The sequence below is a fragment of the Malania oleifera genome, chromosome 7, assembly GCF_029873635.1.
Source record: "Malania oleifera isolate guangnan ecotype guangnan chromosome 7, ASM2987363v1, whole genome shotgun sequence".
Lineage (NCBI taxonomy): Eukaryota > Viridiplantae > Streptophyta > Magnoliopsida > Santalales > Ximeniaceae > Malania > Malania oleifera.
Window position 1 is genome coordinate 7316419 of NC_080423.1, and position 144179 is coordinate 7460597.

A 144179-nucleotide genomic window follows, 5' to 3' on the forward strand; every position below is an offset into this window, starting at 1 on the left:
ACACACTGTTCACGGTCGACCGAACCTAAGGGGTGTCACTTTTCACCTTCTCCGGGTGCCCGAACTCTAAGTTCAAATATACCCTGGGCGAAGGAAGTATGACTTTCGGAAGACTGAACTAATAATAGGGCGACCGAACCTTGAGCATTTAGAGAATCGCCTTGGCTTAGCCACCCGAACCTTCACTCGGGCACACGAAGTCAGAAAGTGAACTTTTCTAACTATGTTTGTTCGGGCGATCGACCCTAAAGCTCAGGTGACCAAAACTCTCGGGTTGCCACATTTTTTCTACATTAATTGGGGTTAAAACTTGATTAACATTTTGAAAATACCAAATAAGTCCCCAACGGCTATAATTTGTGGAGTACCTATAAATATTCGTTCATTTACTTTGATTAGCAACAAGATTAGCAAATAGACTAGCAAAAAGTTCTCTAAAATTTTTTCACTCCTATTTGCTTATAATCCTTCATTTTTCAAGCAAATATTGTTCATACTCTCTCAAACTTTTAATTGCAAAAATTGTCCTTGATAAGAGAGTGTTTATTGCATTCCCTTCATTTGCGTTATTGTTGCAACTTGAAGAGTGAGTATATTTGTGTGCTTCATACATTATCTTAAAACTGGTATATTCTCTTATTCATTATTGTTGAAACTATTTTTGGAGAGTTATCTTGAGTTGATCCCAGTTTATTTCATTGATAAATATTATCTTGGGATAACTCATTTCAGCTTGAGGATCTTTGCATCTTCGTTGTAAGATTCAAAGGCTAGATTTTGTGCTTATGGCAAAATACTTTTGAGAAGCTAATCTTGAGTATCTCCTGATTTTATTGTTGAAAAGTATCATTAAGGTATTTGTGACACCCCAATTTTCATACCATTTTTTCTCCAATAAATAATAAATTTCAAATCAACATCAGCCACATCAAAAACTCTGATATCATTTAAACATAACCCGACCCGAAGTGGGTGCTAGGTAAATAGTCATACAAATAACCCTAACAGCAAAAGTCAATGTTTATAAACTATTCAGAATAAAAATAACCAGAGTTCTAACCATCCATATATATGTATGTATAAAACACATTCCCAAAAAAAATCAACCAAAAACTCTAGGGGAATCGTACATCCCTAACTCAAAACACTCACCTTGTCTATCAGGGTACCAGCTTCCCTCTATCTCAAAGCTCTATCTATTGGTATGTCACGGTTGCCTGAAATATTTAGATATTTGGGTGAGACACATCTCAATAAGACGGAATAAATTATTTACAGTGTGTGGCAATAAGAGTTTCGTTATATCATAATTTTCTCATTTCAGTTACAATACCATCTGAGAAAAATATACCAATTATACTCATAATCATATAGATATAAAACACAAGCTTTTATAATCTTTAATTCCATTTTTTAGCTCATTCACATGCAACCCATATTTATCAATGAAAGTTCCTGAGGATAGGGGAGATTACACGCCCATACATGTGGCTCCCCTCTACTCTGATATTGTTTGTAACCTTACCCAATTAACTTGGGTAAAGCTGCAACTGATACTTATCAGGGCACTCACCTTACTTAGTAAGCCCTCAGGTGGAGAGTTTTATTTCACCTTATTGATTTATGATATTAAACTCACACACTTTCTCTTTTCATTTCCATTTCATCACCTAGCACATGAGTGTCCTCGGTAACCAATACATGTGCATCTATAACATATGGCTGCCCTGAGGATATCTTCCCAGCCATGCTTCCCCCCATGGTCGAGGTTGTGCTTCCCGAAGGGTGGATCTAAACCGCAATTAGACTACTTGGTTAGATCAAAATAAACAATCCATATACCCATATGTAGTACGAATGGTCTGCCTAACCCTGGTCCGGACTCCAGGAGGCAAAACTACCCTTCTTATTAGCTCATTTGACTGTCACGCCATACTCTCCATGAGACCATATGGTTGCACTTATCATCCACTAGTATCGGTACCTTGCTTTCTATCACAATCCATCCATCAGGATTTTCATTTTCACATTTACACATTCACATTCCAGTATTCCCATTTCAACATTCATATTTCATTATTCATAATTCAGTATTCACATTGTAGTATTCGCATTGCAATATTCACATTTCAACATTCACATTTTCATATTCTCATGTCAATATTCACATTGCCAAATTCACATTGCAATACTCACATTTCCATATTCCCAATTCAGTATTCGCAATAGGTTCTCATTTCACGTATTTCAACATTTCTCAGTATAAAACATATCGTTATTTCATACTGCCACATTTATCATAGAAATCATTTCTATACATATATATCATGTGTCATCATTTCCCAATAACCATATCCATGTTACATATTTCATCAATTCTCAGAAGATACTCTTCGATATATCACTTTTTCATTGTTTCTTAATAAAACAATTCTCTTATCATTACAGTTCAGTATATAAACATCACTAGGTTTCTCATATTCTTTTCTGCACAAAAACATTTCAATATATGTTTATTTCATATTCTTATAATTCACCATGCAGTTCACACAACCCTGTTTCAAACATGTCCTCAGTATAATTCATACGCCACACAATTTTGTGTGTTTTTCATATCATAATATATACAATTAAAATATCATATCAACATTTTCACATATTTATTCAACCCATAATTTCTAAAATACTATTATAATTTAGTTTCCTTACCTGACTTGCTGAGAGGTCCACTAACACCCTAGATCCTACGCTCCTCGACATTCGCAGCTCAAAAGCTAGAAATTCACATTTTCCCAAATTAGTCAACTCAACTTCCAGAACAATTCTCATTTAGCACTTCGTAGGTTCAAAATACTTCAAATAACCCATAAACCCCTAAAATACTTCATTTACCTTGATTTTGGAGCAGTGCTTAAGAACTCCAAATCAACAAACCGCTCCGGCTAAGTTGTAGAGAATTTCCCCATGCCACTCGTGGCAGTTCCTGATCGTTAATCCGGGCTATAACAAAGTCAAAATCAAAGAGAGAGAGAGAGAGAGAAAGAAGGAAAACCATAGGGTAGAGAGAGAGAATGAGAGGAGAGAGAAATTATCGCTGGAAAATGACGAAAAACCTATTTATAGGCAAGGCTACGTCGACGAGCCCATGAAAGCACTTCATCGACGAGGAAGCGGGTTTGTTGACGAACCTAAAATTATCTAAAATTCCCTGACTCTTGGTATTTCCTCATCGACGAGACATGTGTACTTTGTCGACGAGACCTATAGGGACATTTGTCGATGAAGACCATTGATTCGTCGACGAAACCCCCGCTGATCCTTTTTTTTTTTTTTCCTTTCCTTCTTTTTCATTTCTTTTCTTTTATTACTTTCATTAATTAAATTTTACAGGTCTCTACATTCTCCCCTTTTGATAAAATTTCGTACTTGAAATTGCTATTCAGTACTTTTCATCCTTATAGAAAATATCTTAATTTTATTACTTACCCTCACTTATGGCGGATGAATATTGTGGTTACATTTACGATCTTGGGAGATTACAATAACCCATACAAAACTCTTCCAAAACCATTCTTACCCTAAAACCAAAAACATTATCTATCCTACCTTACACTATACAAACCAACATACATACCTTGATATTTACTTTTACTCTGACTGGCTCAATTCTAAACTCCACTGAAGAGATATGGATATTTCTGGCACATCTATTCCTCTAATTCCCACGAAACTTCCTCAACTGCATGATTATGCCATAATACTTTTACCAGTGGAATCCTTTTTGTACGTAGTTCTTATTCCTTCCAATCTAAAATCTGCACTGGCATCTCTTCATAAGATAAGGTATTATCAAGCTGCAGTGCCTTATAATTGATCACATGGGAGGGATTTGGGGTGTATTCCTCAACATAGAAACATGAACTACGTCGTGGATTATAGATAATACTGGTGGTGATACCAACTTGTAGGCAATTAGACCCACTCTTTCAAGAATTTGGAATGGTCCAATATACCTAGGGCTCAGTTTACCCTTCCTCCCTAATAACTCCTTTTATTGGTGCCACTTTCAGAAATAAATGATCTCCTACATCAAACTCTAACTCTCGTCGGCGAGTATCTGCATAGCTTTTCTGCCGACTCTTTGTTGTTCTGATTGTGTCTCTGATGAGTCTAACTTTATCTTGAGTCTGTTGTATCAACTCTGGCCCCAAAATCTACTTTTCCCCAATCTCATCCCAGTATAATGAGAATCAACACCTCTTGCCATATAACATTTCATATGGTGTCATTCCAATGCTGGCCTAATAGCTGTTATTATAAGCAAACTCAATTAGTGGTAAAAACTATATCTAACTGCCCCAAAAGTCCAGCACACATGCTCGTAGCATATCTTCCAGTATCAGTATTGTAACGACATGAAGAATAATGGTATTTAAATAATAAAAAGAGAGGGAAATGGAAATCGGAAACAGAAGGAGGCAGTCGACGATGTTGCATTTTGGAAAGGATAAATCCTAGGAATTTTTCAGCTCCTCGTTGACAAATACAGGGGACTCGTCGACGGGGTATAACAAGAGCTCGTCGACGAGGATGAGATTCGTCAATGAAAATATAATTGGGCTCGTCGATGAAGTGACTTGACTCATTGATGAGGAAATACCGAGGGGATGATTTTTGGGGGTTTCTGAATTTCGTAGACGAAGGGCAGAGTTCATTGACGAGGTGACGTGGCTCGTCGACGAAGGTCACAGTTTAAATAGGCCTAAAGTTCATTTTCAACTGAAATTTTATGCGCATATCTTTTCCCTCTCATACCCTTCTGTCCGTCCTCCTTCTCTCTTTGATTTCAGGCCGAATTTCCACCGGTTTGACAATCTAAATCCACCACAATGCTCCTGGTAAAGTTCTCTGCAAGTTTTTCGGAGCGAATCGTTGGTGGGGCTGAAGAGGGAACCATCCCAAATCCAGGGTAAGGCTTTCTATTTAGTATTTGAATTTTTGGCAGTTGTAGAAAGTGTTATACGCTTAGAAATACTGAACTTTAGTTCTAGGAAATGTTGTTTCCAGGGTGTTGAATTGGGTGGGTGCAGGACAAATTTTCTTAGGGGCTTTTCAGGAATCAAGTAAGGGGATAAACTAAGCTAGTTCTTTTTTAGAAATGTATGCATATATAGCATTTGATTTCAGGAAAGTAAATATGTTCATATATATGATTTATATTTGAGAAAAACATTGTTGAAAATGATGGTATGTTGAATATGTGGAAAACCTGTTAGTATGGCATGAGTAGAAATTGTTTTGAAATATTGTTTTTTGGAAATGAGATTATGATACAGATTTTTATAATGGAAAATCGGCGTCGGGCCAAGATTTTTTTTATGTTTTGCCGGCGTACGGGCTATGCTATGTGTATGATTTTCCAGTGTACGGGCTGAGCTATAGATATATTTTTCCGGCGTACGGGTCGTGTTATGGATGTGATTTGCCAGCGTACAGGTTGTGTTATGTATATGATTTGCTGGTGTACGAGCCGAGCTATGGATGTGATTTGCCAGCGTATGGGCTGTGCTATGTATATAATTTGTCAGCGTACGGGCCGAGCTATGGATGTGATTTTCCAACGTACAGGCTGTGCTATGATATGATTTGCCGGCATACGGGCCAAACTATGGTAAAATGTGTAATATTGGTGTACAGGTCGATGATTTTCATGATATACGTATATATGCAAAATGATATGATTGATTTGAAAAATAATGATATGATATATCCATGTATCACAGTTTCAGTATATGTTATATAATATCAGAACCTGGTTGGGTTGGTCTAGGCTAGCACTTACATGGTACCGTTGTTATGTGTCCATGGTCTTCATGATCATGATATCTATGTTAACGCCACTATACGGAGTGGTATGAGATTGGATGGCCGATGTGGTTTTTAAGAAGTGTGTGAGCACCCCTAGTGTATGGACCAGGTCTAGCAGACCCATCAGACTTACAGACTGTACTTTTGACTTGGCAGTGGTCGACCAACTATTGTCAGGTCTCACTTTCGGGCCACACAACCCAGTCATGTGGGGGTAATACATGACAACAGTCAATTAACCTAATAAGAATGTTTTTGTGTTATTATTATTATTATATGAGATGAAATATGTTCATGAAAATGCAGTATGTTCTGCTATATTTTAATGATATATGTTTTCCCAGATTTGACAAAACAGTTACTGAATATGTTTAGTATGGTATATGTATAACACAGAATACTCATGTTGCCACACACTGGTATTAGTTTATTTCCCTTACTGAGAGGTGTCTCACCCCAAAATTTTATAAACTTTTTAGGAGCCCCTGATAGGAGAGCGGGTAAAGCCCCGCTGATCTAGTACCGTAGATTTGCCCTTTCAAAAAGGTAAGTATTTTGATATGGTCGGATGTATTTTGTGGAAATGACCCTAAGACATCTTTTTGGGTTGAGTGTTGTGTATATATGTATACAGTGATTGTAGTAACTCTGGTATTGTGATGTATGGTATAATGAGATGTATATAATTGTATGTTTCCTACTGCTTAGGCTTTTATTTTGTGTTTTGATGTATCCCTGGTACCCACGGGTCTAGGTGGATTATGATCTACTGAGTTGAGATTTGTGATATTGATTTTATTATTATAAAAAAAATGTGAAAAATAAGCAGGTCGTCACAAGTATCATCCTCTTTGTTTGCCCATTAGTCTAAGGATAAAATACTGTGCTGAACGACAATTGGGAACCCATGCCTCCTTGAAAATTCTTCCAGAAACGAGATGTGAATCGTGGGTCTCTGTCTGATATTATGGACACTGGTACGCCATGTAGTCTAACTATCTCCTGAATGTATAACTTTGCTAGTCTACTCATGGAGTAGTTAGCTCTGATAGGAAAGAAATGGGCAGTCTTCATCAAATGGTTTACGACCACCTAGATGGCATCCTATCCATGCAACGTCGGTGGTAATCCTATGACAAAATCCATTGATATATGCTCCCATTTCCATTTAGGGATGTGAAGGGGCTGCAATGATCCCACCGGTCTCTGATGCTCAACTTTCACCTGCTGGCAAGTCAAACACTGATTCACAAATTCAGCGATCTCTCTTTTCCTACTACTCCACCAAAAAGATTCTTGAAGATCCATGTACATTTTAGTGCTACTAGGGTGCACTGTATACAAGGATCGATGTGCTTCTTCCAAAATAACTTTCTTAATCTCAGGGTCAATAGGTACACACAGCCTAGTACGGAACCTCAAGGCTCCATCATTTGAAATACTAAAATCTGTTTCCTGACCATCCTGTACTTTTCCCATAAGCTCTACTAACTATGCATCACTCCTCTAAGCTACTTTAATTTTTTCTTGTAGGGTCGGCTGTAATACCAGATTGGCAATAAATGCCTGATGATTGCCCTCGACAAGTTCCACACTGAGCCTTTCTAAATTCATCTGAATCAAATGTTGCATCACCACTACAGATATTGATGAACCCACTGATTTTCGGCTCAAAGCATCAGCCACCACATTAGTTTTTCCCAAGTGGTAACTAATGATGCAGTCATAATCTTTTATCAGCTCCAGCCATCTCCTCTACCTCATGTTTAGTTCTTTCTGTGTGAAGAAATATTTCAAACTCTTATGGTTAGTGAAAATCTCACATCTAGCCCCATAAAGATAGTTTCTCCAAATATTTAGTGCGTAAACCACAGCCGCTAACTCCAGATCATGGGTAGGGTAATTTTTCTCATATTCTTTCAACTGTCGAGAGGCATATGCTACAACTCTTCCTTGCTGCATTAGAACACATCTAAGTCCTTTATATAACACATCACTGTAAATTACGAAACCCTCTTCTCCTAAAGGAATCGTCAAAACCGGTGCAATGATGAGCAGCTGCTTTAACTCCTGAAAACTCCGTTCACATTCATCAGACCACTCAAACTTCACACATTTCTTGGTCAATCTTGTTAAAGGAACCGACAATTTAGAGAAGCTTTCAACAAATCTACTGTGTTACCCAGCCAATCCTAGGAAACTTCTGATTTCCTGCACATTCTTAGGTTGCACCCAGTCCACCACCGCCTCAATCTTGCTTGGATCTACTGAAATACCACCCTTGGATACCACGTGCCCAAGGAAGGTAATTTGCTCTTGCCAGAATTCGCACTTCTTGAATTTCGCATACAATCTTCTTTCTCTTAGCACCTAAAGCACTATTCTCAAATGTTCCTCCAGCTCCTCTAGGCTCTTTGAATACACCAGTATGTCGTCAATGAACACTAAAATGAACTTATCTAAATACTGGTGGAAGACTTGGTTCATCAAATCCATCAATGTTGTAGGAGCATTTGTCAGTCCAAATGGCATAATCAAGAACTCGTAATGGCCATACCACTCATAATGGTCATACCGAGTCCTGAATGTTGTCTTTGGAACATCCTCTACTCTGACCTTTGCCTGATGATACTCAGACCGTAGATATATTTTTGAGAAAGTCTGTGTCCCTTGTAGTTGATCAAATAAATCATCGATGCGGAGAAAGCGGGTATTTATTCCTGATAGTCATTTTATTTATTTCCCTGTAGTCGATGCACATTCTCATCGACCCATCCTTCTTCCTTACAAACAAAACCATCGCTCCCCAGGGCGACACGCTAGGCCAAATAAACCCTTATCTAACAACACCTACAATTGTTCCTTTAATTCTTTCAATTCCACTGGTGCCATTCTATATGGTGCTTTCGAAATCGACATAGTCCCCGACACTAGATCAATAGTAAACTCTACCTCTCGATCAAGAGGTAGTCTCGATAACTCCTTGGGAAAAACATCAGGAAAATCCCTCACTATTGGGATATCCTCTACCCTCAACTCCCTTTTGATATCTCCTTCACATAAGTCAAATATCCTTGACAACCTTCTAGCAACAATCTCCTCGCCTGAATGGTGGATAAAAACTGTGGTGGGGTGCGCACACATGACTCTATGAATCTGTACTCCTGTCCTCCTGGAGGTTTGAAAACTACCTCTCTCTAATGGTAGTCAATACTGGCATAGTGGGTAGCTACCCAGTCCATCCTCAGAATCACCTTGAACCCATGCATATCTAACACCACCAAGTTAACTGGTAAACCTCCCCTAATATGGACCGGACAGCTTCTGAGTACCTTCTTACACAACACTAATGCCCCAGTCAGTGTAGAAACGGACAAACTAATGTCTAATTGCTGAGTTTCTATCCCACAAAATTTAACAAATTCTCGGGCGATAAAAGAATGAGCAGCCCCTGAATCAAACATGGCAGTAACTTTATATTAAAGTATTGAAATAGTACTTGTCACGACATCTCCTGCCGCCTCAACATCTTCTGATGTCAATGCATAGACTCCTGTTGGGGTGGTATTCCTCTGCTGTGCCCCTCGGGGTGCCTAGTGACCTCCTCTATATGGTCTAAGAACAGACGCGAAAGTTGACGGTGCTCAGCAATCTCTCGTCATATGCTCAGGCTGATGGCATCGATAACAAACAATCTACCTGACCCGACACTCCCTTGGGTGTCTCCTATAGCATATGGGACAAAGAGAGGGCATATGTTTACCTTACCCGATCTCCAACTCCCTGTCTCCATCCTCCTTTGTTATCTTGCCTCCTCCAACGCCCTCGGCTGGATCCTGTCTAAAAATCTAGAGGCACGGGCCTCTTTCCCTATTTATATGCTGCAGCGTCTCTCTGCAGGCCATTCTCAATCACTACAGCTCTATCCACTACCTTTGTAAAAGTCTGGGTCTGGAAGCCTATAACCTGCTCAAACAAACTTTGTCTCAAACCCTCCTCAAACTTTCTCGCCTTCTTTTCCTCACTCGGCACCAAATGTGTGGCAAACCGGGATAGCTCGACAAATCTGGATGCATACTGCTGTATCGTCATCTGCCCCTACGTCATGTGCAAGAACTCTGCTGCCTTCGCACTTCTAATAGTAGCGGGGAAGTATCTCTCAAAAACAATCTCCCTGAAGCAACTCCACGTCACCGCTACAGGGTCAGGTCTCAGCTCCTCTAGTAGTCTCGTTGATCTCCACCAGTGTTTAGCCTCTCCACTCAACTTAAACGTTGCAAACAGCATCTTCTGCTCATCTGTACATGGAAGAACTGCCAACATATCCTCTATATCCCAAACCTAATTCTTAACCACTAATGGGTTAGCTCCTCTAGAGAATAACTGGGGTCTCATATGCGTGAACTGCTCAATTGTGCAACTCTGCTCCCTTGAATCGCTAGTCATCTCCACCATCACCTACTGGGTGACGCTACGTAGTACTGCATCAGGGCTTCTGCCACCCATACTCGAAGGCCCTGCATCATCACCTCCAGTATATGCACATCTACTCCCAGACTCCATCCTGAAAATGGTATAAAACAGTCTTAGAACTCTATCATCTTAACATCACTATTACACTTAACAAACTAAACTCATAAAATATTCCTCTATAATCAACCATCTCTAATATCCTCAATCCCAATTTAGGATTCAGTCCTACCACTCAGAAACAAGAAGCGGCGATAGTTTACTATGACTTTCCATCATTTCACAGTAACCATATCCATGTTACATATTTCATCATTTCTCAGAAAATATTCTTCGATATATCACTTTTTCATTGTTTCTCAATAAAACAATTCTCTTATCATTACAGTTCAGTATATAAACATCACTAAGTTTTTCATATTCTTTTCTCCATAAAAAAATTTCAATATATGTTTATCTTATATTCTTATAATTCACCATGCAGTTCATACAACCCAGTTCCAAACATGTTCTTAGTATAACTTATATACCACACAGTTTCATCTATTATTCATATCATAATATATACAGTTAAAATATCATATCACAATTTTCACATATTTATTCAACCCATATCTAAAATACTACTATAATTTATTCCCTTTACCTGGCTTACTGAGAGGTCTACTAACACCCTAGATCCTACACTCCTTGGCGTTTGCAGCTCAAAAGCCAAAAATTCACATTTCCCCGAATTAGTCAACTCAACTTCCAGAACAATTCTCATTTAGCACTTCCTAGGTTCTGAATACTTCAAATATTCCATAAAACCCTAAAATACTTCACTTACCCTGATTTTGGAGTGGCGCCTAAGAACTCCAAATCAACAAACCGCTCTAACTAAGTTGTAGAGAATTTCCCCACACCACTTATGAAGTGTAACGACCCGAATAAAAGGTGGAATTTAGATAATAAAGAGGTAAGAAAAATGAAAACAGGAATAGAAGAAAAGCTGCCAAGCTTCGTCGACGAAGGCTTTAAGGATTTCGTCGATGAACACAGGGCTTCGTCGATGAGGAAATACTGAGAGGCGTTTTGATCCGACTGAATTTCGTCGACAAAATTAATAAAGAACTCATCGACGAAGGACGTGGCTCGTCGATGAATTCAGTTCTATAAATATGGAAAAATCAGATTTTTAACTTCATTGTTAAGCTAACTTTGCCCTCTCTCTCTCCCCTTCGGCTCTCTCTCTCTCTCTCTCTCTCTCTCTCTCTCTCTCTCTCTTCGTTTTTGGGTCATTTTTACGTCGGATCGACGATCCGAAGTCACCACGACGCTCCTGGGGAAGTTCTCTCCAAATCTGCTGGAGCGGATTGTTGGTGAAAGTAAGTTGGAAATTATCCCAGAGTTGAGGTAAGACTTTCTAAAACAAATTTAGTCTTACGATAGTTATAGGAAATGATGTACGCATGAAAATACTGAAGTTTAATATTGGGAGTTTTAAGTTTCAGGGTATTGATTAGGAAATCTTACGGGGGTCAGGCTAGGATATTTTAGGGGCTTTCTCAGTAGCCAGGTAAGGGAATAAATTAAAGTAGTTATTTTCATGCAAATTGGTGTTAATTATGAGTAAATATATTTTCAGAAAAGCATATGTTATATTTGTTTATTACGAATGAAATGTACGATTGGGAAAATACTGCTATGATGATAAAATGTATATGTATGTATGAGATGCCAAAAAATCACAATTTTAGAATATAAAGTATGACTTTAAACAGCATATGTGTGGCATGAATATTATTTTATGTGAAATGTGATATGATAAGAACAATTTTACGAGCAATGCATGTTTTTCAGGTATTATGAAAAGATGAGTTATGTTGTGATGATTTTAATGAATATATGATCAATAATTTATTTTCAGAACGTATATACCTGAAATGATTCTGACATGAGGCCATATATTTATGTTATCGGCACAAGGCCGTATTTATGTTATCGGCACGAGGCCGTATTTATGTTTGGCGCGAGGCTGTATTTATTAAAATGATTGGCACGAGGCCACTATTATATCATGTATTATATGTTATCAAAACCTGGATATTAGTTTAGTTCATTTCCAAGAGTTCGGTACCATAGCTATATGTAGATTAGATATCTATGTTCAGATTAGTGCTAACCATCCCACGAGGGGATGGGAGATGGATAGTCGATGTGGCTTTCAGTAGAGTGTGGACGTCCACCTGACAGTCTGGACCAGGGTATGGCGGGCCCATCGTACTTACAGATATATTTGATTGGGTAGTGGTCGGCCAGCCATTGTCGAGTCCCGCCTTCGGGCTACACAACCCATCATGGGGGGTAATACATGACACCAGCTAACTATTCATCCTGGGTATATTTTTAGTATTATAGTTATAACAGATGTTTTATGTATTTTGTGATTTATTAACAAGTATGAAAGTATATGTTTATCCAGTATGATGTGATGAGTGTTTACAGAGTTATGAAATGTACTGTATATGTATAAGTGCCTTAAATATTCATATTGTCACACAGTTATATTTAGTTTATTTTCCCTTACCGAGAAGTGTCTCACCCCCAAATATTAAATGATTTTCAGGAAACCCAAAGGGACCGGTAGGTCAGGGCCACCATTAAGTGGGTTTAGCTTCCCTACTAGAAGGGTAAGCGTTGAACTAGGATCAGGAGATTTTTGTTGTATGATCCTAGTGTTATTTTGACTTTTTTGGAAAATTTGTAAATAAATACAGTATTTTGGGAATGTAAATAACTCTGGTATTATGTTTCATGGTTGAATGATTGAGATTTTATTTTACTGTTGCTTAGGTTTCCGTTGTGAATGACAGGTGTCCCCGTTACCCATGGGTTCGGGTAACTTTTCCATTTATCATGTTATATTTCTTATTTAGAAATTGAGGTCGCTACATGGTGGTTCCTGATCGTTAAACCGGGCTATAACAAAGCCAAAATCGAAGAGATAGAGAGAAAGAGAGAGAAGGAAACATAGGGTAGAGAGGGAAAAGGAGAGGAGAGAGAAATTATCGTTGGAAAATGACGGAAAACCTATTTATAGGCGAGGCTTCATCGACGAGTTCAAGTGATTCGTCGACGAGCCCATGAAGGCACTTCGTCCAAGAGGAAGTTGGTTCGTCGACGAACCTGAAATTCTCTGAAATTCCCTAACTCTCGGTATCTCCTCGTTGACGAGACATGTGTACTTTGTCGACAAGACCTATAGGGACATTCGTCGACAAATCCCTGCTAATCCTTTTTTTTTCCTTTCTCTTTCATTTCTTTTCTTTTATTACTTTTATTAATTAATTTTTTTGGGGTCTCTACAGTATTTGCTTAAGGTTGCCTAGATTATGTGATTGCTTACATTGTGAATACATATTCTAGAATCAAAGACCTTACTCACTCTCACTAATACTTTGATACATATCTTGTTGTGAGTAGATACATTATTTAGAACAAATCCCACTTGAGCATTGTTTCCTTATCATACTTGAATGCATTGATCATACTGTGCGTGTTGGTACAAATCTACTTGTTTTAGAGGCATTAAAATTTTACACAAAATTGTATTGATTATCTATTGTATTCTAGGCGTGGCCTAAGGGGGTGTTAATCCAGTCCGTAAGGATTAGTTGTAAAGGTTGAGGTCAACCCTGGTAATTTGACGTGGTATTGTATTTGGTACTGCTCCACCCGTTAAGTGAGCATTAGTGGTAATTTTTGGGCTTGCAAGCTGAGGCAGGGTCGTAGGCACAATTGGCAAAACCCCAATAACACATCATATCTTGTGTTATTCTCTTCATTGCACTATTTAATTTTCCATATTAATTTATTTATATTTCAATTGCTGTGAATGCTTGGGAAATACTAAGATTATTTTAATTGTTTAAATACTTGCTCAGTTAATTACCAGTGTGATTGGGATTGCATAGAAAGACCATAAGTTGTGAAATACTACTGTCATCTGGTTGGACCTAGGCAAAAGTTTTTAAATTGCCAATTCACCTCCCTCTTGGAAATACATCAATTCCAATAGCTAATAAAAGTATGTTATACATGTTGTTTGAAAGTACTATTAGGAGTACTGTTGTTATTTCAAAAGAAACATAATGGGAGCATGCAAATATGTGTGGACTATCACATGCTCAAAACATTCAAAAAATATTTTCAACTAGCTCTTGTTTTGTTTTAATCATCATTAGGTTAATATTAATATTAATATTAATATTATTATTATTATTATTATTATTTAATTCTAATCAAAACAATCTAAAAATATTGTTATTATTTTTCTTATCATGTTAAATTTTCTTGCACTTTTGTACTTTTTGTCTAATCATTATAGGTAGAATCCAATAATACCACCTAAATTTTCTAAATATTACACTACACCCTGAGAGTTTCTAAAAACTATGGTAAGAAAATTATATCACAACTAACAAACAAATATATTAATTATTATATTATAATGGAAAAAAAAAATTCCATGCAAGAACTCTTCAAAAGGAAGGTTTACATGTAATGATGAAAAATTAAAAACTCATTGAGAATATGTATAAATAATAAATAGCCAATAAAATTGAAAGACAAAAATTTTCAACTAATAAAGAATTTAGTTTAAAATTTTAAAATTCCAAAATTCAGTACAAGGAGTTAGATGCCTCCTCGAGCCTTAATGTTTAATTTGTATTGTATATAGTATGGACACTACAGAAAAGGTTGCTTTTAGTGGCTAGTTTTTTAGAGATGGACACAATTTTGTCACTAAAGGATATTATGAGCAACAAATTTGAAATCAGTCACTAATTGTTGTCATTTAGTGACCAGATCTATGTGTCACTAATAATGTACTTTTAATAATTAAATATACGTCATTACTAAAACATTCGCCACTAACAATCAAAATTTTGGCAGGAAGTAGGGCACCAAATTTTCATGGCAAGATATTTGGTACGTTATAATTGATGAAATTGAGTCATCAATAATAGTGTATGTGTGTTTTAGTATTAGTGACGAAGGTCATGTGTCGCCATTGTTCCATTATTAGTGGTAGTTTTGGCTTTCATCACTATAAATAAATTATTAGTATAGATTTATATTTGTTAGCAAAGGGTATACTAAAAAAACGTTTTTGTGATGGTGTAATTTTGGTCACTAAAGAGATGATATTAGTGATGGAGCCCTAAATGCATCACTATAGATAACTTTTAGTGGTGGAATAAATATTGATCACTAAAAGGACTTTTTGTGGCGGTTTGCTATATGTCACTAGAACTTGCAAGGTAAATTAAAGTCCTTAGTATTGATGAAATGTTGATGTGTCACTAAAGGATATTATTAGCAACAAATTTGAAATCAGTCACTAATTGTTGTCATTTAGTGACCAGATCTATGTGTCACTAATAGTGTACTTTTAATAATGAAATATACGTCATTACTAAAACATTCGCCACTAAAAATCAAAATTTTGGCGGGAAGTAGGGCACCAAATTTTCATGGCAAGATATTTGGTACGTTATAATTGATGAAATTGAGTTATCAATAATAGTGTATGTGTGTTTTAGTATTAGTGACAAAGGTCATGTGTCGCCATTGTTCCATTATTAGTGGTAGTTTTGGCTTTCATCACTATAAATAAATTATTAGCAACGATTTATATTTGTTAGCAAAGGGTATACTAAAAAAACGTTTTTGTGATGGTGCAATTTTGGTCACTAAAGAGATGATATTAGTGATGGAGCCCTAAATGCATCACTATAGATAACTTTTAGTGGTGGAATAAATATTGATCACTAAAAGGACTTTTTGTGGCGGTTTGCTATATGTCACTAGAACTTGCAAGGTAAATTAAAGTCCTTAGTATTGATGAAATGTTGATGTGTCACTAAAGGATATTATTAGCAACAAATTTGAAATCAGTCACTAATTGTTGTCATTTAGTGACCAGATCTATGTGTCACTAATAGTGTACTTTTAATAATGAAATATATGTCATTACTAAAACATTCGCCACTAAAAATCAAAATTTTGGCGGGAAGTAGGGCACCAAATTTTCATGGCAAGATATTTGGTACGTTATAATTGATGAAATTGAGTCATCAATAATAGTGTATGTGTGTTTTAGTATTAGTGACAAAGGTCATGTGTCGCCATTGTTCCATTATTAGTGGTAGTTTTGGCTTTCATCCCTATAAATAAATTATTAGCAACGATTTATATTTGTTAGCAAAGGGTATACTAAAAAAACGTTTTTGTGATGGTGCAATTTTGGTCACTAAAGAGATGATATTAGTGATGGAGCCCTAAATGCATCACTATAGATAACTTTTAGTGGTGGAATAAATATTGATCACTAAAAGGACTTTTTGTGGCGGTTTGCTATATGTCACTAGAACTTGCAAGGTAAATTAAAGTCCTTAGTATTGATGAAATGTTGATGTGTCACTAATTGTTTAAGTGAAATTGAAAAAGGAAACCCTCACCCCTTTCTTGTATCCACGGGAAGTCCACCCCCCCCCCCCCCTCCCCGCCTTTGAAAATCTTTGTTATTTCCCTCTACCATCGCTGCTAGAGGTTTACTACAATGGTGTTGCCACTAGAAGTGTAACATTGTCCTTACAACCACCATATAGGCCCACTCTTAAGCTCAATTGTTGCTCTTGTACTGCACAAAGCACCGTGTCACCATCAGAGATCTATGACAATTGTGCGCCACTAAAAGCTGAGCATCATCTTCAACCATCGATGATCTGGTATTTGCCCTCCTTAATCCCCCATTTTAAAGTGTAGGTTGCAGCAGGTATTGTTGATTTGAAATCATGTATTTGAAGTTTTGATGCATAACTTGTTCAAATGTAGTTCAAATTCAAACCCTAAATCTATTTTTTTTTTCCAGTAATTATTGAAAATTTGCCACTCACATTTGAATCTTGAAAATAGGTTTTCGAATACATATATATATAATAGAAACAACTATACAAATTTTGTTTTGGGGCACGGGCGTTACCCTCTAGACCCTTGCATACTAATCGGCTAGCGGCATTGCTGCTGATGGGGAGTTGCACCCCACCTCTAACTTTCCCTCGTGAAGCCGTAAACAAAATTCACACCCGAAAATACTACATGTACTAGAAATTGGGCTCCAAATACAATGCCCTTTGTATTATTTTTATTAGCTTTGCACGTGGCCTTCTTTAGTGCTTCTTCTAATAAAAATATATAGCAATTTCATTAAATAATTATTTATTTATTAAGCTTTTGAAATCCCCAAAACATTGTAAATTTAGGACTTTGCTCGTTGTAGATCTATAAAGATTGCTACTCCCCAAAGGAATCTGTTGGCAGCATGAAGTAACGGGGTTGAGGTCTCAAGTTGTGGAAAGTAAACAATTGTCCATGTTGGGGTGCTGTTTTATGAACATGCCTGCACTTTGACTTTATTTTACTATGTCAACACTCAAAACAGTCATGCAAAGTCCAAGCTACTGAGTACTAGTCACTAGTTAATGGTTATTGGTGGGTAGTTTACTCAGAAGGAGAATGGATTGGTGGGAAAAATATGGTAGGAAACAGTTGGTAGTGGAAGTGTTGTGATATGGATTGTATAATGAAGATGCACAGCAGAATAATCAACAAGAAATAAATAGCACAACCAACAAGCACAGCAATACAAAGATTTACGTGGTTCGGAAAAGCCTACATCCACGGAAGCAAAAGGCACACAAATTTCATTATGGAAATCACAATATACACAATACACTTCAATAATGATTACTATCCCTCTCAAAATATGCCCAGATGACATATATAGAGTTTCCTTGGAGGTTTCCCCCCGTTTTCCTAACCACCCAATGTTCAAAAATTCAAAATTTCAGAAAATTGCAGCAACCCAGATGCCCCTCATCGATAAACACAGAGGCTTTGTCGACGAGACCAAGAAGAAACTTCGTTGACGAATACAGGGCTCTCGTCGACAAAGCCAATAGTATGAAATTTCCTGCTCTTGGTAATTATTCGTCGATGAGCTTTAGAGCCTTCGTCAACGAACCTTTGCTGTTCCCTCGTCAACGAGTCCTGTTGTGCTGCCCCCTTTATGTTTTTCCTCCTTCCTTCTTTACTTACAAAACAGAAGTATAAAAGCCATAAATAACAATCTCCACCTTGGCGATTATACACCCCTTAGTAGAATCTCAAAAACATGATCTGCTTCACTTTGAACTTAAAAACGCTTGGTTTGGTATGTCTCCCTTCTATCACTTGGAGACATGAAATAAGTCCAAGCAATGCTTGAACTTCTATAAAGTAACTGATTTCGTTAGAATATCCGCTGCATTTTCAGATGCGTGAACTTTCTCCAACACAAGTTCACCCGAAACAATCAATTCCCAAACCCTATGGAACCTCACATTAATGTGCTTGGTCCTAGCATGGTATATCTGATTCTTCGCCAAGTAAATGACACTCTACCTATCACAATGCAACACCACACCATCTTGTTGTAACCCCAACTCTCTAACTAAACTAGTAAACCATAAGGCTTCCTTTGCAGCTTCGACAACTGCCATATATTCTGCCTCAGTCGTGGGCAATGCAACCAAAGACTATACCATGGATCTCCAACATACTGGTCCTCCTACAAGGGTAAACACATATCCCGTTGAAGACCTTCTGTTATCCATATCTCCAACATAATCTGCATCAACAAACCCCATAACTAAAGCACAACTCTGTTGCTTGCCGAACGTGATGCCATATCCCAATGTACCTTGCAAGTATCCGAGTATCCATTTTACAGCTTCCCAATGCTACCTTCCTAGATTATAGAGGAACTTGCTCACCACACTCACTACATGAGCTAAATCTGGTCTCGTACATACCATAGCATACATTAAACTCCCCACAGCACTAGCATAGGGAACCTTTGACATGTCCCAATTTCCTCATCCAAACTTGTGCAATCTGTAGCAGACAACTTGAAATGATTTGCTAGAGGTGTACACATCGGTCTTGCATCAGCCATGCTAAACCTTTCTAACACCTTCTGAACATAACCGCCATGAGATAACCATAATCTTCCTGCAGTCCTGTCACGACATATCTCCATCCGAAGTATTTTCTTGGTTAAACCAAGATCCTTCATATTAAATTCCTTATGCAACAAGTTCTTTAACGGATTCACCTTAGTTAAATCCTTTGCAGCTATCAACATGTCATCGACGTACAATAATAAGAAAATAAGTGAGCTATCATCAAGTTTGTTCACATAAGCGCAGCAATCATACTCACACCATTTGTAGCCAATCTTCATCATGTACGAATCAAATCATTTATACCATTGCCTTGGAGACTGTTTCAGCCCATAAAGAGATTTCTTCAACCTGCAAACAAAATTTTCTTTTCCTGGTTCAATGAATCCCTCTAGCTGTACCATGTAGATTTGTTCCTCCAAGTCACCATGAAGAAACACCGTCTTCACATCCATTTGTTCCAAATGAAAATCGTAATAAGCTACCAACCCCAACACAATTCTAATAGAAGTATGTCGGACCATTGGAGAAATGATCTCATCATAATCTATCCCCTTCTTTTGTGAGTATCCTTTTGCCACCAACCGTCTCTTGAATTTCTCTCATTCTTTTTTTGAAATTGCCTCCTTCTTCTTATACACCCATTTGATACCTATCGGTCTCTTCCCATTTGGAAGCTCCACCAACTCCCAAGTTTTGTTCTTATGTGGTGATTCCATTTCCTCGATCATTGCTCCCATCCACCTATCTTTCTCCTGGTCGTGCACAGCCTCTTGAAAAGAAGTTGGATTGTTGCAACAAATAAGGAAAGCATAAGATACTAACTCATCAAAACCATACCTTGATGAAGGCCTGATAGTGCGTCCGGATCTCCGTATAGGAATATCGTCGACTTGCTGGTTTCCTGAGCTAGAGCTCCCTGCAACCACAGGACCATGATCATTTCGTTGTTCTGAGCTTCCAACTCCACCTACACAATATGTTCATCATTGTCCCTTGTTTTTTGGCTCCTGTTTCTATTCATCAAACTCTTAAGTACTCTTCACCATAGCCTTCTCATCAAAGACTACATCTCTACTAATCACCACCTTATTTTTCACTAGGTCCCACAATTTATCCCCCCTTACACCTTCTGGATATCCCAAGAAAATGCAATGACGAGACTTCGGGTCAAGTTTAGACCTCTCCTCACTAGACATGTGAACATAGGCTGGACACCCGAATGCCTTCAATTCGGAGTTGTCTACTGCATGTCCCATCCAAACCTCTTCCGCCACTTTACCCGCTAATGATGTCCTTGGTGATCGGTTAACTAGAAAACAAGCCATGCTAACTGTCTCAGCCCAGAAATTTTTCGGTAGCCCTGCATTCAATTTAAGACACCGAGCCCTATCAGTAAGAGTTCAGTTCATCAGTTTTGCCACACCATTTTGTTGTGGTATCCGGCGAACTGTAAAATGTCTCTTGATACCCTGTTCCACACAAAACTCCATAAATCGAGAATCAGCATACTCGGTCAAATTATCCAACCCTAAGTATTTGATTCTTCTTCCTGTCAGGTTTTTCCACTTTAGCCTTCCAAATCTTAAACTTAGCAAACGTACTAGATTTGTGATGTATGAAGTAAACCCAAACCTTCCGTGAGTAATTGTCAATGAAACTCACATAGAACATATGTCCACCCTTTGATGCAACTCTTACTGGGCCCCAAACATCTGAATGTACACAGTTAAGAATTCCTTTCGTCTTATGAGTAACTGATCTGAATTTTGCCTTATTCTTTTTTCCGAGAACACAAAACCTACAAATTCCAACTAACACGTTTTCAAACCTTTCAACAATTTTCTCTTGTGTAGTTCTTTTATGCCATGTTCTCCCATATGCCCAAGATGTATATGCCACAAGACGGTCTCATCTAATTCAACATCCACGGTTGCAATTCCACCTACAACAGTAGTTCCCTGCAATGTGTAAATATTTTCAACCAATTTCTGCCCTTTCATTACAGTCAGATTACCTTTCCAAACAATCAAGACTCTATCTTTGGACTTATAATTAAAACCATTACAATCCAAAGTGACGAGAGATATTAAACTCTTTCTTAACTTAGGTATATGTCTTACATTACACAATGTTCTTACAACACCATCAAACATTTTTTATCTTTACATTTCCTATGCCAACAATCTTGCAAGAAACATCATTACCCATAAGAACTGATCTAGAATTTATTAACCTATAAGTGCTGAACCACTCTTTGTTTGGAGTCATGTGATAAGAACATACCGAGTCAAGTATCCAAGAGTTTGTTAGATTATTCGACTCTTCTGAAACTGATAGAACATCACCATCCACTGAATCCTCTTCTTGAACAATATTCTTAGATTTAGAAATCCTCTTATGCCTATTAGCATTACCTTTTTTCCAATTCGGACACTCCAGTTTCACATGCCCCTTTTTGCCACATTTATAACACCAGATTTCCTTCTTCTTCTTGGATTGATTCCGAGATTTTTGATTAGATCCATTTTTAAAATTTCCTTTGCCTTGCTCATTACAACTCTTTATCACAAGTCCTTCCCCTTCATCACATATTTTCAACCTTTGATGAAAATTTAATAAAGCACTTGTTACCTTTTCCAAATCAAGTGTTTCTTTTCCTCACGTAAGAGTGGTCACAAGATTTTCGTAGGTATGAGTTGAGGGCAAAGAATTTAACAGCATCGAAGCCTTATCATCCTCTTCAAACTTCACATCAACTCTCATAAGATCACTTATGATTTGATTAAATGCATTGATGTGTTGATCTATACTAGGTCCTTCTACCATCTTAAGCCAATATAAACGCTGCTTGAGAAAACTTTTGTTATTGAGGGATTTAAACATGTGCCGACTTTCTAACTTTTGCCAAATAGCCTTTGGAGAATCCTCCTCCATCACTCGATAGAGAACTTCGTCGGCCAAACACAAGCGTATTGTCGACGCTGCCTTTGCTTTCAAATCTAACCATATTACCTCATCCATTTCTTCTGGTTGAGTATCAAGCAGAGCCTTAGCCATTCCTTATTACACAAGAATATTTTTGACTCTCCTCTGCCATAAACTGAAGTTTTCGGTTCCATCGAATTTGACAATGTCAAATCTTGCAGAAGGCGATCCCGATGCCATAACAACAATCGCTCTAATACCAATTTGTTGTGATATGAATCGTATAATGAAGATGCACAATGGAATAATCAATAATAAATAAATAATACAACCAATAAGCACAACAATACAAAGATTTAAGTGGTTCGGCAAAGCCTACATCCACGGAAGCAAAAGGCACACAAATTTCACTATGGAAATCATAATGTACACAATACCCTTTAACAATGATCACTATCCCTCTCAAAATATGCACAAATGACATATATAGAGTTTCCTCGGAGGTTTCCTTTCGTTTTCTCAACCACCCAACGTTCAAAATTTCAAAATTTCAGAAAACTGTCGCAGTCCAGGCGCCCTTCGTTGACGAACACAGGGGCTTCGTCGACGAGACCAAGAAGAACCTTCGTTGACGAATACAGGGCTCGCGTCAACGAAGTCAAAAGTCTGAAATTTCCTGCTCTCGATAATTATTCGTCGATGAGCTTCAGAACCTTTATCGACAAAACTCTGCTGTTCCCTCGTCGACGAGCATAAGCCCTTTGTCGACGAGTCCTACTGTGTTGCCCCCTTCATGTTTTTCCTCCTTCCTTCTTTACTTATCAAAACAGAAGTATAAGAGCTACAAATAATAGGAAGCGAGATGAGTAAGATGAAGATGTATTTGAATTGTGGAGACCTAATATTTTCTTGTCTTGCTTATGGTCTCCTCTTTGCCTTTTTAAGTATTGTCCTTACCAAAAAAACAGAAAGAAGATATATACACTAGTATCTTAGTTTCAATTGCTTGATTAAAGTGTAATAAAGTAATTCAAAAATATTAGGCATAAAATATTGTCATGTTCAAAGTTTCATAAAATGACATTAACGTCTTAGGTTGAATGAGAGCATACAATTATTAGTGATGGAAACTAAACAATCACCAATACTTTCATTTTGGTGACCAATATACATCTATTACTATTATTTTCAATTTTTTTGAATTATTAGTAGCAAATAAGTTCCATATCTAATGATCAGTATTAGTGGCGAATACATTTGATAATTAGTGACCCATGAACGCGCATCACTAGAAGTCTAGTATCAGTATGACAAATTCTCATTGGTCAATAAAAGTCCACTATTAGTGATGTATGTTAAACTATCACTAATGATAAAGTTTGGTGACAAATATTCTTTACTCACTACTAATCTATTATTAGTAACAATTTATTACTAATTGTTGGCTTTTGGTCACAAATGTTTATATGTGTCACCAATAATTATTAGCGATGACTATATTTGCTGTTGAACATTTACGGACAAATATATATTCATCATTAACAATTATAATTGACAATTCCAGCTTATTAGTGACGATTTTGGTGAGTCACTAATATTGCCTTTTTTCTTTTTTTTTGTAGTGGGATATGCATTGGCAATAATTTGGTCAGGAAACAACTAAACATAAGCTTTTTTTTATTTTTTATTTTTCATTTTGGTAATTAATTTAACTAATCAGGACAAATATTGTTATAAACATTTCAAGTGGTGAAAGTTTGATCCTTCTATGTGTTATAGGTTTTAAATTTAAATTTTAGAAACTTATGGAACAAAAAAAAAATGTTATTATGCAAATATTTCTAAACTTTTAATATCTAGTATTTGAAGTTGTATATTAAAGAAATTTGGATTGCTAACATAATATATGTATATAATATTGCAATCACTTCAACAGCAAATTCTTGGATGGCTTCACTAGGCATGTAATCTAATTTGTTATTTTCTAAAACATCCTTATAATTATCTACAAATATTTTAACATAATTTTATATTATTTAATTATTTGTTATTTTTTTTAATACTATAGACGGAATTTACCCATTGGTATCTTTTTTTTTATTTTTAGAAAATGCTAAATTTATTCCTACAATCACTAATGAATATTCCAAAATACTCTTTTAATTACTCATAACTGTTCTAAAATATGTTTATAATTATATCAAATTTATTTCTATTATTACTTATGATTATTTTAAAATATTCCTATTATTTATAGCTATCCAATATGACCTTATACTATTTAATCATTTATTATTTTTTATAATTTTTTAAAAAAATTTAAAAAATAAAGAGTTACACAGTACGCATCGATGATAGTTTATTCTTATGAGCTTAATAAATAACTAGTTATGAGCTTCACGACTTTCTCATGTTTAAAATTTTTAAATAATTATAAAAAAAAATAATATAAGAGTATTTTGGGATAGTTATAAAAGTGTTTTAAAATAATTAAAGAATTAAATTTAATATAATTATAATAGTATTTTGGATAAAGTAGTTACGATTAAGATCTTATATACATGCCCTGCCGACGCTCGCTTGCAGATGTCTCCGTCACCATTGCTCGCGGCCGTCGACTTTTCCGTCGGACGAGTCTCTCCACCGAGCAAGGTTCATGCTTTTAACCTTATGCGCATCTCTTTCTCTCTGATTTCGATACCAGAGAGGCTTCTGTTCACGTTTTTTTTTTTTTTTTTTATTTGTGGAATTTCAGGTCTATAATCGACGAGATTATGGTTCGGTGTGCAGATCTGGTACGGCAACAGCTAACTTCCTGAAATTTTAAATTTTAATTTTGTAATTTTAGGTTTTATGTGCTTTATGAGTGTCTTTCTTTCTTCATGCTGAGTTTAAGAAATTTTTTGGATTATTGCAATAATGATACTTTTGCTTCTTTGCAATTTACTTTAACACCAATGAGTTTCGGAGCCAGACTGCATGACGGTGCTTCCAATAGTAGGGCGGAAAATGGAAAATGAAAAGTGTTAAAAGTGGGAAAAAGGCAGATCCTAAAACCTCATAAATGTTCTGTTTCGTACTTTGTATCAACTTTAGTGTCAGGCTGTCTACTACCTCAAAAATTGTAGTTATTGAGGGAATGAACCAATAGCCTCTCTTGTGTTTTGTGACTTTTGTTCGATGAATCTGTTTCATCTGCAAGATGGTAAGTTGAGGACATGATTTTTTTTCTTGATAAAAGATGAAATTTATAAGAAAAATTGAGGGCTTGACTTGTGCTCTTTTTTCAGAGCACAAATAGAGCACAGCACATTTCAGTTTCCTGCTTGAGTTTCCAGTTCACAATATTTTTGCCCCTTTCAACTGGTGACAGAATAGTGTGGGTTCTGTTTCTTGTTGGACGGCTTGGATCAACTTTATGCCATCGTTTGTTCCATAACTGATGGTAAGAATTTAGAGTAAGGATTTTAGTGAACAAACCTTGTTAGGTCTTTGTATAACAAGGCATTTTCGTAAATCCTTGTTTTTTTGTCTCAATGGTTTTGAAAGAAGTGGGGCTTTTGGGAATTCAAAGATAGTGAGTTTTTTCTCATGTAGCTTCGTGGGTTTTTTGAAGTTTAAAAAAAAAAGGAAAAAAAAAATGCTAGGTAGGGGTGGCAAAACAGGTTCACGGGCTGGGTCAGGTGGGTCGTAAACGAGTCGGAGTTAAACAAGTCACAATCATGTAAACCCTAACCCGTCCGTTTATTAAATGGATGGGTCACGGGTTACTCGTTTAAAAAATATAATTTATTTATTTTAAATTTTTTTTAAAATTTCATTGTAATTGTAAAATGTGGGAAGCTGTGTATTAACCAGCTTCAGAAAGAACTGTAAAAGAAAAACAAGAATGAAAAACAAATTTCTTTTCTTGATTGATTGAATGAATGTAGTGCAGTATAATTGGTTCACTTATATAGGAAAAATGACCAATTATATCTTTACATTTGGACCACTAAGATAAGGAACTAATTAACTACTTATAACAGCCACAACAGATTGCTCTGTAAAACTCTGTGAAACTAAAACTCTAAAATCCCCCCTCAAGATGAGAATGGATATTAATCATTCCCATCTTGTGAATAAGATGATGAAAAGGTAGTGAACCAAGAGGCTTGGTTAATATGTCAGCTAATTGATGCTTTGAAGGAATATGGATGATTTTATTTAAGCCCTCTTGTAACTTTTCGCGAACCAAATGACAATCCAGTTGAATATGCTTAGTCCTCTCATGATGCACAGGATTAGAAGCAATTTCAGATGCTGGTTTATTGTCAGTGTATAACAAAGCAGCTTGAGAATGTTGAACATGTAAATCAGCTAGAAGATAGATAAGCCATTGAATTTCACAGGTTGTTGTAGCTAAAGCTCTGTATTCAGATTCAACAGATGATCTGCTAACAGTAGCCTGTTTCTTTGATTTCCATGAAATAAGAGAATCTCCAATAAAAACTGTGAAACCAGTTACACTTCTTCTAGTATCCAAACAGCCACCCCAATCACTATCTGAATAAGCTTTCAGATGAAGGCACGAACTTGCAGACAATAAAATCCGCTGTCCTGGTGTAGCCTTAATATATCTAAGTATTCTTTCAGCAGCCCGAAAATGTATCAGGCTTAGATGAGCCATAAACTGGCTTAGTACTTGAACTGAATATGCTATGTCTGGCCGAGTGATAGTCAAGTATAACAAGCCACCTATGAGTCTTCGATATGATGCCGGATCATTTAGAGATGGTGAAGGATTTGTTGCACTAAGTTTCAGATTGGATTCCATAGGAAAGGCTGCTGGTTTTCATCCAGAAAAACCACTATCTTGTAAAATATCCAATGCATATTTTTGTTGAGAAAGAGTAATACCTTTAGACGATCTAGAAATTTCCAAACCCAGAATATATTTGAGTTCACCAAGATCCTTGATGGTAAAAGAATCATGAAGAAATTGCTTGACCGAATTAATTTGATCAAGGCTGTCAGAAGCAAGAATTATATCATCAACATAAATGAGTAAAGCAATAAAAGATGAAGGGGTTTTTTTGATGAATAAAGAAGAATATGATTTTCCTTGAGTGAAACCAAGCTGCAGCAAAGAATGAGAAAGTTTAGAAAACCATTGTCTTGATGCTTGTTTCAGTCCATATAAACTCTTTTTGAGCTTGCAAACACGAGGGTCAGTAGCTGAAGAATAACCAGGTGGCAATTGCATATAAACTTCTTCATTAAGATCTCCATGTAAAAAAGCATTATTAACATCTAATTGATGTAAATGCCACTGTTTGATAGCAGCAACAGCAAGTAAAACTCTCACAGTTGTCATCTTAGCAACAGGAGAATAAGTATCAAAAAAATCTAGACCCTCTTGTTGAGTATAGCCCTTTGCCACTAGTCTTACTTTATACCTTACAATTGTGCCATCGGCATTAAACTTGACATGATAAACCCATTTACAACCTATTGCAGTCTTGTTTGGAGGAAAAATAACAAGATCCCAAGTTTTGTTTGATTCAAGAGCCTTTATTTCCTCTGCCATAGCATTTTGCCATTGAGGATGAGAGATGGCTTGTTTGAAAGTTTTGGGTTCAAACGTTGAAGTAACAGCAGCAACAAAAGTTTTATATTTAGGGGATAATTGAGAAGTGGAAAGATAATGAAAAATGGAATGAGGTTTACTTTGAGTAGAAGTGGGAGATGATTGATAAAGTGAAGTTGTTTGGGCCATATTACCACAATAGAAATTTTGTAAGTATGCAGGAGGGTTTCTGATCCTCTGAGACCTTCTGAGATTTTCAGATTGAGTGGTTTTATTTTCCGCATTTTCCTGTTGATGAGTTGATGTAAGAGGAAGTAAAGATTTATTGGGTGTTGAAGATTCAAAAAACTGATTGAAATTGAGAAAGACAAAAGGTGTATGAATATTATTTGGTATAGAAGGAAATATAGTTTCATGAAAAACTACATTTCTGGAAATAAATGTTTTAAGAGTAACAAGGTCTAAAATTTTATATCCTTTTATATGTGGTGGATATCCTAAGAAAATACATTTTGAAGCTCTTGGTTGAAACTTTCCTCTATGAGCTGTAAGAGTGCTAGCAAAACATAAACACCCAAAAACTTTAAGATAATTGTAATCAGGGTTTTTCTGGAATAAAATAAAATATGGTGTTTGATTATTGAGAATGGAAGAAGGGGTTCGATTTATAAGATGTGTTGCTGTCAGCATACAATCTGTCCAATAAGAAAGTGGCAGTTTTGACTGAAAAAGCAAGGATCTAGCAACATTAAGAAGGTGTTGATGTTTTCTTTCGACTCTACCATTCTGTTGGGGTGTTTCAACACAAGACAATTGATGTATTATGCCATGGTCAGTATAGAAATCAGGCATGTTAAACTCTTGGCCATTATCAGTCCTTAGAATATTAACAGTTGTATGGAATTGAGTATGAACATAAGAATTAAATTTTGTGAGAATGATACGAGTTTCTGCTTTGGTTTTCATTAGATAAAGCCAAGTAAATCTTGAATAATCATCTACAATTGTTAAGAAATAATGAAAACCAGAATAGGAAACAGTTGAAAAAGGACTCCAAATATCACAATGTACTAATTGAAATGCTTTATTTGAATAACTATTTGATACAGGAAATGGAATCTTCTTTTGTTTTGCTAAAGGACAGACTTCACAGATATGATTCTGAGGTGCTAATACATTGGAATCTATTTACTAATGATTTTAATCTGGTAGGAGGAATATGTCCTAGTCCAAGATGCCATATATCAACATTGGTGTTACAATTATTTGCTAAAGGAACCGAAGGTGCACAATTGAAATCAGTTTTGCTCCTTGCTGGAATAGAAGGTTGTTGTAGGTAATATAGGCCAGATTTCACTTCAGCAAGACCAATCATCTTCCAGCTGATTAGATTCTGCAAAATACATTTGGATTGAAGGAAAAACAAACCAATGGAGTTATCTTTAGTAATTTTTGAAGCAGATATGAGATTAACATTGAATGAAGGAATGTAAAGGGCATTATGTAAGATAATATCAGTTGAAAGATTTACATTTCCAGTAAAAACAACAGGAGCAGAATGGCCATTTGGTAAATAGACCATAGATGATTTGTTTGGTAACTGAATGGAATTGAAAAAATGGGGAGAACAAATCATATGATCTGTTGCTCCTATATCAATGATCCATGGAGAATTATTTTTATCAGTAGAGACAATATGACAAGATATAATACCTGATGTAGAAGCAACATTTGCTGTGGAATTGGAACTTATGGGTGTATGGGACAAACTATTTGCAAGTGACAACAGATTTTGAATTTGCTCTTGAGAAAATATGTTTGGGATACTTGAATTTGACTCCAAAGAAGAAACAATATTTGCATTGGGTAAATTGGTGTTTGTATTTCCTTGTTGAACAGGAAAATTTTTCTTTCCTCGTGATCCTTTCCATCCAGGTGGGTATCTAATTAAGTGGAAACACTTGTCTAAAGATGACCATTATATCCACAATGGGAACAAGTAACATTTCCTTTCATCTTTGGTTTTGTGAAACGAATACCACTCGTGGCAACAAATCTCTGTGTTTGTGCAGCATTCATTGCATGAGAGTCTATGGAAATACCAACAGCATTAGATAGAGACCTTTGGCTTTCTTCTTGCAATAATAAGGAAAACACTTTGCTCATAGAAGGCAAAGGTGATTGAAGAAGTAACTGACTTCGCATCATAGAATAGGAATCATGCAAACCAATAAGAAACTTCATTACAAAATCTGATTGCTGTTTGTCTAAATAATTCTTTAAAAGATTGCAAGAACACTGGTTGAGAATTCCACATCTGCAGTTGGGAATTGACCTGTAACTGATATATTTATCCCAGAGAGTCTTGAACTCATTAAAATAGTCAGTAACTGATCTTAATCCTTGAGAAATTGAACTAAGGGACTTTTCTAAAATAAAAACTCTTGGACCATCACTTCGAAGATGTCTTGTCTTAAGTTCTTCCCAAATATCATATGCACTTGTCAAGTATAGCAGACTCCCACAAATTTCTTTTGCTATAGAATTCATTAACCAAGATAGAACAAGATTATTGGCTCGTAGGCAAGCAATTTGAGTCCGAGAATCACTAAGATTAGGTTGAGGCAAAGTACCATCTATGAATGCAATTTTGTTTTTGACTGTAAGAGCAATAGAGATTGATCTACTCCATGCAACATAATTTTCACCAGTTAAAATTTCTGAAACTAGAAGAGCTCCAGGATTATCCGAAGGATGCAAGTAATAAACACTTGAAGAATCATCCGATGGATTTCTTGAAGAATCATCAGAATTTGCCATAGAAGCAGAATGTAAAGAAGATTCAGTTTCCACCATAGAAAAAAAAATGCAGAAAATTTTGAAGAAGGCAACAGAAATTGAATTAACCAGTTTCTGAGATTCGAAAAAAAAACTTTGGCCAATCACATCTGCTTTGTTTTGCGATTATTTTTCTCTTCCGTGGTTTCCTGTAAGAGAATTGACGAATTGTGATTGCTTTCCTCTTCCCTGGTTTTGGGCGAGAGAAATGATGAAGATAACAAGCTCTGCGTGTGAGCAATATTCTATGATACCATGTAAAATGTGGGAAGCTGTGTATTAACCAGCTTCAGAAAGAACAGTAAAAGAAAAACAAGAATGAAAAACAAATTTCTTTTCTTGATTGATTGAATGAATGTAGTGCAGTATAATTGGTTCACTTATATAGGAAAAATGACCAATTATATCTTTACATTTGGACCACTAAGATAAGGAACTAATTAACTACTTATAACAGCCACAACAGATTGCTTTGTAAAACTCTAACAGTAATAGTCAAGTCCAATTGGCAAACTAGGTAGGCGTCTAAGAACTTGCCTTCTTGTAGCTAGGCACTCCTTTGAAGATATGTGTCAAGTCCAAATCAAGTAGCCTTTGAACCCTAAAAACACTTCTGTGATATGCACTCATAACAGTGATGCACAAGTCTACTCAAGCACGTTTAGATCAACAACGCACGCCACGCATGAATGGCTCATATCAACCTTTCATCGGGATCGATCTTGTAGAGATCGACCTCGGCGATGATGGCAACGGGGAGAGGAGCGGAGGAGGCCTTCTTCTTGAGGTAGTGAGCAATGAGCTCTTCGTCAGTGGGGTGGAATTGAAATCCCGGTGGGAACTGCGGCTACTGCAAACCTGTCGACGAGTCCATGCTCTCCATTATTTGATTAACAAGTCCACGGCTCCACTGGTGTCAATTCCGAATGAAAGGGTTTTTGTCTCCCTTGTCTCTCTTGAAATTTGAGATTTGATGATGATCATAGACGGACAGTGAGCGAAGGAAGAAGACGAAGAAGAAGAAAACAGACCAGAGTAGGTGCCGAAAATGTTAATTCATGATGGCGTTCTTCGATTTTCCGCCGGCCGGTTTCTCCATCGGCAAATTCCCCATTAACGAACTTCTTCTTCCTCGATCTCTGTCTTTATCTTTCTGCCTCTCTCTGTATATGTATGTCATACAATGATACAACCAAGTTTGCTGCCATGGTCGTGATGGCCATCCTCAGCCACGCGTGCAAATACTGAGCTCTTGGAACCAAATGATTTGAACTCACAGTTGAAAAGTTAAACCACCGTAATTTGAAACCACAAATGACAAAACCCATCTCTGCATCGAAACCCTTGGGCCTTGAAATTAGAACCGAACTGATAGGGGTGGCAAAACCGGGTGACACGACCCGTACCCGAATCGACCCGTTATAAATAGGCGGGTCACGGGTTGACTCGTTTATAAACGGGTTGATTTACATAAATTTGGACCCGTTTTAAATGGGCGGGTCACGGGTCGCTTGTCGGGTCCAAACCAGTTTTGCCACCCCTACTCTAAGGCCTCAGTTTATTATGCCTTGTGGTTTCCTAGTATAGGAATTTTATTATTTGTCATTTGATATCTTTATTTTATTGTCAACATTTTCCCTACTCTATCCATTGTTTTGTTCAACTTTAAGAGGATACAAACACTTCACCATTGAGGGTTCACGGAAGTTTAGTTAGGATGTGTGTGTTTTGCGGGATTGGACTAGACTTACTCTCCTATGTTTTTCGAGTTATGTATAATGGACAAGTTAAGGATATGAGAGAGAATTGACTTTTGACACCACCCCTCTAGTTTGTAGTAGGATATTTTTAAAAATTAAGAACTAGTTTATACTAAAAGAAAAGTTAATTTGGTTGTTAATTTTTGTTCATTTAAGAATAATAGTGATGTAGTTATATTTCTCTCATTGAAATTTCATAAAAAAAAATTGGAATTTGTAAAAAAAATTGCAATTATTACTTTAATCCTCTCTCTCTCTCTTTCACACACACACGCACACACACACACATATTTAGATAAGAAAATTATTGATAATAAGTAAATAATCAAAACATAGTGGAATCAAACATAGTGGCTCAAGCGTACCATGGCCTAATATGGCGTGCTAAGTAAGCCTACTCTCCCAAGAATCGCAAACTTCTTAAGTAGCTTACCTTGTACTTGTACCACGACCCAAAATGCACGACATTGTAGTTAACTATGGTCTCTACTACGACAACATGAAACTTTGTATGAAAGATAAGAGTGTCCTTTCTGCCCACAATTTATAGAATTCGATCAAAAAGTGTGCAACTTGCTTGGAATCAGGTAGCTTGGTAGGGGCAAGAGGTGGTTCATGTTGAACGAACAGTTTCTTACAAGTATCCTTCCAATACTTACTCTTTGTCTTGGGAAAAGTAGCAGCTTGATCCATGGTTAAAAGTTGTAGGATTGTAGCTCAATGCATAGGCAATAACAAAGTCCCCAGTGCACTGAATGATGTGTTGCTAATCATCTTCACCAAAAGAACATATGATGTAGGACGGGAAAGGGTGGCCTAGTCCTACGATTCAACCCTCACAAGCACATACACTTAATACACTTTAAATTAAGAATTTAATTATCCGAACACAAACACAATAAACCAAAGGACATTTCACATGTTTTGGGATTTTGAAAGGGTGTATCATGCTGTTTTGAAATAAGTTCCAAGAGTTCTTTCACAAAGAAATCAAGTTATATACAACAAAGATGTTATTTCAATATTTCAAGAAATAAATTCTATGTTTAGCACAGTAGTATTCCACAATTGATGTAGACTAAAAAGCAGTAATATTGAAAGTCTTAAGTATTCAGATATGTTATTCAAGTTTTGGAATTCATAATTTCAGGCAAAGGGTTTATCAAATATGAAAGTGCAGAATTTGAAACTTAAGGTTTAGTAATAGCAGGGGCTGTAAGATATAACAGGGGTTCAAACGGAAACTGAAGTTACCTCGAGAATCTATGAATGCTTGACGTTGTTCAACACAAGTCTTAGACCACGTCAGAAAATTCCTTCGATCAAGTTTTGAAACACTGAGACGAACGCAGCAATGTAATGGTGGGGAAGTGGCTGTGTGAAGGGTATTTTGGTATGGCCGTGTGGATGCGTTGGAGGATAGTTAGAACTCATCTGAAGTTCTTCGTGCACACTTTGAAATATGGATATGTATGCAGCAAATGAAATGATGGATTGGTGGCCTTGGGGTGTAACTTGGTGATGGCCGTGTGGGTGATGGAGGGAAGTCGTGAAGGTGGGATAGGGATGGAGTCGCTGGATAGAATAGCGGTTTCTCACCACCTGATCTCCGAGGAGAAACCTCTCACTACACAATCATAAGGATTGGACAAAGCTTAACAAGCTTCAATAAAGGAATTTCCTTATAATATAAATACTTTTCTCTCTACATAGTTCTTACAATGAAGGGGTATATATATAGCTAGCGTTTTTTTTTTTTTTGGGGGGGTGGGGTTTTGGGGGGGGGGGGGGGACAAAGCATTAATAAGCTCAGCTAGCATGGGGGGACAAAGACATTAAACAATTAACAATTCCCACACAAGCATGGGAGACCCAAATAATAAAGACACCAACTTACTAGACACATTAATTACTCTTACAAGTTACTAACAAAATAAATGCTCCAACTTTCTAGACACAATAAATATTAAGCCCAACTTACTAACACTCCAACTCACTAGACATACTCACACAATTTCCTAACATACACATGCAAGCAAATTGTCTTGCATGTTTACAAATTAAATACAAACAAAAGTCAAAGGGAGGCCTAATTCGTGTGGGCCCAATGGAGCCGTGTGGGGCCCACATGGGGCCCACATGGGTCTTGAACTCGGATTTGCTTTGACATCTCTACTCGGGTCTTTCTCACACTGAAAAGTCTTCAAATAATCCATTCAAAATCTATAAACACTTATGAACCGATGTGGACATCGGGAGGTCGTTCACATGTCATCATGTTGGCATAGGAAATGTGAACATCGGGAGGTCGTGCACGTGTCACAACATTTGAAAATGACATAGGTAGGGCATGTTAATCCCCATCATCTCTCCCGGTTCCAAGAGAATTCTTCTTCGAAGAATTAGAGGTGAAGTATTGGAAGTAACATTTTGGGTTAAGATGAAGGAGGTCTTCCTTAAAATTTTAGCTCCTTTCAAGAAGTGGCTCACCTCTCCACTTGACCAAGTACTTCCGGTATGATCCTTCTTGTGTAAACTTTGTCTTGTCATCCAAGATTACATCAAGGTTCTTGGGCTTGGGTAGGGGTAGGGGCAATTTCAGTTTTTTAGGTTCAAGAGGAGTGGGAAATGGAGTGGGGTCACCTACATGGTTAGAATTTGAAGGTTCCACAAAAGAAGATGTTACAAGAAATGAGATTAGATTTTCAACATTAAAAACATTGCTTATGCTAAAATCAACAGGAATATTAAGCATGTAAGCATTAGAATCAGTTTTCTTTAAAATTTTGAAATGATCCATCTTGTTCACATGTAACTTCCTCACCTTTCCTACAGGAATCTGCTCAGGACGAATGCAGACTATAATCATATTACCCTTTAAAAATTCTTTCAACATGCAATGTATATCAGCACAAGATTTATGATGTTCAAAATTCAAATTGACCTTCATTCTTATTTCAAAGTGTAGATTGTGTATATGTTTTACAAAAGCATCAATTGGCTCACTCACTCTAGACTTAAGTGGTAGTGGAATAAGATCTACAATCTTTCTAGGACTATATCTGGTGATAACCTTAAATGGGCTAAGTATTGCGGTCCTATCCCTTGAACTATTGAATGCAAAATTGGCCACGGGAAGACATAAATCCCAAGCTATGATGTTTTCAACTACCAAACATTTCAATAGGTCTCTCAGGCTCCTATTCACTACTTCAACTTGCCAACCAGTTTGCTGATGATAGGCACTTAAAAACGAGCCTAACATAGTCCACAAGGCTTTCAAGAAGGAACCTATGAGCTTTACATCTCTATTTGAAACAATGGTTTTGAGAAACCTATTCTCGATAACAATCTTGTTGGTGGCTCTATTATCGAGGCATGTGCTCAACGTGTTATCTTTCTTGGGATTAGGGAAAGTAGGACAGGAAAGCGGACCTAAACTCTTCTGAACAAAGTCATGTTCCTTTAGTTCATTCACTTGTTTATTCAGCTCCTCATCTTCCCTCGGGTTCGCTCTATGATGTGGTAAATGAGGCAGAGATGAACTAGGAACAAGATCAATGACATGTTGAATCTTTTTCATGGGAGATAACTCTCTAGGTGGCTCAGAAATGACATCCTCAAACTTGGAAAGTATAGATGATACTTCCAGTGGTGTGTCATGCTCAGGAAGGGGTGTTTCAATCTCCTTAGTAACAATCTCATTCACTATCTGTGTATCTTGACTCTCCTGTTTAAATTGATTTTCACTTATGATAGTCAAGGATTCTCCACTAGTTTTTGTCTTTTCCTTCTTATTTTTCTCACCATCTTCCCTATCAAGCGCCAAGTTCCTGGTGGGACATTGTTTGGAAAAGTGTCCTTGTTTATGGCACCTGAAGTATACTGCACTGCCAGAACTCTGGTGAGAGGATCCAGTCATGGGTGCTTTTCCTTTATCCATGGGTTGTTGGACTGTGGAATTGCTCCCTCGAGTGATAACTTGACTTGATTGCGCTGGTCAGGACTTTTCATAACTCTGTTTCTTTCGAGAATATGACTCATTTGAAGAGGTATCAAACTGTTTTCCCATGGGCCCTTTGGTCTTTTGCTCAAAGTCGTAAGCTAAATTATAGGTCTGTTCAAGGGACTCAATGTGATAGGGGAACAATTTTCTCCTCAGTTCAGGCTTTAATCTTGGTCGGAATTGGGAGATCTTCTGATTAACAGTCTCATAGACACCACATCTTATAGACAACTCATCAAATTGACTCATGTATTCTGAAACAGTCATGCTACCTTGACGCAAGTTGTAAAGCTGATCTAAAAGGTACTTTCTATAACTAAGGGGTACATGCATCTCCCGTAATCTATCCTTCATTAGATCCCAATACTCAATGGGTTGATGATCTAACCTCGCTTCCTGTCTCTCGACATTCATCCAATGGAGTTTGACTTGCCCCGTTAATTTCATTTTTGCAAACTTAACCCAATGAGGGTTAGTCATCTTACACCAATCAAAATAGGAATCCATCCCAATTAACCAATCTTGGAAGACTTCAGGATCCATCTGCCCATCATAGGTTGGGGCTTCTATCCTCATTACATCCTTGTAAGGATCCCTTTGGTAAGATCTCCTAACATGAAGGTCATCAATGTCGTAGTCCTCATCATTTCAATGTTGGGCATAGGGCTCATGACGTGTGGGTCTCCTAGCAAAGTCATCTTGATGATATACTCGCCTTTGTGGAAGGGGGGGAGGTCTTTCTCTAGGAGGCATAGGTGGTTCTCTTTCATCATTAATCCTACAACCTCAGTAAGGATTCCTGACTTGAGTAGACATCCTAGAAATTGGGGAAGGATTCGGACACACTAGGGAAGCCCTTGGAATGGTGTTCACACAAAGTAGGGTCAAGTGTAAACCTAACCAAACTAAGTTCCAAATATCCAAAATTTAGAATATAGGTGGGCTATTCTGGGAAAAATCTTGTGGTTGTTTCAGTCTGAAACTAAAATCCTGCGGGGTAAGGAAATGGGACTTTGAGGGTTTAGCCTATTCTAACCTAGGCTCTGCTATCAAGATGATGTAGGACAGGAAAGGGTGGCCTAGTCCTACGGTTCAACCCTTACAAGCACATACACTTAATACACATTAAATTAAGAATTTAATTATCCGAACATAACAATAAACCAAAGGACATTTCACATGTTTTGGGATTTTGAAAGGGTGTATGAGGCTGTTCTGAAATAAGTCTCAAGAGTTCTTTCCCTAAGGAATCAAGTTATATGCAACATAGATGTTATTTCAATATTTTAAGAAATAAGTTTTGTGTTTAGCACAATAGTATTCCACAATTGATTTAGACTAAAAAGCAGTAATATTGAAAGTCTTAAGGATTTAGATATGTTATTCAAGTTTTGGAATTCATAATTTCAGGCAAAGGGTTTATCAAATATGAAAGTGCAGAATTTGAAACTAAGGTTTAGTAATAGTAGGGGCTGTAAGATATAACAGGGGTTCAAACGGAAACTGAAGTTACCTCGAGAGTCTATGAATGCGTTGTTCAACACAAGTCTTAGACCACGTCAGAAAATTCCTTCGATCAAGTTTTGAAATACCGAGACGAATGCAGCAATGTAATGGTGGGGAAGTGGCCGTGTGAGGGGTATTTTGGTGTGGCCGTGTGGATGCGTTGGAGGATAGTTAGAACTCGTCTGAAGTTCTTCGTGCACACTTTGAAATATGGATATGTATGCAGCAAATGAAATGATGGATTGGTGGCCTTGGGGTGTAACTTGGTGATGGCCGTGTGGGTGATGGAGGGAAGTTGTGAAGGTGGGATAGGGATGGAGTCGCTGGATAGAATAGCAGTTTCTCACCACCTGATCTCCGAGGAGAACAACGTAGCCTCTCACTACACAATCACAAGGATTGGACAAAGCTTAACAAGCTTCAACAAAGGAATTTCCTTTCAATATCAATACTTTTCTCTCTACATAGTTCTTACAATGAAGGGGTATATATATAGCTAGCATGGGGGGACAAAGACATTAAACAACTAACATTTCCCACACAAGCATGGGAGACACAAATAATAAAGACACCAACTTACTAGACACATTAATTACTCTTACAAGTTACAAACGAAATAAATGCTCCAACTTTCTAGACACAATAAATACTAAGCACAACTTATTAACACTCCAACTCACTAGACATACTCACACAATTTCCTAACATACACATGCATGCAAGTTGTCTTGCATGTTTACAAATTAAATACAAACAAAAGTCAAATGGAGGCCCTATTCATGTGAGCCCAATGGAGCCGTGTGGGGCCCACATGGGTCTTGAACTTAGATTTGCTTCGGCATCTCTACTCGGGTCTTTCTCACACTGAAAAATTTTCAAAACAAGTCTTCAATTAATCCATTCAAAACTTACAAACAATTATAAAATGATGTGGACATTGAGAGGTCGTCCACATGTCATCATGTTAGCAAAAGAAATGTAAACATCGAGAGGCCGTCTACGTGTCACAACATCTGAAAATGACATAGGTAGGGCATGCTGATCCCCATCAACATAGAGCGACTAGTTTGTGATCTCAAGCATGTATGTGTGAACATTTTTATTTTATTGAGTCAAGGGAGACAACTTGAAGTACATCTATTGCTCATAATTAATCAATATGAATTTTTCTTCCATCATATGCCCCATAAGATTCCACTAGTGACTGTAGCTTGCTCTAGATTTAGAACTCATGAACAAAACTATGCCACCAAGTACAGGAGAACCTTGAGACAAAGAACAGCCATGCCACCCTTTTCTTGTGGGCAAACACCACAAACAAGAAAGTAGAAATTGCAGACTTAAAGCATTTAGATACAATTTGATTTTGAAAAGTAACAACTTGAGAACAAGAGAAGCCACCGAAGTAGTCAATTCATGGATTTGCTTTACCTTCCATTCTTTCTACTCATACACTTGAGCTACCTTGTGAGGGATGGAATCAATTTGATTCTTCATTGCCAATATTTTTATATTTTTTCTTTCTTTGTCTGGTTGGTTTGGATTGGATTGGTTGGACTAAATGAGCTTTGTTTGAACAAAAGTTTAATTGAACTGGTTTGGATGAGCTTGGTCTAGGTGAAGTAGTTCTAGATCAACAAAGTGAATCTGTATTGAGATTGCAATTTCCTATTAAGACAACTAGTGGTTGTTTCTCCCCCGTCAAACTTTTTCCCTTATGACAGCACCATATCCCATGAATAATGATCGATGGTCGCTAACATGACAGAGGCAACAACATAATGTCCAAGTAATTATAGTGGCTTTGAATGACAATAATGCAACGAGATTAAGATGTGGCTTGTGCACAAACGATTGTAGTTGATGAAGCAGTGATGAATGAAAACAAAAAACACAATATGGCGAAGAATCAAACTTGTGAGGGGTTTTAATTTTGTGCTTCAATCATGGATTAGATCTGATATATGTGGGCGAGCCTTTGAGTCTTTGACTACAAGATTAGAGGCTCTGAGGGGCTTTGGGGTGACAATGTTGAGCACTTTGGGATTTGGAATGGTGCTAAGAGCTGGAAGTGCTTTGGCTTGGTGAAAAGATTGTAGCTAATCAATAGTAAAGAGGATGAAGGTTTGTGAGTGCTTTGAAGGGCTCCAACTAAAAAGTTGATTATTCTTCTTTCTTTTTTTATTTTTTATTTTTTTATTTTTATTTTTTCTCTTGGGGATGATTTTCACTATTAATGGAGTGGAGAGATGACAAGAGTGGAGGCAGATGCAACAAAGGTGGTGGCGCAAGGCAATTTAAGTTAAAATTGCAAAACCTGCAAGTTTAAGTGGAAGCTCCCAAACAACCTTGTCAAACATTGACTGTCGTGACTATTTGAGTTGGAATGGCAAACCTTGTTCAAACATTGACAGGAATGTTGGATCAGGGTTTGCACTTATATCACTTGATGCAGGACCACAATCTAACAACTTAATTCACATTCATGCCTAAACAAAACTACTACACACAGGATTTATTATAGGCATATAATGCTTTGAATATGAGGAAACTAATTTAGGAAGCCTCTGAGGCTAAGAGGCGCTGTGGCATCTATTTCATAGATGGAAGCAAAAATTAAAATAAAAAACAGGAATTAAAAACTAAATCCTGCAACATATTTGGTTTTCAAAACTAAAACATATTGAAATCCTAACTGAATGCATGCTTATTTTTGTTCCTAAATCAATAACAATAAAAATATATTATTGAAATGATGAAATACAAAAGAATACTAATTGAAAAACATTATAATAAAAGCATAAATTAATTATAATTTATTTTTTTATTATATTTTAAACTTACTTCAGTGTTCCAAGAACAATTCTACTAAAAAAGTGAAAATTGAAAAACAGTTAAAATATTTTTTGAATGACTAATTATTTTCAATTTTTTAGAAATTTCATGAATACTTTAGGCAATGTAAAATGTATAAATGATGAAAATGCTAATGTCTTGGTAAAGAAGAAGATATAAAAAAGAGGTGTTGGAGATGCTTGAATAAGTTGTTTAATGAAAACCAAATTGAAATCTTAAACCTATAAATGAAAAATGAGGACAAGACTAAAAATTTAAGATTTATTCACAAAATTATAATCACCGAAGTTAAGATGATTTTAAAGAAGACAAAAGCGGGAAATCTATAGGACTAGATAACATATCAATTGAAGTTTGGAAATGTCTAAAAGGGATAAAGGAAGTATATGGTTAACTAAGAGTCTGTTTGGTATCATTATTATTTTTTGTTTTTATTTCTACATAATGAAGAAACATATTATAAAAATGCGTTTGTTTATATTGCTAGTTTTTTGTTTCTTTTGTTGATTTTTAGTCGTTTGCAAAAAAAAAATTTGAAAATTAGATTTTATGGTTTTCAATTGTTTTGGCAACATGTTGCTAGAAATTTTAATACCCATAAATAGTTTTCTGGGATTAAATCATTCATTTTATCCACTTTTAAATAAAAATAAAAATAAAAATAAAATGATCATATGAATTAAATATAATTAAAATGAAAACATACTAAATTTCAAAAAATAATAATAATAAAGTTAGTTGCAAAATATTTTTACTATTTTTCAATTGTCATGTCCAGTAAAATTTTTATTGTAAAGTAAATTTGAAAGTATAATAATTAAGTAATTATTGTGTTTTTTTATGTGTTTTATTTTGCAATTTTATTAGTTTAATAATATTTTATAATATTGTTTGATTTAAAGACAACAATGTAATTAAAATTTTAATTTATTTTAAATTTCTAATTATTAACCAAACAGGTTGCTAGTTTTTGGTTTATAACAACAACAACAACAACAAAAGCAAGCCTCAAGTCCCACTAGGTGGAGTTGGCTATAATTTCTAGTTTTTGTTTTTGGTTTTCATTTTTGGTTTCTGTTTCTTTAATTTTTGGCAGTGATACCAAATGACCCCGAATCTATTAACACTATCATAAAACCAAGAAAATGTTGGAGATAATGGAGGAAAAACATGTTAATACCTAATTACCTATTTACAAAAACAAAGGTGATATTAAAATTTGTAATAATGTGGATTTAAACTTATGAGTCATACGATGAAACTATGGAATAGGATAATTGAACAAAGAATAGGAATATAAATGAGGATCTTAGAGAAGTAATTTGGTTTTATACTTGGGAGATCAACAACAAAAGCTATGTATCTACTAAGAAGATTAATGGAAAATTTCAAGAAGAAAAAAAGGGACTTGCATATGGTTTTTGTTTGCTTAGAGAAAGTATATGATAGAGTACCTAAGAAAGTTCTTTAGTGGGTGTTGGTGAAGGGAGTATGCAATAAATATCCTGATGTTATTAAGGAGATGTATGATAGAGTAACAACTAATGTTAGGACAGCAGGAGAAGGGTTTAGAGAGCTTTCAATCGCAATGGGTGTACATCAAGGCTCTACTTTGAGCCCCTATTTGTTTGCTTTAGTGATTGATGAACTCACTATGAATATCCAGAACGAGATCCCATAATGTATGTTGTTTGCAGCTAGTATTATTTTGATTGATGAAAGTAGGAGTAGGATAGAATCTAAGTTAGAACTATAGAGAACAACTTTATAGTCTAAATGTTTTAGGATAAGTAGGAACAAGATAGAAGATATGAAATGTAATTTCAGCCATGTAAGGAGGAATATTGAAGATAAGATTAAACTTGATCATCAAGAAATCAACATCACTAGTAGATTTCATATTTTGGGTCTACTGAAGAAGATGTAGTACGTAAAGTTAAAATAGGTTGGATAAAATGTAAGAGCTTGCTTCAAGTGTGATGTGCAATCATAGAATACCATTAAAATTAGAAGGAAAGTTCTGTAGAATGGCTGTGAGACGAGCAACACTATATAGATAAGAACGCTGGGCAACTAAGAAACGATATATTCAAAAAGTAAAAGTGGCCGAAATGCGCTTGCTGAGGTGGATGAGTGGTATAACGTTAATGGATAAATTAAGGAACCAGCATATTCACAAAAAGTTAGGCATAGCACTACTAGAAGATAAAATAAGAAATGGGCAACTTAGATGGTTTGGGCTTCTGAAACACAAACCAAGTAGTGTACCATTGAGGAGCGAGCTAGTTGTTGTTAATGGTACTTAAGGGATAGACCTAAAATAACTTGAAATGTGGTAATGAGGAAATATTTAACCACTTTATGATAGTCGAAGAAAATGCTCTTGATGGAGTGAATTTGGTGGAAAAGGATACATAGAGCCGACCCCACTTAGTGGGACTTAAGTTTTGTTGTTGTTGATGTTGCGGCAAAAATAGAAAATAGAAATGATGTCAAATGACCTATAAAATTATAAAATTTGGTTTTCATTTTTTCCACGAGTGAAAGCTGACAACAAGAATAGAAAAGCCGTCGCATGGGTTTTCAATTTTTTCCACAACAATTGAAAATTGATAACAAGAATAGAAAAACGGCCACATGGACAAACATGTTTTAATCATTGTGCTATAGCAAAAATAGAAAGTAGAAATGATACTGAAGAGCAGATAAATACTAACTTCTTAAATAATTAGGTGTGTAATTGGTTCAATTCAGTTTAGTTTTATCCAAAACCGATGATTGAACTGAACTAATTGATTTTTTAATTTGTAACCAAAACCAAACTGATAATGGTTTAATAAAATCCAAATCATCTGTTTATTTTGGTTATTTATTGGTTTTATTTATTTTTAAGTTGGTCCAACTAACTTCAGTCAGTATCTAATGTTTTGCCCAATATGTAACCGGTTTAACAGGCTATTCTGCAGGCCAAATAATTGAGCCCACATGGCCATGACTGGGCTGAGGCCCCTGCCTGCATCAGCTAAATGGCTAGATGGGGTGGGATTGAAGGTTTTCCCTTCTCATAATCAGTCAATTAGGGACAATTACAAAGCAGCAATTTTCTGCAGGCTGCAAAAGCAAAAGGTGGCGGCAGTGCAGCAGCTGCAGCAGGGGGACTAAGGCCTGCAGTAGTCTTGGAAAAATGGATAAAAATCTGTTAATCCAAACCAAATCCGACCCACTTAAATCGACTCATAACCGAACTGCACATTAAATGAGTCAAATATGGTTTAAACTTTTTTTATCCTCCCTTAAATGAGTTAGTTGGCAAATCTTAGATTTTATCAGATGAATATCCACCTATCCATTAATAATTAATGTTTAAATTCATAGATAATCCCATATGCTCATGTTTATTGGATGTAAGTCCAACAAGCATAAGATCTATTGGTGAAGGCCTAGTCCCACACTCACAATTCTTGCACCTCTGGGTATTGCCCTATGCCCACATTCAAACTCAACTTCTCGTAATCAAAACGAAAGTACTAAATTCATGATTTGAAAATTAAAAAAAATTATAATTATATGATTGGTTATTAAATGTTTAAAGATTACTAAATTATAAATTTGAAAATAACTTTAATTATTATGTTATGAAATAAATTGTTCATACAACAACAACAACAACAACAACAACAAAACCAAGCCTTAGTCCCATTAAGTGGGGTCGGCTATATGAATCATTTTCTGTCAATTTATGCGATCTTGGACCATTTCTTTTGATAGATTCAAGGATATTAAATCCTTACTCACTATCTCCTTCCAAGTTATTTTAGGTCTACCCCTACCCCTTCTACTGCCCCTCACAGTAACTAAGTCACTCTTCCTCACAGGTGCACTATAAGGCCTACATTGCAAGTGTCCATACCATCTGAGTTGCCCCTTCCTTATCTTATCTTCTATAGGAGTTACACCTAACTTACCACAAATATATTCATTCCTTAATTTATCTTTCAATGTTATAGCACTCATCCCTCTAAGCATCCTCATCTCGGCAACTTTTATTTTTTGGATATTATGTTTCTTCGTTGCCCAACATTCTGATCCATATAGCATAGCTGGTCTTGTAGCTGTCTTATAAAACTTTCTTTTCAATTTTAAGGGTATTCTACGATCACATAGCACACTTGAAGCACTTCTTCATTTTACCCAACCTGCTTTAACTCTATGCATTACATCATCTTCAATTTCTCCTTCAACTTGCATAATAAATCCAAGGTATCGAAATCTACAAGTACTATTTATTTCTTTATCATCAAGTTTAACTTTGTCTCCAATATTCCTCCTATCATTACTAAAATTACATTTCATATATTCTGTTTTATTTCTACTTATCCTAAAGCCTCTAGATTCCAAAGCTTCTCTCCATAATTCTAACTCAGCCTCTACTCCATCCCTAGTTTCGTCAATTAATATAATATCATTTGCAAACAACATATACTATGGAACCTCATTTTGAATACTCTTAGTCAATTGGTCCATCACTAAAGCAAAAAGATAAAGACTCAAAGCAGATCCTTGATATACACCTATGGTAATTGGAAATTCTCTAGATTCTTCATCTATAGTCCTTACACTAGTCATTACTCTATCGTACATATCCTTAATGACATCGGTATACCTACAACATATACCATTTTTTTCTAAAACCCACCATGGAACTTCCCTAGGTATCCTATCATATGTTTTCTCAAGGTTAATAAATATCATATGCAAGTCCTTATTCTTTTCCCTAAACTTTTCCATTAATCTTCTTAAAAGATGAATAGCTTTTGTGGTAGATCTCCCAAGCATAAAACTAAATTGATTTCCTGAGATCTTCATTTCTAACCTTAATCTTTGTTCAACTACTCTTTCTCATAGTTTCATCGTATGACTTATAAGTTTAATTCCACGATAGTTATTATAATTTTGAATATCTCCTAAATAAATTGTTCATAGAATAGTAAAAAAAATTATACTAGGGATGGAAATGGCGTTCCATAATATGCCACAAATCATCTGATCCAAACTGTTATAAATCCGCCACTTAATTGAGTCAGATATGAATTGTAATTTCCTTGTCCAATAATCTGTCTAGTCCGCCACAGATTATCCCATCCAATCCGCTTTGCCAAGCCTACCCTGCAGGAAGGGGAAGGAAGGAAGCATCCCTACCTTGCCCCATGCACTAAAGGTACGCATGGGAGCCAAAATTCTTAAAGTTTCATGCTATAAAACCCCATGCCTCCCCCTCATTTGTTGTACAATTTTTTTATTTTTATGCTATAAGTAAATTGGAAAGCCAACATTCAGCAAAAAAAAAGTAAAAATATTAGAAAATAATAATAATAATAATAATAATAAATAAATAATAAAAAACAACTGAACCTTTAAATTTTTTTTTTGTTTTTTTGTTCAGCTTTCTTTAAAATTCAATTTTTGTAACATCTAGAACTGAAATTGAAATGTTAGAAAAAGTTTGATTTTGATCCAATTTTCTATAATTTCTGTACACCCTTGTAAATAATAGTACCCTGGACTATTGAAGAAATGGTCCTTTTAAAAATACCTCACAAAAAAAAAAAAAAAATGAAATAAAATCCTCCATGTTGGCTGCATCACCTAGCCTCATTTAAATTATGAAACAAAGACACCCTTAAGCTTAGCTTTGAGATAGATGGTACCAGTGAACAAAATAATAACTCTTGAACATGATGGAAGAGAAATTGGAAAAAAAAAAAAATGTGAGCAGTATAAGGATCCCAATTTGCAAAGATAAAGTATTGGGTGTTGGGTTTAATTGCATATTTTTGTGTATTGTGTAGAAGTTTGTGAAGAATTGTTGTTATATGTAATTTTTTTTCTTGCTAAACTGATTCACAATACAGTGTGGCTTACATAATCAATTCAATGCAGTTTGCATAAATAGTTTATGTTAAGCATAACGAAAATACTGGACTTACAATGTACCCAGTCTATTGTGATGTTAGTGAGATCATGCATGGGAAGCGCTTATACTTTCCACAATAACATTACAATGGTCTTCATTTTATTTCTCTTTTGTTTTCATGGGGACTTGGGGCATTGGGTTGCTTTCATGCTTTTCCTTCAAACAACTGGATGAATTTACTATATGTTTTGGTTTGCAAAATTAATAGAGTGTGAATATGGAATAGTAATGGTTTAGATGTATAAGGGTTCACAAAATGAAGCTAGTGCGTTATATACATATTGCCCTATGCCCACATTCAAACTCAACTTCTCGTGATCAAAACAACAGTACTAAATTCATGATTTGAAAATTAAAAAAAAATTATAATTTTATGATTGGTTATTAAATGTTTAAAAATTACTAAATTATAAATTTGAAAATAACTTCAATTGTTATGTTATGAAATAAATTGTTCATAAAATAGTAAAAAAAAAAAAATATTAGGGATGGGAATGACGTTCCATAATATGCCACAGATCATCTGATCAAAACAGTCATAAATCCGCCACTTAATTGAGTTGGATATGGATTATAATTTCTTCGTTTGTAATCTGTCTAATCTTGCTACAGATTATCCCATCCAATCCGCTTTGCCAAGCCTACCCTGTGGGAAGGGGAAAGAAGGAAGCATCCCTGCCTCGCCCCTTGTACTAAAGGTACGCATGGGAGCCAAAATTCTTAAAGTTTCATGCTATAAAACCCCATCCCTCCCCCTCATTTGTTGTACAATTTTTTTTATGACATTAGCAAATTGGAAAGCCAAAATTCAGCAAAAAAGAAAACGTAAAAATATTAGAAAATAAAAAAAAAAAAAAAAAAAAAACCTAACCTTAAACTCCACTAGAAAATTATAATAATAACAACAACGATCATGGGAAATTTCCACTGACAAATTCAGGCCAATTGAATCCTTACACAGTATCTCATTCCAGGTTATTTTAAATCTACCTCTATCCCACCATCGCTCACAATAACTAGCTTACTCTTAACTAGTGCACTATTTGGTTACATTGCAAATACCCAAACCATTTGAACTGCCTCTCCCTTATCTTATCTTCTACATGAGTTACACCTAACTTACCGCAAATGTGTTTATTTCTTAATTTATCTGTTAACGTTGTACCAATCATCCATCTTAACATTCTCATCTCAAGAACTTTTACTTTTTAGATATATTGTTTGCTTATTTGCCCAACATTTTCATCCATATAGCATAGCTGGTCTTACAGCTGTCCTATGGAGCTTTCCTTTTAATTTTAAGGATATTTGATCAAACAGCACACCGAAAGCACTGGAATAAAAAAATGCTAGTAAATTATGATTAGATAAATATATGAACATAAAAATATTAAATGACATTTTTATTTCAGTTTTTTTTTTTTTTGGTTCAGCTTTCTTTAAAATTCAATTTTTGTAACATCTAGAACTGAAATTGAAATGTTAAAAAAGGTTCGATTTTGATCCAATTTTCTATAATTTCTGTACACCCTTGTAAGTAATAGTACCCTGGACTATTGAAGAAATGGTCCTTTTAAAAATACCACCAAAAAAAAAAAAAAAATTGAAATAAAATACTCCATGTTGGCTGCATCACCTAGTCTCGCTTAAATTACAAAACAAAGACACCCTTAAGCAAAGCTAGATTAGCTTTGAGATAGATGGTACCAGTGAACAAAATAGTAACTCTTGAACAAGATGGAAGAGAATATGGAAAAAAAAAATGTGAGCAGTATAAGGATCCCAATTTGCAAGAGATGAAGTATTGGGTGTTGGGTTTAATTGCATATTTTTGTGTATTGTGTAGAAGTTTGCAGAGAATTGTTGTTATATGTAATTTTTTTTTTTTTTTGCTAAACTGATTCACAATACAGTGTGGCTTACATAATCAATTCATTGCAGTTTGCATAAATAGTTTATGTTAAGCATAACGAAAAACTGGCTTATAATGTACCCAGTCTATAGTGATGTTAGTGAGATCATGCATGGGAAGCGCTTATACTTCCCACAATAACATTACAATGGTCTTCATTTTATTTCTCTTTTGTTTTCATGGGGACTTGGGGCATTGGGTTGCTTTCATGCTTTTTCTTCAAACAACTGGATGAATTTACTATATGTTTGGTTTGCAAAATGAATAGAGTGTGAATATGGAATAGTTATGGTTTAGATGTATAATGCTTCACAAAATGAAGCTAGTGCGTTATATACATATTGCCCTATGCCCACATTCAAACTCAACTTCTCGTGATCAAAACAAAAGTACTAAATTCATGATTTGAAAATTAAAAAAAATTATAATTTTATGATTGGTTATTAAATGTTTAAAAATTACTAAATTAGAAATTTGAAAATAATTTCAATTGTTATGTTATGTTATGAAATAAATTGTTCATAGAATAGTAAAAAAATATACTAGGGATGGGAATGACGTTCCATAATATGCCACAGATCATTTGATCAAAACCGTCATAAATTCGTCACTTAATTGAGTTAGATATGGATTGTAATTTCTTCGTCTAATAATCTATCTAATCCGCTACAGATTATCCCATCCAATCCACTTTGCCAAGCCTACCCTACAGGAAGGGGAAGGAAGGAAGCATCCTTGCCTTGCCCCTTGTACTAAAGGTACGCATGGGAGCCAAAATTCTTAAAGTTTCATGCTATAAAACCCCATCCCTCCCCCTCATTTGTTGTACAATTTTTTTATGAAATTAGTAAATTGGAAAGCCAAAATTCAGCAAAAAAAAGTAAAAATATTAGAAAATTATAAAAAAAAAACAACGGAACCTTAAACTCCACTAGAAAATTATAATAATAACAACACGATCATGGGAAATTTCCACTGACAAATTCAGGCCAATTGAATCTTTACACAGTATCTCATTCCAAGTTATTTAAAATCTATCTCTATCCCTTCTACCATAGCTCACAATAACTTACTCACTCCTAACTAGTGCACTATTTGGTTACATTGCAAATACCCAAACCATTTGAACTGCCTCTCTCTTATCTTATATTCTACATGAGTTACACCTAACTTACCACAAATGTGTTTATTTCTTAATTTATCTGTTAACGTTGTACCAATCATCTATCTTAACATTCTCATCTTAGCAACTTTTATTTTTTAGATATATTGTTTCCTTAGTTGCCCAACATTTTCATCCATATAGCATAGCTGGTCTTACAGCTGTCCTATGGAGCTTTCCTTTTAATTTTAAGGATATTTGACGATCAAACAGCACACCGAAAGCACTGAAATAAAAAAATGCTAGTAAATTATGATTAGATAAATATATGAACATAAAAATATTAAATGACATTTATATTTCAGTTTTTTTTTTTTTTTTGTTCAGCTTTCTTTAAATTCAATTTTTGTAACATCTAGAACTGAAATTGAAATGTTAAAAAAAGTTCGATTTTGTTCCAATTTTCTATAATTTCTCTACACCCTTGTAAATGATAGTACCCTGGACTATTGAAGAAATGGTCCTTTTAAAAATACCACAAGTAAAAAAAAAAAAATTGAAATAAAATCCTCCATGTTGGCTGCATCACCTAGTCTCTCTTAAATTACGAAACAAAGACACCCTTAAGCAAAGCTAGATTAGCTTTGAGATAGAAGGTACCAGTGAACAAAATAATAACTCTTGAACATGATGGAAGAGAATTTGGAAAAAAAAAAAATGTGAGCAGTATAAGGATCCCAATTTGCAAGAGATGAAGTATTGGGTGTTGGGTTTAATTGCATATTTTTGTGTATTGTGTGGAAGTTTGCGAAGAATTGTAGTTATATGTAATTTTTTTTCTTGCTAAACTGATTCACAATACAGTGTGGCTTACATAATCAATTCAATGCAGTTTGCATAAATAGTTTATGTTAAGCATAACGAAAATACTGGACTTATGTTAAGCATAGTGATGTTAGTGAGATCATGCATGGGAAGCGCTTATACTTTCCACAATAACATTACAATGGTCTTCATTTTATTTCTCTTTTGTTTTCATGGGGACTTGGGGCATTGGGTTGCTTTCATGCTTTTTCTTCAAACAACTGGATGAATTTACTATATGTTTGGTTTGCAAAATGAATAGAGTGTGAATATGGAATAGCTATGGTTTAGATGTATAATGCTTCACAAAATGAAGCTAGTGCTATTTTTAGGCAAATTGCTCTGACAAAGTTGGTGCTATCAATTCCCTTTTAAGTCTAGAAAATAAATAAAAATAGAATATAAATAAATGGCCACTTGTTAACGAATCTCTCAATGCCTTTTTCTGATGTAATGTAACTCATCAAATTATTCAACTTCCTCTGCTGATTCTTTTTCTTATTCAAGGTTTTTGTATACTTCCTAATTTTAAATCCTTGTTCCCCATGGGCGACCAATTTGAACTCAAGCCCGTCAAATAAATCTTGCTCATCATCACCATTGCTATTTTTGCCCTAGTCAATCTATCCCTTGGCCAAAAGACAGACTAACTTCTACAACACTGGATGTGGATAACAAACCATTACATTTGTTAAAACTTTTGTTGTCATTGATTTATTGACTATTGCACATTGGTTAATCTCAGGATCTTTTAACCCCTTCATTTTTGCCCAACCCTTTCCAGCATTGTATGATCCTTCATCTCAAGACACAGGATAAACCCCATCCAAAGAAGGGGGAATCCAGGTTGCTTCCATGCATACATGCACATTCATTGCCGGTCCTTTTATTCTCAGAAGATTCTCCAATTATGTATGTATTATTGGGGATCCAGTTTTGCTTAATGATCTAGTCATTCAAGAAGTTGATGCAGCCCAATTCCAGATCAAATCAATCTCTTCTAGAATGCACATTTCAGAGCCTGCAATACTACACTGAACTGACCGACTTTTGATTGGTTGTGCTTAATGAGATTTCCTTTCCTCCAAGACCCTCTTCCATGCTTGATGGTATCTCCTTTTCCTCCAACATCTTTGAACTTATTGATAACATGTTTGAATTTTTAAGATTTTTGTTCAGATTTGACCTTCCTTTCCCTTGATCAGATCATGCTTGCTTCAAGGGAGCCCTTGAAAAAGAGGAACAGTTAAAGGCTTTCTCTAGTTTTGGCACTTGATCTATAGCTGTTGGGCCACTTCCAGCTCCTAACTAATGATTTTCGCCTTCTGTGGTGGCGGTGGTTGAGGCTAGCATGGCTTTCACGATGGATCGAAAAGCATTTTTAAAAGCTTGCACTGCTCCTGACCAAGTCATCTAGGAAGAATATTGAACAGCTTTCTTCATCCTGTCTCAGCCTTATGTCCAAATAACTGCCCCTTGTTTCTGTGAGCCCTCATCCACAACCTGAATCAAGAAAATCTCCAATCAATCTACTCTGAACAAGTAAAAGACAATGACAAGCTCTCACACGTCTATGGAATAACAGGTGCCATAATCCTAATCCGACAAACTGGCAATCCTTCCCTCCCTTCTCCAGAACATGAACAAAGCACTGCCATTTGCCTTCTTGAAGGTTAAATCAAAGGACTTGACTTTCTACAGGGCAATGCCCCATTCTATGTGACGATTCTAAGTAGAGAGAGAGAGAGAGAGAGAGTAGCACTCTAATTCCAATGGTGCATGAAACCAGCAGGTATCTCCATATTTATTATTACACGCTTATTTGGACTTACAGCTTGATGACATAGCACATGGAAACCAGGTACATATTTGTGTCAGATTATTAGACATCAATGATAACAATTTTCCTGCTGTAGCATATGGTACACACAAATGGAGAAGTAGATATTAAGGAACTTAATTATGCATATGTAGCTGCTATCTCTAAGAAATGGTCAAACATCTCTTGTGGCTTTGAAAACATTAGCATATGATCTCCACCCTCAATTGTATAAACAGTTTTAACTCCAGAGTTTTGGTTCATCCAACGCTGGAACTCAGCTGATATTGCCTTGTCCTCCTCCCCTATGATAGAAACTCTAGTAACTGACCCATAGCCTTCGTCTGTGAATTTCTCTCGCTTCGCTAAATCCTCTTGAAAAAATGATCCTCGCCTCGTCAGTGCCTTAACTAGCTCATAGTCCTTGAAAAAAAAGAGAAAAAAGTTCACTACTGGGTGCATAAAGCATTTGGATGGATATACCCTGATACTTTGGGTCAAGTAAGTAAAATAAAACTGGGGTGGGAGGTGTGGGCATGCAATGGGGGATACGTGCATAAGCATTCAAATTAATACGTTATTCTTGTTATTTTTAAACAGAAATATGTGATCATAATATATCGGCTATAACCAAGACACCTAGGGCTGTAAACCCTCTTTAATTACTGGTTTGATCCTCTTGAGAAATCAAACCCAGGACATCTTGGAGCTCGGCCTTTTCATTGGGTTACCTTATGAAGAATTTACTTTAGAGAGAAAGATATACCTCCACTGGGCTCTGTTGATAAAGTTTTTTCAACATGAATTCAGGACCCAACAACAATGTTGTTATAGTCTCGTTGTTAGCGCAGCTATAAGAAGAGAACTGTGTGTCTGCCCAGTCGTGTGGATTCTCCATATACTTCACAAGAACAAAACAGTACAATACTATCAGAGTTGCAAATTAATATAAAAAGACTAATTATCAAAGCAATGAAAGAATACATTTCCATTGCAATAGCTGCATTTATGCCCCCAATTTAATTTAATCCAATCTAATTTGGACAGTAGCATTTTCTTATTTCTCTTCCAGGATAAGTAGTACTATTTCTCATGATAATATAATTCTATTAGTTTCCCTTTCCTCCACTAAAAAAGAAGTTACCTTGTCCAAAACATAAGATGGCTTGTGTATGGTGTCTGGAATGAATGCATTCACGAAAATGGTGAGTGCTATCTTGTGTGGATACTTGTCCATTGCAATAGCTGCGTTGATGCCTCCCATACTGTCTCCGACAAGTATCACCTTTTCTTCCTCAGGAATCGACGCCATGACTTTCAGCAGCGGCTCAGTGTAAGCATCAACAGATGAGACTTCCTCGATTGGCCTCATGTCAATCCCAGAAGCTGCGAGGTCGAACGCCGTGACTTTGTGCCCCGCCGATTCAAGCATGGGCTTAAACTTGTACCAAATCCAAGCTCCATGGCATGCTCCATGCACCAGAACAAAGTGCTTCATTTCTATAACTTTTGCCTTCATTGAGTACTAATTTTTCTGTGTTATGGATGATGAAACTTCTTGCTTTTTATGTACAGAGACAATGGAAAATTCAAAGACTACTTGATGTGGAAAAGTTCGCCTTCAACAGTGAGAAAGTGACTCGGAAGGATGCCTAACCATCCGGCTGTGATACGTCATGATGATTGACTAGTGATTTCCTGTTTCTTTGTAAATGGAAAATTTGACAACCTTTTCATGGAAGGATTTTTTCTTCTTATCCTTTCATGAGCTTAAGGAATAGAATTAAAAATAACATATCTCTCATTTCTTATTTTTTCTACCTTCAGGATTCAAATATATAGAAATTTTACAAAAAAAAAAGTCTTGTTTTCTATTGAAGATCACTGGGCAAACCATCCACCTCTCAAATTATAATGATGTCTTTTGAAGTTCAATAATACATAGGGTTGCTTCTATTTTATACATTCAAAACTCAGGTGATGGATCACATCACATTCTGGATTTCACTTGGCGGGTTCGGGGCGTGACAGAGTGGTATATCTTTAAAATATTTTTATTATTTTAGAAAATTAATTAAGTAATTTAAATTAAATATATTTTTTGCATGCTTTTAGTGACGAGCATGTCCAACACAAGTGTTATTTAAGAAAGTAAGTAGTTTTTAACAAGTATATGCTTGACTAATTTTTTTATGATTTTATGATTTATTTTAATTACAATATTTACATATTATGAACATATGAATAAGTAATTTAGGAAAATAACTTAAATTTAGTTTTTTTGTTTTTAAAAAAAAAAAAAATTACAAATGCATTCATGATTGTTTGGAGTTGGCGTTGACGTATAACGGTATAAGAGTCTGAAGGAAGACGTTAAGGTGCTGCAGACCGCAAATGTAATGTTCAGCTGATGGGCACATAAAGCTGGTAGGGACAAATTTTGATAAGCTTTATAATGAAGATTCCCTCCCAGTATCTTGCAGGATTCCAGAATTATAGTCGATTTAGAATATGAAAAATATATTTTAAAAAGAATATTATAAAAATTTTATTTTTTATGTTGGATTGCAAAGGAAAAAATAAAAATGCATTAAATTTAATGAATAAAAATTTAATTTTACTAATTTTAAATATTTTATTTTAAAAAATTCTTAATTATATTAGAACAAGTTTTTATTTTCAATAATATTTAATATAAAGAGAAAATATTATAAAACTGAATTTAAAAAAAAAATTCAAATAAGATATTTAACCCAAACAGATTTTAAAATAGTGATATGTTATTCAAGGAGAGAGTAGTCTTGTCAATGGACACTCAAGCTTGATACAAAGAAAAAGACTTCTTACATTTCAAAAATATCAAAACCTCTCCGGAGGTTTTATAAATGTCGCAAACCTTTCTTGAAATTTGTTAAAATGACATGAACTTCCTAAAAAAAAAATCTTATCTGTTTGTAAAATATAGGGATAGGTTTGTGTCTTTTTAGTAAATATAAAGAAAGTCGTTAAAATTTTTTAAATTTCAAGAAAGTTTCTTGAATTTTTGAAACCAAGTTATTATCTTTTTTTCAGGTTAATATCTTTTATCTTTTTTTAATAATGCCAATTTAGAATACTATGATGTTCTTAAATGCAATATTATTATATGTTAAATTTGTGATCTAAATAAATAAAGAAATACAAAGGGTTAGAGTGAGAGTCAGTAATTAATCAGCAAGACAACCATTTTGAAAACTATTACTGATTACGTGCCCTGCCCGGTTGCCCGTCCACTGTCGGCCCCAGTACAGCAAGCTAACCATTTTGAAAACTATTACTGATTACGTGCCCTGCCCGGCTGCCCATCATTTAAGAGCAGACATACGCAGCCTACTTGCAAAACTATTAGTTGTAATATTAAGGATTCGTTTAATTTTGGAATGGAATAAATTAGTTTTTAATTATATAAAAAATTATATTTTTGCAATAAAATAAATTACAATATGGAATATTTTAAGAATTTATAATAAAGAATAGAAAAATTATAATTATTCTCAATTTTTATCATGACAATGTTAATTTTTTTTATTAGACGTTAAATGAAATTATTGTTGCCTGAAAAACAAACGACCTTCGGAGACGCTCCTTGATCATGATCACCTAAAAGGGATAAAACAAGAGTGACTTAGAGGATTTGGGGTGTACCTCGAGAGATCGCTCTGATGTGTAAGTGAGAAACTAGATTGATGTATATTGAGTTAGCAAATACGTTTCCATGATACAATGAAGTTCAGAATCTAATTTTAATATCAATTTGCATTATACACGAACGAAAACTGATCACAAACGCTCTTAGAAAAATTTGAAATAAATTTTTAGAATTCTATTTCTGCAGAAAACAGAGCCCAGATTTGAAGAAGATATAAATTGTGGAAATGTTATGTAAGAAAAGAGAAGGAGAGAATGGCGTATTTTCTATATTATTCTTAGAGTAAACTTTGTCTTTATATAGACAAAATTATACCTTTTTCGAAAAGTTGCATCTGTTCATTCGCGAAACATATTTCTAATATCACACTAGGCATTGACCTGGTTGCGCCTTGATCGACACATTCTTGAAAAATAATTATTCCGACCGTTAGATTATTTATACGGTTTAGATCGCATCACTTAATCTTATAAAAATATAAGATTAATTTTAAGCAATCCAATCATGATTAACGGTCACGATCAGTGCTACGTGCTTGTACGTCAACTAAATGCGCCACTAGCGCTCTACAACCAAGGACACGCTCACGCGCGTGCATGTGCGTGTGCGAATGGTGCACTTGAGTACACACTAGTACTATCTCTTAACCAATTTGAAGAGATTATTTTACCTTATCATTTATTAATGACTTTTCTTTTTTCATTCTTTCCAATGTAGGACAAACCCACATAGTATTAAATGCTACTTATGATTATTTTAGAAAATATTTCAACAATTTGATCCTTTTTAGGTGATCATAATCAATGAACGATTCGTGAAGGTCATTTATTTTCAGGCAGCAACAGAAATAATTATGAATAATAAGAAATAACTATTTTCGTGATTTTAAAATTTTAAATTATATTTCATCTTATTCAAATGAATAACAATTTCGTCGAACCAAAGAAGTCTTTAGTTGTATATAATAGGATGTAAGTGGATTGCCTGGAATAAGAGCCCTTCCTTAGGAACTTAAATCGAGCAATGCCCTAATATATTGAATAATCAAGAAGAAATAAATACTCCTAAAACAATAAACAACATTAGACGCCCTTGGGTTTTAAAAGATATGTTTATGTATAGTGTTGCTAAACTTCAGGCACATATCCCTTTATTTTTTTCTCCATTTAAATTGAATTATCTTTTCAAAATAAAATTATTTTTATTTTTATTTAAAAAAAAAGGAACTAATTCTAGATAGCTACCTCACTTCCATTTTTTCAAAGGTAAATACACGACTTAGTCGAAATTTCCCTTTCAAATGAAAAATGACAATAAAAATCTTAATAAAAATCACATTTTGTGCACAAATGAACTCCTAATTTTTTATGTAATAATTAATTTTATTTTAATTTTTAAATTTGTCTATTTTTTGTCATGCAGACCCACACACACATTTGGATAATTTTGATTTTGGTTTAAGTGATCGAATCACTTAAATAGAACTTAATAAACTAAATTTTCTAATCAAACTCATTCCTTCTCCAGATTGCAAACATAATAGTAACATTATTTTTTAATATATATATAAAATTATCTAGCACTATGCCATATCATTAAAATGTAACCAGAGAATTTCAAGAGTTAAAAAAAAAAAATCTAAGAAATAATTGCTGAACTAATTAAACTTTGGCACATTTGTGTTCATGCAAATTTATGTTTTGCCAAGCCTGGTTGGATGTTAATATGTTATTCAACTGCATTAGGTCATGTATCTTGGCAAGATTACGTTATTAAAAAATATCAATTAAGAAACAATCCCAAGGGGTGGTGGCGCAGTTGGCTAGCGCGTAGGTCTCATAGCTTCTGAGTGATCCTGAGGTCGAGAGTTCGAGCCTCTCTCACCCCATTTCAAATAATTTTTCAAGGGTTTTTTTCAATTCTCTTTCTTCTTCTTTCCTTGGCCTTCCTGTTTCACGAAGAACATCAATGATGTCATTCTGGGGGGATGTTGACTTCTTCTGAACTAATTTTTGTCTCCCTATCATTTATTTATTTTTTGTGATTTTTAGGTGCTTTTTAAAGGTTTATTGTAAGGACTCCAACTCGAGTGAGTTCCTAAACATAAATTTTTCAATAAACGTAAATAAATTTAAATTATTTTTATTATCAGAACACTAATTAGCTTTACTACAAATATGTCTCAATTATTAAATTCTAAAATTCTAACTAAATTTTTACTTTACTCTACTCTACTCTTTCTACTTTCGCCCATGCACTTGCTAATCCGGATTTATGGTACACTCCTCAAAATGATCTGAAATATAAAATAATGATTGAGGTAAGACAACGCTCAGTAAGTAAATAAGATTATTATTAATGTGTAGTCAAAATGAGTTTTCATAATTTCGTAAAATAATATTCAATACTATAACTTCAAAACTTTTTTTAAAATAAATATAAATTTAAAAATTTCTGTATAAAAACTTTTGTCATCAATTACAATAATAAAATTTATAATCATATACTATCACTGTTAAATTAAATTTTTAATTTTAAAAATTATAATTATAGTATATGATTATAAACTTTTACTGTTGTAGTTGATGACAAAAGTTTTTATACAAAAATTTTTAAATTTATATTTATTTTAAAAACAGTTTTAAAGTTATAATATTAAATATTATTTTAAGAAATTTTGAAAGCCCGTTTTGGTCACACATTAATAATAATCTTATTTACTTACTGAGCATCGTCTCACCCCAATCATTATTTTACATTTTAGATCATTTTGAGGAGCATACCAGAAATCTGGAATAACAAGTGCATGAGCGGGAGTAGAAAGAGTGGAGTAGAGTAAAAATTTAACATAATACAATTTAAAATATGTTTGTGTATTTTAGAATTTTAGAATTTTACATTTTAATAATTGAGACATATTTGTAATAAAATTAATTAGTGCTCTGATAATAAAAATAATATAGATTTATTTGCGTCCGCTGAAAAATTTATATTTAGGAACTCACTCGAGTTCGAGTCCTTACAATAAACCTTTAAAAAGCACCTAAAAATCACGAAAAATAAATAAATGATAGGGAGACAAAAATTAGTTCAGAAGAATGAACATCCCCAGAATGACATCATTGATGTTCTTCGTGAAACAGGAAGGCCAATGAAAGAAGAAGAAAGAGAATTAAAAAAAAAAACTGTAATAATAATTTTTAATTATATATATATATTCCTTATACGTTCCCTTTACATCATCATTTAGGTATAATAATGGTCATGTTCATATAAACTTATACTTTACCTTCAAATCATCAATAACTTTGTACGCGTAATTAAATATGTACATACATATACTGTAAAAATCACCCTTAAATCTGTTAATCGTAAGTCATGTTTACCTACATGACTGGGTTGTGCAGTCCGAAAACTGAACTTAACTGGCTGAACGGTTAAAATAAATTAACGTACATCATCATTAAGTGAGATTTTTCCTATTAAACCTTGATCCGACTCAGATGTGCACTCAGGAAAAATCCACTAACATATAAAACCATTGTGTAAATAATGTGGGTGCACTCTGATCCGTTTAAACTTTAAGTTGCGGTACCAAACATTCATAATTTTTTGCATCGTCTAAGCCATAAAGGGTTTTAAAAATATTTTTACTATATAATTTGTACAATTAAAATAATATCATGAAAATCTCATTTTAACTCATATTTTCGTGAAATACGCAACATAAAAAAATTCAACTCATGTAATTTTTACTCATATTTTCGTGAAATACGCAACGTATAAATAAACTCATGCCACACAATTTTCATATTAAAAATATTTTCTTAAATAGAAATTAATGATATAAAATACCCGAGAGATTTAGAATATTTCTTAATTCAAAAATAAATGTAAGCATATTAAAAATAAAATTAGTATAATTAAATATGCGTAAAAATAAACTCAGGAGAATTTTGAAATTAACTAACATAATTGAAATTTACTTACAAATAAATTCGGGTATGAATTTTAATAAAAGTCTAATATAATCAAATTTACTTGCAAATAAATTCGAGTATGAATTTTAATAAAAGTCTAACATAATCAAATTTACTTACCTGTTCTTTTACCTTGTGCTACGAGTACAATGATTATCTCTAAGAAATGAGATCGGAAAGAGTGGGTGAGTGAGAACTTACTCAAAAATTCTCTCCACCACTAATTTTTTCACTCACTAATCCTTTTCTTCCTTAATTTTTATGGAAAATGAAGGCTGAAAGCTTCTTATTTATAGGAAAATTTTGAAGAAAAAAATAGAATTTGTAAAAGTATAATGAGAGGGGTGAAATTATAATTTTTTTTAAATTAAAGAATGGACATTAGATGGGTTAGACATGAGTTAGGTATGAGATAGGGATGGAGGTTATGTGGCAGTGCTTGCTACCACTTCCCTTTAATTACTTACTTAATTAAAATTTTTAATTTTTTTAAAATTATTATTATTATTATTATTATCATCTTTAAGTCGTGTTTTAATATTTTTTTTTTAAAGAATTAAATTCGAATTTTGAAAACTCATATGAGCTCCATATGGTCTTGTGGGCCCACACGGTCTTGTGGACCCCACACAATTTCGAGATCCAAATGGGTCCTACGTAACTCCAATAGTCCTTACATGGTTTTATGAGTCCTACATAACTCCGAGACTCATGTGAATCCCACATGACTTCGGGACTCATATGAGTTCCACAGTCTTATGGGTCCCACATAGGATACTTATATTATTATTATTATTATTATTATTATTATTATTATATCATGTATTTTTAAAAATTATGTGTGACGACCTGTTTAATTAACTGATTTATTTATTTATTTATTTTTAAAAAATACTGTAACAATTAACATACTCTGATACCACAACATTAACCTAAGCAGCGAGAAGTAGAATCATATAAACATAACCATAACCATTATATACAATACAAAACCAATACTACTCAATACTAGAGTGCTACATGTTTCCCAATATATACATATATCTGAATTCCCCAAAATACCCTTAACTAGTTAGGGTAATACAAAAATCCTCCCAAAACATACTCACTTTGCTGACAGGGCACTACTGACGCCCATCTATTTGTGAGCCTGATTTACTCGCCTACCTGATTCACCTGAAAAATGTTTCAATACTAGGATGAGCCAACGCTCAGTAAGAAGAAATATGTTATTACTAGTGTGTGGCAAATGAGCTACTATACATATAACATGAAATCTGTTTTCAAAGTGCTTCTAATGTATATAAGTATGATCCCCGTTTCCGTAAATCCATACGTATGTATAAACTTTTAAAAATTGTAATTATAATATATGATTATAAACTTTTACTGTTGTAGTTGATGATAAAAGTTTTTATACAAAAGTTTTTAAATTTAAATTTATTTTTAAAACAGTTTTGAAGTTATAGTATTAAATATTATTTTATGAAATTATGAAAGCCCGTTTTGGTCACACATTAATAATAATCTTATTTACTTACTGAGCATCGTCTCACCCCAATCATTATTTTACATTTTAGATCATTTTGAGGAGCATACCAAAAATCTGGAATAACAAGTGCATGAGCGGGAGTAGAAAGAGTGGATTAGAGTAAAAATTTAACATAATACAATTTAAAATATGTTTGTGTATTTTAGAATTTTAGAATTTTACATTTTAATAATTGAGACATATTTGTAATAAAGTTAATTAGTGCTCTGATAATAAAAATAATTTAGATTTATTTGCGTCCACTGAAAAATTTATATCTAGAAACTCACTCGAATTCAAGTCCTTACAATAAGCCTTTAAAAAGCGCCTAAAAATCACGAAAAATAAATAAATGATAGGGAGACAAAAATTAGTTCAGAAGAATGAACATCCCCCAGAATGAAATTATTGATGTTCTTAGTGAAACAGGAAGGCCAAGGAAAGAAGAAGAAAGAGAATTAAAAAAAAAATTGTAATAATAATTTTTAATTATATATATATTCCTTATACGTTCCCATTACATCATCATTTAGGTACAATAATGGTTATGTTCATATAAACTTATACTTTACCTTCAAATCATCAATAACTCTGTACGCGTAATTAAATATGCACATACATATACTGTAAAAATCACCCTTAAATCTGTTAATCGTAAGTCATGTTTACCTACATGACTGGGTTGTGCAGTTCGAAAACTGAACTTAACTGGCTGACCGGTCAAACTAAATCAACGTACATCATCATTAAGTGAGATTTTCCCTATTAAACCCTGGTCCGACTCAGATGTGCACTCAGAAAAAATCCACTACCATATAAAACCATTCTGAAAATAATGTGGGTACACTCTGATCCGTTTAAACTTTAAGCTGCGGTACCGAGCATTCGTAATTTTTTGCATCGTCTGAGCCATAAGGGGTTTTAAAAATATTTTTACTATATAATTTGTACAATTAAAATAATATCATGAAAATCTCATTTTAACTCATATTTTCGTGAAATACGCAACATAAAAAAATTCAACTCATGTAATTTTTACTCATATTTTCGTGAAATACGTAACGTATAAATAAACTCATGCCACACAATTTTCATATTAAAAATATTTTCTTAAATAGAAATTAATGATATAAAATATCCGAGAGATTTAGAATATTTCTTAACTCAAAAATAAATGTAAGTATATTAAAAATAAAATTAGTGTAATTAAATATGCGTAAAAATAAATTCAGTAGAATTTTATGAAATTAACTAACATAATTGAAATTTACTTACAATAAATTCGGATATGAATTTTAAATAAAAATCTAACATAATCAAATTTACTTACAAATAAATTCGGGTATGAATTTTAATAAAAGTCTAATATAATCAAATTTACTTACAAATAAATTCGAGTATGAATTTTAATAAAAGTCTAACATAATCAAATTTACTTACCTGTTCTTTTGCCTTGTGCTACGAGTACAATGATTATCTCTAAGAAATGAGATCGGAAAGAGTGGGTGAGTGAGAACTTACTCAAAAATTCTCTCCACCACTAATTTTTTTACTCACTAATCCTTCTCTTCCTTAATTTTTATGGAAAATGAAGGTTGAAAGCTTCTTATTTATAAGAAAATTTTGAAGAAAAAAATAGTATTTGTAAAAGTATAAGGAGAGGGGTGAAATTATAATTTTTTTTTAAATTAAAGAATGGACATTAGATGGGTTAGACATGAGTTAGGTATGAGATAGGGATGGAGGTCATGTGAGAGTGCTTGCTACCACTTCCCTTTAATTAATTAGTTAATTAAAATTTTTAATTTTTTAAAAATTATTATTATTATTATTATCTTTAAGTCATGTTTTAATATATTTTTTTAAAGAATTAAATTCGAATTTCGAAAACTCATATGGGCTCCATATGGTCTTGTGGGCCCACACGGTCTTGTGGACTCCACACAACTTCGAGATCCAAGTGGGTCCTACGTAACTCCAATAGTCCTTACATGGTTTTATGAGTCCTACATAACTCCGAGACTCATGTGAATCCCACATGACTTCGGGACTCATATGAGTTCCACAGTCTTATGGGCCCCACATAGGATACTTATATTATTATTATTATTATTATTATTATTATTATTATATCATATATTTTTAAAAATTATATGTGACGACCTGTTTAATTAACTGATTTATTTATTTATTTTTTTTAAAAAATACTGTAACAATTAACATACTCTGATACTACAACATTAACCTAAGCAGCGAGAAGTAGAATCATATAAACATAACCATAACCATTATATACAATACAAAACCAATACTACTCAATACTAGAATACTACATGTTTCCCAATATATACATATATCTGAATTCCCCAAAATACCCTTAACTAGTTAGGGTAATACAAAAATCCTCCCAAAACATACTCACTTTGCTGACAGGGCACTACTGACGCCCATTTATTTGCGAGCCTGATTTACTCGCTTACCTGATTCACCTGAAAAATGTTTCAATACTGGGATGAGCCAACGCTCAGTAAGAAGAAATATGTTATTACTAGTGTGTGGCAAATGAGCTACTATACATATATCATGAAATTTGTTTTCAAAGTGCTTCTAATGTATATAAGTATGATCCCCGTTTATGTAAATCCATACGTATGTAATAGTAACTGAAACTGTTCCCTGTGACTATCTATGTCATGACATGCCCCCTCATGATAAGGTTGTGTGGCCCATAGGTTGGATTTACCTTAGCTGGCCAACTAGGAATAAATCACTTAACTCCGTCAGTCTACTTGCCGACCTCAACCCATATCTGGATGGGGAGCCTAAACTCTTCAAGGGCCTAGGTGGTCGACCTTACCACGTATTATCTGAATATGTGGTTGCACTCATAAAGTAACATTGTATCTGTAGTAACGGTACCGTGCTCTGTAGCTGCAAACCCAACAGGGTCTGATATCATATAATATATTTCTATACATATCTAACTGATTTACCATGATTCTGAAGTACTGAAATAACCATGATGCTACATAAACTGAAACTGTAGTTCATATGTAATACTGAGAACTGTATAATCATAACACTGTCATCTGCATAATCATAATACTGAAACTGTATAATTATAATACTGATATTCGTGTAATCATGGTACTAAGATCTGTATTATCATGGTACTAAAATCCATAAAATCATGGTTCTGAAATTTGCATAATCATAATACTGAAATTCGTAAAAATCATGAAACTAAATTCGTAAAACGTATATCCGTACCATATTCATATTCACAAGCCACACCATACTAAATACATAATTTTCATAATTAAATAAATTGTATAATGTTTTTAAAAATACCTAGCATAGCATATTTCCCTTACCTGACTATTGGAAAGCCCCTAGGGAATATTAGCCTAACACCCGTAGGGCCTCCTACAAAACACCCTGAAAACAATATATGCTAGAACATAATATTAGTATTTCTCCACCTACATCATTTTCTATAACTATAATAAGGCCAAAAAGGGACTAAAAGATCTTACCTTGAATTACAGAGAACTCCTCCAGTAGCGTCGTGGTAGCTTCGGATCGTCAAACCGGCGACTAGCGAGGCCGGAAACGAAGAGAGAAGGGAGAGAGTGATGTATAGAGAGAGAGGAGAGAGAGAGCTCGGTGAAAAATGAATAAAAATCCGATTTTTATCAATTTATAGGGCCAGATTCATCGACGAGACACATCACTTCATCGATGAGACACGTCACTTCGTTGACGAGACGCATCACTTCGTCGATGAATCTTTCAGTAAATTCATCTACAAAGCCCTGTATTCATTAACGAAATTCAGAGAAGCCCGAATCGTCTCTCGGTATCTTCTCGTCGACGAATACAGTCGACGAAGCCCTGTATTCGTCAACAAAATCCTTAAGGCCTTCGTCGACAAAGCTTGGTAATTTTCTGAAATTTTGATTATTTAATATTATCTCCAAAATGTAATATGCGTTCGTCGACAAAGTCTACGACCTCCATCTGTTTTTGTATCTATTTTCTCTCCCTCTTATTATTAAAATGCTATTATTCTTCGGGTCACTACATTATGTCTGTCAAAACACTATTTTATGTATACGTACTTATTTATGTGTACAAATAGTGTCTATCCTATTTATTCTATGAAATTTCATTTTGACCAGGCCGACCTCTAAGGAGTGACTGAGCTACAATGATCTCTAAGCACTCGCTAAGATAAGGTCTTTCTTAGGCATCAAACATGGAATCAAGGATCCTACAGAAAGCATTTCTGCATTGATATTAACTTAATGATCATTTTTATTATTATTATTATGCTTTAATCGTATATATATTTTTGGGTCATCACATTTATAATTGGTATTTTTCTTTGCGAATTTGTGTTTGTATATTTCTTAGAGTCTAAACTGGATGAGACTTCAACAAGAATGGAAGAATGTAACAAGAAAGCATGGTCGGGCCATTCAACATCTCCCTTCGTGGGGAAAGTCATTGTGAAGTTGTGAATTGTGAACTAATGGAAGTGTCCAAACCAACCCACTCTTGGTGTACATCATGTATAATTTTTGCAATTTAAGGATCAAAATATCTAGGATAAATTTCATGCTCAACTTGCTTCATTTTCTAAGCCATGTCTCTCACCCTATGACTAGCTCCTTGGAAAGATTCATTTCAAATGTCTGACGATCTAGTGCCCGAAACTCGGCTTCCCAATTTCTTGCTTTCCAAACATAAGGCACTACTTCTTGATAGTTGGCTTACAACTGTTTATACTCAATGTCCTAATTTTGAAATTGGGTTTCAAGTTCTTATAGGACCTAAGACTTTTCCTCATTTTTAGTCTCGAAGTTTCTTTGTAACTTCCTATTCAACTCAACTTTTGCTTGGATTTCTTTCCACTTCTTTCTCAAAGCTACCATTTCTTCCTCAGCTTACGAGAACATTTATTTTTTTTATTTAATATTCTTTTGGCACCTAAGGATTATCTCGTGTTTCTTTTGCTTCATCTGCCAAGTATTCAGTCCACTCACGATGGCTTTTTCCTCAGCTAAGTGAAGTTTTTCCTATAGCTTTACCTTTTAGTATAGCCATATTGTTTCTTGAGCTTCCCTTTCCATTTGAAACTGAGGTAAGACCTTGGTAACTGAGGGTCCTAATTGAAGGGTAGGTCGGAAGTCCATGACCTAAGGATTAACCCGGTTAGCGCACTAATTATCATAACTTTCCCTGACCTTGATGATACAACTATCGGAATCTATAATATGGATGACTCTCCAAAGTGCAACGAATTTTCCAATCCTCTTTTGTGCCTCCTTTTAATCATAGGCGAATTCTGAGTCAACTAAACCATGCATCATGGGTATAATTTGGAAAGATCCCACTTGCCTTTTGAAAATAAGAGAAACATAGGTTACTCCTCCTCATGGTCCTAGCACTGGGATCCAAGGAAAATCTGCACACTTGTACAACATATTAACATACCCCATCTATATATGGTGCTTGCCAAATGAGCAATCTTGTTACCCAATTCGATCGAAATTCTTTTAACCCATTCGAACTTGTTTAGTAGCTCTTCCCACTTGGCTTCCTTGAAATCAATTAAGGGGATTCGGAGTGTAGAGTACATGGGATAGAAGTAGCCTTCTTTACAGAGTAAATGGTTCATAAACTAGACATATACCAGCAGGACACAACATCTCAGTCTTCTCTTCCTTTTTACCCTGCAATGATTAAGGGATCAAAACATTTTTGGCATAATACTAAGTATTGGGTTGGTCCCATCTGTACTCTGGCCTTACACCCGCAGGGTTCCCTGCTCTACACCCTGAAAACAACATCCACCATAATAGAATATTAGTATTTCTTCATATACTACATTTCTTATAACTATGGGGAAAGCAAATATTGAGTAAAATGTCTTACCCTGAGATTGAGATGAAATTCAAATCACTTCCACCAACGATCCGCTCCTATAGACTTGTAGAGAACTTTCCCAAGAGTGTCATGGTGGCTTCAGATCTTTGATCCAGCGAGAAACGGAGTCAGGATAGAAGAGAGAAGGGGAGGGGAGCGTTTTAGAGAGAGAGGGTGATTTTGAGCTGAAAATTCTATCAAAATCTGATTTTAGAAGTACTTATAGGCTCGGATTCGTCGAGAGACACGTCATCTCGTCGATGAGTCCTGAAGAGAATTCGTTGATGAACCTGCACCCATCATCGACAAATTTCAGACTTTTAAAAATCCTCTCTTGGTATCCTCTCATCGACGAGACGTGTCTTCATTAACGAGATCCTCATGTATCCTCGTCGAATGAATCCTCTATGTTTGTCGACGAGGCCCTGATTAATTTCTCGGGTTATTAAAAGCCTACTCTATAGGAAAGGATTAAAGCAGTTCAAAAAGATGATCCAAAATTAGTATAGGCAATGGTCAAAGTACAAAGTGGTCAGGGAGAGGAGTTTAGTATCACAAATGATGGGGCTTTGCGGTTTTGTTCTAGATTATGTGTTCCAACTGATGCTGATATCAGAAAGACCATCTTAGAAGAGGCTCATAGATCTTTATATACAGTACATCCTGGGAGCACGAAAATGTATAAGGATATGCTAGGGTCTTATTGGTGGAGTGGTATGAAGAAAAAAATTGCTGAGTATGTAGCACAGTGTTTGACATGCTAGCAGGTAAAAGTTGAGCACCAGAGGCCGGTAGGTCAGTTGCAGCCACTTTATATCTTAGAGTGGAAATGAGATCATATATCTATGGATTTTGTTTTAGGGCTGTCATCTGCATTGCATGACCAAAATGCCATTTTGGTGATAGTAAATCGTTTGACTAAGACAACCCATTTCCTTCTTATCAAGATCAGCTGCTCCATTAGCAGACTGGCAGAGATTTATATTCAGAAGATAGTCCGTTCTCATAGTGTGCCTATGTCTATAGTGTCAGATCGAGACCCACGTTTCACGTCACGATTTTGGAGAAGCTTGGAGGAAGCTCTAAGTTCTCAGTTATCTTTTAGCACGACATTCCATCCTTAGTCATATGGGCAGACTAGGAGGACGATTCAGATATTAGAAGATATGCTTCAAGCATGCATGTTGGACTTTGGGGGTCGTTGGACCCAGTTTATGCCACTGGTGGAGTTTGTGTACAATTATCAGGCCAGCATTGACATGGCACCGTTTGAGGCGCTCTATGGTAGGAGATGTCGTTCTCCTTTATATTAGGACGAAATGGGTGAGCAGAAAGTTGTGGGATCATAGTTAGTGTAGCAAGCGTATGATAAGGTTCGACTCATCAGAGATAGAATTAGTGCAGCTTAAAGCCGACAGAAGAGCTATGACAATAACCGCCGCAGGAAATTGGAATTTGATATTGGTGATCATGTGTTTTTGAAAATAGTTCCATTAAAAAGGATTGTGAGATTTGGAAGGAAAGGTAAGCTTAGCCCTAGGTTCATTGGCCCGTTTGAGATTCTAGAGAAAGTGGGGCCAGTTGCCTATAGGTTAGCTTTACCACCTGTGTTGTCTAGCATACACGACGTATTCCATATTTCCATGTTGAGGAAATACGTCCGAGACCATTCTCACGTAATCAGTTATGATGAATTAGAGCTCAGTGATTCACTAGTTTATGAGGAGGTACCACTAGAGATTCTGGACAGGAAAGAACAAGAATTACACAATAAGAAGATTCCTCTAGTAAAAGTCTTATGGAGAAATCACACAATAGAATAAGCTTCTTGGGAACTCAAGGAACAGATAAGACGAAAATACCCACAATTGTTCCATGGGGTTCAGTTATAATAAGGTAAAGTGTAAATAATTGTGTAATGTTTCTTTTGCAGGTTAGTCAGTATATGTAGTAGTTTAGTTAGTAAGTAATATTTTGGTTTTGGGAGAATTTTATTTTATATATGTAATCTCCCATAACTCTGAATGTAACCACGGTATTCATCCGCCATAAGTGAGGGTAAATAATAAGATAAGTAGATTTTTTATCTTTTGGGGATGGTGAAGCATATCGATAGTAAATTTTGAGGACAAAATTTTTATAAGGAAGGGGGAATGTAGAGACCCAAAGGAATTATATTAATTAAATAATAGAAGGAGGAAAGAAAAGGAAATTGAATTTGAAATGTAACAGGGGTCTCGTCGACGAACGCAGCACGTTTGTCAGCGAACATGCTTGAGGGGATCGTCGATGGGGACACGTGTATCATCGACAAGAAGATACCGAGAGACTATTTTTTAGCTCTGAATTTTATCGACGAGGAATAGTCATTCGTCGACGAACTTCCTTTGTTGCCTCGTCGACAAAGTGGCATGACTCGTTGATGAGTACAGGTAAATAAATAGCCTAAACTTGATTTTTCTGCAGAAATCATGCGAAAAATCTCTCTCTCTCTCTCTCTCTCTCTCTCTCTCTCTCTCTCTCTCTCTCTCTCCTGTTTGTCCCTTCCCCCTTCTCTCTAAGATTTTGGGTCAAATTTTTGCGGGTTTGACGATTCAAAGCCACTACGACACTCTTGAAAAAGTTCTCTTCAAGTCTGTTGGAGTGGGTCGTTGGTGGGGTTAACTTGAACTCCATTCCAAATTCAAGGTAAGAATTTTTATTCAATATTTGGTTTTTCCACAATTGTAGGAAATGTAATACTCAAAGAAATACTGAAATTTTGTTTAGGGAGATATTATTTTCAGGGTGTTGAACGGGGAACCCTGTTGGTGTAGGACTAGACACTGTAGGGACTTTTTAGTAGTCAGGTAAGGGAGTAAACTAAAGCAGTAATTTTTCATGAAAATTATTATTATTTAATAGTAGGTTTATGTTCAAAAAGTATGTATTACATAAAAGCATATTTTTGAAAATATATATTTCGGAAAATACTACTGTTACACATGACTATGTATTTTTAGTATGAAATGTCAAGAAATGTGATTTCAAAACGTAATTCATGATTTTAATTAATTTTATGTGGCATAAATATTATTTTACGTAAATTGTATTATGTTAAGTCAATTTTACAGAAAAAACATGTTTCAGTTATTTTCAGAAATAGCATGATAACATAGTAAACTATGATTTCAGAATACATGATAAATAAAAAATTTATGCAGATCAGTATGTATGTTATGTTTGGCGCAAGGCCACAGTTATGAAAGTATTCGATGCAAGGCCGTAATTATTTATGTTATTATAGAATTCAAAAAATGCTATCAATCTATTTATGTTCAACCAGTATATTATCATGTATTATATGTTATCAGAACCCAAATGATAGTTCAGATCAGTTATCGGGAGTATGGTACCGTAGCTATACAGTTTAGTTCAGTTCAGACTTGTGCTAATTGCCCCTGCTAGTAGAGGGGGTGGGAGATGGATAGTCAATGTGGCTTTTAGTGTAGAGTTGTAGACATCCACCTGGTAGTCCGGACCAGGGTGTGGTGGACCCATCGTACTTACAGACATTTTTGACTCGGCGGTGGTCGCCCAGCCCTTGTCGGGTCCCACCTTTGGATTGCACAATCCGTCATAGAGGATAATACATGACATCAGCTAGCTATTCATCCTGGGTAAATTTCAGAATTACTAATTATATCAGATGATTTTATGAATAGTGAAATGCATTATGATTTTGTATATTTACGAAATGATATGTTTATTCAGTTATGATATTGTCAGTTTTTCAAGCATGTGATGTGTACTATGTATTTATTATAGCACGCAAATATTCATGTTACCACACAACTATATTTAGTTTATTTCACCTTAATGAGAGGTGTCTCACCCTAGCTTAAACCATTTCAAGGAACTTAGAAAGACCGGCGGACCAAGGCCACCATTGAGACAGTTTTTACTACCCCGCTAGGAGGGTAAGTTTTGAGCTAGGATCAGCTGATTTTTGATATTAGATCCTAGTTTATTCTTTTGGTGACTTTGAGGATTGTATATTTAAATAGTGTATGGTGGAATGTAGGTAACTCTGGTATGATGTATTTTATGGTTTGGTAAATGAAATTTATATTTACTGCGACTTAAGTTTCCGCTGTATATGACAGGTGTGTCCCCGTTACCCACGGGGTCTAGTTGACTTTATTATATGATTAGTTAGTGGTATTAGGGTGTTTAATGTGATTAATTATGTGGTAAGTAAGCAGGTCGTTACAATATAACTTATTAATAAATATTCTAAAATTTCTAGCATAACATATTTCCCTTACTTACCTAACTAGGAGGCTCGCCTCCAACTCTACCCTCATGCCCTCGACATACTAATCTCAAAATCCTACAATAATACGTTTATACAAATTCCTCAATAAATCACTAAACGATAAAATTATCTCACTCTTATTTCTTGAACCTGCCTATTCACAATTTCTTAAACTTTAATATACCTAGGCTCCTAGAAAAATATCTACTGGGGTTCTCAACCCATGCCTACAGGGTCCTAAAAACACCATAACCCTGAAAACATAACACCTTAATTTTACTCCACAAAATTTAAGTATATTCTCATATAGTACAAAATCTGGACTCAAATAAGCTTGCTAATACTAAAAATACCAAAATAATCTACTTACCCTAATTTTGGGATGATTTTCAAATTTATTAAATCGAAATTCTGCTCCGACTAGGTTGTAGAGAATCTCTCCAGGATCATCGTGGTTGTAACATCCTCAAAATTTACACCAATTTTTTTTATAAATATATATAACCATACCTATGCAGCGGAACATAAGTCATACAACCATATATACTATACAATATCAAAATTCAGTACATTCAGACCATAGACATATACAATAACTCCCTCCAGTATCATCTATCCCAAAAATACAAAATCATGTCATAAACTTACCCTACAACCAGGGTAACCAAGTCAACTCTCTATCTGCAAGCCTGATCTACTTGCATAGTTGGCTCACCTGAAAAGTGGTAAAGTAATGGGGTGAGATGACGTTCAGTAAATGGAAATATTGTATTACTAGTGTGTGGTGACTGAATCATAAAACTATAATGATAGTATTTAAAAGTGCATGATCTGACAAATCTATAAAACACATATATAGTAGCTTAAATTATTTGTATCATTTGAATTTTCTATCATTCATACTGTTATATCATATTACATACGAAAAAAGCTGTGAAACCGTATACATATACATATACATATACATAACTGTGCTCTTTCCCTAGGACTCGGTATGTCATGATTTGACCCATCACGACGGGGTTGTGCAGCCCGTAGGCGGGACTTAACTCTGGTCAGCCCTCCAGGTAAGTCATCATACTCCACACTACCTCAGCCCAGCCAAACTGCATCCACTCCTAAGGTCGGAACTGATTGCTACCTCGTCAAACTGGCCCCCTCAACCCAGTGAACTAGGGAGTTGCATCCTCTCTGAGCACATTTTGACGGTACCCTCACACTATCTGAGATATGTGGTTGCACTCTATTCTGTATATAGCAATGGTACCGTACTCTGTAACTATATCTGACTATAATCTTTCCATAGGAATCTGATACTATATACATATATACTATACTCTTTTTATTGTTTTCATTATGTTTTCAAAATAACCATAACACAATTAATCTGAACTATAAATACTGTAATATCTGTAGCATCTAGATGCTATAACTGTATAATTTGTCTGTACTTTCTATCTGTGTAATCTGTCTGTATACTTTGAGTGTTATGACATTTAGGAAAACATAACATTCTGTAAATACTATGTATACTGATCTGAATAAATATCTGTGTATGTATATGTAAATATATATATTTATCTGTGAAACTATTTGAATAAAAACTGTATATGTACTTATATATGTCTGTATAATATCATATACTGAAAAAACTATATTAAATTTTACATTAAATAATATCTACTCAAGCCACACATACTTTAGAATCTCATATTCTATAAAAGCTACATAATAACTAGTATACATGCACATATGTAAAATTCTTGTTAATATAATCAAATCTCCTAGCATAGAATATTTTCCTTACCTAATTTCTGAAAAGCCCTCACTGAACTCTGGCCCTACACCCGCAGGCTTCTCCACTCAACACCCTGAAAACGACATCCCCCAGAACAAAACATTAGTATTTTCCTAGATACAACATTTCTTATAACTGTAGGGAAAGCAGATTCTGAATAAAACACCTTACCCTGAATTTGAAATGAATTCCAAACCATTTCCACCAACGATTAGCTCCAGCAGTCTTGCAGAGAACTTCACCAAGAGCATCGTGGTGGCCTCGAATTTTTGATCCGGCGAGAAACGGGGCCGAAATTGAAGAGATAAGGAGGGAGAGGCGTTTATAGAGAGAGAGAGAGAGAGAGAGAGAGAGAGAGAGAGAGAGAGAGAGAGAGAGAGAGAGAGAGGAAGATTTACGCCTTTTTTTGCAAATTAACCATTGTTTTCACTATTTATAAGCTTGGATTCATTGACGAGACACGTCATCTCGTTGATGAGTTTTTAGTGATTTCGTTGATGAACCTTACTTCCTCGTCGACGAATTTTAAACTACCTAAAACCCCTCTCGGTATCTTCTTGTTGACGAGACATGGTTTCTTCGATGAGGTCTCCTTATGTGCTCATCGACAAACTCCCTGTGTTCGTCGACGAGGCTCTGTGTAAATCTTCTAAGTTATTACATCCTTCTTTATTATTTAAATACCATTATTTTTTGGGTCATTACAGTGATAGCTTCTGATCATCGGACCGGGGAGAAACGAGGTTGGAAAGTTAGAGAGAAGTGAGAGCAACCATTTCTAGAGAGAGAGACTGAATTTCCATTGAAATCTAATTTTTTGCGCTTATATAGATGGCTGGCCACATGGCTTCATCGACGAGTCATGTCACCTCGTCAACGAGTCCACGAAGGGGGTTCGTTGATGAACACCTAACCTTTGTTGACGAGTTTCAGACCCTGAAAATAGCCCCTCGGTAAGTTCTCATTGAGGAGACATATGTCCACGTCGACGAGCCTAAGAAGACTAGTCGTTGACAAACTCTCTGTGTTCGTCGACCCTGCTGAGTTTCCTTTAAAATTTTATTTTTCTCTCTTTTATTTTATTATTTAATTCCCATAATTATCTGGGTTACTATAGGGCAGGTTATATGCAAGGCTTACAGGGTACTTCTTGGTGAAGTTAGTGAGTATGGCACGTTTCTCGTGTAATCGATCGGCAAAGGTATCGCTAGATGGGGAAGTTGCAGGTAAATGGTGGGCAGGTTTTGCGATAGACTACTCGGTTATGAGTGGATGTCCATTGGTGCACTATTCTAGTAATGGAGGATCTAGGCTTGGTGTTGTGTCCGGACAGTACATCTTTCTGGGTTATAAGAAAGGTCCGTGTAAGTTAGGTGATCCTATGGAAAACAAAGGGGTGATCAAGGACATGGCTTTTGGTGATAAAGTCATGGGGCAGCATACTTAGGTAAATGAAGAGAAACAAATGCCAGAAAACTGAAGTAGTAGCAATTATGTTATTCGGGTGGAGTTAGGAACTCAAGGTAGAAATGCAGGGAGTTCTCTCTTGGGTCAACAGTATCTCAGTTTGAATGGGCATGTGATGCAGGTGGAGTAACAAACTCAGGGCAAAGATGACGTTGTTCATATTGTAGGGAGTTTTCAGCTCATGAGATCAGCAAGATCACGGTGGGCTCATGTGTACTATTAGACCACTACTCAAGTGTGTGAGTTGGCGAGGCTTCCAGTGTGGAAGAGGGTGATAGGATGTCATGGAGTGATGTATCTGTTGTGTGTGAATGACATGTTATTGGCTGGAAAGGCTTTGACCGAAGCTAATCATTTGGATACTCTGTTGGAAGGTTTTGACATGAATGTGTGTTGGGTACGACCAAGATGAGTCTTGGTTTACTAATTCGCTTGAACAAAACTGCAAGGAGATTGGTGTTATCTCTGGGTGGTTTTGTAGACAGGGCTATAGGGCGATTGGTGTTATCTCAGGGGTGGCTTTGTGGATAAAGCTACAGGAAGATTGGTGTTATCTCAGGGTGGTTTTATAAACGAAATTGCAGGGAGACTTTTGTTTGTTGTCTCAGGGGAGTTCTATGGAGAATCTATATGGAATGTCTACCACTCGGTACCCAAGGACGGGCTGTGATGTCCGAGATATGCTAAAGGTCCTCCATGATTGTACAATGGAGTGTTTCAGCAGGCAACAGAGTGAACTGTTAGTTGTTAGTTTTGTTGAAGACTATGCAGGGGGCTTTAGTAATATAAGGCTTGCAGCAGCTTTTTTATTTACTATTATGGGATGGTCTTATTGGAAGCCTAGGGTGAAGTCTTTGGGTGTTGTATCTACAACTGTATTGGGGTTGATGGTAGAAGCTGAGGCTGCCATCGGCAAGTTCAAGCGGCATTACTTGGACTTGGTGCATGTCTCCAAGTGCTAGAAGGGAGACGGTCCCAATTGAATGTTTAGAAATCAAGGTGGAGCAATCAGATATGTTTTTTCAGATTCTCCTAAGGGGCATATAATCACCAAGGTGGAGATTGTTGTTTATGATGTGGCTCTTATACTTCGGGAGTTTATAAAAAAAAGGGGTAAATATATGAATGTGGTCTTAGTGTAGGGCAACAGCAAAGACTCGTCGATGAGTGGACAAAATCGTTAACGAGTGGCCTTCTCTGGCTCATCAACAAGTGCCCTATTCTCGTCGATGAGTGGTCACTGGGTTGCGAGAAAGAATTTAAATTTTGAATTTGAACATTGGAATGGATGAGTATTCGGAGGGAAACCTCCAAGAGGTTGGTATATATGTCATTCTGGGCATATTTCAACATATAAGAGAGTAAGAGAGGGTGAGAGGAGGAGAGAAAATCATTGTATTGTGAGACTTTGATTTTCATAGTGAATCTCTTGTCAATTGCTCCCGTGAATATAAGTTTTTTCGAACCACGTAATTCCTAGTATCGTTGCCTTTATTATTACTCTCTTTATATTGCTATGGTTGTGGAATGTTTTCTGTTTATCATCATTTCGTTTGTTGCAAGTATATATGTGTGACCTTTTATACAATGTTCATTTCGCTGCGCATGGTTGGGAGAGGCCGCCCTTATTTTTCACAACATTAAAAAATGTTATTTTTTCAAAAGCACTACCATTTAATTTAATCATGAATTATGCCCAAACATTCAACAAGTCTTAATTTTTAAACACTCCACAACATTTATCACAATCACACTTAAATCAACTTATGCTTTAGTTAAGATGAGATTAGGCTCTTATTTGCTTCTGTTTGAATTTTTTCTGCAACCTTTACACTTTCCTTTGGTAGTCTTCATCTTCCAAAGTCTTTCCCAATTTTCTATCTTTCAATCTTCTATGAGTAGCCACTATTTTGCTATAATCTCTTCAATCTCTCTTGTCTTATTCCCTTTCTTCTTTGCTCTCTCCTTAGCAATTCTCAATCTTACTTTTTGTCTCTCTTTTCTCAATATAAGAAATCCTTCCACCTTTTTTTTTTTTTTTTTCAATTTTCCAATCTCAATTTCTTCCCTCCCCCCTTTCACAATTTCTTTAAGAAACTCTATTTATAGGAAAAAGGGGCAAAATAACCAAATTATTTTTAAAACAAATGATAGTGATTGCTCAAATTGGTTGATTGATTTTTATATTTAATTTATTTATATTCATTAACATATTGCTAACTAAAAACTCTCCATTCTGATGTGTGTGCAGGTGTTAACATTGGGAGGCTAGCTCATCGGAATCTAGGCCCCACTAAAGCTTTTTTTTTAAATATTTTTATGTTTTGATTTTTTTATTATTATTTTTGAATCGAGTGGTCTCATGTGTAAAACAAGGGATCGCGCCTAAAAGAAGACCTAGAGGGCAAATATACCTAATTAAACAAAATGAAAATTTAAGGTTTTGCTATATAAAGTCTGGACAGAATGGAGTATCTACAATGCCTATGGGTTCTCCTTGCCAATTTAAGTTATACTATGGGTATCTTCCATGATGGGCTTAAGTATTTTATTTTAAGCCTAGTTGGCCATTAATGGCCTCTAAAATTTCAAATATCCAATTAGACTGCCTTGGTTTTGGTAATTAATAATTTAAATTATGAAATTTTGTTCTAAATCTCATTTATTAAATATACAAATAATTCAGCACCAATTAAAACCTCTTACTGAATTAATGATTGGAATTTTTTATTTTAATTCAGGAGTAATTCATCACCAATTAACAACTTATTTTCACTAAATTTTAAATCACTAAAAGTCATAAACTCTATAAATAAGTGCAAACAAGTGTGGCCTTAATATTAAATTTAAGAATTTTTTTTATAAAAAAAACTTGTAATCTATTAATATTTTGATTTGGTGAAATAGTTTTGAAACTTAGTAAATTTATTGAATTTTTAAGAAAAAGGAAATTTATTTATAAAAATTATTTTTTGGAAAAATTATTTAAATTTGGAATGTCCATTGGCTCATTTATCATTGAAAAAATATAATTTAGAAAAATAAGAATGAGGTTATCTTTGCCTAAACTTCGTTTTCTACTGCCATTTTCTTAATCGGTTATAAAGTTATGACGACGGCAGTGAACACAACCGACCTTAGCTCAGTTGGTAGAGCGGAGGACTGTAGTGGGAAATTTCCTGATGAGTCATCCTTAGGTCGCTGGTTCGAATCCGGCAGGTCGGATTTTTTTCAATTTTCATCTTTTAGTATTCTTTTTTCACCTAATCTTTAACCAGTTCATCCCAAACAACAGATGATGTTGTATCATTAATTTTAACCAAATCTTTCTTTATGTAAATTTTACAATCCTTGAACCTACACAAATAATAGGTGATGTGAATAATATATATATATATATATATATATATATATATAATATTGTTATCCATTAGTACAAATTTTGCCTTATGGGTTTTTAATATAAATAAAACTCCATTTAACCAATAAAATTTTAATTAAACAATTCTCAACTTACAATCATCTATATATTTACATTTTACATTAAACTTTTATTAGGATCGGAGGAGTTCATAAGTAAGTTTGATACACATGAACACAAACTTAACCCAAAAGTTTAAATCTATTGGGTTTTAGATCCAACTATGTATATAAGTATTTATCATCTACTCTAATTTTCTAATGTGGGACAAGTTCACAAGTGGAATTCGCAACAATCTTCCCCTCATTTATGAGTTCCAACTGCTTCCCCTTGAACGGAAACCTTCTCTCTTTTGGAAATAAGCCTAATTTTCCAACAGTTGCTCAAGTGGGTCTTATTACTGGCGCCTTATGTACCTCAGATTGCATTTCATGTGCCTCCGAACTAATTATACCTCCCACATCTTGACCCTATTCGAATCCATCCCAAGCCTAGATGATCGTTATTGGCTTCGGTCACACACTTGGTCATCCAACTGTTAGCACGTCAAGAGAATTAGTTTTACGTCTCAACTTTTAAGATGTTGTTCACCTAGAGTTACAAACCGTTGGCTTTAATACCATTTGTTAGAACCGGAGGAGTCCATGGGTGGCTTGATACACATGGATGAACATTAACTTGACCCAAAAGTTTAATCCTTTTGAGTTTTAGGCTTAACCATGTATATAAACACTCATCATCTACTCTAATTTTTTAATATACTACAAACTCATAACTGGAATTCCCAACAACTCTTTTACCATAAGCTAAATTTTAAATATTTAATTAATTATCTAAGACACTATAATTTCTCCTTCAGAGCTAAGCCTCATGGTGTTTTTCCATTCCTCCTAAAGCGAGTAAAAGCTGCAAACCATAAATCTAGCTCCCCATCTAGCTAGAGAGAGAGAGAGAGAGAGAGAGAGAGAGAGAGTAATTAAAAAATTAAGATGGGAAATTTTCTTTCCTTCAAATTACTCCATGCAACCTTCTTCCGCATCTTCTTCTTCTTCTTCTTCACATGTCGGAGCATTACGTTAGCTACCAAGCTCCCTTGCCGGACCAGCTGCGGCTCCCTAGAAATAAAATACCCCTTCGGCACAGCCTACGGCTGTGGCTCCCCCCGCTTCCACCCCTACGTATCATGCGCTCCCGGCGTAGACCAGCTCCTCCTCTCCACCCACACCGGCTCCTACCCCATCACCTCCATATCCTACGCCACCTCCACCCTGACCATCGCCCCTCCCCTCATGTCCACCTGCACCTCCATGCACCCCTCTCCCAACCTGGGCCTCGACTGGCCCAGCCCATTCCAGCTCGGCCCATCAACCTTCCTCCTCCTCTCCTGCTCCCCGCCCTCCTCCTCCCTCACCGTCGTCAACGACGGCTACCCGTCGCCGGTCTGCGACCTGACCTCCGATCACCTCTGCGCCTCCGTCTACACGTGTCCCTCCGTCGTGGCCCTTGGGCTGCCCCTCTTTCCTCCCACCAACACCTGCTGCGTCTACTCTCCCGCCAACCTCGACGCCAAGGGGGAGCTGGACCTTCGCGCGCTAAAGTGCGCCGGGTATGCGTCGGTTGTGTCGCTCGGGGACGATCCGACCGAGCCGACCCGGTGGGAATACGGGGTGGCCCTCACGTATAATATGCAAGTTGGGTTTGATAACGATAACGTAGCCGCCCAATGCGGGGACTGTGAAAAGAGCGGTGGCGCGTGTGGTTACGTGCCTCACGGTGATTCGTTTGCCTGTGTTTGTGAAAATGGGTTCAATAGCAGCACGGATTGCTACGGCTACAGTCCAGACGTGATATGGAGCTCCGATTCTCGATGCATCTGTAAGTTTATATTATTGTCATTATTATTAGAATGAACACTAACCTCTTAGAGGTTAGGAAAAAAGACATTGATCATTAGTTTCAAAAATTTCAAGCAATTTTTTTTAGGTTTAGTTTAATTTTTTTAATATTTTATTAAAAAAATATTTTTAAGAAAGATTTATATTTTTTTGATAAATCCTATTTGAGATTTGTGTTATTTTTGAAATCTCGCGAACTCAATGAAATTTTTTAAACTTCAAAGGATTCTTGCCTTTTGTATAGAAATGAGGCCACTATTTTTTGTTCTTATTATTATTATTATTATTATTATTATGCCTGTCGATATGAGAATATATAAATAATTTTGTTGTTGGAGATAAAGCCATAGAGCTTTTCTACATGGCCACATGGGATACACATAAAGAAAGCAAAGCATATATTCGCATAGATGGAACCAAATCTTTAAGTTTTTGGTATGTATGGGTACATATATATATATATATATATATATATATATATATATATATATATATATGAGGTGAACTTTTGAAATTGTAAATTAAATTATATATTAATCATTTAAAAAAAACTATATTATATATTTATTTGTTTTGCAGGGAAGGTTTGGTTGGGGCAATATTGTGTGGCCATCCTATTTAGTATATTGACAATTATTGAATGGAATAAGTGAAGGGAAGATGAGTTTACCATCCTAGAGAAGAATCCAGTGCAAGGAATAAAGGCAACCATAATTAAAGCTGAGGAGCTAGCATCTTGTGTTTGCACTTTGCATCATCAATTTTTTTCTCCTTTTAGTGGCCTTCTTTTAATGCAATAAGAATATATCATTGTGGAAAAAAGGGTATTTATTCGTGAAAATTATAATCCATATCTATTAATCTACTTATTATAAATAAATAAATTAGAATATACTCATATAATTAAGTCGTAAATAGGTGATAAACTTACAATTTAATGATAGAAATGAGCATACTTTCTCGATCGGTTTAAATTTCATGCATCATCATCAGTTTTCGTTTCAAATGTCATCTCATAGATGCCCCTTCAATGGATGCTCTTCGCTTTCTAGCTATTGTAATATTTAGCGACTACAATTTGTCTTAAGTTGGTTATACAACATACACATACTCAATGTACACATCAAATCATATAAATTATGAATCAATTTTTGCTACATATCAATCAATTTCTGCTTAATTTCTTAAGGTGCGAACATAATTAATGCATAAATATTTCTATTGTAAATATTACAAATAGTAACGATCAATTTTTTTATATGCGTACATATAATTTTCAAAGGAGGTTAATCTAACTAATTAGCTTTATAATTCAGGAAATTCAATAATGGGCAATTGAATTTCAACAAGAAATCCTCAATAATTTGAGGTTAAGAGATGAGACCTAGCTAGCTATGTGTTAAGTCGAAAAATAACCCTCAATGGCAGGTGGAGATACACGACAATGGCGATGTTCGAGACAATCGATGGCCTACATGCCACCGTCAAAATTCAATCCAAGAACATTTGAATCCTAGTTGAGAATTATGGAACCTTAACACGTCGTTAGTATGGTAATAAACATTTGCAAGTTTATGCACAATGTCTATGACTTCAATCTAGGATCGAGGCACATTCCCAGGCACATGCCAATGTTTCTATCATGGAAAAGGTCAGCGAGGAGGAAAAACAACAAATATTGACACAAGAAGGCCAATAAAAGATGAAGCTAGAAGTCACTTTGCTTGATTAAATTATACATTTTATATACTTCTAAATTAAAATCAAAATTAAATGATCATATGAATTTAAATATAATTAAATGAAAATATACATAAATTTTTAAAAATAATAATAGAGCCAATTACAAAATACTTTTACTATATTTTCAATTATCATGTCCAATAAAATTTTTGTTGTAAAGTAAATTTTGAAAGTAGAGCAATTAGGCAAAATAATTATGATAAATTTTATTTTTATTATAGTAATTTTTTAATGTGTATTATTTGTAATTTTATTATTTTAATCATATTTTCAATGAAAATGAGCTTTTTTAATTAATTTTGTAATTTGTATTAGTTTTATAAATATTAGCCAAACAAGTCGTTGGTTTCTAATTTTCAATTTCTGTTTCTGATTTTTTATTTTTATTTTTATTTCTGATTTTATTTTTCCTAATTTTTTATAGCGACATCAAGCGGCTCCATGAGACGCTTGTTTCCAACCAATCACTGAAAAATGGCCATGGTTATAATCTTTCCCATGGGTTTCCTTCTCTTTTGGCTAGCGACCTAAGGTAGGGAAGGTAGCACTGATGATTCGGGGGATGGGGCAATGGTGAGTAGAGGAGAGAGAGAGAGGTGGGTGTGACACAATGTGCTGCGTTCGTAACGAGAGGAAATTAACAGACGATTGGGTAATTACACAATTTCAAGAACAAAAATCGCATTCTTTTTTTTTTTTTGAATTACGCACCAGGTTTTCACGTGTTCGTTTTATAGTCCATGTGACTAAGAATCGCACTCTTGATAGGCATTGTGTGTGTGTGAAATAGATAACAAAATGGCGTATAGGACAAATTACAACTGAGGTAGCAATAGAAAACACATACAAGTTCAATAAGAAACCAACTTAAAACAACATGTTGCCACCTTTCTTCCTAGTTATTCACTCAGCTTAAATATTCATACCATTGGACAATATAAAGTCATTACCACCATTCATTGATTACAACTGAGGTAGCAATAGAAAACACAGACGAGTTCAATAAGATACCTACTTAAAACAGAGCATGATGCCACCTTTCTTCCTAGTTATTCACTCGAGTATTCATACCATTCGACAATATAAAGTCATTACCGCCATTCATTCTTCTTCAACATGCTCTAAAAACAAAAGATCTTCAGTAATAGAAATATATCCAAAGTAATGGCTCACTTCTCTTCTACCACTTTCACAACCAAGAGTTTTCCACAAAATTTAGCAGGATTCTGGTGGGCTGATCAAATCATCAATAAAAAATCTGCGTCGTTTGTATATTTGTCCTCATACCTAGCTCAAGTATCTAGTACTTTCACAGGCTTATTATAGTTGTATTGCAATGCACAACCATCATGATTCCAGAAATGCATGCTGGGCTAAGAAATATGAATTGTCATAATCTATTTTCACTTCTGGATAAGTTCACCCAGTGAACTCGGATATGGAAATAGTCAGTCCACCTTGCTGCCATTGCTTTTATTCTCTTGCTTAGGAGGTAGTGGACCAACAAGGAATGACTTCATGTGCTTGTAGAGCTCCTTGGGTTTCTCTTTATTGATTGCATGCCCTGCGTTCTTTAGGATTACTAATCGTGCGTTCTCACCCACATGTCTGCACCCAAAAGATTTAAACAAGAAATAAAATAAAAATTGAAAGAAAAAGAAAACGAAAAAGATTGAACATATTACTGAAATGTAGAACCAGGCAATAGAACTCCACTCGGTCGCTGGGACAAAAGATATTTACGGCATAATATATACCTTCCAAGTCGATCCCAAAGATAACCAAATGTAGCATGGTAAGAATTTAAACACATAAAAATGTAAATTAATGAACTTATCGAGCCCTGCAATTCAACCTTTTTAATCTGTGTGCCAATTCAATCGGGAATATCTGGTCATGTTCTCCCCATATTATTAGAGTGGGCTGCAACAGCGAGAAATTATGCCTTTAATGCTCAGGAAGATGAAAAAGAGAAGTGGAACTTAGAACTCACAAGCAATGCAGACAAGAAAAGAAAAACTTGGAACCGACAAATAACGCAGGTAGGAAATTTGATGAGTATCATAAAATTTAAAACTACAGAAAAGTTAAAAGAAGTAATAACAATAATAAATGAATTTTTCAAAAACCTGAGTTATCTTGGGAAGATCAGACAGCCTTCTATCCTTGTGTAAAGCTTGAATTAATTCTTTTCTTTCTTGAAGATTTTCTGTACACATCACCTGCTCAGGCATTAGCATTACTCAAATCCAATTCCAGCAAATAAAAGAACGAAAAACAAGGAAATTTCCAACTTGTTTATAATATTGAACAAGAAATATCAAGCATTTTGCCAACATAATTTCAGATAAAAAAATCATGAAAATATTACTGTGGGAAAGAGATAAGCACGTCCAGCTGCCGACAGGTTACTAATGCTAACTGCAGCAATAGCAAGGTTCATATCTTAACAGTTTATTTTTTTCTAATCGCAGCAGCAACAACAACAATTTTCATTTTATTGCCTTAAGACTGCTAACTCTCACAATTAAATTCTCCAACGGTCCAACCATGACTCTACTCATGGATGAGTGTCTATTAACAGAGTGATGGTAAAACTGAAAGCCAAAACAAGACAAAAATGCGAATATTTTCATTTTTGGACATAATCATCTGATAATTAAGGCGCCTGCACACAACCGAAAAGGGATAAAATGATAACTGAAAGCCAATATTTTCCTACCACTTGTCTCCACATATTGGAGTTAAAGGACGATAATTTCTTAAAATCCAGTCTCACATATAATCTTTAATAGTTCAAACCACCAATCAATTTTAGTAATTTCCTTCCAATGAATTTCAGGGTTTTACACATTTATCATTGCTCAACTTGGAATATTTAGGATGATGAATTGTAAAACATTGAAAGATAAATTAAGGAAAGAACAAATTCGTGGTAAGTTAGGTTTAGCTCCTATAAAAAGATAAGCGATGGACGACTCAGATGGTATAAACACTTACAACGTAGGCCACATATATAGTGCGTCAATGAGGAAAAGTGAGTTAGTTACTGTAGGGGGCAGTAGAAGGATTTGGGGCAGACTTAAAATAACTTGGAAGGAGATAGTGAGTAAGGATTTAATATTTCTAAATCTGTCAAAAGAAATGGTCCATAATCGTATAAATTGGTGGAAAATGATTCATATAACCGACCCCACCTAGTGAGACTTAAGGCTTAGTTTTATTGTTGTTGTATCGTTGCTCAACTTGGTAAAAATCTAAGTAACCTGTTTTTGTGGGTGCACAGTGTGATGTCCCCGGCTGAAAAAACTTGGGTTAAAATCATGTAAATAACAAAATAACAACTTCCACATCGATTCTTTTGAATATCCAAGGCATTGCAGCTTCTCCTCTCCGTATATTTGCACAACTCGCACTAAAATATATAACCATACATTAGCGCTTGATGCACACAACCACAAATATAATGCAGAGTCTTAAAACCTCTATCATGCTTGCAAAGCCCAGCTCAAGAACTAAGGTAAAGCGAAAATGGAAATTGGACGAAGACCATAGCAAGGTCAATTTTTTTCATCTCTTCAAGGATCATTTGAATTAGTCTTTCAACTCTAGTCATAGTCCGTAACATTCACCACACCCACAATTGACCACAAGAAACCAATTTGAAGTAAAACTAGATTAAGTTTGATCAACTTCATTATATCACTGAGAAGCTTACTAATATAATATTGAAGTTCAAACTAGGAAAACTTAGTGATGATTGCAACACGTCAAATGACAGATAAACCATACACACCAAACAGCTCTCAACAAAACCAGTACTTGTCGTGCTTTGAATAACAAGAACAAACATTGAAAGGAGCATTCTTGCTTTTACAAGCAAGAATATAATAACAAAATTGCTAACCAAACGTTAACATTTATAATCAACAAAACTTAACTCCGATTTCGAAAGCATAAATTAAGAATTTAGAACTCAATACTTCGATGAAATCATTGAGGAAGCAAGACGGCAGGTTCTCTGGGGGCTTCACGAACGAAATGCGCATCAAGTCCCTCACCTTCTCCGGCGTCTGCGGCAGCAAAACGCTGACCGCCTCCTCCACGCTCGACACCTTGAACATCCCCTCCTCCATGTCCGTCTCCTCCAAGCACACCCCGGCGCAGCACAACACCAGCCGCTCCACCCTTTCCCCAAACTGCGCCGCCAAGCTGTACCCAACAAACCCGCCGTAGCTTATGCCCACCACGCTCATCTTGCGCACCCCCTGCGCCTCCATCACCGCCATCACAGACCGGGCCTGGAACGACTCGGACCGGTCGGGCCGGGTCGTGTACGAGTTGCCGAAGAAGATGAGATCGGGGACGTAGACATTGAAGCGCGCGGCGAGGGGGGAGATGAACTCGTTCCACTGCCACATTGCGTTTGCCCCAATTCCGTGAATGAGGAGGAGAGTGGGTTTGGACTGTTTGTGGGTTTTTGGGACCCAGCAGTGCATGACTGTGCCGTCCTTGAGATCGGTCGTCGTTGACCGAAGACCGGCGTAGGCGAAGGAGTATCTTAAACACCGATCCGCTGACGCGGTGATGCTGAAACACTTCGCCATTAGAGCGCAGCTCTCTCTATCTCAGAGCTTGGAGGTGAAGGAGGGAATAAGGGAAAAATAGATCCGTTAGCAAAAGGAAATCATCGGAGTAAAGCCGCCGAAAGAAGATATGCTTTACTTGGCAAGTTCTCTTTCTCAGCGGCCAAACGAAGGTTCCCGGGAATTCGATGTGACAAGGCCCTGGATCTGCGTCACTTGCTAGGGGGAGGTCTTAGGTCGTCCACGGATTTGGAAAACACGAATTTCCAAAGACGACCAGTATTTGAACTCAAGCAAATGAATAGTATTAAATTGGAGGGAATTTGATAATATGATAATATAAATATTTTACAAAAATATGAAATATGGTGGGTTCGAGACATCATGAATTAATGTCACTTTTAGAAAGTCCTCTTGTTACACCCTTCTTTTAAAAAAAATTTTCGTGTCAGTTCATTTTTGTTTTTCTTTTTCCTTTGTCATCACTTACGTCTCAAAAAGTTACATGGAATACTGAGGAGAAAGATATGTCATTTTAAAGTTTCACTGCTCTTCATATCCCTTTTAAAGTTTCGCCTAAAATGGATAATCGAGCATAAAAATATGTCTTTTTGTTTTCTAGGTTTTTACCATGGGGAGGGGCCTAGGGCTTGTCTGGGGCTTTTTCGTGTGTATGTTGTGGGTCATGCAACTCCACCTAGATGGAAAGTTATGGTGAATTGAAGTTGGGATAGAAACATAGCTTCATTGCATAGAGGTTTGCATGGAAATCAAGGTAAGAAACCGAGAAGGTTGCAGCAGGAGAAAAGTAGCTTAATGAGAGGAGGTTTGCACGGAGAGCGAGAGAAGAAGGGCGTCGAAGCGAAAAATAGGCATCGACAAGGGAGCCATTTATATAGAAAGAATGAGAGCTATAAGGTTGGGTGCGATCATACCAACATTAATGTACCGGATCCCATCAAAACTTTATAATTAAGCATGCTTGGGCGAGACTAGTGTTAGGATGGTTGTTGGCCTTATAAGACTTAACATCCTGTTTTGATGCTAACAAATTAGAGAAACTTAACATATTTGATTGAGTAATGATATTTCAGAACTCAATTATAAGAAAGCTAGTAAGGTCAAGTGTTCAGAAAGATTCATGAAAACCTATATTTCAAAGAAGAATGATCACATGAAATATTTCAAAAGCTTACATCAATTCAAGTGATCAAGAGTGAAAGCAAGATGAAATTCAGGACTAAATGGACTAAAAGCAAACAAGCTCATATATGAAGACTTCAAGGAGTTCAAGAATTGAAAGTCTATAGAAACTATTATGTAAGTACTTCAAGTATACTCCACTATGAAATTCCTTGAAGCTCATTAGGTATAAGAGACCTAGAGACCTAAATTTTATTCTTGAAAAATATTTTTTAAAGTAAACAAATCAAAAATTCAAGATTTGAGAAGCAAATAGAGTTTTTGCAAAGAAATCTTAAAAATGGTGTTTTTTAATTAGACAGAAGCCTGATTGAAAACCCTCAATAGGCTGACATATTTAGTGTTTTTAAGATGGATAGACGAAAGGTTGTCAGGCTACTAACCAAACCTTGACAGACGCCTTGTTGACTTTATGATTACGTGTCAAAACTGCGTAATTAGGCATCTTAATCCGGGCATTATGACTTCTATTTTTAATTAAATGTCTAATTATATCCAATATTTTAACAAGGTGTCATATTTATCATTTTTTGAGTTTTATTGAACAATTTATGAATTTTTGGTAATTTTTTATCGCAGAAAAATTCTCGAGAGTCGAAACCGACACCAGTTCATAAATCAAGCATAACTTTCCCATCCAAGTTCCGATTGAGATTATTGAAATTTCTAGAGAAAAATGAAAGGATTTTCTACAACTTTCATATTTTGAGTTTTAAGCGAAACGGGCTCCAGGAAGGTCATACTTGGCTATGAATGCGGAGAACAAAAAATGAAGGAAAAAAAAATTAGTTTTTTTATGTGACCCGGCCATGCATGGCTGAGTCGGGTCTCTTAAACTAGTCTAGGGAATTCCTCTATTTAAATTTTTTTTCTCTCCTCTTTTCCGGTGTGCTCAGCGCACCCTCTCTCCTTTAATTTCTCTTACCCTCTCCCTTCTCTTCTCTCCCTTTCTCTTCTTTCTTTTCCTTCTTCTTGCCTTTGTTCTCTCTGCTCTCTCTCTCTCTCTCTCTCTCTCTCTCTCTCTCTTTCTCTCTCTCTCTCTCTTTCATTCATTCCCTCCTTAACTTCTCTCCCTAACTCTCTTTTCTCTCTCTTTAGTTTTCTTCTTGTTTTCCTGTTTCTTCCTTCTGTTTCTTCTGTCCCAACCTGTAACAAATTTGAGCTTGTACCTGTGTTCATGGTCTGTAATAATAGGGATTTATGACAGATGATGGAATGAAGTAGAAAAGAAATGAGAGGAATGATAGAATTGTGGAATGATTGAGATAAATTTTTGCCAAAAGATTGAAACTACAGGAACTTAGAAAGAAAATAATCACAGAGGAGAGGAACCAAGCTCTTTCGAGGGAGCAACCTCCAGACCCAAATTTAGCTTAGCCAATTCTGAATGTCCAGTGAGTTGGTTCAATTCCCTTGATAAAGGGAACTAACTTTCTCTCTCTTCTAACTACTACAAACAAGAAGATTCGTTCTACGTAACTACTAAATGAAATATGGAATATGCATGGGCTAAATTAGGCCAAGGGTTCCAGGTCTACTTAAAAGCATGACTGACCCAACTAGTCTTTAACAGAGGCATGAAATAGACACAAAACTAACAAGCCTACTTGTGACATTACCCTCTTTAAAACACCTTGCCCACAAGGTGAGGGTATTCTGCTGCGATCTAATGATAGGGTACCCATGTAGCGTTTTCTTCTGCCTGTCCAACCCACTGTATGAGCATGTCTGTTACAACCACATGCCCTTGTTTCCTTAACCTTCGATTTAGAACTTTGGCTGGTTTAGGTTTCAGCTGACTCTATGAGTCCATTGGTGGTAAATGCTTGAGTAGCTGCACTGAAGCTCCTATGTGTGGTTTCAGTTGAGACACGTGAAAAATTGGGTGAAGTAGAGACCCAACTGGAAGTGCCAACTTGTAAGCGACAGCCCCGATGTGTTGAATGACTTTGAATGGCCCATAGAAACATGGAGATAGCTTCAAGTTCCACTTCATCTGCATAGATAGCTACTGATACGGTTGGAGCCTCGGGTAGACCATGTCTCCCATAAAAAAATCTCTTTATTTCCTCTTTAAATCAGCACATCGTTCCATTCTATTTTGTGCCTCCTGCATGTGCTGCTTGAGAGAGTGAAGGAGCTTGTCACGGTTTAGCAGTGCTTCGTCTACTGCAGCTACATGAGAGAGGCCAGCCGAGTACGGCACAATTCTTGGAGGAGGACTGCCATAAACAGCTTCAAAGGGAATAATCTTAACGAATGTGTGGAATGATGTATTGTAAAAATATTCTACTATTGCAAACCACTTCACCCACTGCTTCGGTTTGTCACACACATAGCACCTTAGAAAATTTTCTAAGCACTTGTTAATAATAGCCTTGGTCTGCCCATCAGTTTGTGGGTGATATGTTGTACTTAGCTTTAGTTCGGTACCCTGGAACTTGAACAGTTCTTGCCAAAACCTGCTAGTAAATGTAGGGTCCCTATCCAACACAATGGAGAGGGGCATTCCATGCAATTTGAACATGTGTTGAATGAATACCTCAGCAACCTTCACAGCTGTATAAGGGTGTGCTAAAGGCATGAAGTGAGCATATTTGGACAATATGTCCACCACTACAAAAATTACCTCGTAGCCATAAGAATTAGGAAGACCCTCCACAAAGTCCATTGAAATATCTATCCAAACCCTTGAGGGAATGAGCAAGGGCTGCAGCAAGCCTAAAAGTAGTGTATGCTCAATTTTAGTTTGCTAACAGACTTGACATTATCTAATATACTTCCTTAGGTCAGACTTCATACTTGGCCAGTAGAAATTAGCACGAGCCTTCTGCACTGACTTGTCATACCCAGCGTGACCCGATTGTGGTTCATTATGTACCTACTGTAGAACTTGCAATTTTAGGGTAAGGTTTGAGCTGATGTATAATTTGTCTTTATAGTATAATATGTCATCTCTAAAGCTGTATTTGGTAGCATTTGCATCTAGTTGTTGTAATTTTTGGAGTACCTCTAAAAATGAAAAATTAATGTGCATAAGAGTCCTTCAAATCCTCAAGCCAACCCACTACTGGATAGGATAGAACCATTAGGGAAGCTTCAACTAGATCTGAAACCCTTCTACTTAGTGCATCCTCCACCTTATTTTCCTGCCCTTTCTTATATTGAATAATAAAGTCATACCCCAGAAGTTTGGTGACCCATTTCTACTACATTGGGGTACCAATTTTCTGCTTTAGGAGGTATTTTAGGCTCTACTGGTCAGTTTTGACTATAAAGGGCTTTCTAAGTAAATAGGGTCTCCATTTGCGAATTGCCAATACTAGGGCCAGCAGCTCCTTTTCATATGTAGACAACCCCAAAGCCTTCCCATTTAAGGCCTGATTGTAAAAAGCAATTGGCCTTTTTTCCTGCATTAACACCGCTCCAATTCCCACCCCCGATGCATCACAATCAATCTCAAACCTCTTGTTAAAATCTGGTAGTACCAGCATGGGGGGGGGGGGGGGGGCTAGTAACAACCTCCTTTATCCTCTTAAATGCCTCTTTAGTCTCCTCATTCCACTTAAAAGAATTCTTCTTCAATAGTGTCGTTAAGGGGGCAGCTATGGTGCCATATCCCCTAATAAACTTTCTATAATACCGAGTAAGGCCCAAAAAGCCCCTCAATGACTTTAGTGTGGCGGGGAAAGGCCACTCCACCATTGCTCTCAACTTTTAGGGGTGGGCTTGCACTCCCTCCTTAGACACCAAATGACCCATATATTCAACTTGCTTGCATCCAAATCTACATTTGGATCATTTTGCATATAGCTGGTGCCATTCCAACAGCTTCAAAGTCACTTCTAAGTGCCTAACATGCTCCTCCATGCTCCTACTATAGATTAGGATGTCATCAAAGAAAACCAAGATAAACATTCTTAGGAAGGGCCTAAATATCTCATTCATCAGCAATTGGAAAGTGGATGGTGCGTTGGTCAACCCAAACGACATCACTAGGAACTCATAATGACCTTCGTGTGTCCTAAATGTCATGTTGTGAATATCTTCATCCTTAACCCGAATTTGATGATAACCGGACCTTAAATCCAGCTTAGATAAAATCTCCACCCCATTCAATTCATCCAACAATTCAACGATCACAGGTATTGTAAATTTGTCCTTAACTGTGACTAGGTTCAAGGCCCTGTAATCCACACACATACGCCAAGTACCATTTGCTTTCCTTACCCGCAAAACGGGGGAAGAAAATGGGCTTTGGCTTGGCCGAATAGTGCCTAATCCCAACAACTCCGGGACGATCTTCTCTATCTCTTCTTTTTGAAAATATGGGTAACGGTAAGGTCGAACACAAATTGGTTGTGCTCCCTCAATCAAAGGTATGGCATGATCTTGAGCTCTTTTAGGTGGTAACTCTTTAAGTTCTTCGAAGACACTGGAAATTGGTCAAAACTATAGAAATAACATCATCTTCAGCTTCTTTCTCTTCCTCTTTAGCTTGGTCCAACAGCTATAACGTCACTCCCCTTCTCTCCAAGGGATGCTTTTTGTAGAACAATTGCTCCTCTAACAAGTTTTTTGATGTTAATCCTTGTAGCACCAATGGTTTATCATCCCAAGTAAACCGCATAGTCATTTTAGTGAAATCCCATAGAATATGACCCAAAGTGCTAAGCCATTGTACTCCCAGCACCATATTACAACTAGCCAAAACAAGCATATACACATCCACTTTCCCCACGTACCCTTGAAGGGTTATGGGAAGATTCAAACACCTTCCTTCACTAGTCACTTCTTGCCCATTAGCAACCCTCACCCAAATCTGCCCTTGTGCTTTAAATGGCCAATTCAACTTCTTAATGATAGCTGAATCCACAAAATTATGAGTGCTCCCACTATCAATAAGAATTACCACTTGCTCCCCCTTAATTTTTCCCACAAGTCTCATGGTTTTGGGACTAGTAGACCCAACCATAGCATGGAGAGTAATTTTAGGTGTGTTTCCTTCATTCGGATCAGCCAACAATTCATCATGGTTTTCCATTACACCTTCATCTCCCTCATTCAAAATTTCCTCCAACGTATGCACCTGATTATTCAAGACATTGAACTCATTGCCTTCTAGCAAAAACAATTTGGGAACCCCACATTTATGACCCGGGTGCCGTTTGGCATCACAATTGAAACGTAAGCCCTTATCTCTCTTTTCCTTTGGCTAATTTGGAGTCATTTTGGTAATTTGGTTGGTGGTCATGGGTTTAGGCTGCTGTTTTGGGTAATTAAGAGGGTTGTAAGGCTGAGAGTGAGTTGTGGTTGCTGGTTGATGGTGAGTTTTGGGGAATAGTGACTTTTTGAAAGCCCATTAATGCTCATTTTTTAACTTAGCAATGCCATAGGCTTGTGGAATAGTAGGGGGGTTAAGGGTCTTGACATAAAACTGAATTTCACCCTTCAACCTATAGTCCTCGAGTAATCTTTCCAACCTATTAGAGAGGAATTCAAATTGCTCCTTATATGCTTCAACACTAGAGGTTTGCTTAAGTTTGGTCAAAGCCTCCATCGAGTCATCATAAGATTGAGGACCAAACCTAGCTAACAAAGCCTTAACAAAAGCCTCCCAACTAGCAAGTAATTCTGAATCCTCCATATCTTGGTACCATACCAAGGCTTTTCCCTCCATGTGAAAAGAGGCTAAGAAGAGCTTATGATTTGGAGGGGTTTGCTGAAATTTAAAGTAGTGATTAACCTTGAAAAGCCAACCAGTAGGATCCATACCTTCAAACTTAGGAAATTCGAGCCTAGCTGGTCGGATTTGCACCAAATCATTGTCATCCTTAGTGTCATCATAAGCTGGTGGTGGTCTATAATTGCATTTGAGTGGGTCTAGCATAGGTGGTTCATGGTGAAGGGCCCTCATCTCAGCTGCGAATGAGCTGAAATGTGCAGCCATTTCTGCTATAAACTGCCTTGTTTTAGCTATCAAATATGTTATTGACTTCTTTGTTTCCTGTTATTGTCGATGTTGTTGCTGACTAAGTGCTTCTTGTTGCTTTGCAGGTTGGCCATAGTGGTGCTAAGATCCTTGAGGCGTGTGTTATCTGCCACAAGTGGATGGAATACAATCTGCTGCCGAGATGAATTGCTGGTGGGTTGAGTTGTTGATGAAGATAATTGCCAAGATGAGTGGTTGAATGAAGTTCCGATGATGAAATGGATTGCCGGGAATGGTGGAACCAGCCAGAGAACCGCCGACTCTAATACCAATTGTAACAAATCTGAGCTTGTACTTGTGTTTATGGTCTATAATAATAGGGATTTATGACAAATGATGGAATGAAATAGAAAAGAAATTAGAGGAATGATAGAATTGTGGAATGATTGTGATGAATTTTTGCCAAAAGATTGAAACTACAAGAACTGATAAAGAAAATAATCACAGTTGAAAGGAACCAAGCTCTTTCGAGGGAGCATCCTCCAGACCCAAATTTAGCTTAGCTAATTCTGAATGTCCAGCGAGTTGGTTCAATTCCCTTGATAAAGGGAACTAACTTTATCTCTCCTCTAACTACTGCAAACAGGAAGATTCGTTCTACGTAACTACTAAATGAAATATGGAATATGCATGGGCTAAATTAGGCCAAGGGTTCCAGGTCTTCTTAAAGCATAACCAGTCCAACTGGTCTTTAACAAAGGCCCGAAATAGACACAAAACTAACAAGCCTACTTGTGACACAACCCCTCCATACCAGCAGAAGACCACAACCGAGGTAGCCACCACACAACAGCATCTAGTCCTTCCAGCCGAGAGCCTTGCTGCAACTGAGCCACTCCACAAGTAGCCATCTCCAACCGTGAAGCTCCAACAACCACCTTCTACTGCACTAGCAGAAGCCAAAATAGAGCATCCATGCCCCGAGCTCCACACCACCATCCTCAGACTCCCACTACCAGCATAGTAGAATACAGCCTTGGCCAGCTATTGCCACAGCCCTATAGCTCTCTCTCTCTCTCTCTCTCTCTCTCTCTCTCTCTCTCTCTCTCTCTCTCTCTCTCTCTCTCTTATCTACTTTTTTTTAAGTCTTTGAATATTGAAGAAAGTTTAGTTTTAAAATGTTATTTTAGTTTTGTTTTTTAAGTTGAATATTGTTAGGTACTTCATTCTTATTGAATTAATTTCTTTGTTTATCTGATTGATGGTTGTTTTAATTTAATCTTCTTAATTAGATCCAGTTTAGTTCTGAAATTAAAAAAAGAAGAAAAAAAAAAAAAAAAAAGAAAAAAAAAGTTTTTTTGTTTAAAGAATTTAACTTAGCTTTTTTTCCCAAAAAAGTAATATTTTTGTCGAAATTCGGTTTAGTTAGGATCTACTTGATTAAAGTTCGTGTTTTTTTTCGTTCAAGTTCTTGATTTGAGTAAAGGTTTGATTTTTAGTGTGTGATTGAATCTGATTGAGTTTTCATTGTGTGTTTTTAATTCCATGTTCTAAATTACCACCTTTAGTTAACGTGTGTTCCGATGTTCTCAAGTAAATTAGGGTTTCAATTCTTGCTTTTAATTCACTGCATGTTAGTTTTAGGACTTTAATTTGCATGTTTATTTAATCGGTCAAAATAAGTTTCCACAATCTTGAAAATCCCGAATCTGAACTGAGTTTAGCACATTTTATTTTCGATTGGACAACCGTAAAATTTGAGATTAAAACACATTTCTTGAGGAGACAATCTAGCACTTGGACTGAATATTACACGACGTAACTCCTATACTTATGATAGTTTTCGAACTGCTCATTTTTTGAGTGAGTCAAGTTTTTGGCACCGTTGTCGGGGAATGTCGGTCTTAGTATCAAATTAGTGTTTTTCCAATCATTTTAATTAGTTTTATGAAAAAAAAAAGAAAAAAGAAAAAATCAAGTTTTGAAAAAAAAATAAACACATAAATATGGCTGCATCTGCACTGCGCACGATAATGGACTTTTTGTAGCTTGAATATGCCACTGCATCCTCTTCCACTGTTTTGCCTAATGAAGGGCTTAATTTCATAATGCAGCGCGGGAGGACGTCATTGCTATCTGAGTTTTACGGGATAGAATCTAAGTGCCCCTATCAGCACTTAGCAGAGTTTGAGTTAACTTGCAACATGTTTTTCTCTCTCGCTAGAATTGATGAATCTACTAGACTGCAATTATTTATTGCTTCTTTACAGGATGGGGCACAGATATGGTTTCATTCCTTGAGACCTCACTCTATCACTAATTGGACTGATATGGAGCGCGAATTTCTGCATATGTTTTGTTCCTCATGGAAAACTTAATTTTTGCAAGAACAGATTATTCACTTTGTGCAGCAGGGTGACAAGACATTTCGAGCTTGCTGGGAGCGATATAAGGATCTTCTGAGTACTTGTCCACATCACAGGTTTGACTCATAGAGGTTGGCTGATTGTTTTTATACTACTCTTACCCTTGATTGCAAGTACTTTGTCCAGACCATACGCAATGGTGAACTCTCCAGCAAGGATCCAGATCAGGTATTATCGTTCTTTGATTACTTAACTGAATATGTCCTATAGTAGAATACATGATATGATCAGGCACCTATGAATGTACACCCTATCAGCACAATTAATGGTAGAGAGGCATATGAGCCAACATACTATCTAGATAATCCTCCGCCTCAGTACCAGCCACAACAAATCCCTCAGAGTTGTACGCCGTTAGAACTTTTTGAGGAAAGCATGACACATATGGCGAACTTGCTCCAGAAGTTCATGCAAATTCAGATCAATCAATATACTCAGCATACCCAGGACTTCAATGAATTGTGGAACACCATTAATGCGATAAGCACGTAGTTGGACATCTTAGAAAAAGAGGAATCGCTCGCGGAACATTAGCCTAGTCCTCAAGAGTATCAGCAACTACAACAACAAATGCACGATGTTCTCTTTGAGACAGTAGAGTCTGACATCACTTTGAGAAGTGAGAAAGAAGTTCCCCAATATGAAATGCTCATTAATAGACAACCAGTTGTCCCAGCACCAAAAGTTACGGCTGCAGCAGATGAATTCAAAGAAAAATCAGAGGAAACGGACCTAGAAGCGAGACAGTTAATTAATGAGGAGATTGATATCAATAAGGAGTACCAACCTGTGGTACCTCATTCTAAGAGCTTGGAACCCATAGAACCGTCACTCCCGACCGAATTAGATGTCAAGGAGCCTAGTATGGAAGCAAACCCTTGCAGTGGTAAGATGATTTGTACACTCGATAAAGAGGGTGAGCAGACTGATGGGAGTCTCATTTTCAAGGAATCAAGTAAAACCTTTAATGTTAATGCTTCTGAAGAACTAAAGGTAATTGTTCTAATAACTTTCTCTCAAATATTAGTTCGTAAAGAAGCAAATTTCCTGGACACGATGTTGAATAAAGACCCTTTCTTGTCAACACGAGAGGGTCAATATGCACACATATTGTTTGGTATATTGATGAGTATTAATTCATTTGAGGTTGATTTTCATACAGGTATGAAGACTGATCCATTGTGGCGACTCAAATTTGGAGACTTGCCGATGCAATTTATAGACCTGCAGCCACCAGACGAAATCCCTCTTAAGCCTCTACCAGACAATTGTGATGTTTTTCTTTCCCTTATTTTCCTTTTATTTTATCTTATTTTATTTTTAGTTAGTTTTCAGGTCCATTTTCCCATAGTTCAGTTTTTCTTTTCCATTACTTCGCCACTCAGGTACGCCTTACTTTTCCCAAGCACAGTTTTTTCAGTTTTCCCCCATGCTTTCACATTGAGGACAATGTTACACTTTAGTTGGAGGGGGGGTGAGTATTCGCACATGACACTGTGCACGTATACGTACTAGGTTTTATATTATAAAAAAAATAAAAAAATCAAAAAAAATCAAAAAGAAAGAGAGAAAGAAAGAAAGAGCACTAAGGAATTACACTGCATTATGTCATGCTTAACACTGATTCATACCCTTCACATACTTGTGTATAACTTAAGAATGATACATTTAATTCAATCATGCGTAGTTTCTCTTTATATGATTTCATGACTCCATGAAGAATTGATTGGTAGTACACTCGTGTTAATCTGGCTATATAATTTCTTGTATTTACATGACATCTCACGAAGCTGAATAAACACGTTCACATTCATTGCACTTAGGGTTTCTTGTGAGCACTGAGACGTGGCGACTATGACACCTTGTGAGATATCCTTGAGCTATTTATTGTCCTTTTGAGCGTTAACCTCAAATCAGAGTTCACAGAATTCAATTCTTTTTTTCTAGATGATTCATTGTACACTAGTCTTTATTTTTGATTTGCTAGCCTAGAGGTGACATCTAGTGGGGAGATAGAAATCTAGGTCTTGTAGCCTACTCAAGATGTGAAGGTTGAGCCACCCCTAGAGATAGACTTAGTTCATGGACTACTATTCGAGCTCAATTCCCATTGATGATATGAAGATAACAAAAGAAGTGTAAAGATTATCCTAATTGCTCAAGAAAAGGCAAAAAATGAAGAATGAGCAGAAGAAAGAATAAGTAATAAACATGCACATGAAATGAAATGCTAATGTCAGATCCACATACATATCACAAAAAGTCAAGGACACGACACATGTTTTCCACATATGAAGATTCTTTAACCGGTTAATGCCTCAGATGTATTCATGACAAGTTTTTGAATAAGTTGATCTAGGGTGGCCTCGGTTGGATATGGCGAGTAGGTGAGAAGATGCTAGGGTGAAGGACCTGACACCTCATAGATAGGTTAGATCCTTTTCAGATTAGTCCACTTCATATACTTAATGTTATTCCTTTCAATATGTGGGATGTTTGTTCGCAACACTCCTCCTCACATATGATGAGTGAACTCATTTTCTTTCAGTGTTCTTGAGGGTATACCAATTAGGCAGAGTCAAAGCGACCAATCTGTAGGTGTCCACTGGTATCCTAGGTGTACTGAGTCACACACATCACACACACCTCGAGAGTTTACCTATTTATACTTGAATTTATATGACTGTATTAACTTTAAATTATGCCACCGATTAACTTCATATGGGTATACTGTTCTTAAATGACATTTAAACATTGAAACTTGTATGAGTGACGTTCTTTGGAGTTGTGAGTATTGAATATGAACAAGCGGTGTGAACTTCAGTTATGTTCTTGTATGTGAAACGGTGTGGTTGTGTTGCATGTGCATTAATTTCATGTTCACTGGAGTTCATAGTTGTGGACACTACCCTAAAATTCATTCACGTCATTTTCTAGAGACTAGTAAAACGCTAGTTGGGGGGGGGGGTGTGATTATACTCCAATGGGCTCTAGGAAGGTCTAATTATGGCTTCTATTTTTAATTAATCCAGACATTATGGCTTCTATTTTTAATTAAATGTCTAATTATATCCAATATTTTTAAAAAGTGTGCTATTTATCATTTTTGAGTTTTATTGAACTATTTATGATTTTTTGCTAATTTTTTATCGTAGAAAAATTCATGGGAGTCAAAACCAGTACCAGTTCATAAATCATGCATAACTTTCCTATCCAAGCTCCGATCAAGACAATTAAAATTTTTAGAGAAAGAGGAAATGATTATCTACAACTTTTATGTTTTGAGTTTTGAGAAAAAGGGGCTCCAAGAAGGTCAAACTTGACTATGAACGCGGAGAACAAAAATGAAGGAAAAAAGAAAAAAAAAATAGTTTTTTTTTATGTGACTTGGCCATGCATGGTTGGGTCAGGTCTCTTAAACAGGTTTAGGGAATTCCTCTATTTAAATTCTTTTTCTCTCCTCTTATCCGGTGTGCTCAACGCACCCTCTCTCCCTTAATTTCTTTTACGCTCTCCCTTTCTTTTCTTTCTTTACTTTCTTCTTACCGTTATTCTCTCTGCTCTCTCTCTCTCTCTCTCTCTCTCTCGTTCATTCCCTCTTTAACTTCTTTCCCTAACTCTCTTTTCTCTCTCTTTAGTTTTCTTCTTGTTTTCCTATTTCTTCCTTTTGTTTCCTCTGTCCCAACCCCTCCATACCAGCAGAAGACCACAGCCGAGGCAGCCACCACACAGCAGCATCCAATCCTTCCAACCGAGAGCCTTGCTACAACCGAGCCACTCCACAGGCAGCCATCTCCAGCCGTGAAGCTCCAGCAACCACCTTCTGCTGCACCAGTAGAAGCCAGAACAAAGTATCCATGCCCCGGGGTCCACACCACCATCCTTGGACTCCCACACCAGCATAGCAGAACACAGCCTCGGCCAGCTGCTGCGACAGCCCCATGGCTATCTCACTCTCTCTCTCTCTCTCTCTCTCTCTTTTCCTTTCTTTCTTTCTTTTATTTACTTTTTTTTAAGTCTTTGAATATTAAAGAAAGTTTAGTTTTTAAATGTTATTTGATTTTTCTTTTTTTCTTTTTAAGTTGAATATTGTTAGGTACTTCATTCTTGTTGAAATAATTTCTTTGTTTATCTGATTGATGGTTGTTTTAATTTAATATTCTTAATTAAATCCGGTTTAGTTCTGAAATTAAAAAAGGAAGAAAAAAAGAAAGAAAAAAAAAAGAGTGTTTTTGTTTAAAGGATTTACTTAGTTGTTTTTCCAAAAAAGTAATCTTTTTGTCGAAATTCGGTTTAGTTAGGGTCTACTTGATTAAAGTTCGTGTTTTTATCATTCAAGTTCTTGATTTGATTAAAGGTTCGATTTTTAGTGTGTGATTGAATCTGATTGAGTTTTCATTGTGTGTTTTTAATTCCATGTTCTAAATTATCATCTTTAGTTAACGTGTGTTCCGATGTTTCTCAAGTAAATTAGGATTTTAATTCTTGCTCTTTAATTCACTGCATGCTAGTTTTAGGACTTTAATTTGCATGTTTATTTAATTGGTCAAAACAAGTCTCCACAATCTTGAAAATTCCGAATCTAAACTGAATTTAGTATATTTTTATTTTCAATTGGACAAACGTAAAATTTGAGATTAAAATGCATTCCCTAAGGAGACGATATAACCCTTGGGCTGAATATTACACGATGTAACTCCTATACTGGGGATAGCTTTCGAGCTGCTCATTTTTCGAGTGAGTCACTTTATGAGTCTAATCCTATTTTGATAATGACAAATCACTTGGTATTTTATCTGTGCATTGAGAATGTGAGCAGGAACATTACTTAGCATGCACAGAAGGTAATGAAGTCATGGAAGCCACGAGGATTAAGGTATATATATATATATATATAACCTGGCACAAGCTATGGAACTAAGAAGAGTAGAAGAATGAAGATGTAAGCGTCTTATGCAAGTGTCAAGTTCAAGATCGTCATGGGAATGGGTATTTAGAATTAATATGTGTGCATATTTTATATGATATAGCTAGAAGCTCAAAATATATACACATGCATCTCATGAAAACCTTCTAGGGTTAAATATGGATTTAGAGAACTTATTTTTAAACCCTGGAAAATGTTTTATAAAATGTTAAAGCAAGATAGCTCAAACGGTTTTTGAAAACAAAATAAAAAAAACTGAAGTTGGACTGCCCAGATGACTGAGGATTACCCTCAGAAGTTTGAAGGTGTAATTTCAGATGACTGAAGTTTCACTTTAGACGTCTGAAGAATTTCCTCAGACGACTGAAGAATTAATTCAGTAGTCTAAAGAATTAATTTTGAAACACAAAACAGGCAGAACACCTTCAGACTACTGAACAGACGTCTAAACCTTTAGTTCAGTCATCTGAACTAGGGACTTCAGAAGACTAAACCCTCAGTTCAGTTGTCTGACCTTGTGTCCAGCCTAAAATTTTCAGTGCTTTAAAGAACATCAGATGTCTGCACCTGAATTTTCAGTCGTGTGAACCTGCGGGAAGTTTAAAAATCTTATCTTTAGCGAGAGAACACACGGGTTATACACTTGCTCAAATTGATCCAACGGTTAGGACTAATCCTAAGGCCGAGATTACCTATATAATCAACCTCTAAACCCTAGTGACTTAACTTTTTGGATAATATTGAGAGGCTTGAACATGTTTCAATACGATTGCCTGCACCCCAACTTATACTCATCAAGTTTAGGCAAATCACCTCAGCTTTTCGAAGGGATTTCATTTACACATCTTGAAAGCAAGCTCTGGTGATTGAGGTTTGGTAAACAAGGGATTGGTTTGCGTTTTCAATATATAGATATCTTGAAGATTTTTCATATCTCATACTCATACATCTATTACTCTTATTGAAAAAGAAAAAACATTGTGTTGTTACATAAAAATTTATTTGTGAAAGGATTTTCTAAACATTGAATATTTGGTGATCTTCAAGTTCTTATTTTCATTCAAAGACTCAATATTTTGTTATTGCGAAATCTACTTGATTGAAAAGTCTAAAGGTTCTCAATATATATTTGTGAGAAATATTATTTTGACAAGTAGTGTTTAAATCTTTGCAATATTCAAAGTCTTTTATTTATTCAAAGATTCAACTTTACAAATTATTTTATAGCAAGAATTTAGATCTTCATAATATTCAAGACTAATTTTTTTTTAATAAGATCACATTCGGTATTCTTGCATCTAGTAAGTTGAACTAAAACCCTAAGTTCTCAAAAGCATCTACTTATATAATTATTTTTGGAGATTTGATCAAAGGGAAATTTTGTGAAGCATATCATTCATATAACGATTACATCGTTACATACATACTGAGCTTCAAGTTTTATCATATGAATATGTGTTAGGTTTTTCATTGTACTCACTAGTTTTGTTAGAAGTAACATTGTGTTTTTGTAGATTTGAAATTTTATATTTTAATCACGGTTCAGGTTGTGAACTGGGTGAGGAGGAAGTTGTGCCTCTTGTAAGCAGCAAATTGTAAGGGAAGCTTTGTCTCGGTTAAAGGAGTAGGGATTTAGTGGAATCCTTGAGTGGGTTGCGAAGATGTAGGCCGGGTTGGCTGAACCTCGTAAAATCATGTTTGCCTTCTCTCTTCCCTTATCTTTTTAATCTCTGCTTGCATTTCATTATCAGCTTTTGCATGGTTGTATATTGATTTATATTTTACACACTTGATAATTAATTAGGTAAAATAGAATTTATTGAGATAATAATTTGAATTAATTTCAAGTCCCTGCAATTAATCTGTTAAATATTAAAATAGGAATTTAGTGGTAAAATAAATTTAAATATTTTTAAAATACCCAATTCACCCCCCCCCCTCTTAGGATTACACCTGAATTAACATTTGGTATCAAAGCGAGTTTACATAGACTTAACTGTTCATTTTGTAAAAAGAGCACATGGCACACATTGGTGTAACCCCATTCGGTGAGGGACACTCGTCCACTAGACCACCTATTTTCTGCGGTGTAAAATACACCTACTGGAAAAGAAGAATGAGTATATATCTTTTAAATGTGGATTGGAAAGTGTGAAAAATTGTATCCAATGGAAACCATGTCCCTATGAAAGTAGTTGATAGGTACATGTACCCAAAACTAAAGATGAGTATACTGAAGAAGATTGGAAAACTGTGCAAATAAATGCTATTGCAATGAATTTTTTATTCTGTGCATTAGATGTAAATGAATTTAATAGGGTGATGGCCTGTAACACTGCTAAAGAGATTCGGTAAAAATTAAAAGTTACATATGAAGGTACTAAGGAAGTAAAAGATAGTAGAATAAACATGCTTATTAGTGAATATGAGGCATTTAAAATGACTGCTGATGAATCTATTCAATCCATGTACACTAGATTCACACACATCACGAATTCTTTAAATGCTTTTGGTAAATCTTACCCTACTTATGAGTTGATCAAGAAAATACTTAGTGGACTACCTCCAGTTTGGGAAGCTAAAGCTACTGCAATAGCAGAAGGGAGAAATCTAAAGGAAATGTCTGTTGATGAACTAATTGGATTGCTCATCACCTATGAGCTTGCAATAAATGAGAGGATGAATGAGCAAATTAAAGTAAAGAAAACTACAGCACTTAAGGCATCATCTCACTGCTCCAGTGAGAGAAGTGATTTAGAATCGAATGAAAACATGGCACTCATCACTAAGAAATTTGGAGAGTTCATGAGAAAGAACGAGAAATACACCAGAAATTTCAAGAGCTCAAAAACAGAAAAGGGAGAGTCAAGCAGAAGGAAGCAAAAGGATGATCCTCTCATGTGTTATAACTGTAGAGAATTTGGACATATCAAGCCAGATTGTCCCCGGTTGAAGAAAGTGTCTAAGAAGAAGAAGAAGGCTCTAAAGGTGGGATGGGACACTCACAACACCAGTAATTCAGAATCTGAATCCAATGATGATGAGATTGCGAATCTATGTCTGATGGCTCATGATGACCATGAGGTACAATCATTTTGTTCTGTTTCATCTTACTATTCAAGTGATTCAGAAAATGAAAATAGCATGCTTTCTTATGATGCATTGCATCAAGAAAATTTGTATACCCTTAAAATGCTTGAGAAAATGAATAAGAAAAATTTTAGTTTGAAATTAAAATTGAAAGAATTTCGAAGTTAGTTGAAAATCAAAATGAATCTCATGCATCTCTCATGAAAGGCAAGGATTTGAAAATTGAGGAGTTAGAAAAGAATTTGAAAGATAAATCTAAGATTATTTGTAAATTTACAGAAGGTCCAAATAATTTTGAAAAACTCCTACAAGCTCAAAGAAATTCCCTAGAGAAGGAAGGTCTTGGTTTTAATAGGAAGGAGAATCTAAAACAGAGATATCTCTACATGAGATATATTGTAAGAGAGTCAAAATCGTATGTTCCAACTAAAGACTATCATAAAAATATTACATGTTTTAAATGTAAGAGGTTGGGTCACATAAAATTTGACTGTCCTTTCAAAAATAAGGATGTAAAAATTAAGAAAGTCTGGAAAGTCAAAGGAGAATCTAGTACTAACCCTCATGGACCCAAGAAAATCTGGGTACCAAAAGTAGTTATCTGATTATGTGCTGCAGATGTGCTTGAGATTGTCCTCCTCGAAGGACAAGTGGTATATGGATAGCGGATGCTCGCGATATATGACAGAAGATAAAGCTAAATTCGCATCTATCATATCCAAAGATGAAGGATTCGTTACATTTGGGGATAACTCTAAAGGTAAAATCATTGGAGTTGGTAGGGTTGGTAAGGAACATTGATAATGTGTTATTAGTTGATGGATTGAAACATAACTTATTGAGTATAAGTCATTTATGTGATAAAGGTTATAAAGTCTCATTTGAACATGACAAATGCACCGTAGAGAACAAATTTGAAAACAAAATATTGTTTACTGCTGATCGTCATGAAAATGTCTACACCACTAGCCTTGACAATCTTGCTTCTCAACATGTTACTTGTCTTTTTTCTACAAATGAGATTAGTTGGATTTGGCATAGGAGATTAGGACACGCAAACATGGACTTAATATCTAAACTTGTTAAGGGAGAATTAGTTAAGGGATTGCCTAAGACTAAATTCATGAAAGATAAAATCTATGATGCATTCCAACTGGGAAAACAACAAGAACTAGCTTTAAGAAGAAGAAAGTAATCTCTACTACTGGGCCACTTCAAATGCTACACTTAGATTTATTTGGTCCAAACCCAACTCAGAGTTTAGGAGAAAAATCATACGCATTCGTCATAGTTGATGATTATTCAAGATATACATGGGTATTATCTTTAGGTCATAAAGATGAAGCATATGAACAATTCATAAAACTATGTAAGAAAATTCAAAATGAAAAGGGTTATACTATCACTAAAATCCGAAGTGATAGGGGTAGAGAATTTAAAAATCAAGGCATGGAAGACTACTGCAATTCATTAGGAATAGCTCATAATTTTTCGGCTCTTAGAACACCATAGCAGAATGGTGTAGTTGAAAGAAAGAATAGGTCTATACAAGAAATAGTCAAAACTATGCTTAATAAACATAAACTACCTAAGTACTTCTGGGCTGAGGCAGTAAATACCACCTGCTATGTTCTAATTAGAGTTTTGATTAGACCATCTCTAAATAAGACTCTCTACGAATTATAGAATGGCCATAGACCAAACATATCATATTTTCATGTCTTTGGCTATAAATTTTCTGTGCTTAGAGACAATGAACATTTAGGAAAGTTTGATATGAAATCAGATAAAGGTATCTTTCTAGGGTATGCCTTAGATAGTAAACCCTATAGAGTATATAATAAACGAACATTAACCGTTATAAAATCCATTCATGTAGTATTCGATGAGTCAAATCCCTTCTCTAAAAGGACTGATGAAGATGAAATGAGATAAATAAGGAATTTGAAAAACTGTCTATTGAAAATGATTTAGAAAAAAGAAATGAAATCAAGGAACCATCTACTGAAACTAATCAGATTGAAAATGAGGTTAATGAACTACCTAGAGAATGAAATTACATAAAGAGTCATCCCATTGATCAAATAATAGGTGAAACATTACGTGGAGTAACCACACGATCCTCACTTAGGAATATGATTAGTCATTTTGCCTTTCTATCTTAAGAGAAACCTAGGAATGTGAGTGAAACAATTGAGGATGAATCTTGGGTGATGTCCATGCAAGAAGAGTTAAATCAGTTTGAGAGAAATAAAGTATGAACATTAGTTCCTCGACCTGAGGATAGGATAATTATTGGAACAAAAGGGATATATGAGAATAAGAAAGATGAACATGAGATAGTTGTTAGAAATAAGGCAAGACTAGTAGCTCGGGGATATAACCAGGAAAAAGGAATAGATTTTGAAGAAACCTTTGCACCTGTAGCTAGATTGGAAGCCATTCGAATGCTTTTAGCCTATGCTACTTTTAAGGATTTCAAGATGTATCAAATGGATGTCAAAAGCACATTTTTAAATGGTTACATAAGTGAAGAAGTTTACGTAGAACAACCCCTAGGTTTTGAAAACCATAAGAATTCAGATCACATTTATAGACTAACAAAAGCCTTGTATGGTTTAAAGCAAGCTCCTAGAGCTTGGTATGAAAGGCTAAGCAGCTTTCTACTGGATAATGGATTTATTAGAGGAAGGATAGACACAACACTTTTCATAAAGTCTAAGAAAGATGAAATGCTCCTAGTTCAAGTATACGTAGATGATATCATATTTGGAGCAACAAATAAAGACTTGTGCAATAAGTTTGCAAGCACTATGTAAAATGAATTTGAGATGAGCATGATGGGTGAACTAAATTTCTTCTTAGGACTTCAAATTAAACAAGCAAAACATGGAATTTTTATAAATCAATCGAAGTACATTAGGGATCTGCTCAAAAAGTTTAATATGGAAGATGGAAAAATACTAGGAACACCTATGAACTCTTCTTTGAAATTAGACAAAGATGAACAAGGTATACCAGAAGATGTAAAGCTCTATCGTGGAATGATTGGTAGGTTACTATATCTGACTGCCAGCAAACCTGACATAATATTCAGCGTATGTTTGTGCACAAGATTTTAGGCTGCACCAAAAGAGTCACATTTGTTAGTTGTCAAATGAATACTTAGATACCTGAATAGGAACTATTGAACTGGGGTTATGGTATCCTAAGCATACATCCTTTGAGATTATCAGCTATTCAGATGCTGATTTGTTGGTAGCAAAGTGGATAGAAAGAGCACGAGTGACACATGTCATTTCTTAGGACATTCTCTAGTCTCTTGGTTTTTCAAGAAACAAAATTCAGTTGCTCTTTCCATAGCTGAGGCAGAATACATAGCGATAGGAAGTTATTGTGCTCAAACTCTATACATGAAGCAACAACTGACGGATTTTAAATTAAACTATGACACAATTCCTATAAAATGCGACATTACGAGTGCAATAAACATCTCAAAGAATCTTTTATTACATTCACGAACTAAATATATAGAAATTAGACATCATTTTCTTCGTGATCGTGTGCAAAAAGGAGATGTAACACTTAAGTTTGTATGCACAAATGAACAATGAGCAGACATATTCACGAAACCACTTGCAGATGATAGGTTTATCCAAATTAGACGTGAATTAGGCATGATGCATAGTCAAGAAGTTGCCTAAAATTATATTAGATGCCATAATTCAGGGGGAGCAACATCACTTAATATTCACAATTGGTTAATAATTTCAAATTCGGCTTATTTGTTCCCATTTGGTATCACATTTGTTCACATTTGGTATTAAACTCATATCATGATGAGTGCATGTTAATTGACACATGTTAATCCTCACATAACCTTTGAACTTTAGTGACTGTTTTTGCTTATTCATGTCTATGAAATTTGATACACTGTGTATGTTCACATTGCAATTTAATTCAACAACACAATTTTTTTTCTTTTTCATTTTTTTTTTTTTTTTTGCATTAGCAAGGGGGAGAAGTAAATTGAATTATCACAGGGAGACATATTTCACAATACAATTTTGAAATATAAAGGTTTCATTTTTTTTTTTTTTTAAAGATGAGATATAATTATATCAGAACATTTTTGTTATATACCTTTTTGTTGATGTTAAAAGGGGAGAAGAATATAAGGTTATAGCAAAAATAGTTGGCAAAAGTACACAAGTACATGAGTTATACGTGTAAAACTATTGCCTATTTTCAATTGTATATGAGCATATTATTGCTGAATATTTGATTGTGCATTATTTAAGGGGGAGACTTGTTAGGTGTAACCCATTTTATATTTTTGCTCGTGTATTTGTCATCATAAAAGGGAAAAATTGTTGACTCTATGAGTCCAATCCTATTTTGATAATGACAAATCACTTGGTATTTAATCTGTGCATTGAGAATGTGAGTAGGAACATTACTTAGCATGCATGAAAGGTGATGAAGTCATGGAAGCCACGAGGATTAAAGTATATATATATATAACCTGGCACAAGCTATGGAACTAAGAAGAGTAGAAGAATGAATATGCAAGCATCTTATGCAAGTGTCAAGTTCAAGATTGTCATGGGAATGGGTATTTATAATTAATGTATGTGCATATTTTATATGTATAGTTAGAAGCCCAAAATATATACACATGCATCTCATGAAAACCTTCTAAGGTTAAATATGGATTTAGAGAACTTATTTTTAAACCCTGGAAAATGTTTTATAAGAGGTTAAAGCAAGAGAGCTCAAATGGATTTTGAAAACAAAATAAAAAAACTGAAATTGGACAACCTAGACGACTGAGGATTACCCTTAGAAGTCTAAAGGTGCAATTTCAGATGACTGAAGTTTTACTTTAGACGTCTGAAGAATTTCCTCAGACGACTGAAGAATTAGTTCAAAATTCTAAAGAATTAATTTTGAAACACAGAACAGGCAGAACACCTTCAGAAGACTAAATCCTCAGTTCAGTCGTCTGACCTTGTGTCCAGCCTAAAATTTTCAGTGTTTTAAGGAACATCATATGTTTGAACCCGAATCTACAGTAGTTTGAACCTTTAGCGAGAGAACACGTGGGTTATACACTTGATTAAATTGATCCAATGGTCAGGATTTATCCTAAAGCCGAGATTACCTATATAATCAACCTCTAAACCCTAGTGCCTTAACTTTTTGGATAATATTGAGAGACTTGAACATGTTGCAATACGATTGCCTGCACTCCAACTTATACTCATCAAGTTTAGGCAAATCATCTCAGCTTTTCGAAGGGAATTCATTTACACATCTTGAAAGCAAGCTCTGGTGATTGAGGTTTGGTAAACAAGGGATTGGTTTGCATTTTCAATAGATAGATATCTTGAAGATTTTTCATATCTCATACTCATACATCTATTACTCTTATTGAAAAAGAAAAAACCTTGTGTTGTTACATAAAAATTTATTTGTGAAAGGATTTTCTAAACATTGAATATTTGGTGATCTTCAAGTTCTTATTTTCATTCAAAGACTCAATATTTTGTTATTGCGAAATCTACTTGATTGAAAAGTCTAGAGGTTCTCAATATATATTTGTGAGAAATATCATTTTGACAAGTAGTGTTTAAATCTTTGCAATATTCAAAGTCTTTTATTTATTCAAAGATTCAACTTTACAAATTATTTTATAGCAAGAATTTAGATCTTCATAATATTCAAGACCAAGTTTTTTTAATAAGATCACATTCAGTATTCTTGCATCTAGTAAGTTGAACTAAAACCCTAAGTTCTCAAAAGCATCTACTTATATAATTATTTTGGAAGACTTGATCAAAGGGAAATTTTGTGAAGCATATCATTCATATAACGATAACATCGTTACATACATACTGAGCTTCAAGTTTTACATATAAATATGTGTTAGGTTTTCCATTGTACTCACTAGTTTTGTTAGAAGCAACATTGAGTTTTTGCAGATTTGAAATTTTATATTGTTATCACGGTTCGGGATTATGAACTAGGTGAGGAGGAAGTTGTGCCTCTTGTAAGCAGTGGATTGTAAGGGAAGCTTCGTCCCGATTAAAGGAGTAGGGATTTAGTGGAATCCTTGAGTGGGTTGCTCAAGGCAAGGACGTAGGTCGGGTTGGCTAAACCTCGTAAAATCGTGTTTGCCTTCTCTCTTCCCTTATCTTTTTAATTTTTGCTTGCATTTCATTATCAGCTTTTGCATGGTTGTATGTTGATTTATATTATACACACTTGATAATTAATTAGGTAAAATAGAATTTATTGAGATAATAATTTGAATTAATTTCAAGTCCTTGCAATTAATTTGTTAAATATTAAAATAGGAATTTAGTGGTAAAATAAACTTAAATATTTTTAAAATACCCAATTCATCCCCCCATTTTGGGATCACACCTAAATTAACATGTCTGACGTGGTAAATTGAGAAGCGTGACTGGGTTCTGCCAGGTGACTACCACTCTTCTGCCTTTGATTTAAAACTAAGTTTTATAAGTGATGGGCGCCTGACCAAAAGTAACAAGCTACTACCATGCAGGAAAAATCAATTTTTTTACAATGGTAAAGTTTTTAAAATTAATTCCTTAGGGTTCGAATTTGTCTAAAACTTGGACACGACTCCAAGTAAACTTGGGGATCAAGTTAAATGCTTTTCTAAATTTATAAATAACCCTCAAGGCCATTGATTTTATTCACAAAGCGTCAATTTCAACTCTCAAACTCTCTCAATTACTCTCATCTTGCAAAGGCTCTCTTGCTCACATTTTGCTCACGAATTACACTTAGTATTGTTGACTCTCAATCACTGAGTTTGTGCTTCAAGTCTAAAATCTTTCATTCATTGAAAGAATCAATTGGTGATAAAACTCCTTGAGCTTCAATTTAAATATCATATTGATTTACTTTGAAGTGTATAGTTTTAAAATTGTACTAATCTGCTTTGTGTGAAAGCATTATTATACACAGCTTTTGTTTCTTGTTTCTTTGATGATTCCAGGTTGTTGGATCATTGGCCAAGTGTGGGGTATCACTTGGAGAGGTGCCGCTCTAGCCTATTGAAGGAGTGACCGAGTGTGGGGTATCACTTGGAGAGGCGGTGCTCTAGCCTATTGAAGGAGTGTGTAACAGTCTTGTTCCGCCTAGAAAGGAACTGGTATTGTGGAATACTTAGGTGGTTTGCCTAAGGCGAGGACGTAGGCTAAGGATAAGTCGAACCTCGTAAAAACTCGGTGTCAAATCTTTTTCCCTTACTCTCTTTAAATTCCAGCAAACTTATAAACTGAGTGGATGATTTAATTTCTTAATCATATATACTACATAATTTGGATTTTAAATAAACTTAAGTTTAATTTGGTTTTGGGATTGTGGAAATCGAAAGGGAGTACGTTGGTTGATCAATACTTTGCAGAAACCTCAAAGGGAGTATGTTGATTGGTTAACACCCAAAGACAAATTAACTAAGAGTTTATTTAAATTCTAAGTTGTTGGGAATTTGAGTTGTGGTTTACATTAAAGAAACAAATTTCATTATTGCATGGCTTGAATCAAATGTACAGGGCTGCAAAAGCTAAAAGCTAAATCTTATATCTTGTTTAAATATATTGTGGTTAATTGGTTTGGTTGATTGATTAAATGATTGTGTGGTTGTGGGATGAATAAAATAAAACTGAATTTTGTGTGATTGCTAAATCAATAAGAAGTCAAGAAATCTTTGAAAGAAATTAAAAAAGGTTAAGAATTTATGAAAAGATTTAGAAGAAATTTTAATAACCCAATTCACCCCCCCTCTTGGGACTACACCTTGGTTTTCAATTGGTATCAGAGTGGGATTGTGGCAAATCCTAACTAGTAGCTACATAAAGATCTAGATAGCACAGTTAGGTGTTGCTGCCTTTGGATAGGGTCAATCCTCAACAAGGCCTCCCATCTTTTGTGGTTTAAACTATATATTTTGGAAACAACGCATGAGAATCTGTCAACAAACCATAGATTGGAAAGCATGGAAGGTTGTCACACATGGTGACCTAATCCCCACTAAACTTGTAGATGGCAAAGAAGTACCCAAAAAAGCAAAAGAATAGACCAACAATGACCATAGGATGTTACAAGTAAATTCAAGTGCTATGAATGCATTGTATTGTGCCCTTGATATGAATGAATTCAATAGAGTCATGGCATGTAAATCAGTAAAAGAAATTTGGAATAAACTAGAAGTAACCTATGAAGGTACTATTGATGTAAGGGACAATCGAATCGATATACTCAGTAGTGAATATGAAGCTTTTAAGATGAACACAGATGAATCCATCACTAGTATGAACACTACGTTCACCCACATAATAAACTTCCTAAATGCATTAGGAAAAACTTACACCACCTATGAAATGATCCGAAAAATTCTTAGAGGGATGCCACCTATATGGGAACCAAAAGCCACAGTTATAACGGAAGGAAGAAACCTTAAAAAAACCTCCCTAAATGAACTCATAGGTTCTCTCCTCACATATGAAATGGCTATGAACGAAAGAAGTGGAAAATCTAAAGCCCAAGAATCTGTTGCATTTAAAACCTCAAATAAAAGCTATAGTGATGAAGATGAAGATGATATGAATGAAAATGAATTAGCCTACATATCCAAGAAGTTAGCAAGAATTCTTAGAAATAAAAATAAATCAAAATAAAAATCCAAAAATCAAGTTCAGATGAAGAAGAGACCAATACAAAGAAGTCAAAAAATAAAATCCCCACATGTTATAATTGCAAGAAAGATGGACACATAAAACCGGAATGTCCACTACATAAGAAGGATTCTAAAAAGAAAAAGAAAAAGGCAATAAAAGCCATTACTTAGGACAATATGAGTACAAGTAGTTCCGATGATGAATCAAGTGACCAAGAGGTTACTTGTTATATGGCTTGGGACGATGAGGAAAGCTCCTTATCCAAATCCTTAAATACGTCTTGTGATGATTCAACAGAAGAATCCAATGATGAGTGTAGGCCATCTTATGAAGAACTTCAAAATGATTTATTCAAAGTGCATAAGATGCTAGTCAAAGTAACTAAACAATATATTTTATTGAAAAATAAGAATGAAGTTGTATTGAAGGAGTTAGAATCCCTCAAACTTGTGGAAAGAGAAAAAGATTCAAAAATCAAGAAAATCGAAAATTAGAATGAAACTATGATAAAAGAGTTAGAATCTAAAAATTTTGCTGAAAAGCAAAAAGATTTGAAAATCAAGAAATTAGTAAGCAAGAATGAAAAATAGATGAAAGAATTAGAAGATTTAAGATCTCAATCCTCTATGGAAAATAAGAAAGATCAATACATTTCTGAATTAGAGAATAAAATTTGAAAAATATCTCAAAATCAAGAAAAGGGTAAAAATATACAAAATTTTGAAATTTATGATCTTAAGAAAGAAATTGAGGATCAAGCCCAAATCATTTACAATTTCACAAAAGGAAAAGAAAATCTTCACAAAATGATTGGTTCACAAAGCATGTCTTTAAATAAAGAAGGCATAGGTTTTAATGGGGTTGAGAATACAAAGAAAAAAAAAATCTCTACATGGGATACTTTACAAAAGCCTCTAAAATTATGCTAGCATGTCTTCAAATACTTACACTCACACCACATGCTTCCTATGTAAGAAGAATGGACATATAAAGTTTGAATGTCCATTAAAAAGAAAGGGTGTGAAAACTAAATAAGTATGGAAAGTAAAAGAAACATCCCTTGTTAAGCCATTCGGACCCAAGAAATTATGGGTATACCTAGATAAAAAGCCTTGAGAAAATCTCAAAGAAGATATTAAGAGCTTATTGAAACAAATAAAAACAAAAATAACATTGTTGGCCAAAATCATAAGATGATTCATACAAGCCTAAACATAGAAAGTATTAAAGATAAATTTTAGGAATTTATATGAAGTCAAAAGTAAGAAAATATGAGCTTATTGCATAAGTTTTTTAATTAAGAAAAGATATTTGAGAATAAGAAACACTTGAGCAAAATTGTAGTACAATGCAAATGATAATAATATGCTACATCATTAATGTTATGCTAATATGCTATATGCTACATGTGTATATCTTGCAGTCTCCAAAGACATGTAAATGATTGATGATTTGTGGCTCACTATATATTGAAAATTTGAGTATGGAGTTATTAAGCATGATTTAGAAGCATAAATTTTCATATGATATTGATATATGAATATAAAATTAATTTTTGTCCATACATGCTAATGATGGATCACATAGATAAATTGAAAATTTTGCATCTAATTAATTTAGTATCCATGAGCAGTGCATAATGTGACATTAGCATTGGTATCTATAAAGTAAATTGGTATCCATGAATATATAAATTGGTATTTGAGCATGACAAACATAATTATATCCATGAGCATGTTATGACATTGACATGATATTGGTATTTGATATTAGTATCCATGAGCATATACATGATATGAATCAAATGTTTGAAATATGGATGATAAATTTAGAATCTGATTGTATTAAATTCAGGGGGGGTCATATGACTTATTGCTTGTACTATATTTTATTTCTCCCTAATTTTTCAATTGATATCATGAATTAATGAAATGTTCGATTAATATTATTCTTTAATGTTTTAATTGGTATCACAAATTCAAAAGTTCAATTGGTATCATAAATTAATAATATTTTCAAAGAGGGATAATGTTGTTAGTAAAGATGTTACAACACATATATGAATTACAAATATGAAATATACATGACTATTTGACTATTGAAGCACATTATACATTTCATATTGAAAAATAATGAATTGAGTGTGTACATATGCTTGATATGCATGTTTGATATTCATATGCTTAAAATATGATTTTATTGAACTTAATCATTTTTTATATCCTACTCTTTTTGATTGATGTCAAAAGGGGGAGAAGTTGTGAGTAAAAATTAAGCATAATATTGAAAAATTTAGAAAAAGTTGAACATGATATTTGTATCAAAAGGGGGAGAAGAATTTGATATTGAATGATCTTGAACTTGAATGATATAATGAGCATGATAGTAAAAGAGTTTTTGAAATTAATCTTGATATTGTTAAGTTTGTTGAGATGATGCTTATTGCATGTAAGGGGGAGTCTTTTTAAGACTAACTCAAATTTTTACTCCTTGTTTGTCATCATCAAAAAGGGAGAGATTGTTGGCCTTATAAGACTTAACATCCTATTTTGATACTAACAAACAAGATAAACTTAACATATTTGGTTGAGTAATGATATTTCAGGACTCAACTATGAGAAAGCTAGTAAGTTCAAGTGTTTAGAAGGATTCATGAAAGCTTATATTTCAAAGAAGTATGATAACATGGAATATTTCAAAAGCTTACATCAATTCAAGTGATCAAGAATGAAAGCAAGATGTAATTCAGGACTAAATGGACTCAAAGCAAACAAGCTCATAAATGAAAACTTCAAGGATGTTGAATTAGGAGTAATCCTAAGAGGGGGGTGAATTGGGTATTTTAAAATTCTTTGAATCTATTTACCACTTAATCTCTACTTGTATATTTAATCCCTACAAATTCAATTTACCAATAAGTTCTTATTACCCAATTACTTGTGTGCAATTTTATTCAACCTACACATTCAATACGAACAATTTAACTATAGTGCTGAAAGTAAAGAGTAAAGGGAAGAGAGAAGACAAACGCAGTTTTTACGAGGTTCAGCCAACTCGGTCTACGTCCTCGCCTTGAACAACCACTCAAGGATTTCACTAAAATTCCTACTCCTTAAATTGGGACGGAACTTCCCTTAAAATCCGTTGCTGACAAGAGGTACAGCTCCCTCCTACTCCGCTACTTACAAAAGATACAACTCTCTCCTTAAACACCGGTTCACACATCGAACCGTGAATATAATAGAATCTATAAAAACACTCAAAATTGCTTCCAACAAAAAGCTAGTGACTACAATTCAAATTCCTAATACATTAACATATGATTAAACTTGAAGCTCAGAATATTTAAAACGATGCAATCGTTTATGTATGATATGCTTCCACACTCAAAATTCTTTTTATTAAATCTCCCAAAAATATTTATATAAATCACTATTTTGGAGAACTTAGTTTAAATCTTTAAATACAAAAATAGCTTTGAAGATTGCAAAGATTTGACACCCACTTTGTCAAAAACAATATTTCTCTTAAGATTTCAATCTCAATGTGATCTTGGTAGTATTTGCCCTAATGCATATATATATATATATATATATATATATATATATATATATATATATATGTAACTATATGATGAGATTACCAAGGATCAAAAATTTAATATATGATTTTCAATAAATATCCTTTAATATGTATAGATATAGTTATGCACTTTTTAGGATATCTAATCAACTAGTTCAGAAGTAATCAAAATATCACGTCTTTAACTTTGAAAACACTTGAATGATTACTCTTTAAACAATGGCCAAATAAAAACTTTCTCAAGTATTCAACTTGTCAAAAACAATCTTTATATGAATATGAAAACAAAACTCAAAATCAAATTTCTCTAAATATATTCAATGATAGATGTTGATATGAGAGTCTCTTGAAAAAGCTAAAAGAATCAACCAAACCTCAATACCAAGAGAAAATAAAGCTGTGTGAATGAAACCCCTTTGATTTCCGGAGTAGATTTGCCCAAGCTTGATAAGTGTAAGTTGAAGTGCAGGCAATCGTATAGCAAAGTGCTCAACGTTCTCAATTCGCTTTCAAAAGGTGTTCTCTTTTCTTCTTGTTTTTCTTGGTATGCGAACTAGGGTTTAGATATTCAGTATATATAGTGTCTTCCCCTTAGAATTGATCTGAACCGTTGGATCACAGGATAACTCGTGTGTTTGCTCAACAAAAAATTACATTTTTAATCATTCCCGCAAGTTCAGATGATTGAGGTCAAGGGCCCAGACGACTGAAGTCATTTTTATCCTTCTAAAAAATAGCCAGGACACAAGGTCAGACGACCGAGGTCAAGGGTCAGATGACCGAAGTTTCAAGGTCAGACAACCGAGGTCAAGGTTCAGTCATCTGAGGTGCTTCTACCAGTTTCTGTTTTTCACCCATAAATCTTCAGACGACTAAGCTTATTCTTCAAACGTCTGAGGAAATTCTTCAGTCAACCGAACTTAAAGTTCAGTCATCTGAAGTTCCCAATTTTTGTATATTTACTTTCCAGTTCAAAAATCTGTTTTGCTTTCTTTCTTGGCTCTTTTATAAAAATATTTTCCAGGGTTTTGACATTATTTCTAAGTCCATGAATGTCCCCTAATGATATTCATGAAATGCATGAGTCCTAAAGTCATTCTAAGGTATATGTTGAGTCTCAAATTAAATTATTCGAAAATGTAAATACATGAGGTCTAAGTACCCATTCCCAAGATGTTCTTAAACTTTGCCGCTTGCATCTTGATCCTCGTACTCTTTGAGTTCCATGGATCTTGCCAAGATATGTATGCTTTACTTTAAGGCTTTCATGACTCGTTATCCTTCCGTGCATGCTTAATATGGTTCCTGTTCACAAACTCAATGCACATCTCAAATACCAAGTGATTTGTCATTATCAAAACCGGATTGGACTCGTAGAGTCAACAATCTCGCCCTTTTTTATGATGACAAAGCGAGCAAAAAATATATAATGGATTACGCTTAACAAAGGTCCTCCTCAATTAATGTATCAAATATTCAATAAATAAAAATATGCTCATGTTCATACACAAAGTGTTTAGCCTGAATCCAAATGAAATATGAAATATACTCATGATGTTTCAATAATTTTTATTTTTTCTTATTATTCTTCGCATTTTTATTTTTGCTTATTATTCTTCTCCCCTTGCATATCTCTCCCTTTGTCATAACATCAATATAATAATTTTTGCTCATTCTTCTCCCCATTTTGACATCAACAAAAAGGTGTAGAATAGTAAGACATGAGTGGACATACCTCTAAGTTTTTCTCCCCTTAGAAATCTTAAAGTTTGAAGCTTGGTCAACCAATAGAAAAAAAAAATCTTCTTCTTCCCCTTATTGACATCAGCTATCCCCCTTGCTAATGCATAAATTTCAAAGATTGTGTGAGGATATCAAATGTTGACTAATGCTATATCGATTGTGAACAAATGTTGATTGATTTGATACCAAATGTAAATTAATGCGATACTAAAAGATGATTGATTTGACATCAAGTGATTACATCTTAAGTGACATTGCTCCCCCTGAATTATATTATCTTATATAATTCTAAGCAATCTTTAGACTATGCATCAGGCCTAATTCATGTCTAATTTGGATAAACCTATCCTCCGCAAGTGGTTTCATGAATATATCTATCCATTGTTCATTCGTGCACACAAGCTCAAGCATCACATCCCCTTTTTGTACTGATCACGAAGAAAATGATGTCGTATTTCTATGTGCTTAGTTCGTGAATGTAATATGGGATTCTTTGAGATGTTTATTGCACTCGTATTGTCACATCTTAGAGGGATTGTTTCATAACTTAATCCAAAATCCTTTAGTTGTTGTTTCATGTATAGCGTTTGAGCACAACAACTACCTACTGCTATGTATTCAGCCTTAGCTGTGGAAAGAGCTACTGAATTTTGTTTCTTGGAAAACCAAGAGACTAAGGAATGTCCTAAGAAATGACAAGTATCACTAGTGCTCTTCCTATCCACTTTGGTACCCGCAAAATTAGCATCTAAATAGCTGATCATCTCAAAAGTTGTGTACTTAGGATACCATAATCCAATTTCCACGGTTCCTATTAGGTATCTAAGTATTCGTTTAACAGCTAACAAATGTGACTTTTTGGTACAAACTGAAATCTTACACACAAACATACGCTAAACATTATATCAGGTCTACTGGCTGTCAGATATAATAAGTTACCTATCATTCCACGATATAGCTTGACATCTACCGGTATACCTTGTTCATCTTTGTCTAATTTCAATGAAGCGCTCATAGGTGTACCTAGTATTTTTCCATCTTCCATATTAAACTTTTTGAGTAGGTCTCTAATATACTTCGATTGATTTATGAATATTCCATGTTTTGTTTGTTTGATCTAAAGTCCTAGGAAGAAATTTAGTTCACTCATCATGTTCATCTCAAATTCATTTTGCATAGTATTGGCAATTCATTACACAATTCTTGATTCGTAGCGCCAAATATAATGTTATCTACATATACTTGCACTAGGAGAATGTCATCTTTATTAGACTTTATGAACAGGATTGTATCTATCTTTCCTCTTATAAATCCATTTTCTAATAGAAAACCGCTTAGCCTTTCATATTAAGCTCTAGGAGCTTGCTTTAAACCATACAAGGCTTTTGTTAGTTTATAAACATGATTTGGATTCTTACGGTTTTCAAAGCTTGGGGGTTGTTCTACATACACTTCTTCATTTATGTAGCCATTTAAAAATGTGCTTTTGATGTCCATTTGATATAACTTGAAATCCTTAAAAGCTACATATGCTAAACGCATTCGAATGGCTTCCATTCTAGCTACAGATGCTTGCAATATTAATATGGTATTATTAGTGTATGAATATTATTATAGTATAATGTTTCATTATTGTTACTATTGTTATTACTTTTTATTATTATTATTAATATCAAATATTCTTTATATTTTTGTTTCTCGGGTGTGTTCAAATTTGGTATTATGTATTATGATATTTACTCTTATTATTTTATTTTACTATTTATTTTTGTGTACGTAGATCCCTATGATTTTATTGCAGGGGTATGAGCCTTCGGGTATCACGTACCTTTAAGCTCTGAGGGAATATATATGTATATATTATCTTTATTTATTTATTTATTTATTTTTCACATATATTTATAAATTCATAAAAATGAGTAATTTAAAGAATTATTAGATTAACTTAGGGATAATTTCAGATTAATTAGGTACCGTTCGTAAGAACGGGCGCATAGGGGGTGCTCGTACCTTCCCCTCGCGTAACCGAACTCCCGACCCCAACTCTGGTAATGTAGACCGTTCTACCCCTAACGGGGTAGTAATCATGTGTTCTAACCGCACTAAAGGTTAGTGGCGACTCCGACATTCCAATTCTTAATTGAAAATTAAAATTGATTTTCATTTCGCCGCTCGGGGCACACGCGCACCCGGGACGTCGCGACAGCTGTGCGACTCCGCTGGGGACCTAGAGAGTCGAGCCATTAATTAATTGAGAATTATCCCAAGTTTAAATTTAATAAATCTATTAATTACTCCTTATTTTGTAAATATTGTAATTTGTAAATAACTTTACTTAATTGTAAATATTTTACTTCCATAATTTGTAAAAAACCTCAATTAATTAAAAATATTTTGTTTCCTAATTTGTTGAGCATTAATTGTAGATATTTTGTTTCTAAATATTCTGAATAAGCATATTAATTGTAGATATTGTGAATAAGCATATTAATTATAGATATTTTGTATACTAATCATAAATATTTTGTTTCCTTATTTTTTGTTTCCAAATTTTTTAGAATCAACATGTTAATGGCAGATAATATGTTTCCATATCTTGTGAATAAATACATTAATGGTAGATATCTTGCTTCCATATTCTTTATAGCATGTGAATAAATGTGGGGATAGCGGGATTAGGTTAAAGTTTGAATTCACACACTCTCACGCTTTATACCCGAGCTTTACCTGCTAAGATTAGATAGGGGTGTAATAGCGTTTGTCCCTTCGTAGCTTAAGCTTGATGGGACCCGCGAACCACCCCGCTCAATGCGAGTTTTGTTCGGACCCCTATGGGGGAGGATGAAATTTCAAATTAGGGACCTTTTTGTCAATAGGGATTAAAGCCTACCCACACGTAATTGTCCATAGTTTTCCCTTAATTAGGATAGAGCCATGAAGAAACCCTATAAAATAGGTGTACCTACCCTGGGTTGGGACAGGAGCCACATCCTTCTCCATGTATAGTGTGTTGTATATAAGCTATGAGATACTTTGTATTATATCATACATTTGACATCCATACATACTACTTAGCCAGTATTCTGGAAAAGCCCAATAATGAGACCATGGCCCATCCTTTCAAAAAATGAAGCACTTGGCCCAAGCATTTTAAAATATGGGTTGGCCCAACCCTCTTCAAGTAACTCGAACCCAATTTTTTGAGAAATAACAAGTATAGGCCCAACCTTTTCCTAAGTAAAAACTCGGTCCAGGCCTGATTTTCAAAATGGGTCAAATCCAGATTTCCATAAATGGGCTTCGGCCTTATTACCCTAAAAATCCGGGCCCATATTTTCTAAACAATCCAAGCCCAAATCCTTTTAAAATTAGGGCCTGATCCCATCATGAAGTATATTGAAGCCCATATTTTAAAATACTTGAGGCCCAAGTGCACACTAAAGTCCACAAGTCCGCACTGAACAAATCCAACGGGTTGACCAACCTGGGTCAACCCCAACCTCAGATCATAATTTGACCCTTCATAGAATCTGAGATACATGAACCGATTGAGGGAAGAATTGAATTTAAATTGTGGCCCATCAATCATTGTCTTGAAATCTCTCATTAGTGGGACTTTTCCTAGAATGCTGACAAAGTAGTTAGTTAGGTTACATTGCATCCATGTATTCATGCGTAATTTTACGCGTAATCATGCACGCTAGGTCACATGCATGTTCATATCTCTATTTGTATGTGTAATTGCACTAGTTACATCCATGCACAAACATACATTGCATCCATGCATTTATAAATATGCATTCACGATTCTAAAATGGGAAGGTTTTGGTTTGCAGTGCCTAGCCACAGAATTCGTCTGAGCAAGCAACATTGAGACTGTCACGCATCAATACAATACCAGGAGAAGGGCAAAAGAAATGAGTGAACAATTGGAAGGTAGAGTCCTGGGCATAGAACAAGGACAGGAAGAATTGATTGAAAAAATGAGTAAAATTATGGAATTGTTGATGAACAAAGGAAAAGCGGTACAAAATGATTCTGAAACAGATATAGACCCTACTCATCCTCCAGGGTTCACCCCAAATTATGGACAAACATCAGCTCCACCGCCGGGTGTCATGGGGGATCCAATGCCAAATATGCCTCCATTTATCCCAACTGTGCCTGCACAGGGGTTTCCAGTGGCAGGGACTTCCCCTTTAGCAACTCCTGATATGGGGATAAATAGACCTGAATAACTGATTTTCTTTTTTAACCGATTGCCCCAGTTTTATTGGGGGACTATTCTTCCACCTTGTTCTGCCGTGAAACCATTGACAACCTTTTGTTTAATGGTTGCCCCTAGTTCAGTCAAGTCCGACTAATGTTTTGATCTCAAGATGGTCTTTAAGACTCGGGACGAAACGTTGGATGAGGGATACAGGTTTTCAGAATAAAAGGAAAACTAAGGCTCAAAAATCCCATCCCATAATGATGTTTTATGCTCCCAGTTTGAATTGAGGCACTTGCAAGATATTGACCGAACTTGTCATTTGGACAAGTTGCCTACGTACCCTTTCAAGATCAGGTCATTACGTAGTTCAGACACAATATTGCGTCTGAGAAATCATTTGACACAACAATGTATACCAATCTGGTCAGGACTTCATTTGGACTGTAATGCAGGCTAGGGTTTGGGTTAAAGAAGAAAAGAGTTAAATAAGGCTCAAAATCGTTGATTTTATCAAGGGTAATTTGGTCAAAGATCACATATGTAGTACGTCCCTTATTTTTCTTTCTTCTTCCTTTTCTTCTTCCTTTTATCGCAACTTTTGCTTTTCCTTTTATGAAGGAATCTTAACTTCATTTTCATTTGAATTCCATTTGGGACTGATCATTTTCTTAAAACTGCCCCAGTATGGGGTGTGATCCTTTGACGGGTTAAGAATGAAAATTTTCAGGCTCAAAAAGGGCTTTGCAAGGGGTTTCTCTTTTGTCTTTCTTTTGGGTAGCAGAAAAAATAGCCTGCCATCCTTTTGATAATGATTATTGTCTCAAATGACTTGTCAAATGCTAAGGCACCCAAACCCGAGTTAAATTTCTGGTGAACTGACTTTTAAGAAAAATTAGTTTAACAATCAAGCTCAAGTGGGTTAACAAATGGTAAATCAATATTGGGTTCTTTTTAGGGATAACTGATCGGCCAAAGATGGTCATCTATCATTCGATCAAAACTTGATTAGCGGACTGACATGAGATTCATGGAACCAACCCATATTTTACTGAGGCTTTCAGAACTTCTTCGTAGTATTCGAACTCATGGAGTGACGAACATTGTTTCATCTTGCTTTGTTTTCGTCTCGTAGCTTGAATTTTTCATAACTAACACCTACTTTTGGTTCATGAATACTGGTATTTTATTTTCCTTATCTTAGCAAAGAAACACGAGTAAACAAAATTTTGGACATTGAACTCCCGATGCAAGTGATATACGAAAATGTATAATTTCGTTTCTTTGATAGCAAAGGAAACTTCGGAGATAAAACCTTTAATAAATTGCAACAAAAGAAAGAAGAAAACAAAAGAAGATAAAAGCATCCATGTAGGGGGCGAATAATCAAAAGCTTGCCACTTTTATTTCTCTGTTTCCATGGTCAAAAGTAAACCCATTTATTCAGACTATATGCAGAATATCTCTAGTTCAAAACTTGTTGTACTTCTTTGACAGATCTGATCTTCAAAATATTCCTTCAATGTTGCACAATAGGCTCCTCCACGTCAATTGCCAATAGACCCAAATCTCTTAAGGTTTGTACTTTATGCTTGAAATGCCAACATTTTTCGATTGAATGACCTATTGCCCCAGAATGATACTCGCATCGAGCATTTGGGTCGTACCACCTTGGGAAAGGGGATTGTAGCAACAATCCTGGTATTGGTGCAACCATTTGAATTTCCACCAATTGCGGGAACAATTCTGCGTAAGTCATCGGAATAGGTTGAACTTCTTTTCTCTTTCTTTCCATTAGGGGGCTCCCTCCCGTGTCCTGAACACTCAGCTGCCTTGAAATAGGCTTAGGTCCGAAGGGAACTGCTTGGGGTTGCGCACCCGAATGCACTATCTGATGGACTATAGGCTTGTAGGCAAAATTCTTATTTGTCCCCCGGATTTTACCCTTTTGGTAATGATGCCCCTGAATCATCTGTGCTTCCTCGTCTTTCTTCCTCTTACTTGGGTCAGTTTCTGCATCACCACTTTTGGTTCTTCCGACTTTGATGGCCGTTTCAATTCTCTCTCCAGTAGCAACAATATCCATAAAGTCATGTGGGGTTGCCCCTAGGAGATGTCCAAAGTAGGGATCTTTCAATGTATTCACGAATAGGGAGATAACCTCCTTATCTTCCACTGGAGGGCTCACTTGGATGGACATGTCCCTCCATCTATATGCATATTCACTGGAGGGCTACTAATCCAGCCTTATTTCTCATAACTACTCCATGTTCATCTTTCTCATTCTTATATATCCATTTGGTTCCTATGATTGACTTATCCTCAGGTCTAGGAACTAATGTCCATACTTTGTTTCTCTCAAATTGATTTAATTATTCTTCCATGGACAACACCCATGATTCATCGTCTATAGCTTCACTCACATTCTTAGGTTCTTCTCGAAATAGAAACGCAAAATGACTAATCATATTCCTAAAAGAGGATCGAGGGGCTACTCCACGTAATGGTTCACTTATTATTTGATCAATGGGATGATTCTTTATATATTTCCATTCTCTAGGTGGTTCATTAACCTCATTTTCAGTTTGATCAATTTTAATAGATGGTTCCTTAAGTTCATTCTTCTTTTCTGAATCATTCTCAATGGATAGTTCTTCAAATTCCTTGTTTAATTCAATTTCATCTTCAGTAGTTCTTTTGGAGAAGGGATTTGACTCATCGAACACTACATGAATAGTTCTATGACCGTCAATGTTCATTTGTCATATACTCTATAGGTTTACTATCTAATGCATACCCTAAGAAGATACCTTCATCAGATTTCACATCAAACTTTCCTAGGTGTTCATTGTCTCTAAGCACAAAGCATTTACATCCAAAGACATGAAAATATGATATGTTTGGTCTATGGCCATTCCATAATTCGTAAGCGGTCTTATTAAGTGATACTCTAATCATAACTCTATTTAGAACATAGTAGGCGGTATTCACTGCCTCAACCCAGAAATACTTACGTAATTTATGTTCGTTAAGTATAATTCTGTCCATTTCTTGTATAGACCTATTCTTCCTTTCAACTACATCATTTTGTTGTGGTATTCTAGGAGCTAAAAAATTATAGGCAATTCCTAATGAATTACAATAGTCTTCCATACCTTGATTTTTGAATTCTCTACCCCTATCACTTCAAATTTTAGTGATTGTATATCCCTTTTCATTTTGAATTTCTTGCACAGGTTTATAAATTGTTCACATGCTTCATCTTTGTGACCTAAGAATAGTACCCATGTATGTCTTGAAAAATCATCAACTATAACAAATGCGTATGCTTTTCCTCTAAATTCTGAATTGGGTTTGGTCCAAATAAATCTAAGTGCGGCATTTGGAGTGGTCTAGCAGTGGAGATCTCTTTCTTCTTCTTAAAGCTTGTTCTTACTTGTTTTCCTAGTTGACATGCATCACATATTTTATCTTTTATGAATTTAATCTTAGGCAATCCCTTAACTAATTCTTTCTTAACAAGTTTTGAGATTAAATCCATATTTGTCCTTGTCTCCGATGCCAAATCCAGCTAATTTCATTCATAGCAAATAAGCATGTCACACTCTGTGAAGTTAAGTTATCAAAGCTTGTGGTATATACGTTTTCATGACGTTCAGCCGTGAACAATATCTTATTATCAGTTTTGTGTTCAACCATGCACTTGTCATGTTCAAAAGACACTTTGTAACCTTTATCACACAATTGGCTTACATTCAATAAGTTGTGCTTTAAACCTTCAACCAATAAGACATCATCTATAACTAATAAAGAGTCCTTACCAACTTTACCTACACCTGTGATCCTTCCCTTAGCATTATCTCCAAAAGTAACAAACCCTTCATCCTTGGGTGTGATGGATGTAAAGTTTGCTTTATCCTCAGTCATGTGACGTGAGCATCCGCTATCCATATACCATTTGTCTTTTGAGGATGCTGATCTTAAGTATATTTGCAAGACACAATCAAACAACTAACTTTGGTACCCAGATTTTCTTGGGTCCAGGAGGGCTAGTGCTAAATTTACCTTTCACCTTCCATACTTTCTTAATTTTTACATCTTTATTTTTTAAAGGACAATCGAATTGTATGTGACCCAACCTTCTACATTTAAAGCATATAGTATTTCCATAATAATTCTTAATTGGAACATATGACTTTGACTTTCTTATAAAATAACCCATGTAAAGGTGTTTATTCTTTATATTTTCCTTTCCATTAAAGCCAAGCCTTTTTTTCTTTCTAGGGAATTTCTTTGAGATCCTAGGAGCTTTTCAAAATTGTTTTGTCCCTCAGTAAATTTACAAATAATTTCATATTTTTCTTTCAAGACCTTTTCTAACTCCTCAATTTTCAAATCTTTATCTTTTATGAAAAATGCATGAGATTCATTTTGGCGTTCAATTAGCCTTGAAAGTTCTTTGACTTGACTTTTTAACTCAGAAATTTTCTTTGTTTTCTTCTCAAGCATTTTAATAGAGTATAGGTATTCTTGTTTCAGTTCATCATATGAAATCAAGTCATTTTCATTTTCAGAATCACTAGAATAATACGAAGATGATGAAAATGATGATTGTACCTCAAGGTTATCATGTGCCATTAGACAAAGATTGGCAATCTCGTCGTGGCTGGATTTAGATTCTGAACAGCTAGTGTTGTGAGTATCCCAACCAACTTTCAGCATCTTCTTCTTTTTCTTTGAGGCTTTCAGTAGTTTAGGGCACTCAGGCTTGATGTGTCCAACTTCTCGGTAGTTGTTACATGTTGGAGGGTCCTCCTTCTTTTTCTTCATGCTTGATTCTCCTCTTTCTGATCTTGAGTTCCAGAATTTTCTATTGAACTTCTTATTCTTTTTCAAGGACTTCACGAACTTCTTTCTTAGCAAGGCCATTTCGTTATCCGTTTCGGAATCACTGCCTTCACTTAAGTAGCTTGATAATGCCTTAAGTGCAGTGACCTTCTTTGTTTTGCTTTGCTCATTTTTCCTCTCGTCTATTGTCAGCTCATTGGTGATGAGCGATCCAATGAGTTCGTCCACCGACATCTCCTTGAGATCTCTCCCTTCTTCTATTGCCATAGCTTTCGCTTCCCACACTGGAGGTAATCCCCTGAGTATTTTCCTAATCAACTCATAAGTAGGATAAGTCTTTCCAAATGCATTTAAAGAATTAATAATGTGTGTGAATCTAGTGTACATGGATTGTATAGATTCATCAACTGTCATTTTAAATGCTTCATATTCACTGGTGAGCATGTTTATCCTACTATCCTTGACTTCCTAAGTACCTTCATATGTAACTTCTAATTTTTTTTTCAAATTTCTTTAGCCGAATTACATGCCATTACCCTATTAAATTCATTTACATCTAATGCACAGAAAAGCAAGTTCATAGCAGTAGCATTGATTTGAACAGATTTTCAGTCTTCCTCAGTATATTCATCTTCATTTTTAAGTACATTAGTCTTATCAATTACTTTCATGGGAATGTGATTTCCCTTAGTCACTATTTTCCAAACCTTCCAATCTACGTTCAATAGATATATGCTCATCCTACGTTTCCAATAGGTGTAATTTACATCACAGAAAATGGGTGGTCTAGTGGATGAGTGTCCCTCACCGAATGGAGTTACACCGATATGTGTCATGTGATTTTTTTACAAATTGACTATTAAGTCTATGTAAACCCTCTCTGATACTAATTGTTGAATTAGGTGTAATCGCAAGAGGGGGTGAATTGGGTATTTTAAAATTCTTTGAATCTATTTACCACTTAATCCCTACTTGTATAATTAATCCCTACAAATTCAATATACCAATGAGTTCTTATTACCCAATTACTTGTGTGCAATGTTATTCAACCTACACATTCAATACAAACAATTTAACTATAGTACTGAAAGTAAAGAGTAAAGGGAAGAGAGAAGATAAACGCAGTTTTTACGAGGTTCAGCCAACTCGGCCTACGTCCTCACCTTGAGCAACCACTTGAGGATTTCACTAAAATCCATGCTCCTTAAATTGGGACGGAGCTTCCCTTACAATTCGCTGCTTACAAGAGATACAGCTCCCTCATACTCCGCTGCTTACAAGAGATACAGCTCTCTCCTCAAACACTGGTTCACACATCGAACCATGAATACAATAGAATTTGTAAAAATACTCAAAATTGCTTCCAACAAAAAGCTAGTGAGTACAATTCAAATTCCTAATACATTAACACATGATTAAATTTGAAGTTCAGAATTTTTAAAACGATCCAATCGTTTATGTATGATATGCTTCCACACTCAAAATTCTTTTTATCAAATCTCCCAAAAATATTTATATAAATCACTATTTTGGAGAACTTAGTTTAAATCTTTGAATACAAAAATAGCTTTGAAGATTGCAAAGATTTGACACACACTTTGTCAAAAACAATATTTCTTTTAAGATTTCAATCTCAATGTGATCTTGGTAGTATTTGCCCTAATGCATATATATATATATATGTAACTATATGACGAGATTACCAAGGATCAAAAACTTAATATATGATTTTCAATAAATATCCTTTAATATGTATAGATATAGTTATGCACTTCTTAGGATATCTAATCAACTAGTTCAGAAGTAATCAAAATATCACGTCTTTAACTTTGAAAACACTTGAATGATTACTCTTTAAACAATGGTCAAATAAAAACTTTCTCAAGTATTCAACTTGTCAAAAACAATCTTTATATGAATATGAAAACAAAACTCAAAATCAAATTTCTCTAAATATATTCAATGATAGATGTTGATATGAGAGTCTCTTGAAAAAGCTAAAAGAATCAACCAAACCTCAATACCAAGAGAAAATAAAGTTGTGTGAATGAAACCCCTTGATTTCCGGAGTAGATTTTCCCAAGCTTGATAAGTGTAAGTTGAAGTGCAGGCAATCGTATAGCAAAGTGCTCAACGTCCTCAATTCGCTTTCAAAAGGTGTTCTCTTTTCTTCTTGTTTTTCTTGGCATGCGAACTAGGGTTTAGATATTCAGTATATATAGTGTCTGGCCCTTAGAATTGATTTTAATCATTGGATCATTAGATAGCTCAAGTGTTTGCTCAACAAAAATTACATTTTTAATCATTCCCACAAGTTCAGACGACTGAGGTCAAGGGCCCAGACGACTGAAGTCATTTTTATCCTTCGAAAAAGTAGCCGAGAAAATTCAAATTTTTTTTATAACGGTAAAGTTTTTAAAATTAATTTCTTGGGGCTCAAATTTGTCTAAAACTTGGACACTACTCCAAGTAAACTTAGGGATCAAGTTAAATGCTTTTCTAAATCTATAAATAGCCCCCAAGGCCATTGATTTTATTCACCAAGCATCAATTTCAATTCTCAAACTCTCTCTATTACTCTAATCTTGCAATGGCTCTCTTACTCACATTTTGCTCACGAATTCCACCGAATATTGCTGACTCTCAATCACTGAGTTTGTGCTTCAAGTCTAAAATCTTTCATTCATTGAAAGAATCAATCGGTGATAAAACTCCTTGAGCTTCAATTTCAATTTCAATTTCATATTGATTTACTTTGAAGTATACAGTTTTAAAATTGTACTAATCTACTTTGTGTGAATGCATTATTGTACGCAGCTCTTGTTTCTTGTTTCTTTGACAATTCTAAGTTGTTGAATCGTTGGCCAAGTGTGGGGTATCACTTGGAGAGGTACAGCTCTAGCCTATTGAAGGAGTGACCGAGTGTGGGGTATCACTTGGAGAGGCGGTGTTGTAGCCTATTGAAGGAGCGTGTAATGGTCATGTTCCACCTGAAAAGGAACTGGTATAGTCGAATCCTTAGGTGTTTTGCCTAAGGGGAGGACATAGGCTGGGGATAAGTCGAACCTCGTAAAAACTCGGTGTCACTCTCTTTCCCTTACTCTCTTTAAATTCCAGCAAACATATAAACTGTGTGGATGATCTAATTTCTTAATCATATATACTACGTAATTTGGATTTTAAATAAACTTAAGTTTAATTTGGTTTTGGGATTGCGGAAACCGAAAGGGAGTACGTTGGTTGATCAATACTTTGCAGAAACCTCAAAGGGAGTACGTTGATTGACTAACACCCAAAGACAAATTAATTAAGAGTTTATTTAAATTTTGAGTTGTTGGGAATTTGAGTTGTGGTTTACATTAAAGAAACAAATTTCATTACTATAGGGCTTGAATCAAATACATAGGGCTACAAAAGCTGAAAGCTAAATCTTATATCTTGTTTAAATATATTGTGGTTAATTGGTTTGGTAGATTGATTGAATGATTGTGTGGTTGTGGATTGAATAAAAGAACATTGAATTTTGTGCGATTGCTAAATCAACAAGAAGTCAAGAAATCTTTGAAAGAATTTAAAAGAGGTTAAGAATTTATAAAAATATTTAGAAGAAATTTTAATAACCCAATTCACCCCCCCCCCCCCTCTTGGGACTACACCTTGGTTTTCAATGGGTAACCTCTTGGAAGTCCTTGTGTTGCACTCTTCTTTAAAAAAAAAAATTCATGCCGAAGCTCTTTTTTGTTATTTTTTTTCCTCTGTCATCACCTATGTCTCGAAAAGTTACATAAAATAAAAAATATATTTCCTAAAATGGAACATCGAGAAGAAAGATATGCCTTTTTTAAGTTTCACTATTTTTCATACCCCTTTTAAAGTTTTTCTTAAAATGGACAACCGATCAGAAAGATATGTCCTTTTGTTTTCTTGGTTTTTACCATGGAGAGGGGTGTAGTGTAAAGACTTGAATCAGGAAAATAAGGAAAATTTAATAAGAAAGGAAATGAGGGGATTTTCAGTAGGCTTCGTCCATGAACTCCATGTTCTTGTCAACGAAGGCCCTTCTAAGGTTCATCGCTGAAATTCAAAGATTCGTTGACAAAAAGATCTAGAACGTCAAAAATATATCAGGCTTAGGGTTCGTCGACGAGGTCCTTCCTTCTTCGACGAACGGCCTTAAGTGAATCGTTGAAAAAGGCGTCATTTCGTCGACGAATTTGACCGAGTCAAGGAGTCTATAAATAGATTTTCAATTGCTTCATAGTTAATAAATCAAAATATCTCTTCCTCTCTCTCTCTCTCTCTCTCTCTCTCTCTCTCTCTCTCTCTCTCTCTCTCTCTTTTTCTTCGATCCTTCGTTGTTCGTTGCCCGTTTCAACGATCAAAAGTTACCACGAGGATCAGGGAGCGAATATCTACAAGTCTAGCGGAGTGGATTCTTTGTTTCGGGAAAAAAGCTAGGGTTCGATTTTCGAGCAGCTCGGTTGTTTTTTAGGAAATAGGTAAGGGGATTATATTATGTCAGTTATGTTTATGAGTTCTAATGGATTGAATTGTTAAAACGGTTTTTAGATAAATAGTTACGGCTTTTCTAGGATTTCCAGGCTTAGGTTTCGGTTAACTGACTATATTTTCAACACCAACCATTTAAATTTAAGTATGATATTTTTAAAATGTAGTATTGTTCTTTCTGAACATTTTTACCAGTTGGAAAGTTGTTATTTCAAACCATAAACTTGTTTTAAAATCAACCAAATACGATAGGGTTGATTATCTCCATTTTTTCCGTATTTAGCTATACATTTATATTTAGTAAAATAACAACCTTGGAGATATTCATACCCCCGTTTTAGCAGTAGTATTTATGTTCTCGGCAAAATGAGTTATGTTTGAGTTACCAGAAGAAAATTGTGTGGCATGAGTATATTTTTAATTGGTATTAAATGAGCAGGTTTTGTGTAATACTGAATTGTAACGGCAACAAGTCAAAATGAGAAATATGATGGCTATATGCCAAGAGAAGAGAAGAGATGAGATGAGATGAGATGTGACGGCTAAATGCCAAGGTTATGATACGCCGATTTTTACCGAGTTAGTATCTAACACATATATTTTATAGAGATATGTACAGAGTTTGTTATATTACATTTTTTATGAAATGAATGATGATTATAGTTTTATATGATGTAAATTGTCATATATGATAGTACAGCCCTATTATGATGTTCTCATGGTTAAGCACAGTACCGTAGCTAAATGTATGTAGAGGTGCAACCACACTGCTCAGTTAGAGTGTGGATGGGAAAGGCGACTGGTGACCTAGGTAAAGTACTCCCTGAAGGAGTGATTTTGGGGTCCCATCCGACGGAGTATTCCTGATGACTCAGCCTTCAGGGTAGCCTTCGGACACAAAAAAGAGAGTAGGCACCATTGTACTACTTTATTTTTGATTTGACATTAGTCGCCCAGCTATTTGTTAAGTCTATCCTTCAGGCAGCACAACCCTATGGGGGGAAGCATGCCGCACGTGTATGTGATGGCGTGATGAAGCTAGTCCTACAAACCAGGTTGTATCTTCTAGGCATATATGGGCATATTTATTATAGAAGGCTATACTGAGCCGACAATATGTATTTTCATATTTAGAGAGTAATACGATTTTATAATGTCAATTAAATGTATTTAATTGTTCGTAGTATATGCACACACAAAATCTCATGCTAGACACACACTAATAATAATATAATTCGTCTTATTGAGAGGTGTCTCACCTTAGCATACAAATGTTGTTTCAGGTCCTCCAAGGGATCAAGCCTAGCACGTTGCCAGGCAGAGTTAGATAGTAGACAGTCCTTGTTAGAGCTGGTGAGGTTTTATGCAGTGTCTATCTTTCAGGGATTTTATATATAGCAGATTATGTTTTCAATTATGTATGGACGTATATGAGATATAGTTAGAAATTCTAGTAAGTTTTATTAGAAGATGTATGTTTCCACTGTGTATGTTTATGTAGTTCAATATGGAACACCTGATTTTCCCTTGTTAGGGCACGTTGTATATGTATGGTATCGGAGATATGTATGTATGTATGTATGTATGTATGTATGTATATATGTTTAGTGGCACTCCGGGCCTACCAAGAGGGTCAGGACACTACACGTAGGGCTCGTTAGGGGCTTTTTCGTGCGTATGTTGTGGGTTCGAGACATCATGAATTGATGTCACTTCTTACCACGTGAAAGTCATAGTTATTTAAGGGTTAAAGACCAATAACATGATTCACGAACCATCTCTTCCAAGCATTTTTTTCATACATTGTTTAGGATCTATTTGATTATTGTTATTTTTAATTTTATTTCTATTTTTAATAGTAAAAAATAGATTATAAAAATGTGTTTATTTATGTTGTTAGCTTTTTATTTTTGTTATTAATTTTTAACTGTTTACCAAAAAATTGAAATTAAATTTTATTATATTTCAGTTAGTTTGGTAACATGTTGTAAAAAATTTTTATATTCAAAAATAATATTTTGGATTAAATTATTCATTTTATACACTTTTAAATTAAAATAAAAGTTAAAAAATCATATGAATTTTAATATATTTAAAATAAAAATATACATAAATTCAAAATATATATATATATATATATATAAAGTCAATTACAAAATACTTTTACTATTTTTCAATTGTAATATCCAATAAAATTTTTATTGTGAAGTAAATTTTGAAAGTAGAAAAATTAAGTAAAATAATTATAATAAATTCTACTAGGTTTGTAATCTTGGAAGAAGTGGTTTTCTTGATAGTGGGAGGTAGAGAGATGGAAGAAGAGAGTCGAGCAGGTGTAATTTCTGAGCTTTGTGAATGAGAATGTGTATTATTTATAATTTTATCATTTTAATCATATTTTTATAATATTATTTGATTTAAAGATGAAAATGTACATTTTTTAATTAAATTTTTAATTAGTTTTAGTTTTATAAATATTAATCAAACCAATTGTTGGCTTCTAGTCTTTAGTTTTTATTTTTGATTTTTTAATTTTTATTTCTCTTATTTTCGACAAAAATACCAAACCGCCCCTTAGTTTTTATGAGTTAGATTGTGAGTTGGTTGTTGGGGAGATGAGTGTGTGGCATGAATGAGAGTGGGAAATGTTTGACAATCAAATATAAAGTGATACAAAAATGGAAAAAGGCATATAATTAAGATGATACTATAGAATTTTTTTTATGAATAACTCCTTTCCAAAATGGTAATATGGTATTAATTTCATGCTTTGAAAATAATTTATTTCTCCATAGACAATCTTAAATGATAATTTAATGGTAATAATGCGAGTTCAAATGTGGTATTACTAGGATTACTCTCAAATATATGAATTAAAAAGTGAGACATCTTTACACTAAGATTTGAATTTATCAAAGATATCATGTTAATATTTTGAATATAAAAAATTATTAAATTTATTAAGCTGCCAAATTATATCACATTTTACACAATTAATTAAATCCCTAATAAACCATTTGAGTCAAAGATTTTTTGTGAGAAAAAATTTAATAAAAGAAGAAAATTTATTTTTCATTATATTTTCTCTTTTTATCAAGTATCATTAAAAATCATTATAATATAATTAAAATATTAAAAATGAATGATGTGTAAAATCAAAATTTGTTCATTAATTTGCTATTTTTTGATAACTAAACATTAAAAGCAAATTACATGGAATAAAAAAAAAATATCGCCTAAAATGGAACATCGAGAAGAAAGACATGCCTTTTTAAAGTTTCACTACTTTTCATATTCCTTTTAAAGTTTCGCTTAAAATGGACAACCGAACAGAAAGTTATGCCTCTTTTTTTCTTCATTTTCACCTTGGGGAGGGGCGTAAGGCTCATCAAGGGCTTTTTCGTACTAATGTTGTGGGTTCGAGACATCATGAATTGATGTCACTTCTTCCCACGTGAAAGTCATAGTTATTTAAGGGCTAAAGACCAATTACATGATTCAAGAATCATCTCTTCTAAGCATTTTTTTCATACATTGTTTGGGATCTATTTGTTATTATTGTTATTTTTATTTTTTATTTCTATTTTTAATAGTAAAAATAGATTATAAAAATGTGTTTAATTATATTGTTAGCTTTCTATTTTTGTTATTAATTTTTAACTATTTATCAAAAAATTGAAACTAAATTTTATTACATTTCAGTTATTTTGGTAACGTGTTGTAAAAAATTTTAATATTCAAAAATAATATTTTGGATTAAATTATTCATTTTATATACTTTTAAATTAAAATAAAAGTTAAAAAATCATATGAATTTAAATATAGTTAAAATAAAAAAATATACATAAATTTCAAAATATATATATAAAGTCAATTATAAAATATTTTTACTATTTTTAAATTGTCATATCCAATAAAATTTGTATTGTAAAGTAAATTTTGAAAGTAGAAAAATTAAGTAAAATAATTATAATAAATTTTATTTTTATTATATTAATTTTTTAATGTGTATTATTTATAATTTTATTATTTTAATCATATGTTGACCTGATTGGTCACACCCATTTTTTATCATAACAAATACTCTTGATATTGATGGTTGTACTAAGGCTTGCATGCAAGTTCACTGTGCACGTGTATTCGGACTGAAAGACATACCATGATGGCGTGCAGTGTTTGAGCCAAAGAATGAAGTTTTCTGTGTTGTATTTGCTTTTATCTTTCATTTTCTTCATTCTAAGATGTAATATTTATTATGGACTATGCACCCTATGACCTGTAATATTTTGCATCATGCATGATGGGTAGGTATGCTCATATTGATCCTAGTTGGACCTTAGGTACCTACACAGACTATAGAAAGACGTTAGGGATCGGTCGACCGATGTCAAATTTTTTTGGTAGGATAGAAAGTCCTTAGGTCCTTAAACAAATGCACAAAAAGTCCCCAACATCACTCTTCGTATCAGGGAAATTAAATTTGGCTAAAATGGATGTTGACCCTAAGGGTCATGCCCTATTTTGATTATGACAAATACTCTGGTATTTAATGTCTATCTAATTTGTGTGTAGGTTTATATTAGCAAACCAATTGATGGCATATGAAAGCAAAGCATGAAGACCCTGAAGACTTTAATTTGTATTGTCAAATCAATGATTGTAATATGGGTCTGTAATAGTAACTAGATATATGGTCTGTAATAATCTCTGCATGACATGCATGTGAGTTTTTGTAAGCTCAACATGACCATAGTAAGACTTTAGGTCCCAACACTCACACATATCATACAAAATATAAAGGTGTTTGAAAATGAGCTTAAAATTGAACATTATTAAGTAAATTGTGAGAGCTCGGGCGATCGAATCACAAAAGTTCAAAACTCCTCGGGCGACCGAACCATTTTGGGTGTACCGTCCACAGGAACCCGAACCCTTTGAAAGGGACATTCCAGCTACTCGGGTGACCGATCCATTCAGTTCAAAAAGAGCCCCGGGCAAACGACCCTATGATCGGGCACCCGAAGTTACGAACAAAGGCTACTGATTTTGATTCGGGCCACCGAAACATGACACGGGGGACCAAACTTATTTGAATATCTTTTAAAGTTATGTCTGTTCGAGCAACTGAATCACGGTTCAACCACCCGAACCTCAGCGGGTTAAAATTATTTTAACTGCGATAAAATTGAGTTAAGTTGGGTTAAATGTGTTTAAACATTTTGAATCTTTTCTAATAATTCTCAACTAGTCCCAAACGGTTATAATTTTACCTCTGCCTATAAATATGGGTTCATTTGTGAGGATTAGGGTGAGATTAGCCAAAATAATTAGTAAAAATCCTCTCTATCTCAAAATCTCATTTTGCCCAAAATATTCTCAAATATTTATTCCCTTGATATTGTGAGAGTTTATTAAGTTGTCTTTTGTTTATTAGATAGTGCTAATACTCCCATTTGATTGGTTGATTGTGATATTATTTTTAGGGAGTTTGGCTTAGTTTTATCCCACAGATTTCAATATTATAAATCTTGTGTTGGGATAAACTAACAAGTTTAAGATATTTGCATTAGTATTGAAAGTGTCTAATAGCTTGGTTTTTTTTTTTTTTTTTTTTGTGCAAAAATTTTTCAAACAAGTAAAATATTTTCAAACTAGTATTGTGCTTATTTCATTAAGGAAAATCTTCTTAAACTAGTTTGATTATCATATTCATATCTTTGGAATATTAATTTGCTACTGAACTGTGTTTTGCTTAGATTCCAAGATGCTGCTTGTTTTTAACACTCTTGAGCATATCACTGATTATACCATATTGAATGTTGTTAGCACAACTATTTGCATCACTAAGCTTACATGACCTACACTGTTGATGTGTATATGATTGATTAAGTATACTGCGCGTATTGGGATACATATCTGCTTTACATGAAAGCATAATCACCGTACCATTTGAGTGAATATATTGTTATATTTCTAGGAGTGGCCTGAGGGGGCGGTAATCCAATCCGGTAAGAATTATGTAAAGGTTGGGGTCAGCCCTGTGAAATTGACCTAGGGCCTTCTCCGCCCCGCAATGAGAGTTTGTGAAGGTTGGGGTGAGCCCTGTGCTAATTGACCTGATTGTACTAGGCGCCGCTCCACCCCGTTAAGTGAGCATTAGTGGAATCCTCGAGCTTGTGAGCTAGAGGCGGGGACGTAGGCATAGTTGGTCGAACCCCAATAACATATCGTGCATATTCTTTATATTTCCACAAATTTATTTTTCGCACATTTTTTTAGCACATGTATGTTGTATGCTTGATTCATTATTATATGTAGTACATGTGTTGATTGGATTTATAATTAAATAGAAAGACCCTAGGTTTGTGTAATGCTGCTGTTAGATTGGTTGACTTAGGGACAAATTTTTAAATACCAATTCACCCCCCTCTTGGGAATACACCAAAGCTAACAATGGATTTAATTAAAAAATGTTGAGAGTGTTCAGGTGACCAAACCCATTGCGTTTAAAATACTCAGGCGACCGAATCTTGAACAAGTCAAACTTGTTAACATTTGTTTGGGCACCCGAACCATTTTGAGCATATCTCCCTCAGGCACTCAAACATGTGTCAGAATGCTTTTCAACTACCCGGGCACTAAAACCTTCACATTCATTAAGGGCTCGAGCAACCGATTTGGTCAATTCAGTTAACCGAACTTGGAACTGGACACCCAAACCTATGAACATTTGGCTACTAAGTTTGATTTAGCCACCCGAGCATGAATTGGGGCACCCAAACCCTTTTAAAATGAGTTTGTGACTGAGTCTGTTCGGGCACTCGAACCTCAGGCCGAGCACTCGAACCTCTCGGGTTAAAATATTTTTTACTGAATTTTAAATGTGGTAAATTGAGTTAATTTTCTTAATGACTTTTAAAACAAATTTAATTATCCCCATTGAGTCCCCAAAGGTAAAAAATTTCTCCTTGCCTATAAATACCTGTTCATTTGTCATAATTAGTAAGGATTAGCAAACTTGATTAGGACAAAATTCTCTCAACATCCAAAATTCTATATTAGCCAATACTACTCTCAAACACTCATGCACTCCATTTTTCTTGATCTTTTAAGTGTTGTGAGTATTTCTAAAGGGCTTGTGTTTAATCTAGCCTACTCATACTCTCATTAGATTATTTTGATTGTTTGATTTTATTGAGAGCAGAAACATCAAGTTCTTCCACCGATTTAACTTGATAAATCTTATATGGGAAAACCTGTAAGGTTGTGATTCTTGCATTGTCATTGCAAAACACCTAAACTTATATTTTTTTGTGTGCAAAATCATTTTCAAAAACTTGTATTCAAACACTCCTTGTGCTTAGTTCAGTAAGAATATTTTGTTGAGTTTGTTTGAATCAACTTGAGCATATTTAAAACTTTGATCTGATATTGTGATATTCAAATATAGTGTTTCAAATCTTACTTAGATACACACTCTAGATCTTGATTGATTATCATACTTGATTGAGTATTTAACACACATTAGAGCACTAAGTATATTTACATATCATATGTGCTTGCAATATTGCTTGAGTTATACTGGTGTATATATCTGCTTGTGTAAGAAGCGTATTTCCATGTACAAATTTTATATACATTTGTTGTATTCCAGGTGTGGGCCTGAAGAGGGAGATTAGCCTTGTTGAATAGTCTCAGACTGTCTTAGACCCGGTTAAGAAAGTTAGGTGCATCATTCTGGTAAAACGTGTTTGTTCAGGTCAGCCCCTTGAATTGACCTGATTATAATCGGTGTCGCTCCACCCGTTAAGTGAGCAACAGTGGAATCCTTGTGCTGGTGTGGCTAAGGCGGGGACGTACGCAATTTGGCCGAACCTCGATAACATATTGCGTATATTGTTTACTTTTCATACTTTACTTTTGTTGCATGTGTATGTTTATTTATTAATTGCATAGACTGACCCTAGGTTGTGTAATACTATTATTAAACTGATTGACCTTGGTGGTAATTTTTAAATACTCAATTCTCCCCTCCTCTTGGGGTTGCACCAAAGCTAATATCATATTTTATAATATTAATTGATTTAAAGATGAAAATGTACATTTTTAATTAAATTTTAATTAGTTTTAGTTTTATAAATATTAATCAAACCAATTGTTGGTTTCTAGTCTTTTCTTTTGATTTTTGATTTTTTTATTTTGATTTTTTTATTTTTATTTCTCCAATTTTTGACAAAAATATCAAACGGCCCTTAGTTTTTATAAGTTAGATTGTGAGTTGATAGTTGGGGAGATGAATGTGTGGCATGAATGAGAGTGGGAAATGTTTGACAATCAAATATAAAGTGATACAAAAACGGGAAAATGCATATAATTAAGATGATACCATAGTATTTTTTTTATTTATGAATAACTCCTTTCCAAAATTGTAATATGGTATTAATTTCATGCATTGAAAATAATTTATTTCTCCATAGACAATCTTAAATGATAATTTAATGGTAATAATGCGAGTTCAAATGTGGTATTACTAGGATTACTCTCAAATATATGAATTAAAAAGTGAGACATCTTTACACTAAAATTTGAATTTATCAAAGATATCATGTTAATATTTTGAATATAAAAAATTATTAAATTTATTAAGCTGCCTAATTACATCACATTTTACACAATTAATTAAATCCCTAATAAACCATTTGAGTCAAAGATTTTTAGTGAGAAAAATTTTAATAAAAGAAGAAAATTTATTTTTCGTTATAGTTTCTATTTTTATCAAGTATCATTAAAAATAATTATAATATAATTAAAATATTAAAAATGAATGATGTGTAAAATCAAAATTTGTTCATTAATTTGCTATTTTTAGATAACTAAACATTAAAAGCAAATCATTTCATATTTTCCCTTTCTTTCTTTAATATTTTATAAGTTGCAAACAAAGTCCAAGTTTTGGATGATTACAAAAAAGTTTGGCTTAAATAGATAATTATCACCTAAAAATTATCCAACATTCACATCTTTGATTGATTCTATAAAATGTAATGTGATAAGAGAGTCTAATTAACCTAATAATCTCTTGTGTGAACACATAAAAATTGATATGAAACCTACACCGCTTGAAATCCATATTCGGCTGTCTAAACACGTCATATCATAGTCTATTAATTAAAATTTTGAAGTTTAAATAATTTTTAACTGATGTTTATCTATTTGATCAAATTGCTAGACATCACAAAAGTTCAAGGATTTGAATTATTGTTGATATATCCTAAATATATCAACCACCAAGAGTCAAAAAGAGACTAGAGCCCAGCATTAAAGAGGGCAGTTTCTACCCAAGTCAATTGCTTGGATAGAGTGATTGGCGTTAGCCTATAATGACCAAAGTGATCCACGTTGACGCTATAACAACCAAAGTGATCTATGCCAATGATGTAATGACAGGAGTGATCCATGCCAAGCGCCATAATGGCAATTCTCCTAAGGATCAAACCTCGCCAATATAAAATGGGGCATTGTGAAGAGGCAAAGGTATCTCATTCAAACCCATCTTTACTATTGCTTACAACCTTTCTAAAGTAGTCTCTTACTTAGGCATCAGAGTGATCCCCCGGAGTACACCTCGGGTCCTTCAAGCCACTCTCATTTCCTTCTTTTTCAAGCGATTGAGATTGGAAACTTCATCGGAGATCTTTCGACATTTTATCCCGCAACAGTTGGCACCATCTTTGGGATTGCTTCTGAGAGGCTTTCATCTTATTTCCAATACTCAATCCTTGAGTCATGACAACAACCAACAATTCAAGGTCAGAGTTTGTTGTGGGTGATCAATCACCCTAATCCATTCACTCCACTCCTGGAGACCATTTCAGAGTGACAAGGGGGGAGTTCTTTGCCTTCCAAAAGAGAATGGAGGACACGGCGTCTTCCAAGAAAAAGATGGAGGGCATGTTCATCATGATCCTACAAAAAATAGCTCATGGAGAGCTTGTTCCCCACCATAAACCAGTAGACCATGAATCACGCGAAAAGGTGGCGAACCCGAAAGAGAGCAATAGAAAAACTAACCCAACAAAGAAAATGGAAGATGCGAACAGCGTAGGGATCAATGAACAATGATAGAATGAGTTAGAGGAAAGGATCAAGAAGATCGACCAAATAGAAAAAAATGATGAAACAGGGTCGAACCAACCCCTCTTGTGGAAAGACCTTGTTTAAGTCCACAGATCCGCCCTTCACCAAAGAAGTGATAGAAGTTCCGATGCCAAGCAAGTTCAAAATGCCAACCTTTGAAAGGTATGAAGGCTCGACTGACCCAACTGATCACCTAGATGCCTTCAAGGTATTGATGAAATTGTAAGGTGCACCTGATGCCATCATGTATCGTGCATTTGCTGCCACCCTTAAAGGTAATGCCAAGGCGTGGTACTAGACCCTGAAGCCTGGATCGATCAACTCCTTCTTTGAGATGGAATAGCAATTTACTGGTCATTTCATTAGCAACCACAAGATAGTCGAAACCTCGGCCCATCTGATGAGCCTGGTCCAAGGAGAAAGGGAAACATTGAAAAAGTTTATACATCACTTCGTCATGTCAACCTGAGAAATCTACAACCTAGATCATAGGGTGGCAATGGCAGCCCTAACCACGGCCCTTCAACCTGGAGACTTCCTATACTCGCTAGGAAATAGGCCTCCAGCCGACATGGGAGAACTGATGGCAAAGACACAGAAATGTATCAACTTGGAGGAGGTGATGGATACAAGGAGAGACTGGACCGAGTTGAAAATAAAAGGTGTGAAAGACGTTGGCAAAGCTTTTAGGGCAGGGAAAAGACAAGAGAACAGGGATATGTTTCATGGCCTGAACCTCTATATACACCCTCACATAATCGAAATATATCAAAGTTTTGTCAGTTCCAAAGGGATCACGGATGTGATACGGAGGAGTGCATTCACCTCAAAATTGAAATCGAGGCCCTAATAAAAAGAGGACATCTATCAGGGTTCGTAAAAAAGGGAGATCGCCGAAGAGAAGTTCGCGAACAGAGGAAACCTGATGTAGAAGAGAATGGAGAACAGATCTTTGGAGAGATTGTCGTGATCTTTGGTGGACCTGCCAGTGGTAGAGATAGCTAAAGTGCCCAAAAGAGGTATGCCAAATAGGTGCTCTTAACATTGGAAAAGGAGCTGAACTACAAGAAATAGAGGCACGAAGACACTATCACCTTCAACAGAGAAGACGAGGATGGGGTGCAACAGCCTCATGATGATGCGCTGGTGGTGTTACTACTGGTGGCCAACTAAAAAATAATAGGAGTGCTGATAAACAGTGGGAGCTCAACTGACATAATATTTTGGTCAGTATTATAGGAGATGAAAATTGGGAGAGAACACCTAAAATCTATTTCCACCTCGTTGGTTGGATTTGAAGGAGACATGGTTCATCCAATGGGTATGATAACACTCCTCGTGACGATGGGGACAACTCCACAACAAATCACCCTGATGACAGACTTCCTAGTGGTCGATTGGCCATCAGTTTATAACATCATATTGGGCTACCCAATGCTCAATGCAGCCCGAGCCATAACCTCCACCTATCACTTGAAGGTGAAATTTCCTACCCCCACGGGGCTGGGGTGATTAGAGGGGACCATACAGTAGCTCGAAATTTCTACGTTATGGTGTTGAAAGGCAAGAATGAGGCATGGGAGACCTTGACCATCAAGGATCTAGAGGTAAGGGGAGAATATATGCAAATCAGCAAGCTAGAAGAAGATCTTATGAGCATCCCAATAAACTGTAATCAAGAGAAGTGCGTACAGATTGGGAGTCGCTTATCAGATGTTTTGAAAGCAGAAGTGAGCCAACTACTAGGTGAGTATGCAGATATCTTTATCTAGTTGGCTGATGATATGCCAGGGATTAACCCTGCAATCATGGAGCACAAATTATAAGTAGATCCAAACCATAAGCCTATGAAGCAAAAGAATAGGAGCTTCGCGATGGAATGGGTCAAGGTGATAGATGAAGAGGTAACAAAACTAATGAAGGCCAATTTTTGCAGGGAAGTTAGTTATCCAGAATGGCTCAGCAATGTGGTCTTGGTAAAGAAGCCAAACGGAAAAAG

At 35.1% G+C, this 144179-nt stretch overlaps 3 protein-coding genes, 1 long non-coding RNA gene and 2 other non-coding genes across 6 annotated transcripts; 4 read left to right on the top strand and 2 right to left on the bottom strand.

Moving 5' to 3' along the window:
* The first annotated feature begins 24726 nt into the window (after window positions 1–24726).
* LOC131159601 (uncharacterized) lies at window positions 24727–25626 on the top strand. The gene is made up of 2 exons (XR_009137838.1): window positions 24727–24968; window positions 25072–25626. It is a non-coding gene; the product is annotated as an uncharacterized LOC131159601 (long non-coding RNA).
* Window positions 25627–52479: 26853 nt separating this feature from the next.
* LOC131159600 (alpha-hydroxynitrile lyase-like) lies at window positions 52480–54451 on the bottom strand. Its single transcript, XM_058114631.1, has 3 exons — window positions 53667–54451; window positions 53289–53423; window positions 52480–52945 (listed from the first exon to the last, which is right to left on the bottom strand). Exons 1-3 carry the CDS (start codon window positions 54039–54041, stop codon window positions 52664–52666), a joined length of 792 nt encoding a protein of 263 aa, XP_057970614.1. The 5' UTR covers window positions 54042–54451; the 3' UTR covers window positions 52480–52663.
* A 3562-nt stretch (window positions 54452–58013) lies between these two features.
* On the top strand, window positions 58014–58098 carry TRNAM-CAU (transfer RNA methionine (anticodon CAU)). Its single transcript is given in 2 exon segments — window positions 58014–58051; window positions 58063–58098. It is a non-coding gene; the product is annotated as a tRNA-Met (tRNA).
* A 20247-nt stretch (window positions 58099–78345) lies between these two features.
* Window positions 78346–78439, top strand: TRNAY-GUA (transfer RNA tyrosine (anticodon GUA)). The gene is made up of 2 exons: window positions 78346–78382; window positions 78404–78439. It is a non-coding gene; the product is annotated as a tRNA-Tyr (tRNA).
* A 1067-nt stretch (window positions 78440–79506) lies between these two features.
* LOC131159602 (uncharacterized) lies at window positions 79507–81643 on the top strand. The gene is made up of 2 exons (XM_058114632.1): window positions 79507–80510; window positions 81110–81643. Exons 1-2 carry the CDS (start codon window positions 79625–79627, stop codon window positions 81181–81183), a joined length of 960 nt encoding a protein of 319 aa, XP_057970615.1. The 5' UTR covers window positions 79507–79624; the 3' UTR covers window positions 81184–81643.
* Window positions 81644–83140: 1497 nt separating this feature from the next.
* LOC131159603 (uncharacterized) lies at window positions 83141–87133 on the bottom strand. The gene is made up of 4 exons (XM_058114633.1): window positions 86257–87133; window positions 84403–84495; window positions 84129–84196; window positions 83141–83881 (listed from the first exon to the last, which is right to left on the bottom strand). Exons 1-4 carry the CDS (start codon window positions 86878–86880, stop codon window positions 83722–83724), a joined length of 945 nt encoding a protein of 314 aa, XP_057970616.1. The 5' UTR covers window positions 86881–87133; the 3' UTR covers window positions 83141–83721.
* Window positions 87134–144179: the final 57046 nt, after the last annotated feature.

Coding starts and splice junctions, on each gene's coding strand:
- LOC131159600 (XM_058114631.1), bottom strand. CDS start 54,041: ATGAAGGCAAAAGTTATAGAAATGAAGCACTTTGTTCTGGTGCATGGA. Junction 53,424..53,666: donor CATCTTATGTTTTGGACAAG/GTAACTTCTTTT, acceptor GTTCTTGTGAAG/TATATGGAGAATCCACACGA. Junction 52,946..53,288: donor ATCAACAGAGCCCAGTGGAG/GTATATCTTTCT, acceptor TTTTTTTTCAAG/GACTATGAGCTAGTTAAGGC.
- LOC131159602 (XM_058114632.1), top strand. CDS start 79,625: ATGGGAAATTTTCTTTCCTTCAAATTACTCCATGCAACCTTCTTCCGC. Junction 80,511..81,109: donor CTCCGATTCTCGATGCATCT/GTAAGTTTATAT, acceptor TTTGTTTTGCAG/GGAAGGTTTGGTTGGGGCAA.
- LOC131159603 (XM_058114633.1), bottom strand. CDS start 86,880: ATGGCGAAGTGTTTCAGCATCACCGCGTCAGCGGATCGGTGTTTAAGA. Junction 84,496..86,256: donor TCCTCAATGATTTCATCGAA/GTATTGAGTTCT, acceptor ATGCCTGAGCAG/GTGATGTGTACAGAAAATCT. Junction 83,882..84,128: donor TTGGCACACAGATTAAAAAG/GTTGAATTGCAG, acceptor TTTTGGGTGCAG/ACATGTGGGTGAGAACGCAC.